Source organism: Juglans microcarpa x Juglans regia, chromosome 5D (assembly GCF_004785595.1).
Source record: "Juglans microcarpa x Juglans regia isolate MS1-56 chromosome 5D, Jm3101_v1.0, whole genome shotgun sequence".
NCBI lineage: Eukaryota > Viridiplantae > Streptophyta > Magnoliopsida > Fagales > Juglandaceae > Juglans > Juglans microcarpa x Juglans regia.
The window spans coordinates 25,138,444-25,282,622 of NC_054602.1; the positions used below are offsets into that span (position 1 = coordinate 25,138,444).

Consider the following 144,179-nt stretch of genomic DNA (forward strand, 5'->3'; position numbering starts at 1 on the left):
ACCGATTCAATTATTCTCTCTGATATCCCTTGTTCTCTTCAAACTCAATATTCTCCAATTGCATCTCCAATTATTGTCTTTCATAAAGTTACCATTAAACAAGTTCTTACATTGGAACAATGGGAAAAAAATCTCTATTTAACAAGAAAGTTTTCTCATCCTTATGATCTGTCATATTATGATTATTACGATTATCAGCAGGCATGGATAAAAATATTTTTAAAACAAAATAAAAAATTGCGTTATTCGTGGTTCCTTCACTTTGACAAATTACAAGAGATCAGGATACTCTCACGATTGTTTTTACTATAATGGGACTATTATGAACCTGAACCTTTTCTCCTTCTCCAATAAAGTTTTTAGATTTTTTCTTCATAAAATAATTATCCAGTCTCATTAAAGCATTGTCCACCACTTATTCTTTTCTTCCTCAAAACAAAATTAAATTGGATCATGAAGTGGAAATATGTCATCAAACCTCATCACTCTCTAAAAACCATTATGTTTTAAAAATGTTTTAAAAAATTACCAAAGCTCCAGAAGTTCTAGTCTAACGGAGTAGATTTCAGGCACAATTAGCATTCATTACCAGTAAAAAAGATTTGAAAAAATTAGCTGAGGCAATGTCACAAGTCTTAGATAGCGACGATGAAGAAGGTGCACAGAATCAAATCAGATTATCTCCATTACAACAACACATATCATCACCAGCTCAGCATGCCTTTCATTCTCAACAGGCATCTACAACATCTCCTTCTCAAGACAACTCACTCTATCATCCATTACTGTTGATGGACTCTCAAGATCTATTCAATCTAGAATTAGTAAATTATGACCCTTAGTTATGTGATTCCAGAAGATTACTACTTTTTCAATTATTCAATATGACAGAAGAAAGTTGTCAAAAGCATTGTCTCTTCAGAGAATAAAGACAAAGAACTTTGTTTATATTGTTCACCTCAGATTATTGTCATTGCTCAAGATTATTGTTCAAGAAAAAGACAAATGACTTTGTATATATTATTCACCATGCATTATTGAAAGTTATTGTGTTAATGTCTATTAAAAGGGATTCTGTAAACAAATGAGGGCATTTAGAAACTTTCATCTGAAGCCATCCTCCTCTTCTCTCGTCCAAACTTTTCTCTAGTCCTCCTCACTCTCTAAAATCTATCTTTTGTAAACCTTTCTTTTTTCATGTCTTCTACTTCAAACCTTTCTGAGAATTAATCTCCTTATAAGTATTATGTCTTTAATGAAGTTGATTTTATTATATATCTTTTTATCTTATATATTTACCTATGCATATGGTCAGTTATACCACCTGTATTAATTGCTCTCAGACATATGGCTGGTTATACTGCCTATTATTATTATTATTATTATTATTATTATTATATATTACCTGGAATACGTGTTTTAGTTACTATTAGAAGTTATACTATAGTTACTATTATAACTTATACTATGTAATAATATAGTGTATAAACGTTTGAACGCTACAATTGAGCGTTCGACCATGAATTCGAAAGGGAAAACGGTCAAACAAGATGTACATCATTCGAACGTGACTGCACTATTAGGGGACCCAGCATTGTGAACAACTCATTTCCGTTGGAAATAAAAAAAGATTCGAACAATACTCGTATCGACACCATTTCCCCGTTGTATCACCGTCACCGTCGACCAACAGTACCACTATCCAAGATGAACCTTTTTTATTTCGAATTTTTTGCTTTTGTTGTTATTTTTCATTATTGTTTAGAATTTATATAAAACTCATTCTAAGTTTAGATTTAGTACTCTAGGGCTGCAAAACACAAGGCCAAAATGGTTCTATAGACATTTCAACCTTGTGCGTTATTTTGTTGAAGAAACGCCTTTCGTTTCAATGGCCATTGAGTCGAATCAGGCATTACTGAGCTTGATCCAGTTACCGTTCGAACATGTTTATGATGTTCGAACAACTAGAACCCAAAAGTCATTCTTGAGAACAGTGTCTATACCGTTCAACTGCCTATATGCAAAACTGTTTGAAATGTATTGTTAGTGTTCGAAGGCGTTTGAATGAATGCCTTCAAACGGCTTCATTAGTTCAAACGTAAGATACCTCGTTCGAACGATTAAACACAGAAAATAGATTTACATTGTTTCATTAATTATATAATTTTATTATTGTTTTGTATATTATATTTTGTAACTAATATTTTTAATTTTATTATTTAAATTTCAAGTTGAAATGTCTGCTAGGGGAAGGTCAAAGTGTGCCAGATCAGGGGAATTAGGTTCTTCTAGTAGTACGATCGATACATTGTTAGGCCGTAAAGTTTTATTAAAGCGTCAGGTGAAGATCGACGATTTTCAAGATCTTCTCTTCGAGGGTGGCTCCTTGACATCAGTGTCCGTGGAGCGCAGTTGGTCACCGATTCTAGACCATAAGGATGAGGTGTTCTAGTTCGTGGCATATATTGATCTCATCACCGACTTTTATAAAGAACTTGGTGCCTCTAGTCTGGATGCTGATGATAAATATATTATCAGCATACAAGGTATTTCATTCCCATTCTCGGCAGAGATACTTGCTGATTTTATCGGCATTGCACTTTTGGAGACTGCATATCCAAATGTGGTGCCTAGGGAGTCTACAGCTAATGAGAAAACAGCTTAGGACCAGGGCACTGATCCTGATGGACTAGATGGCCTCTTGGATGCTGAGGTGAGGCAGTTGGTTGTTGGTCTAGATGCTCCTCCTTATGATGGGATGAAGAGCATCAAACAGGTTCATATATTAGATTTCTTCAAGATGATGAACTTAATCATCATCCACAACATTGACCCTCGGTAGCATAAGACGGAGGTTGGCATGGATAGGGCGAGATTTATGATACGTGTCACTTGTATGATGCCTATCGACCTAGTGGATTATATATTCACCAGGATGCAATAAGAGGTTTCATATGTTACGACAAATATTTTGCTGTTCGACCTCCTAATCACACGAATCCTATTGTCGGTTGGGGTCTTACCTAATGTTGTTGAGTGTATTTGGGAGCCGATTGGACCGATCAATGCCTCCACCCTATCATGGAGCACAGTGCACTTGAGACTTCATCTTCATGTTACTACTATAGAGCCGGTCGATACTCACACTAGAGATGCACACCCGACTGATCTTGGAGTATCGGCCGGTTAAACATCCACGCAGCCTGAGGCATCACTTACTGTTACTGCTGATCAGATTGCTGATATAGTGCATACGGAGATCCAGATTGCCTTCTCTAGCTTATGTACAGAGTTCACGACTGCCATTGATCCCGTGTCTCAGAATCAAGAGACAATATCTACTGGATTAACACAGATAGAGGTAAAAATAGTTGCAATCGAGGATGTCCTCAAAGAGTTGGTGACATAGTATTTTCTATCTTTTATTTGTATTTTGTTTTATTTTTGGTATAGACAATATTTGATGTTTTATAAGTTTAATTAATTATGCATTATATCTTTTTTTTTTATAAATTAATTGTTGGTTACTATTATTATTTCTTTAATTGATTAAATGTTTTATTAAATTAGTATCACCATTCAAACACATTATTACTATTCAAACGTTAACTAACCATTCAAAAATTGGTGATTCACATGTTCGAAAGGTGTAAATGGATGTTCGAATGTGTTTGAACCGGAAGTGTGTTTCAGTATTTTTTTAAACGAAATCAAAATTTCATCCTTAGATCTTACTTTTTGGGACGATTTTCATTTCGTTCTAAAGAAAAATCGTCCCAATAGCTCAAAATTGTTGTAGTGCTCAACCCACAATAGCATGATGATAGCCACGCAAGGCCTACCACTCACCACCTCCCTTAGTCATTGTGATCAACCTACAATACAACAACTACCTAGCCTTCCTAGTATGCCTTGTGATGTTGTTGCACCATGCATCACTAAGAAAATAGCACATCAAGGCCAACCTCCAAGCACGATAACCACCTTAAAAAACAAAGCCTTATGCACACCCAAAATTGTGGACGACCAACTCGGCACCACCGTGTTCCTCCACCAATAAGAAGCTACCTTAGCACCTCCCAATGCCTTTCTGTGACCTCCCTTATAAGCCACAAAGCACATCTATTTCTCCATCCAAAAATAGAGCAAGCAGCTCATCATCCTACGGCATGAATGTAACTTAGCCCCACCCAAGTGTAACCAGACTGCCCTTGCCGTAAATGCTCAGCTTGAACTCTCTCTCCCCTCTGTGCGGTAAAGCTCTCTCTCTCTCTCTCTCTCTCTCTCTCTCTCTCTCTCTAACCCATCTATTCTTCAAGTGCTAGTTTGAAGCCATGAAGCCTTAGACGTGTACATGTAATGCTTGAGATTTTTTAAGTAAAGCTACATATATGCCCCCGATTCATTAGTCACTTGTAGTTTTGGTTTAGGTTATTTTGGGTCCATGGAAAGAATAGGCCATTTTGAAATTAATGATATTATAGAGATTGGAAAATTGAAGTTGGATTCATTAATACAAGGTTTACCATATTAATGTCAACATCAGAGAATGTGATTTTAGGGTTACGATGGTTTTAGGCTTTATGAAAAATAGGTCAGTAGTATTTTAGGTTTTAATTGCATGTACGTTCTTAAGTAGAAATTTATGTGCGATTGAAAACTGAAGCGAGTTATGTACCTATTTTGTAGGTGATGATTGATATTCATTGAGTACCATTGTGAGCAAATTCAAAGATTGTTATAAATTTTCACAATTTTTGTCGAGAGCATGGCATCTAGAGGGAGTTTTCATGCTCCTACACACCACAACAAAATAGTGTGGGAGCAAGGAAAATTTGGCACTTGGTGGAAACTTGCAAGAGTCTGCGTCCTGCAAAGAATTTACCTAATGCCTGATGCGCAGAGGGTATGGCATGTGTTGCTTTTGTGATCAATCGGGTTCCCCCTTCACCCGATTAACATGAGATCACTATATGAGTTAATGTTCAGAGAAAAGCCTAATATCAAACACTTCAAGGTGTTTGGTTCTATTTGCTATGTTCATGTACCAGACGCAAAGAGAGAAAAATTGGATGCCAAGGCTAAGAAATGCATCTTCATTGGCTATGATGAAAGAAATGGTCGAAGTGCGTAGATCCTGAGACCCCACGTTTATTGTTTCTCGGGATGTTGTATTTGATGAAATCTCCTCATACTACATGACGGAAGGTGATGCTATTGGAAGCATTGGTGGCAATACTCATGATCACACTCAACCACAGGCAGAAATCAGCTTACTACAGTCACCTAGTGCTCCTATACAATCACATAGCATTTCTTCTTCACCTATTGGAGAGCTTTCCGATAGGAGGAGTAATACTAATTGTCTAGAAGTGGAGAGGCGACAAGGTGATGAGGAAGTGGTGAGTGCACCATCTCTTAGGAGATCACAGAGGAAAACTGTATTGCCGGCTTGTTATAATAGGGATAGAAATCTTGTAAGCATGCACTTGTGTTTTTTAGCAAGTCCCATTGAAGATTGTGAACCTTCTAGTTTTGATGAAGGTAAAGGTGTTAAAAAATTGGATGATGCTATGAATTATGAGGAGATGAATCCTCCCTTGAAGAATGCATCTTGTGCCAAAGCCTAAGACATTACTGGAGGAGCAGGAGGATGTCCCATTGACATGAAAGACCCGAGTAGGAAAGTCCAAATCGTACCTTAGTTTCATGAAAAATCAAGCAAGAACTATTGGCCTTCTTGTAGAGTAAAAAAGACGTTTCTGTTGAGGATAGAGCCTTGATCAGAATATTTGGCTTTGACCTTCTCCAACACTAGAAAGGATAGAAGGTGCTCCTAATGGAATTTGGGTAGGTAGGGAAAAGGAATGGCTGGATCATGTCCAAATCACCTCAACTCTAAGCTACGTTTGGGTAGTGAGAATATCTGAGAAGTGTTGAGAATATTTGTGAATAGTAGTGAAAAAGTAATAATAAAATATTAAAAAATAGGAGAAAAGTAATGAATAGTAGAAAAATAGTTAAAAAGTAATAATAAAGTAAAGAATAGTAGTGAGAATACCTCAAGTACTCTCACTTGCCAAATACATAAGGCACTCTATGAGGAGGATAAGGTTGGAAGGCTTGGCATAACCCAAAGCCATAAGCCAAAGCATGCAACAGGAGATAAGGATCTTCCAAACATTGGGTACGTAGAAGCTGATCATCGAAAGGGAGCAAGGTCATGAAGAGCCTCATGAAGAACCTCCTTGGTAGCTTTAGGAAAGGGCAGTCTCAGATCAGCCTCGTGCATGTCTTCATTAATATAGATTTCATCATTGTTCGAGGCTACAGCCGCATTCTCGCCGATCTCAACAAGAAGTAGAACAACAAATTCTGTGGACCTCCACTTGGGAGCATTACAGGAATCACCTTTTAAAAAAAAAAAAAACTGTTAAACAAATTAGTTATGACAAGATAAATTTTAAAAAGAAGTCTTACACCATACCTATTTATTTAATTAATATGTGATTTATCATTTTTTATCTTTTATTTTAATATTTAAATATGTGTATATTTTAACATAAAAGTAAAATTGACAAATCATATATTAATTAAATGAAAGTGTATGATATAAGATTTCTTTATAGCATTTCTTCTATAATAATTATTTCATGTTATATATTTTTTGGCAGCTAATAAGTGAGTCAAGATTTTTTTAATTTCTATTTAATTAAGATTACGTTTAGGTAGTGAGGTATTTTGAGGTATTCTGTAAATAGTATTAAAAAAATAATTATAGAATATTAAATAGTAATTAATAATAGTAAAATGTAAATAAAAAATAATAATAAAATAATAAATAGTAGTGAGATATTCTCAGAATAAGAATATCTAAGTACGTATATTATATTTGGACAGTGAGATATTATCAGATATTCTGTAAATAATAGTAAAAAAATAATAAAAAATTAATGATATAATATTAAATAATAAAAAAATAGATAAAAAATAATAAATAATAATGAAATATTCACCATCCAAACTAGATAATCTCATCAGTTTTGCCACCGCTTCAAAGAAAAAGTAAAGCAATGTCTTTTCTCCTTGGTGTATAGGAAAAAAAAAAAAAAAAGTCAAACAGGTACAGCTTGTTGACCAGTTTTGCACCAAAAGTTTGCAATGGTTTAGCAACAAAAATTATTAAGAAATCTTAAGTTACTAATCAAATATATATAACTAATGTCATACACTATATTTTCATTTTATTTTCATTTATTAAGTAAATGTGATACATTTATCACTATTAAATGATAAAAAAATATACAATAAATAATCATTCAATAATAATAAATGTGTTACATCTTACTTAATGGGATGAAAGTGGGATGGTAGTATGGTATATAGAATTTTTCATTTCAAATACTTTTTTTTTTTTTGAATGGAGGAGGGGGTTTCGAACTCCAAACCTCACTTTTAGATACTGGAGGTTATGCCAATCAAATCACATATTTTTAGTAAATACTTCTATTTTTAATTCTTCATCTTTTTTACAAAATTAACCATAATATTTAAAATTTTATTTTTCCAATTAACATAGTTTCCATAGACACGAAGATGAAGGTTTATCATTTTTCCTTAAATATGTATGCATTCTTTTAAAAACACAAAAATAAATAAATATATCATTAATGAGGCCCTTAAAAAAAAAAAAAAAAAAAAAAAGGTCCGCCCTTATTTTCGCGATGATATTGAGAGGAGAAGTGCATTACAACTTTAAAGCATCCTAGATTCACCTGGCAAAATTGTATAGCACACATGTGCACACTTTAACGTAACTTGGCTGTGCCCAAAGTCGGTGGACGTCATCCTAGGTTGACTGTTAAGAAATGTTTGGAGAACGAGATAAATAAGAATTTTGTAAATAATAGTAAAATAATTTATAAATAATAGTGAAATAATTTGAATTAAATAATTATTAAATTTTAAAAAATAAGAAAAAAATTGAATAAAAATATTATAAAATTAAAATATTATTAGAATATAATTTTTATTTTAGAATTTGAAAAAGTTAAATTGTTTTTTATTTTTTATTTGTAATTTATAATTTTGAAAAAATTGTAATAATTAGTTTAAAAATATTTGTGTTTGAACGATGTGTGAAATAAGATGAGATAAAATTAGATGAAATAAAAAAATTTTCCAAACATCCCCTTAGATTTTTTTTTGGATAATACTTGAGCCATCCAGTATTCTCATTGATTTTTTTTCAGGTAATAGTTGAAAAAGAAAACTTAATGATTTAATGATTTATATTTTTTATAAATATTTAAAGATTTTAAAAATAAATTTAAAAATAGAAAAAAATCACACACATTTTATCTGCTGGGTGAATAACCTCGGTAGTCATAGTAGCATCTTTTGTTTTTTAATAATGATATATACATAATATATTGTACAACTTATTATATAATAATATTATAAAATAAAGATATTTTTATAAAATTATATTATTTTTATAAAATATTTTATAAAAATATCATTCATTTAAAATATAGTTATATAAAATATTATGTGTAAGTAATTTTTCAATTTTCTAACCATAGGCTAGATGACAAGAAGGGCCTAGATTGTCTAACCTTAAACTTTTATTTTTTCCATTTACTTTAATTGCAGTGAGGTTTGAGGTCTCCCTTGGTTGTAATGAATGCTTCGCAGGAAAGTGTCTAGATTATTGCCACGGAGGAGAGAGGCCTAATTACGAGGTGCCATCCATTCATGGTGAGCAATGGTGGTACTGCCGCATGTGACATGTTTGAAGAGACACTATAAGAAAAATAAATTTTGTGACTAATTTATTATGACTAAAAGATTATTCGTAATCAATTTTAATTGTAAATAATCATTTCGCTAAAATTAACTGATCGTAAATAGACAATTTTCTTATAGTGAGAAGATCCGTGCATAGTTTTATAAAAGAGAAATGAGTTCGGGATTTAAAAAATGTCTCGAATGGAATTTTTTTTTTATTGAATGATTAAAAAAATATTTTTTAATAATATTATGAATTTTTATTTTTTTAAAAAATATTTATAATGATTAAAAAAATACATAAAAAAAAATTATACTATTCGATACATTTTTTAAGTCTCGAATTGGAGACCAGTACTCTTTGTAAAATATTTTTGAGATTGTATTTTGATTTGTTTGATTAATAATAAAAAAAACTTCTAAATAATTTTATAAAATGACTTAAAAAAGAAAGTGGGGCTATGCCGCAAGCGTACCTTTTAGTAATTTTTTTTATATTTTTTTGATATATTTAAATATTTAAAAAAACATATCAATATATTTAAAATTACTTTCATAATCATTAAATTAAAAAAAAATTAATCAACAGTCAAATGAAACGGTTAGAATAGAGCGGCATAATAAACTTTTTCCGAAAGAAATTGCCGCAGCCACCGTGATGGCTGCAACGACATGATTTTTTCTTTTCTTATTTTTTTCAATTTTTGAGTTTTTTAAAGTGATTTTTGGTGTCTTTGAAAATGTCTGGGATTTTATCACGGTAGACATTAGACAATGGCGAATCTAGGGAGTAGGGGCCACTGCCCCCAAAACTTTTTGAAAAAACAATAAATAATTTTATATATTTAAATATTAAATTAACAATTTAATTTCTCCTTGAAAATTCTAAAAGAAATCCTCGACTATCCAAAAATTATAACAATCTTGTTATTACTTGAACCACCGACGTCCGGTCAGAATGTGACTGACGTGGCGTGACTTCTTAAATATTAAAAAAATATTTTTATAAATGTAAAAAGAAAATTTTGGTGTACGGTGAGATGTGATGGATGGATAGTCTATGCATGTTGCAATTCAGATCTCCACGCTTATTAATTGCAAATAAAAAGCTTTAGGAGAGTGCTGGCACGCGTGCCTTAAAGCAAAATTCTCAACCCCAACTTTTTTTTTTTTTTTAATTTTTTTTACTTAATAATTAATAAAATAAATATTAATGAATTTGTAATTTTTTTATTTTTTAAAAATGTTTAAAGATATATAAAAAATGATTCAAGAAAAAGAAGAAAAAAATTAAAAATTACATTTATAGTTATCGGTTGAATTATCGATTCTTGTAGTACTACTAATTTTTTATTCATATTTTTTAAAAATATTTAAAGATATATAAAAAATGATTCAAGAAAAAGAAGAAAAAAATTAAAAATTGCATTTATAGTTATTGGTTGAATTATCGATTCTTGTAGTACTACTAATTTTTTATTCATATTTTTTAATATTTTTAAAAATTTTTAAAATTAAAAAAATATCAATACAATAATAATCAATTCTTAAATTAGTAAGTAAAAGAAAAAAATATTAAAAAAATTAAATGTACAAGAAGTGAAAATGAGAGGATAAAATTGGACGACATATTAACATTATTCTTACTTAAAAACGACCTAAAAACATATTGATTTGGTTTTATTAGAATTCATAATATAGTCCCAAATCCTAAAAAAATTTAAAATTTCCGTAAAAACTTCAAATATTAGATCTAAAAATCTTGGAAAGTTATTGTTAAATATTAAAAAACTTGTACCCTTTCTTTCTATTATTGGGTCTTTTTCAAACATTTTCGATTTTTTTTTACTTAATATTTTTAAAAAATAGTTTTTCTTTTTACCTTCCTTCTAATATTTTTCCGATTAGTTAAAGATAAATATATTAAATTTCTTTGTTAAAAAGAGAAACTCTTACCTATCTTTAATCATTGTAAGTCATAAATTGTTGGTTTTTTAGACTCAAAAATAATTAAAATATTTAATGTTAAGTAAAAAATTAATGTGAACCATTGTTATTGTTCAATATATCGGTTCGGTTGTCAAGATTAAATGAAAAGATGACATGATGACTTGAACCAACGCATGCCTCTTGGGTATAGGAGCCTTAACCGCTTGCCAACCAAACAAAGGGTTGTGTCATTTGGTGAATTAAAAACATTTTCAATGTATTCTCTAATATTTGAGAAGTTGTGACTTCTCACAAGTACTCATTCATTTTAATTGTGACTTTTCACAAGTACCATTTCATTTATATAAGTTGCGACTTTTCATAAGTACCATTTCATTTATATGTTGTGACTTTTCATAAGTACCATTTCATATATATAAGTTGTGACTTTTCACAAGTTCCATTTCATTCTCTATATTTAAGAAACCTCACCCACAAATTTATTCACTCCAAATTCTTTATAAAAATTAGATAAATACTTCCTCATTCTTTTTATCTATTTTTTTTTTTTTTGGATTTTGACTATTTTATATCGGATTCGAGGATCTCTTTTTATATGCACCAACAAAAAGATTAACGGAAATCAACGTTATTGTATCTTGAGAGTAGACTGTCAAGAAGCCTAGTGCATGTTTAAATTTGATGGCGGCAGAATCTACTTTAAGGAAATTGTTCATCACAATATGCTTCAACACCGGATTTTCTATTTATAAGTTGTTCTTGTTATTTTACATATTCTCTAGTTTACAAAGTATTTGCATATATATAATTTATTATTCAAAATATTCTCAACATAAATTCCTAATTGATAGATATATTTATAATACTTTATGTACTTCAACTATATAGATAACATTTTTTATTATATGAATTACACCGTGGTAGTAGAAAATTGTCATTTGGGCACCCCTTGTTGAGGTCGATGAAGTCTACACACATTCTCTATTTTCCGTTGAACTTTTTCGCTAGTACAACATTGAACAACCACTCGGGGTAATGGGCTTCCCTAATGAATCCTGAGGCGAGTAGTCAGTCGACTTTCTAGGCTTTGGCTCATACTTCTCCGTGCTAAACAACCTCTTCTTCTGGTGGACTTTCTCATTGGCGAGGTCAACACAAAGGCAATGCTCGATGATCACTTTGTCTGTCCCTGACATGTCTTCATGACTCCATGCAAACACGTCTCTGTGTTTGACCAGAAGCTGCTTCAATGCCTCTCGAACCTTTGGCTAGAGTTTGGTCCTAACCCGTGTTGTAGTCTCTGGTCATTCAAGGTACAGTGTTACTAGCTCTAGCGGCTTATTGGCTCCTGCATGCTGTAAGTCTTCTTCGTCCCGCGTCTCTATGTCACGGTTGAGAAAGACTAGTGGTGGTAGGGGGACTTCGTCTCTAGGTGGTCTACAATCCCTTCTCGGCTGTGACCGATAGGGTTATTGTGCCCAAGGGTTGCACTGCATCTCCGGAGAATCCCTTCAATGGTGTAGGCGATGGCCGTAGTTTACTGGGATCCATGCTTGTCTTGGTGAACGCGTCCCAAAAGAGCGTTACCACCAATGCATCGTTTACTGAGCTTCTATTGTGGATCAAAATCCTCATAGTGGTGTAGTTGACGACTAACAGCGTTATCACCAATGCATCATCATGTGGGTACAAGACCCATTTTCGATCTTCCTACCCAAAAGAGATATTCTCCGTGCTTTTTCGCCTTAGCTACTTGGTTGGTGTGTCTGTTGTGTACACTTCCTCGTATCTCGCCCTACAGGAGTGCGCTTCTCTGCTAGAAGCAAGGTTTCCTACACCGATGAACCCTCCTGCTATAGTACGGATTTCACCCAGTCGTGCCTTGTCACAGTTCGGGTTCTAGCAGGGAGCATCTCAATCATACTCTCTTGCCAATTGCCGCCTCTTTGGCTTCTGTTTCGTTGAACATCCCGATCTCGCTCTGCTCTTTGCCCAGGTGCTTATTTTGCGAGCTTCAGATATTTCGCAACCAGGCGCTCCAACTCACTGCTTCCCTGTAACTCCTTGACTATTCTTTTCATTGTATATCAATCTTCTGTCTAGTGGGTGTCATTTTGGTGGTAGGCACAAAAACATTGTCCTTTCTTCAACATGTTGCCTTCTATTTCATCTAGCGGCCTACCCTCTAACTATGCATTCAAGTTGTTGTGAATAGACCTCGGGTCACATTCCTGCAGGGGCACTCGTCTTTCTCGCCTTTTATCATGATGGCTTCGTCCAATCTTCTTTGAGGCTCTTCATTTGCTCAACCTTTGAGTGTCCCTATCTTTTTCTTTCATCTCCCATTTTCGTAGTGCAATTAAGACTTGCAGTGAGAGTCCTCCATGCTAGCTCTGCTATGAATGGACTTTGGGGCCATACACCCCCTAGAAGGGCTGCCAACGTAATTTTCCCATCTTGGTTGTCAGTAGTTAATCGCTCTTTATTGAATCGGGTGAGGTATGCCTTCATGTTTTCGCCTTGATGGTCAAGAGGTATGTTGTGGGTCTTCTTCGCCTACTGCTGGCCATGAATTGCTTTAGAAATTGTTTGGCCAATTCTTTGAAGCTATCGATTGATCACGGCCATAGCACCCTGAACCAACCTCTCGCTATGCCTTTCAATGTCAATGGGATAGCCCGACATACCACCTCCCCAAAGAACCCTTGAAGGGTCATGTGTGCTTTAAAGTTTTCTAGGTGGTCTACTAGATCTCGCGACCTATCATACAACTCTATTTGTGAGACCTCAAACTTTGGTAGGAGTAGCACGACTATCACCTCCGAGTTGTAGGGTAAGTCTGTGCGGTTAAGCAATTGATCGACTGAGGATGATCTTCCCATCTTCGTGGCCATCTCCTCATATTTATCAACAAGGCTGCGCAATTCGTTGAGCATATTCCTTTTTTCTGCTTCCTTGGCGTTTGTTCTACCTACATTGTGTGCATCTCCTTCTAGTTGTTCTCTATGGTCTGGCACGGCACCCTAGTTGTAGTCTTGGTTTTTCTGTTTCAGGCTCTCATTCTCTAGTTGGATGGCCTCCATTACTTCACTCATGTTCTTTAACTATGCTTCTATCTCTATAAGTTATCTCTCCATATTTTTGGAGGTGGTTTCTTGGTCACAAGTTGTATGGAGCGTGTTGTAGCAGGCATGCGAAAACCACGTTGAAACATGTTCAAGGAATTTGTGTCGATCCCACAGACGGCGTCACTATTTTGGATGTGTTTCACCGCCAACCAATCTTGACTGTTAATCTGCAATAAAGAAAGAGGGTGGCCTAGTGTTCCTAGTGCACCTCTAATGCTTATGTTAGAGATATGTGTGTATTACCTAACAATAAGGGGTCTGAATGTATTACCTTGGGCTACTAGCATTGATCCTTCTATACAAGGATGAATTGTTGCTGATAAGGATAATTTAACCTTTCCCCGAATCTCGGGGTCTTTGATTGCCAAATTCTCAAGATATAATTTTAGAAGTAAATGATGAATGATGTACTTGCAAATATAATGGCATGTGTAGTACGTAAACACTAGCTTCCAAAGAATTGGCTTTAATAATAATATATATAACTAGCTAACGTATGTTTATCCTAATTTATGATCAAACTACTTACCTCGCAGCGTTAACCCAATATTTCTAGCATGAAACCGATCACGTGAACTAGAAGGGAATAGAAAATGTGAAGGATTTTGTGAGAGAAATGAGGCAATCGGCTATTGGCGTGGTGAACGCGGGACATGCACGGTGTTGAACTAGGTGTCTTGGGTTCGACTGTTGCATTTGCGGAGGTTTTTGGTTTTTTCCAAATAACACGGAAGAGATATATTTATAAAGAGATTTGGAAGAGGGTGCTGACGAGTTTGAGTTCGAGTTAGACTTGGTCGCGATCACTCAAGAAGAGACTTTGAATTAAAAATCATGATCTAGTAGTTCATTCAATGTATGATTGACAGTAACTGAGATTGCGTAGGGGACTTCAATCAATGATGATTTTAAATTGAAATAAATTTCTAATGGCTAGTCTTTAAATTCTAAAAAGAGTCTAACTCGTTTAATAAATAATAAATGGGATTTAACCTAGTTATTGAGCCTAATTAAAACTTCTAATAAATCTCAATAATTTATTATTCGTAGGCTTATCCAATATAATCCATTAAATATAATTTAGGCCCAATAAAAATTTTCAACATTCCGACCTTAGAATTATTGGGCCAAGTTGTTAAAAAAGGGTTGGAAAGCTAGAGCAAAAACTGCAAGAAAATGGCTTCTCTACAATCTCTCGGTTTCTCTCTAGAAAAAGGATGAAATGTGCTCAAGTGTGGAGGCAAAAGCAAGGACTTGAGATTAAATGAGAGGGGCTCACATGGGGGTTGTCTGAGTGACTAAGTGATGGGAGGTTGGCAGCCAAAAAGAGGTTGAAACTGTGAGTTGCACAACCCATGGTTTTCTACTGCAAACCTGGCCAAGTGGATGGATAGTGATTTGTAGACTTTTTTATTTCCATCAAATCACTATTTGAGGCTATGAAGTCAGCCATAACTTTGCCTTGGGAGGAGGAAGAAGCTTGGGCTAGGTGGTGGTTTCGATTGGCCAAAAATGGGCTTTATCGAGTTGGCTTATTTTGGGATTTAGATGGGATTCCAGTTAGGATTTGATTTAAATCAAACTTTTATTGGTCAAGTGTAATTGCCATGATGTAAGAGAGTGGATGAGAGTGTAATAGTATGTACTTGAGTAGTTAATAGCACTTGGAAGTAATTTAACCAAGTGATTAAACATTTAATCAAAATTGGGTGGTTTAGGTTAGGAAACCAAGTTTGGGGTTTCGGCCAAAACATGAGATTTAGGGTTCTGGTTAGATTCCAATAATTTAGGGTTTCATTAAGGTTGAAACTCTCTTTTGGTTAAAAAGATTAGTGTTTAGCATAGGTGGTATGATTACATGACTTGATTTACCCTTCATCTCCTTCACTTTTATTCACCATGCGACAAGTGTCCTAACACTATTCGCATGAGTGGGATTGTACTATATGTCCAATCAAAAAATAATTCTAGTGATTCTAAGTGGATTTGGATATCCTATATGATAATTTGACAACTGTTTGAACCGGTTGCCACGTGACGCTCTCTCAAGTGTCACTATTCACCCTAAAAATCAGGAAACTATTTATTGCATCATAAGATCTTATATATTCCTACGAGTCTAATGGTATAATTCGTTTTGTGAAATTCTATTCCTATGTGCCTTATTTAGATAAAGGGAAATACTAGGGAGCCCGTTTTGGGCTCCCATTTATTTTGCCTGATTGCTCTTTTTTTTTTTTTTGACCTTTTTTACTTAGTGATTAAAAAAATATTTTTTAATAATATTGTAAATTTTTTTTTAAATATTTAAAAGTGTTAACAAATAATGTAAAAAAAAAAAACAAAAAATCTTTAAATTTTTTGTTCACATCATTTTTTAATATTTTTAAAAAAATACAATATTATTAAACAATATTTTCTTAATTACAAAGTAAACAAACAAAAACTAAAAAAAAAATAAAAAAAGAAATCGGGCAAAATAAACGGGAGCCCAAGGTTGGGCTCCCTATCATTTTTCTTAGATAAAAAAGCACTCCCAACGATGATTCATCTAAAAAACAAGAAACATATTATAGTACCGTAAAATCTTAAATATTCAAACAAGTCTAGTGGCGCAACTTGTTTCATAAAGTTATAGTCTGAAGTGCCTTAATTAAATATAAATGCAACTTTGTTACCATAGCCAGCCACTCGGCTCGTGAAATCTTTTCAAAATTTTATGAAGTTTTATAAGGTTGAAAAAAATTCATCCATCAAATTTCCTTGGGGTTGTTATACATACTCTTTGGATTGAGAGGAGCCCATAACAGTAGAACATATAAACACCTGAGGGTCGTCTGCGGTTGAAGATAACTCGGAGAGGTCATAAATTGAGTATTACTAAGCTGAGTCTTGTTTTGAAGTGAACTTATGAAATGTTAGATGTTGATAACGATGATGCACCCAAGTTCTCTCCTAAAAGGAGGAGATTTGGGAGTCGCACAACAGTTCTTAAAATTAGGATTTCTTAATTTTAAATTGATTTTTTTTTTTTTTCATTTTCAAGAGTTGTTAACTTGTTTATGAATATATTACATCTTATTTGATTGCAAGACCAAACAAGTTAAGGCTTTGTTTGTTTTTATAATTATTTTCATCTTATTTCATTTAATTATTATAATTTTATCAAATTCTTACATAAAATAAAATACACAATTCAATTTTTTTAAATTTTAAAATAAAAATAATATTAAAAAAATATATTTTAATAATATTTTATTTAATTTTTAATTTTTATCTCAATTTATTTTATCTTATCCGTAAAAATAAACTAAAACTTTTAACTAAAATCTTTTTATTTCCTTCCATATTTTCAATTACGTCACTTGACCTTTTTGTGTCAAAGTCTTCATTGTTTGGTTTTCCTTCTAACCAAGTTTTTTATTACCATATCCTGTCAAAGCCACCTCCTTTTCATCACCTACCACCACCTTCTCCCCCATTACATCTATCATCATCACACACCAAATAAAAGAAATTATGAGAAAAAAATACACACCTATTTATATTGTCAATAATATTATTACAAACTTTGACTTGATTAATATTCTCTCTTTGTAGAGAAAGTAGAGAATAAGATATGTAGTTGTAATTTTATATGATGTTGCTGAAAGAAATTTTTTTTCATTAATTACTATTTATCACTTCACACTTTATAAAAAATATACTTATACCTTATGAAAAATATTTTTATATCTTATAAAAAAATTATAAATATGAGGTATAAAAATAAATTATAACTGATGTATAGTAAATCTCAAAATAGAAAAAATGGTGCAGCTATTTTCCAACCAAATCCGTATTGGTGATTATTTCGATTCCAACACCGACCTCTATTTTCTAACGAAGTCACTTTAGAAAGAAAAAAAAAAAAAAAAAAAAAAAAAAAAAACCTCTATTTCCTAGATCTCAACCCTTCGGCCAACAACCGCAGGGCCAATCCAGTATAAATACCCGAGTCCCTCTCCCTTCAACTCGCGCTGTACTCTGCACCAAACCTCGTTCTCTTCCCCCTATCGCTCATAGTTGTTAAGAGAGGTAAGAACCAGTCTTTCTCACCTAAGCGGTTCTTCTTCCGAGAGGTACGCTCCTTTCGTCGCTCTCGATCCTTAGTTTATCGCGCAAACATGTAGTGTTTGTCACTGTAGCCCCTCTCATTATTTTCTCATCCTTCTCTTCTTCTTCCTTGCTTCAATCTTTCTTCAGTTTATATTATATGGTGTCTTTAGAACACATCTATAAGAGTTGTTGTTCTTGCTTCCCTGTCTTTTGTTTTTGTCAGAATTCCGTTGTCCTCACTTAGATCTGTTGGTGTGTCATTATTTTACCACAAACACACGCTTACAGACAGGTTGCGTTCCCTTTTCAACTGTTTTTTAAACAATGTTTTTGACGCCCTGAACGATTTAAAAACGTGACATCTTTCTATTTTTGTGAACATTTATCGGACTCTGTTTCATGCGTTGTTGTGTCGGTAGCTGATTCGTGAGGATGTTGGGTTACGGATCTAGTACTTTCTGGTTTTGTTTCATGTGGATCTAATACAGGGACCTTGCTTTTTACAGTAGATCTGGCGTGGAAGTAGCTTTCCATATTAGATCTGTGTCCTTTGGCGTTACTTGATTGAGTTACCAGAAATTGAACATTCCTTTACTTGATTTTCTTGTAGAACAATTAAAAATGCTTGGACTAATTTTATGGGTGAAGCATGTGGAATATGTTGAGCACAGAAACTATAAATGCTTGACTAATTTTCGTTCAGCCCAATGCGTCGCCCATCTGATTTTTTTTAGAACAACTGAAAGCTGTATTTTGAAATTGATTGATGGATAACCTTTCTTCTTCTGTCTAGTTGTTTGATTTTTGATGTTTCTATCGCTTTTTATTCGAAACCTTAGTTTTAGGTTTATAAGGGAAGATATCAAGAATCTATCACATGCACATGCATTTCATTTGCCACTACTAGTTTGGATCGATGTAACTGAATTTTCTTTTTGGTCTTGATCTTACGATTTAGAGCAATGGCGTCACACATTGTCGGATACCCTCGTATGGGCCCTAAGAGAGAGCTAAAGTTTGCTTTGGAATCATTCTGGGATGGGAAAAGCAGTGCCGAGGATTTGAAAAAGGTGGCTGCTGATCTCAGGTCTTCCATCTGGAAACAGATGGCTGGTGCTGGGACCAAGTACATTCCCAGCAACACTTTCTCATACTATGATCAGGTGCTAGACACCACTGCAATGCTCGGTGCTGTTCCACCAAGATACGGTTGGAATGGAGGTGAGATTGGATTTGAGACCTACTTCTCTATGGCCAGAGGGAATGCGTCTGTACCTGCTATGGAAATGACCAAGTGGTTTGACACCAACTAGTAAGTGCTGGCTTTTTCCTTACATGCTGTGTGATTAAAATATTTCTAGCGATGTTATTATTTCTTTTGTTCCCGTGTTGAACTATTGCTAATTTGTTGATACAGCCACTTCATTGTCCCCGAATTGGGACCTGATGTGAAGTTTTCTTATGCTTCTCACAAGGCAGTGGATGAATTCAAGGAGGCCAAGGCGGTATGTTTCTGTTTTAATTCATTTGTTCATGTATACTAGCAGATAATCAGGACTGTATATTTACTTCTCTCTCTCTCTCTCTCTATCTATATATGGTGAGAGAGAGACAGAGACAGAGAGAGGGAGAGAGAATCAGCATTAGACCTAGCAATATATGCTTATGATTTCTTTTTGTCCATGGATAGTAGGAAGCCATGATAACAATTTCAAGTTCCTTTCTTTTCTTTCCCGGGGAAGGGGATGCTGACCCAATGGATGGCTGTTTAACCTTTTCTTCTACTTAACACTTTATAAATCATTTTCTTGTTTTTATATACCTGTAAATCAACTTGTTAATAAGTTTCTATTTTGTTTCTCATGCAGCTTGGACTAGATACTGTTCCAGTTCTTATTGGCCCCGTGTCCTACTTGTTGCTATCTAAACCGGCCAAGGGAGTTGAGAAGACCTTCCCTCTTCTCTCCCTCCTCGACAAAATCCTTCCAATTTACAAGTAGGATGTTGTAATCATGACTTGTATTTTATCTATTGGTTACTAGATCTTTATTGACATTAACTTCTTATGTGCTTTTGCATCAATTCAGGGAAGTGATCTCTGAGCTTAAAGGAGTCGGGGCTTCCTGGATTCAGTTCGATGAACCCACCCTTGTGATGGATCTTGATTCTCACAAATTGAAAGCATTCACTGATGCTTACTCTGAACTAGAATCATCTTTATCTGGTTTGAATGTTCTTGTTGAGACCTACTTTGCTGATGTTCCTGCTGAGGCATACAAGGCACTAACTTCTTTGAAGGGTGTCACTGGTTATGGATTTGATTTTGTTCGTGGATCTAACACCCTTGATTTGATCAAGGGTGGATTCCCTAAGGGTAAATACCTCTTTGCTGGAGTCGTTGATGGAAGGAACATCTGGGCTAATGATCTTGCTGCTTCTCTTGGCACATTGCAAGCACTTGAGGGCATTGTGGGCAAAGGTACAAATTTTAATGTGAGTTCTGCCCATGGTGATAAAGGTTTTCACTTTATTAAGTTGTGTCTGACATTTATTTATTTTTTCTGTGCAGAAAAACTTGTGGTGTCTACCTCATCCTCACTTCTCCACACTGCCGTTGATCTAGTCAATGAGACTAAGCTGGATAAGGAGATCAAATCATGGCTTGCTTTTGCAGCACAAAAAATTCTTGAAGTGAATGCATTGGCCAAGGCATTGTCTGGTCACAAGGATGAGGTAGCCTCTGTTGGTTCTTGTTACCTCTGAAAGTACAAAGATCTATTGTGGTGGTTGGTTCCTAATTAATTATGAGGGTGTTGGTGAAATTTAATTAGCATAGTTAGGAGTCTTGGAATTGAAGTTAGAAGAGACGGTTGGCTATCTAAACTACCATTGTTTTGCAAATTTAGTTGAGGTCTTTGTTTGTGCTTCTAATAGAAATATATGAAGGCAATTGACTTTGAGCTTATTCATTATTATTATTATTATTTTGTCGACAAGAATACAATGTACACACTGTTTGTGGTTTCTTTTGCAGGCCTTCTTCTCTGCTAATGCTGCGGCCCTGGCATCAAGAAAGTCCTCTCCTAGGGTGACTAATGAGGCTGTTCAGAAAGATGTGAGTGCTTTGTCTTTCTGTATTTTATGAGGCTATGCTGCATGTCTCTGTACTTACTGATGGCTTGAATTCTTGCTTTATCAGGCTGCTGCTTTGAAGGGTTCTGACCACCGTCGTTCGACAAATGTCAGCACCAGATTGGATGCCCAGCAGAAGAAGCTCAACCTTCCAATTCTTCCCACCACCACCATCGGGTCTTTCCCTCAGACCATCGAACTAAGAAGGGTGCGCCGTGAGTACAAGGCCAAGAAGTGAGTCAAGCTGGCATCTCCTTGCTCTTACCACCATTTGAGGTTTTGATAGTTTATTTAACATGTGCCCTCATCAATGTTCTTTAGGATCTCCGAGGGTGAATACGTAAAAGCCATTAAGGAGGAAATTAACAAAGTTGTCAAACTCCAAGAAGAACTTGATATTGATGTTTTGGTTCATGGAGAGCCTGAGGTGAGATTTTATATACTAATGTTTAGGGTTGCAATTGATCCAAGTTGAGCTGACCATGGAATATTGAACCAATGCTCGTTTAATTTTCATTTGAATGAGTTGAGTTTGAGCTTTTCACTGAGCAATATTTTATGTTTTTAAAGTGTTCATTTATTTTTTGTATGAGTTCGAACTTTTTCACAAGCTTTTTTATTTTTTTTCTTTATATATATCGGTAAATACTTTTTCACAAGCTTCTTGATTAACTTATTTTTAAATGAAAGCAATTCTATTATTGAAATTTTTTATGTTTTCATTAATTCTTATTAAAATAAGTTAATTATATCATTTAAGTTAATGTATACTATATATGTGAACTTAAAATAATTAACTTATGAAATCTAGTGTTCATACTACATCATATATGACTTTTTATCACAAAGTTGATAATTCAAATCAAATGTTATTATTTTATTTGCAAATTCCTAAAATCTAATTTTGTGTTTATATGAAAGTGCTACACCCACTGAGGGTGTAGCACGAGATGGCTCCCATAAGAGCAAATTTTTTTCATTCATTTTTTTATACCCAAACATTTTCTTTTTTAAAAAAATTCACAATATCATTAAAAACCACTTTCTTAATCAGTGAGTTAAAAAAAAAAAAACACTTAAAAAAAATTGTCTGGACCCAACAATCGGTGAGAGTAGATTTACTCTATATGAATACATTCAAATGTAAAAGAAATATCTATATCGATATTTTTGTTTGTAAGAACCCAAAATACACGTATGGCATTAAGCACATGATTCTTTCTGTTCTTTTTAAATTATAAGTTGTTTTTATTGTAAAATTATAAATAATGATAGAAAATGGCAGTAAATACAAATTTACACCAGTTTGTATGAGTTGAACCAAGTTTATATGAGCATGGATTTAAAGAGCCTAAGTTTTTGTTTAAACACGGTTTGTTTATTAAACAAACCATAATCAAGTTGAGTTCATGTGAGTCAAGGTTGAGCTATTCATAAATAGCTTGTTTGATTTACACATTATTGTGCAATATTAAAGAAAAGATGTAGGTGAGATCTGGTACATTCCTTATGAAATAAAATATTATAGAGCACTATATATAGCTAGGTTACGTTATTCTAGGTGTGGTTTCTTACACGTCTAGTTCCCTCTAGTTGTGGAAAATCATCTAAAACTAATTGTGGAAAGAAATTCTTTACAGAGGAATGACATGGTTGAGTACTTTGGGGAGCAGTTGTCTGGTTTTGCCTTTACTGTCAATGGGTGGGTGCAATCTTATGGATCCCGTTGTGTGAAGCCACCCATCATCTACGGTGATGTGAGCCGTCCCAACCCAATGACGGTATTCTGGTCCTCTACAGCTCAGAGCATGACTGCTCGCCCAATGAAGGGAATGCTTACTGGACCTGTCACCATTCTCAACTGGTCCTTTGTTCGAAATGACCAGCCTAGGTATGAAAGACAGACCCAAGATGAAAGAAATGAAAAAGATAATAGTGGCAACCTATTTCTGGTGTTGATGCTTTCTAGACTACCATTTTAACATGATACATATTCCTCTTCCCAGATTTGAGACTTGCTATCAGATAGCTTTGGCCATCAAGAACGAAGTTGAAGATCTTGAGAAGGCTGGTATCAATGTTATACAAATTGATGAGGCTGCCTTGAGGGAAGGGCTGCCCCTTAGGAAGTCTGAGCAAGCTTTCTACTTGGATTGGGCTGTTCACTCCTTCAGGATCACTAACTGCGGTGTCAATGACACTACCCAGGTTTGTTTATTCTTCTTACTACTTCAAATGTCAAAGTTCATCTTTATCGTTCCCTTCTTTTAGTTGCTTAAAATTTTGTTGGTTTGTTTTCACGTTTCAACAACAAACAGATTCATACCCACATGTGCTACTCCAACTTCAATGATATCATCCATTCAATTATTGACATGGATGCTGATGTGATCACCATTGAGAACTCTCGTTCTGATGAGAAGCTCCTGTCAGTCTTCCGTGAGGGAGTCAAGTACGGTGCTGGAATTGGCCCTGGTGTCTATGACATCCACTCCCCTAGAATACCATCGACCGAAGAGATTGCCGACCGTATTAACAAGATGCTTGCAGTGCTCGAGACAAACATCTTGTGGGTTAATCCTGACTGTGGACTCAAGACTCGTAAGTATTCTGAGGTTAAGCCAGCCCTCAAAAACATGGTTGCTGCTGCCAAGCTCCTCCGCACCCAGCTTGCCAGTGCTAAGTGAGTTGTATAAGAGAGCTTGGGAGGTTGAATCTCTAAAAGAAAAAAAAAAAGTTAAAGAAGATGAAAATTCCTGCTTTGTTGTTTGAATAACTTTGTGATGATGAGATGATATGGCTCTTGAGAGCAATCTGATTTCTTTTCATTTTATAATATTTTTTTGTATTTTGGGCTCTGCCTCCTTCCAATATCCTTCAAAGGCACCAACCAAACTGTTGTATTTCTGGGGATGAGAAATGAAAGAAATATCATAACAGTTGTGCAATTGACTCTTTATCTTTCATTTGTTTTATATTTATCAGAAATGTGTTGGTACCAAGTGTTTTTTAGAGCTGGGACTTGGGAGTGCAGAAGCGGAAGCTTGCCATTAAACTATTAAAGCAGTGCTGGTCCAAACTCAAAAGTCCAGGCTCTCGATAACTTTTCCATGATTATGTATAGAAAATGCTACTTAGCCCCTCAGTGTTACTGTTCGGAGTTACTAGAATATATATATATATTTTTTTATTTAGTGATTAAGGAAGTGATTATTAGTGAAGTTGTATATTTTTTTAATTTTTTTTAATGATTAAGAATATTAAAAAAAATATTTACAAAAAATTGATAAAAAAAAAAATTACATAGTTGTGCTAGGCGTAAGTGCTAGTCGGCCTGCTAGCACCACCCATACTTCATTGACCTAGAGGCTACCACCTCGGGTAAGCATGTCTTTCTTTCTTTTACCTTTAAAGTCATATTGTTATATTAATTGCCATTACCTTCAATTTTTGTTGTCCTTGAGTATATCTATTGTCATTACCTTCATTTTGTTCAGTACAGGCCTTATCTCACTTTCCCCTTGGAGCTCTTGTTCCCACACCACGAGCCTTACCTCATGGGATATTACTGGCCGGGTGAACACGACTCCATTGCAATAGTCCAGAACTTTGTTGCGGTGTCTTGAAAATCTAGCCATGGCTTGCCGATGTTCTTCCTCGGTTCACTATTGTTCATCTCGTTGCCTCACTACTTCACGCCGTTCCTGGATAAATATGTAGATCACATATGGTGGGGGAACAGATTTGCATGCAGTTCGCTTGGCTCCCACCATGATTTATTGCAAGCCCCCAATAACCGTTAGTACTAAAGTACTTGAATAGGTACACCACAAGAACAAAATGGGTTCAACAGACTTATATATGACTATAGCTGTTGTTGAAACCCGAATAAATAGGAAAACTATTCCCTCATAACGTTCACAAGATGTTTTGGAACTTAATTTCTGCTCATTCCTGTAACACCACCAAAAGCCTATCAAGAGAACCATAAGTGTAGTGGAGAATGGACTATATTAAAATAATTATTATCTTTGTAGGCTCAAGGACCAACCCATAACATCTTGTGGATTCTACGTAGAGGGAAAATGGATTTAAAGCATAAGAAGGTAGATGATCCAACTCCTAAGGACGAAGCTTAGAATGAGCCAAGGTAAAATTCAAAAGTTAAGACCCAAGTTTAGGCCCAAAATCCAAATGGGCCCAAGGCCCAACTAGAAGCCCACAAGCTAGGCCCAAACTGAATGGACCAAGGGCCAATTGAGACCCAAACCTAAGCCAACCCAAGTGGGCCAATAAAGAAAACCCAAACCCCAGCCTAGCCTGACATACCAAACTTGAGGCCAAAGTTGCCCAACTTGGAGACCAAGTTAAAAGAAACTTGCACCACACCCTTAATCTTAGGAATTCAACACCTTGGACCATACAACCCTTCAAGGTGGTGCCTAAAGGAATACTTGGCTGCCAAGATCTTCATTTCAGAAAATTCAGAGGACAAGTTCAGAATTCTGTGACCAAGACCAAAACAAGGATCAAGTCAATTAGTTTATGATGATAATCGGCTATTAGACCTTTTAAGGAAATTTTCTAGAAATCTAATCTTGATCTCTTTTATTAGAGTAAACATTAGCTAAACTAAGATACTACTAAGTATTAGTATAGATCATATTGCAAGAGGCATGTCCAAGTCGTGTACTCTAAACCAATACAAACCGGATGCTTCCAAAACATGCCACCATATATTTTGTCTAGTTGAATAAAATTGTGTGCAAGAAGCTTAGCCCTGCCATTTGAACAATTTGGAAACTTGAACTATGGAGTTAGGACAAGGGGCAACACATTCTTAACAATCACATGAAGTACAGTTCACTAGAGTTCAAACCGGATCTCAACACCTCTTACACCATCCAATAGACAAGTGGTACCTCTTTAGGCCATTTGCTTTGTCCCCAAGCAAAATGAATGAAATATTCCAAGTGATCAGAATTCCCTTGGCCCCCACGAAGTCTTTGGTCAAGAGATGAATGGAGAAAAAAAAAACAAAGGAAGCCAAAGGACCCTATCTCGGCTGATTGACACCCTTAGCATCAAATTTGAATTTTTCTATCTTCCATTTGCCACCAAAGCTCCACCTTCTCAAATTAGACTCTATACACGTTATCTCAAGATAGGAAGAAGTGCTACCTCATATCAAGACCCCTAGCACCTGTCAAACCCTTGCACCCCACTCCAAGCATCCATAAGTGCAATCAGATATCCCTAGAGTAAGACCATCGATTTGAGTCAAAATTTTGAAAGGAAAATTCTAAAAATGCACAGTCCTAATTTAAAAAATTGAAAAGGAGAATTAGATCTGCAAAGAGGTCATAGGATGCATCCTTAACACTTGAACAAAGAGGAATTACATATGACGCCCCCAACCTTCGCTTGGGATGGAATGGAGACTTGGAGTATCGGGACATGCAACACAAGGTTACATACCCCATTCATGATAGTTAATATGCAATGCATCCTAGTATACAACTAGCAGTATGTAATATTCGCAACAGTAAATAAGGGTGATAAAATTTTTTGATGCCAGAATGACTAAACATCCCAATGATATTAAAACCGTAAGTCCAAACTTAAGGATAGCATTTCCTTAATATAAAATACTTAAATCCAAGTTCTATAGTTAGATCAGTTCTTTCATATGCTCTAAAGTATGACGAGTCATGCTATGAACATCAAAATTATCTAGTCTTCGCATCAAGGTCCAACTCCTCGTCAATCATTTGTATCCAATGGTCCATCCTGTTTGTCCTCCACCAGTCCTGACACAACTTCTACCATTCTGGGGGGAATGGTAATAGGACTACCATAGTGTGATTCTTTGAAATCTCTGTAAGTTGCATTGGTTATAACATTTCATCATAATATAACATCATAACGTATGCATCCACCATCATTAGGTGCCATAATTGACTTCGCTCCGACATTCTTTAAAAAGAATTCATTCGAAATCTATTGACGGTTCTTTGTCAACCCAGGGGTTACCACTCTATTTTTACTCACTCTAGAGTGGACAGATGAGTTCTACTAGGATAATTCCTCATTCTAGCTTTTGAGGTCGTGATAAAATTTATTCTTCATGAAAAATGAAATTTATATATGCAATATGCTAAAATGGTGAGAATTTCATATGTCATGTAAACAAGTAATCAATTGGAGCAGAAAGGAGGGATGTGAGGCTTTGATTAAACAGTCTTGGGAGAGTCATGCAGGACAACCAGACCCTCTGCAAAACACCCTCATTGGCTTAAGAAATTATCAGGAAAGTTTGAAGTGGTGGAGTAGGGATCTGCATAGAAGCCATGGGGAACTCTTGAAAGCCAAAACTGGCATGGTGTTTAACTCTCTTAAAGATATTAATGAGAGTCATTTGTATGCTGAAATTCAAGCTCTATAGAAAGAAGTGGATTCACTGCTTGAGGCAAAAAACACAAAATGGCAACAAAGAGCCAAGCAAAACTGGTTAAGGGAGGGGGACAAGAACACAACTTTCTTTCATTAGTGTGCAAACCAAAGAAAGAAGTAGAACTCCATCACTAAGATCAAAGATGAGTCTGGACAAGAGTTCACTAGTCAGCAGGAGATAAGTCAAATTTTTCAGAATTGTTTCCAAAACCTATTCACCTTCTCAAGCCCCACTGGCATAACTGAATGCATATCATCCTTGCCAAGGAAGCTCACAACAGAAATGAATCTCACCCTCTCCCGACCCTTCAAAGAAATTGAAGTAAAAGAGGCTTTGTTTAGTATGAATCCACTGGGATCTCCTGGCCTAGATGGATTCCCTGCTGTGTTTTACCAAGAACACTATTCCACAGTGGGAACTAGAGTAACTCAAGCATTTCTAGAAGCACTTAATGGAGGTAGATGGACTAAGGATCGTAATGAAACCTATATTGCTCTAATTCCCAAAAAACCTTTCCTCACACAGGTGATTGGCTTCAGGCCCATAAGCCTTTGCAATGTTTTTTTACAAAATCATTGCTAAGACTTTGGCTAATAGACTGAAATTTGTCCTGACATAAATAATTTTCCTCACACAGACAACTTTTGTTCCTGGCAGGTTGATAACATACAACATCATAGTGGCCTTTGAGTCTTTCCACACAATGAAGGCTAGGTTAAAGGGGAGGGATGGCTTCATGGCTCTCAAACTCGACATGAGTAAAGCCTATGACAGAATAGAATGATCTTTTTTGAAATCTGTTTTGCAGCAATTTGGTTTTGACCAAAATTGGGTGGACTTGATAATGAGATATGTAGGGACAGTTTCCTACTCTCTCCTTCTTAATGGAGTTCCTCAAGATAGCTTCCATTGAACTAGAAGGTTCAAGCAAGGGGATCCACTATCTCCTTACCTGTTCATCATGTGCACTGAGGTGCTTAGTTGCATGCTCAATAAAGCTGAGAAATCTGGGATCATCACTAATAAACTCTCCATTAACCACTTGTTTTTTTGCAGATGATAGTCTTCTCTTTTGCAAGCCAACTCAATTGAATGGAGTAGACTCTATTACTTGCTCGAATCCTATGAGCTTGTCTCAGGCCAGAGACTAAACAAGGAGAAAAATTCAATATATTTAAGCAAAAACACCAGAGAGAATATCAAAGGAATCATCACCAGCATTGTAGGGATTAAAGGCACCAACTCATATGAAAAATACCTAGGCCTACCAGCCCTAATTTTGAGATCTTGAGCTCATTCTTTCAAAAGCATTCTGGACAAGGTGTAGACAAGGATCACAAATTGGAAAAACAAGTTCCTCTCCCAAGCAGGCAAAGAAGTACTCATCAAAGCTATCATTTAGGCCATTCCGGCCTATAGCAAGGGGATTTTCAAGTTACCAAGGCAGCTTGTCCATGAACTGAACAACATGGTTAGAAATTTCTGGTGCAATCTCAGGAGCATAAAATCCATTGGGTTCACTGAAACCAAATGAAGAGTGCTAAATGTCAAGGTGGTCTGGGACTAAGGGACTTTGCAAACTTCAATCTAGCCCTTCTAGCCAAACAAGGTTGGAGGATAGTTTCAAACCATGAATCTCTTGTTGCTCATGTACTTAAGGAGAAATATTTTCATACCAAATCTTTCCTCTCTGCCAAACTAGGCCAGAATACATCATTTCTATGACAGAGTTTCTTAGCTTCTAGATCCTTGCTCAATGAGGGACTGATATGGAGAATAGAAGTTGGGAAAACAACTGGTATTTGGAATGACAAGTGGCTTCCTAGGCAGACCACTTTCAAGCTTCTATCAGATTTATGCATGCTGACACCAGAGTCTCTCTTCTAATTGATAAAACATCAAACCTTTGGAAAGAGCACTTGGTAACAGCTTTGTTTTCACAGACCTAATCAAAGCAATACCCCTAAGCCACCTGACAAATTACTATGAAGATGCACTTCCTCAGGTCAATTCAGTATCAAGAGTGCCTATCATTTGCTCACTGAGTTGGATAACCAAAAGTTGGGACAATCCTTAACTCTCAACATCTCATAAGGCCATTGGACAAAACTCTGGAATCTGAATATCCCAAATGCAGCAAAAACATTTCTTTGGAGAGCTTGCCTTAATGCCTTACCTACTTGAGCCAACTTAATGAAGAGAAAGGTTACTCAAGACCCTACATGCCCAATGTGTAAGCGAAAACCTAAAACCATTGAACACATTCTATGGGATTGTCCCTCAACAAGGGATGTTTGGGCTCAGAGCTCTAGAAAATTGCAGAAAGCAAACCCTGTTTATCAACACTTTGCAGAGTTAGTAGATGGTTTTGTTGAAGGTCTGGAATAGGAGGAGTTGATGTCCTTTACTATAACATCGTGGCTCATTTGGAAAAGAAGGAATGCCATGGTGTTTAAGGGCTCTTCTTACACCCAACCAACATTGGTCAGCAATCAAGTCAACTGGTGGAGGAGCTAAAGCAGATTACTCAGCAGAAGAGGCCATAGACAACCAACAACCAACAACACACTAAATGGGAAGCTCCACCTTAGGGAAGACTTAAACTGAATTGGGATGCGGCCCTAGACAAACTTTCATGCAAAGTAAGAGTGAGTGCAATTATCAGAGATTGGGAGGGAAGAGTGCTGGCTACCTTTAGAATGCAACATGACTTGTACCCCAATCCATTAACAACAGAAGCCTACGCTGCACTATAGGCATCCTTGTTTTGCAAGTCCTCTGGCTATCGAGACATCATTATGGAAGGGGACTCCTTGTAGGTTGTCTCAGGGCTAAACTCAACAACAGATTCTATCACTTATGTAGGCCAGTTGATAGCAGACACCAGAACAACTCTTGGCTCTTTTACTCTTTGGTCAGCAAGGCACAATATTAGAGCAAAAAATTATGTTGCTCATGCCTTAAGCAAGGATGCTCTTAGCATCAGTGGTTATACCACTTCCTTTGATTCAGTTCCTTTCTGTATTCAAACACTGGTTTAACATTTCTTAATGCATGATATGTTATCTTCAAAAAAAAAAAAAAAAATGCTCAATGATGTTTCATGCTTAAAATGAAATTTAATATGAATGTGGCGTTTATACAAGAATCATAAATAAATTATCTAAGAGTAAGTTAGAAGCTAACTTACAAACTTCTCGGGTACTTAAGAATTCGGTGCGGCTGTAATCAAAGTTATTGTAAGTTAGGAATTACACCATTAAAGAAGATATTCATAATCAAAAGGGTTCAAAAATTAGTATTTAGAAAATTGCCCCTATACTTTGCAAAATCTCCACTAAGATCCTAAATTTTCACTATTTGCAATTGGGATCCAAAATTTACCAAATTTCATAAAACCCATATTTTATATGTTCTAAAATTATCTGTGCCGCATGATTCAAATCACAACCATGTCAAAATCATCCAACCCGTGGCATGCATCTAAATGGGCCTATATGTGATTTCATCTCTTTAACCTCTATGGATGCATGTGTGCTCAAAATTCATCAAGGGGAAATCATAAATATAACCTTAGGGAAAAATTAAAAACTTAGATTCAAGTCATACAAGTTCATCCCAACACTTAAGTATGAATCAAGGCCAAATCATCACTAAACCCTCAACTTAAGTATATGCATGATGTTTCTAGCTTTTCCTTGACAAAGAAATATTTAAAACCTAATTAAATCATGCATTTACATTATTATTCCAACCAAAAGGCTTTTATAAATGCTCATTATTCAAGCCTAGGCAAATTAATCAAAACTTCATGAATTAAACTTAAATTAAGTGAAACCAAAACATGCTTGATGATCAACACAAGATATAAATTTATAACCTATAATGGCATGCTTTTATCCTCAAATTTAGACCTTTAAAAACTATTTAAAGACATTAGTGAGTCATATAAAATCATATCAAGACATGCCATGGTTAGAAATTCAACCTAGAGCAATTAATTCATTCAAAACTCTAAACCTGAACCGATGTGCAACAGCTTGAGTAAAACCTTTTATAAATAAATCAAATCCTCATTCTCATACCATAAATAAAATTCTAACATGTTAATCTAACACCCACAAAAGATAGAGCAAGATTACTCACCAAAACGTGGCTTTGAAGCTCCAAGAACTCACTCACTTCAAGAACAAACTCCCAACCCACTCGATTTCTCACTTTTCTTACACTAAGAGTGTGTAGCTCTCAAGAACACTAAGGGAATGCTTGGGGGAGTTGTGTGAAGAAGTGAGGGGTCAAGGGGGTATTTATAGGACTCAATGGAGGGTGAGAGGCAAAGAGGGCGTTGGTTTGGGATAAAGGGAAGTGTTGTGATTGGTGTGCGCAGATGTTGGAGTGCTTGAATGCATTTTTCAGATTTTTCATGGCTTGGTTAGCTGAATAGTGACCTAAATCTTCATGATTAAACCTTGGAAAGAAGGTAGAAGAAGTACATAGGTGCAGTGGGCTGCATTGGTGTAGAAAATAAAACAAAAAAAATTGAAAGAGAAATGCACAATGGAGGCCAACAGATTGGGTTCTAAGTTTTGTCCAGATTTTGATCACCTTTTGCCCTATCTCCTTGGACTGAATTGAGAAAATTATGACAATCATTGAAAGGCTTTTTCAGGTGAGGAATAGAGGCATGAGTGGCTGTCAAGTGATCATGCTTGGGTAGAAAAAGAAAGGGACGAAATGGGTTATGGTTCAGCCAAGTGGTTTCAAGTGTGCCTCTCTTTGTGCCAATCGGTTGGGCTGCCTTGGGGAGGTAATTGGTCAAGAAAGTACTTGAGGGCTTTTAAGCACTTCCAAGGGACAAAAAGACAAGGGTAGTGGTGTGGGGTAGTGAGGCAAATAGGTGCAGAAATTCTTTGAAGAAGCAAGGTGCAGATGGTTTAAATTCAACTACACTTCCTAGGGGAATAGTTGGGTTTTTGGCTTTTGTTTCTTGGAACTATTTCGCCCCTTGATAGGTCTTATTCTAGGGTGAAATTATGAGGATCTAAGGGTAGAAATCCTCTTGAAAATTGGTTGAAGGGGAGTGGGTTTGCGGCTGGTTTGTTGAAGGGTCATTTGGTTTGCTTCAAGTGAGCTGATTGGTGGTTTGGTTGCCATTGACATGCCTTTGGTTCCAATTGACATGGGTTGAGTTAAGCCTAACCTTCTATGATTGTCTATGAGTGATGCAAAAGAAATTATAAAATCTAAAAATTTCAGATCATAACTATGAAGAAAATAATTTAAAGAAAACTATGCAAAAATCATGATGCTTAGGTTACTATTTATGTGTGAGATGAATAGTATTTCTTAACTCAAGTTAGAAGCATAACCATGGTTGGGAGGGAACCTTAGGGATGTGTAGTTCATCTTGAGTTTAAGGGAAACTAATGGTATAGTGTATGTGGGCCTCAATTGAAATGATGAAATAAAAGACAAGGTTTTGGGCTTCATGGGTTGGACTTTGGTTAGGCCATTTGTGTAAGCCTTGGTTGTGGGTTTTGGTGTGGGTTATTATTATATGGACCTTATGTCTAGATTTGTGGGGCTTATCCATGGCCTCAAAGGCCTACTAGGTTGGGTCTCAATCTTAGGTTTTTCTTAGGTTGGGCCAATGACCCTCACTTTTATCAAGTTAGGCTCAATAGCTTTATATTTTCTATGTTGGGCCTAATTTCTCATGTCCAATAAGTTGGGCCAATAGTCTTGTGTCTATCAAGTGAGGGCTAAAGTCTTATGTCTTTCAAGTTGGACCTAAGGGCTTAGTGTCTCTCTACCCAAAAAACTTGGGTCCTTAGTAAGCCACTATTCAGGTCTTCTCCAATTACATCAAATATTTAACTCAAATTATTTAGCCCAATAAGGTGAAAAAATCTTCAATATGTCACTTGTCATTCTAATATTGGCCCACATTTCCTCAAAATTAATAAAACACTAAAAATTCTCTAAAATAATACTACTAAACCAATCAAGCTCTAAAAATTTCATTTTCTTCAAAATCAATATTGCACTAGAATCTTAATAATTCTAACTAAACTTAAAGTATACGACCCTTTTTACAACTCAAGTATCCAAAAATATTCTTATCCTCAAATAGCTCAACTCCTAATTAACTAGGATTAAGGCTACTAAAGTCAAGGCCTAAGGAGCTTTTTAGGCGGGGTGGGGTGTTACACTATAGCACTAGCTTCTAGTTGAATCACCATGGTGAGCATTCTTCCAAACCACTTCCTATTCCCATACTATCTTCTTGATTTCTAAGCAAGGATGAAGAAACCATTGCTTCTAGCCATCAATTGACACCTAAACCTTCGTTTGATTCCAAAGAGTCAAAAGAAAATTGAAGAAAGATTTGAAGAAGCCAAATGGCTCTTCTTGACTATCAACAACACGTCACCTCTCTTTCATCTCTTCCACCATGAAGACGTGTCACTCACTCTCCTCTCTTTCTTGTACAAAGAAGGAACCGTTTATGTACCATCTTCTTAGGAGCTCATCAGATGTTATCTTAGTCTGATACTCAATGATTTTATGAAGGGTCATTGTTTGAGACCCTATTTTTTATGGAAGTTTCAAACAATTTCATATTTTTGGATTAATAGTATTTGATTTGGTACCATATTAAATTTTCAAACCAATAGTAGTTTAATTACTCTGCTGCGATTATTGTATACTACTAGAAACATACTTGGTACATTTCATGTTAACTGTCATGAATGAGGGGTATGTGACCTTGGGTTACATTTCCCGACGCTTGAGACACTGTCCAATCCCAAGCAGGGGGGTCTGGGGGCGTCCCAACAGCCCGCCCCACTAAGTCAAGATCCACTAATTAGACTCATCCTCGTCTTTGGCACATAAAATACTTCTTCTAATATAAATGTGTTTCTAGATATTTAGTTTTGAGTTTAACTTTTCCTATTACAAGTACTTGTGTAGAGGTTGAGTTACCTATCGTCACTTTTATGTTGCTTGTATCCTAATACTTTGAAAAAATATTGCAGTGAGAAGTGAAATGTACGTTGACTCATATGTCTACTATCTAATCAGTAGCACTACAAGCTAAATAAACTTTGGAACTTGCGATGCCCCAACCCCCGCATGAGACTGGAAGGTGACTGAAGCGTCGGGACATGCAATACAAGGATGCAATACAAGATTGCACACTTCTTATACATGACAAATAAGATGTAATGCACCTATGTATACTAGCAGTATGCAATATACATCGCAACAGAAAATTTAAAGTTCATGTAAACTAAGCAACGCTCAAAACAGTTGCATTAGCACATGGTACCATAAGACTAAACATAACCCAACATTATCATGACATTACATGCTTTTCAAAATATAACGAGATAATATGTTGAATATGTCTCCCAAAAATAAGTACTAATTCCCAAAAAAATGGACCATTTCAAAAAATAAGTTTTAAACGTTAATCTATTTCCTCGTACAAGCAATATATTCATAACTTATGTTATAACCTAAGAGCCGGACACGCGCCAGACACGCCACCTTAAGATTTTGGTGAGTTCCAAGGCTTGCTATGATTTGAAGAAGAAGGGGCACATGGGAAAGACTACAAATCAAAGGCACAAGTCTCTAAGAGATTTTTGGGGTTTCAGCTCATGGGGACTTGCACGCACATCATAGGATTTCAACCTAATTTTACCACTTGTCACACATGTAGTGACTACATGAGAGATTCTAGAAGAAGGCTTGCTTGGGATAATTATACTTATTGAGATAATTATAAATGACGGGCTGAATGCACATTTGCTTGAAATAGTTAGTAAATTAACCTAAACTAATTAACTATAATTTGTATATATGATACATTTCACAAAGATAACACATTGTAATTTATAAATAATAACTTATAGTTGCGTATTATTATATTTTTATATTATAAAATATGTATAATAACTTAAACACTACAACAATATACTTGAGTGATATGCTTCTAAAACTATATATTGAAAAATTTAATCTATTGCATTTATCATATATATTACTTTTTTATTCTAAAACTATAAGCTAATTTATATTATAAAAAGTTATGTCATAAGAAAATTTTTAATCAAAACTATTTTGTTAAATAGTCAAATAGTCACAATTTATTGTAAAATCTAAGATTTTTTTACGTTAATTAAAAAAGAAATCAAGCTCGAACGTTAGTATTTAGCAAGCAAAATTTGATCTATGGTTGAAACAGGGCTCACGATCCAATTGCACTCCTAATTTGTGAAACTATGTATAATAGATTAATTCTAAATACAATTTTAGGATATGCAAATCCTGTATACTCTCTTTAAAAGAGTTAAGTCCACTATTAAAAAATTAAAATTTTCTTGTAAATTTCATATTTATCCATTTTTTTCAAAGAAAGTGCGCAGAACTTGCACACTCTAGGACTGTAAATATCATTTCTCTTTTTGAAATACATATTATCATAGCGTTTTCTCTATTTAGCTTTTTTTAACGAATATGCAACAGGGATGACTAGGTAATATGTATAAGACGTAAATCTAAACGTACAATACCCACACATCTCAAGGCAATGATCAGCCTTTCCCGATTGGAAGAGGATATATATTACTTGTATGTACAACTTCCCAAATATACAACTTTTTTTTCTTCCCAGGGTCAAAAACTTCCATCATTCCTTAAACCAGGCTCACGCTGATACTGAGATACTCGAATCGATCTCTTCCCAACCTCCTCCAAATATAGAGCATAGTGGATGCAAAAATTAAACAAATGGCAAAAAAAGATAGAAATTGAGTGACAACGTCAAAATTTTGGTTCCAGACTCGGTCTATTATGATACACATTACTCGTATTCACTCAGGGAGCAATGCTAGTTTTAGCCGTTGAGCTTTGTCAAGAACTGGTTTAGATTGTATTCTTCAGTATACTGCGATTGGTCCCAGAGCTCCTCCAGTCCTCCAAGGATGGCTTTTAACCCTTTCCCGCTGCCCGCCAATTTTGGGTCTCCAACATTTTGATCTAAATGCTTTGGTAGAGAAGCTCCCTAAAAATCATATAAATGTGGAAAAATGTGACTACCCGAAATGGAAAAGGAGTGAAAAAGCAGCCAGGATTTGATGTACATGTGTAACATACATGCAAATACAAATCATATACTCGAGAACAAAAATAGGACCCAAAAAAAAACTCTACACCCTCTGTTAAACTCGAATTTCAGAGGAAAATGGCTTCCATTAATATAGATCAGCTTAGTCATCCAATAAACTCCAATTACGGAAATTGATTATGACATGAATTTGCATAACAAGGTGAAGTTAGAAACTTAGAAATACCTTTTTAGATGTTTCAGCTGATGCAAATAAATCAAGCAACTGGTCTGTATTCATAGTTTTCAAACTGGCATTCTCCGCATTAATGACAGCATTAGCAACTGAAACTTTGAACTTTTGGAGGCTCATAACTTTCTCTTCCAAGGTGCCACGCATTATAAGACGATGGACATTCACAACTCTCCGCTGACCTAACCTGTGTGCTCTGTCCATTGCCTTCCAAGAGATATTGCACGAGCAAATTTGTCATGATCAAACAAACAATAGATCTGTCTTTCCCTTTCTCCCCATAACACGTCAAAACAAATGAAGATAGATTGGGGAGGGGGGGTGATCTGATATCTGGCCAATTTGTCAAAACAAATGAAGATAGAAGTATTATTACCTGATGATCTCGCATTGGATTCCAGTCGTGCTCCACGAAAACCAGTGTGTCCGCAGATGTTAGGTTCAAACCAAGACCACCAACTGCAAAAAGTGATCAGATTCAAATAACTTCCATGGGGAATTCATCAGTAAACAGAGAAACAAAAAAGTACCATGGGTTGTAAGTAGGAGGGCATCAATAGTAGGGTCCGAATTAAAAGCTTTGACAATTTCAAAACGCCTTTCGGGTTCGACTGATCCATCTAGCCGTAGGTATGTGACACTGTTTAAGGGCAAGGAGGGTGAAGCCATTAGTGCGACCAATCTATCAGAAGGCATTGCAAAACACATGTTGATTTATCACAACAGATATTGCAACATCCGTGTTCGTGCAGTTGTTGAAAGATTAATTTGGGAAAGGGAAAACAGAAATCAGACAATGCAACTCAAACAATCTTTTCAAAATCGAGCCTCTAGAGCAAGAGGCAGCCAGGTAAAACCTGGGCAATTCTTCTGGAGAGGCCAAATTCAAAATAAAAAGTAGGGTGGCTCGAGTCATAAGCCACAAAGGGATGAAAATCTGTAAATGGAAATGCACAATAACCGTTATTAACATTATTTTTAAAAATTTGTTCAAAATCTAATGATGTATTTTTCATACAATTTAGCTCAACAAGACATGCGTATAATTCCATGGAACACACTAATTTGCCGCATACTCTCCTCTACTTGTGTATTGGAGTTGGTCAAATAATCAACAGATTAGTCAAGGATTAAGGTCAAGCTTGGGAATAGAGATTATCTCATCTAATCTCGCATCTCATCTCAAAATTTCTCATAATTTACTTCCCAAGCATCACTCAAACACAAACACTTTTCAAATTCAAATCTTCAACTTTTTCATCTATCATTATCTAATCATTACAACTTTCCCAAACTTCCAAACAAAACACAAAAAATAATACAACTTTTTCAAATTTCAAAATAAAAATAATATTTTAACTTTATAATATTTTTATTCAACTTTTTCTATCTCATTTCCCAAAAGCCAATAAACCATCTTAGATTCTTAACTCAAACCATTTCACTACTATTTACAAACTATTTCACTACTATTCACAGAATTCTTATCCCATATCTCATTACCCAAGCATGCCCTAAGTCATCATGACAAAATAATAAAGTAGCACCATACTATATATGGAGTACATGATTTTTTTCCTCTTTCATCCACTGGAACAAAGTTACTTGCAGCTATAGATATGCGAATTGCAACTTGACAATCAAGTTGCGTGATATAATCCTGGATACTCTAGGTAAGTGTACGAGTTTGTGAACATGACCAAAAGTAAAATAAAGGAAAAGTCTTTAAAATTGGAAAATTATGGAGAACCAGGAGACTGACTTCTTCATATGGGTGTGAAACAAGTCTCTTTCAATTATGTCCAGAAAGGCCTGCGTGAGATCCAAAAATGAAACATCAGAAGAAGCAAACATGTAAAACGTCATTTTGTCAATCACTGGATCATACATACTTTATGCTGGGCAAATATCAGAACTCTGTGCTGGCCAACACCAATGGCACCTTCAGAACTTGAACCATCAACACCTATGCCACACTCTTCAAGAATCTCCTGAAGAGCAACTAATTTGGGAGAATGGTGCAGTTTATGAAGTTCTGAAATAATATCAGAAGTTGCAGGTAATAGTTCTGTCAATGATTCTGGAACTATTTTGCCAATGACAAGCAATGGATGACTACAAAGTTTCAGCAAGTACTGAAGTGCCTGAAACATGGTAAATAATACAAACTTTAGGTCATGGCACAAACTGATTAAACATAATAGATGGGGGGGAATTAAGTATTATAAGGAATTAAATGAACCAGAGAATTAACCGTCAGTAAATTCATTATTTTATGTAGGTTTTTTATTTCATACGCCAAATAAAGTAAATCAGATATAATTCCCATTAACCCACTAGCCCCCAATAAAAATACAACAAATTATCTAAATTGCAGCAAAATTCATCGCAATTCATTGGCACATCTTAGGTGGTTCTCACAGACAGCCCTACTACACAACACACATGTCAGTCACGCAATGAAATTCCATCAAACTCAGCTAGTAGGCTGTAAAGATATTCAGGATGGATAAAAACATTAAATGGGTTATTGCCTCAAAAATGATTTTTCATTTTTGTTTTTTTTAAAATGATCAACTTACTACAACTCTACATATAGGAGGGTAGTTTTGTAAAACTGATTCATTTTTGATGAAGTGGCATGATTGCATTGGTTAATTGTAAAATGCGCTGTAAAAGAGTTGGAAGGTGTATCGTTACCCTTTTCTTTTATGATATGGAACTTGTTATGACTTAAGGAAAAACCCAAGCCACATCTAGGCTCATAATCCTAAACGATTAGTTAAGGTTACAATTGGAGCCCCTTGGAATCATTACAAAAGAGCAAGAACTCCCTCCCAAACAATGTAGGAACCCATTCACAACCTTCCTATACTAATTCAGTATTGGAATATCACCATCTCCCTCCCTCAAATCCCCTGACCTCCTTGTTAGACCATTCCACTATAGGTGGCACAACTCAAGTCTCACACTTTTGGTTGGAATTGGTTTTGATACCATTAGTAATGGCCCAAGAAAAGTCTGTGTACATATGAGGCTACTCCAAAAGGACTAGTCAATGTTACAAATGGAGCCCCTCGAAATTATTATAAAGAGCAAGAACTTCTGACTTCTTAGGCAATGTTAAATACCATTCATCATCTTCCTATACTCACTATACTCATTCAATATGGAATATCACAGAGCTTCACCAAGGCAGGGGACTTTCAGACCCTCCCTTAGGGAGTAAGCCCCGAATTCATGATATTATGCACCAAGACCATGTCATTGTGTAATCCAAGAAAACTCGTATTTCAGTAGAACCCAGGATATCTGAGTTTACAGCTCATCCCAGGCCCGGCCTTTAACCACTAGGCTGCACCCTGATGGGTCTCATAAATGAAAGTGTTAAATAAATTTAAAACATATAATGTGGATTTTATTTCAATGTCATGTCACCTGGAAAATATGTGAAGATGCTTTTGGTGAACTACTTCCTTCTCCCTTTGACTCATCAGGTTTTACCATACTGGAGATTTCTTGCCTCACATGTGAACCAGAAAACTGTTCATATAGTTTTAATTGAACAGGGCTCAGATCACAGAATCTGTCCTGAATAATTTTCTCTGGCAGATCTGACAGGACTTCATCTTTTGTACGGCGGAGAAGGAATGGCATGACCTATTGAGTTGGGAAATCCTAATTAGAGGAGGATATAAGTTAATTATTGCACAGTATAAGCAAAAAATAAAAGGCCACCTGCTTGTGCAATGCCTCCATCGCAAGTGCCCCTGCTTCAGCATCCTTGGCAGAGCATTTAGAATCTCTAGCCGCAAGAAGTGGCTTTCCATAAGTGGCTTGGAACTGCAAAAGTGACATAAACAAACAATTGTTCAGATATTAGATAGTAACAGAAAATAACTGGCGTTAAGTGCATAGTAACCAAATGGAAATGCTATTCAGCCAATAAAGCTTCATAGAACAGCATGTCATGTGTACACTGCATGTTTTATAATTATGATCCTTGCTGTCAATTACTAGCTGATTCGAGTCCTCACAAACATCGTGCTTACATAGAAATCAAGACACCATATGCAGATCCTAGCAATTGTTTAATAGTCAACGGTGAGAGAGAGAGAGAGAGAGGAAATAAATAAAAAGTGACAATTAATTTTCTTTATTGAAAGAAATCAAAATAGATCAGAGATACAAGCTAGACTATTCAATTCACAAAAAAGACCAATTTTAATTTTCTAGTCTACAATTGTAGAGGATGTGGTAATATTGAATGCAGGACAAAAAATAAAGGTAGTCAGAGGACTAAAATCACGGTAGTCATAACATGTGTAGGACAATTAGAAGTGCTACTGAAATTTAAAGTTTTCTATGACATTCACAGAAAGATTGCCAATTAAGCTAAAAGCATATGTGATATTATTTATAATGCAAAGTTCTAGTTCATCATAATAGGCTTCATTTATGATGTAGGACCACAACCTCGTTGTCATACATCTCTTTTCACGTCATAATGTTCACAATTGCATAGAGGCCATTGACTGAATCCAAGTGACCAATAGCACTCAAACAACCAGGTAAAGAAGACACGATGGATAGAAGATAGAAGTCAGGAGGCAGAACAAATACCTGTTTCTCTGTCCCAAGAAAACCTGGCATTAGGAAATCAAAAAGGGACCACAAATCCATGACGTTGTTCTGCACAAAAGATTAACCATTGTTCAGATGAACTGCATTATGTTTTTAGAATCTTATACATCTGTAACAAACCTGGATCGGTGTTCCACTAAGTATGAGCCGGTGTTGGGCTTTCAACTGCTTTACTGCAATTGTAATTTTAGACTTCGCATTCTTGATGATGTGTCCTTCATCTAAAATACAGTAATTCCATAAAAGTTGTCCAAGATGATCAATATCTTTACGGACAACATCGTATGATGTTATGACAACATTGTGCTTATTAAAATGTCCTCGAAGAGAAATGCGCTCCTGAACAGAACCAACATACTGGAGAGTAGAAACTACAGAAGCATCAATGTATTTCTCTATCTCAAAGGCCCAGTGTCCAACAAGGGTTGATGGGCAAACTATTAAAGATGATGGAAGATCTTCACCATTGTTCAAAGTGCGATGCTCAACAATGTCAGATGCAACAATTGCAGATGCTTGAAGTGTCTTACCAAGACCCATATCATCACATAAGATGCCATGAAGCTTGAAACGTTTCAGAAAAGCCAACCAATTTATACCTTCCTGTTGATACCTAGAAACAGCAAAAAAAAAAAAAAAAATGTACATAAGTCGCACATGCAATGATTGGTCTTGAACCATACACCAAACACTTAAACCCAGATGAAATGCCATTCAACCAGAGCCAAATGAGGAATTTAGCTCAGATGAGAAAGGAGGCTGACATTTGATAGTATGATCAAACTACATACAAACCAGTTACAAAACTAAGCAATTTAACAAAGCTAGATAGAAAAAAAAGGTCCAAACTAAGTTTCCTTACCAAAGAGAGAGAGGAGATTAAATAAAGGAGATGGAAGTAAAATCAGGAAAAAAAGCCCATTACTAACTACAGCAATTCACTAAAGCGAAGATCAATGATAAGAGAACTTTCTAAAATTCTCCAAGTGAAAATTGATAATGAGAACTTTCACACTAGTACAGTATTGCCCATGCCAAGGATATTTTGGTCGCAGGCCATTTGGGTATATCCTGTGATTTGGCTTGATGATATGTAAGCTTTATCAGAGTGGTTGAAGACAGGGAGCTAGATGCCTTGTTTATTCCATTCGCTAGTTTGGGACAAGGAGACGAAGGCACACTTTTATGTACCCTTCTGAGAGAGGGATGTTCAATCTTCGTTGTTCCCATAATTTCCTCCTCTCTCATGATAACAATACCAATCCTTGGAACAGTATTTGGCAGACTAAGGGGTTGTTTGGAACATGGGATGGTTTCATCTCATACCATCTCATCTCATCTTATCTAATCTTATTTCCTTCCCAAACATAGCTCAAACACAAACACTTTTCAATTTAAATTTTCAACTTTTTCATCTAATCATTGCCTAATCATTACAACTTTCACAAACTTCTAAACAAAACATAAAAAAACAATTCAAAATTTTCAAATTCCAAAACAAAAATAATATTATAACAATATTTTAACTTTATAATATTTGTATTCAATGTGGTCATACCATCAACAAACAATTTGACTTTAATTGGTAAAAATCAGTCATGCGTACCTTCTCAATGTAACTTCCAGATCAATATACAGCTGGTAATCATCAATATTGGAGTTATCAAGTAGTTGCTCCAGAAACCGTGCATCTTCTGCATTTCTAGATACATCTTCACTCACTCCATCAGGAGCGGGAAAGCCACGTGCTAATGGAAGAAGAGGCACAAGGGCAGCAAAACTATGGGTCACACTCTGCCTGACAGACTGATCACAATCACTCATACACTTTAGAAGAGGAACAACTAACAAAGGAGCATAAGGGACCAGCTCCACACCCAATCCCTGAACAAGCAAACTAATGAGCATGCCGGCTCCCTGTCTGGCATGCACCGATGTCATGTCCCCTAACATAGGAATGGCTTCTTTAACTACAGCACCCATCACATCTTTGGTCATTGACTTGGCCATTGAAGCGATGCACCTCGAAGCAGCTAATCTAACAGCAATGTGAGAATGGCGAACACATTTAAAAACGCAAGGGAGAAGAGCGAGCAGTTTTGGTTTCAATGCATCATTTAGCATAGGAGCAACAGAACGTACTACCTGCAAATCAGAAAGGATACAATGCAATAATTAAGACCAATACCACGAGCTATAACTAGTGCATTGCATGTGGACCAGCGGGGGGAAGGGGGTTGACAAATGATTCACTTTAGGCAATGGCAGGCATCAAGAATTAGCAAAGATTACAACTCTCACTAAACACGCACTGCTTATGATGACACCCATAGATAACATACACAGCTAATGTTGAACGGAAAAGAAAAAAAGCCACAGGCTTGCACATGACACTGTTCATGATGGAAGTCTAAGGCCTCATTTGGTTATATAATTCAGATGAGATGAGATGAGATGTTTTGTTAAAAGTTAAATATATTGTTATAATATTACTTTTATTTTGGAATTTGAAAAAATTTAATTGTTTATTATATTTTGTGTGAGAATTTGGAAAAGTTTAATGATTATATGAGATGAAATGAAATGAGATAGTTTGGTTTTGTGTAACCAAACCAGCCCTAAAGTAATATTGGTCTATAACAGCTTGGTAAATACATAATTAGATAAAACAGACTAATCATCTCAGGGATTAGAGAGATGGATTAGGGTTCCCTGCTAATGGCTGCCAGGATAAATGTGGAGCCTAGTCTGAGCAACTTGCAAAGGAACCCAACCTAGCAGAGCAAGGCCCGACCGGGCCCCACCTCTCTCTCTCTCTCTCCCCTCAATGTCACCATCCCGTTGCCCAAAGCAATGGCAGGGACCCTGATCCTTAAGAGAGGACCATACATTTGAAGAAAAATTAAGGGCCCACTGAACAAGCTGAAAGGAAAATATATGCAAGCTAGTTGAGGTGAGGTTATAAATTTTATTGATATGAATAAAATAGGCATAGTCCATGTACACAAGAGGTATACAAAAGGACACCTAAATAGATTCTAGAATCGCTAAATTAAGGATAAGAAGTCATGAACATTGTTTCCATTAAGCACAATGGATGAAAACCAAAGCAATAACGTGTGTACAAAAACGTTCTGAAGTTCCGTCATTGTAAGCTCCCTATCTTCAAAGCACTGCACATTCTTTTCCGACCAAGTACACCACATAATGCACAACGGAATCATTTTCCATCTTGCCGCCACTTGGGAACAGCCTTGAATCTCCTTCCAACAAGCAAGTAAATCAACTACCCTCAATGGCATTACCCAAGCAACATCAACTCTTCTAAAGATCTCATCCCACATCACTCTTGTCACCTCACAATGCAATAATAAGTGATCCACTGATTCTCCATGTGTTATGCACAAATAGCACCAATCCATCACAATGAGCCCCCTCTTCCTTAAGTTTTCCGTGGTCAAAATATTCTCAAGAGCAGCAGTCCATATGAAAAAAACTACTTTGGAAGGCACACGAGACCTCCACTGTATCCTATCCCCTTATAACGTTATACTTCCTGTGGAGTATATCAATCTGAAAATTCTGAAACGGTATGCAATTTCCAATCATGAATATCCCTATTAAATAGGACTTCCACTAGTGAGAAAAATGAGAAAATGCAAGCAGATCCGCCACAGAAGCATCCCCATTAACTGCAATACCATAGAGAGCTGGGAAAGCCCTATCAAGAGCGTGATCTCCACACCAAACATGATGCCAAAACCTGATTCTGGTACCCTCTCCAACCACAAAACGGATATGGTTTTCGAAACACTACCTCCTAATAAATTGCCACAAGCCCACGCCATACCCCCCCCCCCCCCCTCTCTCTCTCTCCCTCCCTCCCTCACTTCATTGGATCACCAGCCCCCCAAGCACTTCCGTGTCTAAAGTCAATAACTTCCTTCAACAACGACTCCCCCTCCATAACCATTTCCCCAACAGAGCTTTATTGAAAGTCCTCCAAGTGGAACATCCATAACTATTTTTTTTATAATTTTTACAATGTATTAATTTGTTACATTTTAGGATTTGTTTTCTCACTTTAACATCAAAATTCAAATAGTTGATGAAGGATTCATGGAACTGAACCCCTTATGATTGAGGTTTAGTTTAGTTGAGCAAATAAAAAATTAAGGCTCCAAGTTCCACTTGTGCATTATGGTGCGTCCCGCACAGCCGTGAAAGTTTTCTAAGCACAACAGAAGAATACAGTAGTCATATGTCAGCTAGGCATCAAAAACCACTTTTGGAATCCCAAATCATGAGCGTGCAAATCTTCTATATGCTAAAAAAATGACTCTAGAAACAAGCACTTGAGGTATAGAAATTTAAAAACAATTAAAAAGCTGAAAAATATTGAAGACAAATGAACCTTTCACAAATTCTCAAAGAGATTTTTTTTTTCTTTTTTCTGTTTTTAATAAGTAAGAAACTTTATTGAATGAAACTAGACGAAACCCATGTACACAGGAAGTATACAAAAGAAGCACCTAATTTCATTCCAGAAACCTGAAAAGAAAACAAAAACTCATGAGCATTCCCTCCCTTAAGAACAATAGCCTAAAACCACTGCAACAAAGAAGACAAACAATTTCCAAATATCCTCAACAGTTTGCGCCTTGTGGTTGAAGCACCTCTCATTCCTTTCCATCCATAAACACCACAATATGCCCAAAGGAATCATCCTCCACACCGCTGCCAACTGAGAGCTACTATGCTGTCTATTCCAACATGCTAGTAGATCCACCACTCTCATTGGCATAACACAACTCAACCCAGCTCTACTAAGAACACCAACCCATAACTCCCTAACCACCTCACAATGTAAGAGTAAATGATCAATCGATTCGCCATTTTTCTTGCACATAAAGCACCACTCCATAACAATCATGCCATATTTCCTCAAATTGTCCGTTAAAATCTTCTCAAGTGCAACTATCCAAGTAAAAAAGGCAACTTTAGACAGCAAAAAAGCCCTCCAAATAATCTTCCATGGAAAAGAGAATTGCTGCTTAACAGACAACACCTAATAATAAGAATACAAGAAACTGAAAAATCTGCAATCTCATCAAGTTCCCAATCCTGTACATTTCTAGTGAAAATAACATTCCAATGCACAGTCCCATTAGTACGACTCAACACCTCTAAAACAGCAGCCTGCTGATTTCCAACCAAGCTGAAAACGTCCGGGAAAACAGAATGAAGAGCTCTCTCACCACACCATTCATCGAACCAAAAACGAATTCTTGCACCCTCTCCAACCTCAAACTTAATATGTTTTATGAAACTGTCCCACCCCTATCTAATATATTTCCATAAGCACACACCATAAGACCCCCTACCCTCCTTAGAGCACCATCCCCCCAATCACATCCATACTTTCGATCAATAACCTCTCCACAACAAATGTCTTTCCATTTGATACCTCCACAACCACTTCCCTAACAGTGCCTTATTAAAATTACTCAAATTTCGCACCCCCAATCCTCCATTTACAATCGGACATCACACCCTATGCCAACTCACAAGATGAAATTTATTCTCCTCTCCCATGCCACCCCACAAAAATGTTCTAAACAACTTCTCAATCCGGTTTGCCACACCAACCGGTAATGAGAATAAAGAAAGATAATAAGTGGGAAGATTGGAAATGGTGCTTTTAATAAGGGTTAACCTTCCCCCTTTTGATAGGTATAGCCGCTTCCAACCTGACAATCTTTTCTCAACCTTTTCAACAACTCCTCACATATATTTTTTTGCTTTGAACGACGCCCCCAACGGAAGCCCAAGATATTTCATTGGAAGAGAAGCAGCTTTGCATTCCAACATATCTGCTAAATGGTTAATATTCCCCACATTTCCCACCTGTACCAATTATGACTTGCCCAAGTTCACCTTGAGGCCCAAGACAGCTTCAAAGCACAATAATACAGCCCTTAAAGCTTGAATATGTCCACTGTCAGCATCCCAAAAAATGAGTGTCATCTGCAAATAATAAGTGGGAAATTGAAATAGCATCGTTGTTATTATTTCCCACCGAGAAACCAGAGAGAAACCCCCACCCCCCTACAACAACCTCTACCATACGACTCATCGCCTCCACTAAAACAAAAAGGAAAGGGGATATTGGATCCCCTTGTCTCAAGCCCCTCGAACTCTTAAAAAAACCACAAGAGTTGTCATTTACTAATATAGAAAACTGAGCAGTGGGAACACAATGTCTAACCCATCCACACCACCTATCCCCAAAGCCACATCTTCTTAGCATATATAAAAGACAATCCCAGCACACATGATCATATGCCTTTTCTTGAGCTTGCAAAGAACCCCTGGAATACCTATCCTCATCCGGCTGTCCAAACACTCGTTTGCAATAAGAACCTAGTCCAATATTTGACGTCCCCTAACAAAAGCATTTTGAGGTTTAGAAATGATTTTATCCATCATCATACTCATGTGATTGCTAACACCTTCGAAATAGTTTTACAAATCCCGCCTATCAAACTAATAGGATGGAAATCCTTCAACTCATAGGCACCAACTATCTTACGATCATTGCAATAAATGTAGCATTTAGGGACTACTCAAACTTATGACAAGAATAAAATTCTTGGAATACCCGCATAACTTCTTTCACTATATCCCAACACTCTTGAAAAAAAGCCACAGAAAAACCATCCGGACTCAGAGCTTTATCTTTACACATTCCACTCACCACCTGATACACCTCATTTTCATCAAATGGCTTCTCTAACCAGCTTGCTGCACAGAAATGCAGCTTAGGACGCCACTCCTCTGTCTCGGTTAGAAGATCTTCATAGTACTGTACAATGTGATCTTGAATCTCATCAGGGAATGAAGCACATTGGTATCAGAATGAAGTACCTCAATGGAGTTATTGCGCCTATGTGAATTAGCCATCTTGTGAAAAAATTTAGTGCATTTATCCCCCTTTTTCAATCAAAGCACCCTTGATTTTTGCATCCAAGAAATTTCTTCCATCAACAAAACCTTCTCAATTTCGGTTACCACCTCATTCTTCCTTAACAAGGACTCCTCGTTTTCCTCCCCATCCTCCAAATTGTGCAACTCATCCCAAAGCAGATTTTTCTGCACTTCAGTATGCCTAAAGACTTCATTATTCCACTTCTTTAAATCAAACTTTTGATTTTTGAGTTTACCTGCCAATATAAAACTAGGAGTTCTAGAGAAGGAATAAGAGGGCCACCAATTCCTTACCTTCTCCACAAATCCTCTAGTTGCAAGCCACATATTTTCAAATTTGAAATAACACATACCTCCATGTAAGCCACCACAGTCAAGCAAAATGGGAAAATGATCAGAACAGACACGCGGCAACCTCTTTTGACATAAATACATATAATGAGTCTCCCAAGAAGGAGAGACTAGAAATCTATCCAACCTTGACCACCCTCTACTGTCAGACCATGTACATGCTCCCCCTACATCCACTAAATTCAGATAAAAAATCAGCTCCGAAAACTCTTCCATAGCCACAGACAAAGTAGATGCACCCGCCCTCACTAGGAAACCGACCAATATTAAAATCCCCACACAAACACCAAGGCAAATCCCACAAGTAATACAGACCCGCCAGCTCCTCCCACAAAAAGTTTCTATCCCTATCCACATTAGGCCCATACACATGCAAGTCGACCTCCACCCATCAATATTTTTAAAAGAACCAACCACAGAATAATTCCCAATACATTCCTCTACTAACTCCATGACTCTCTTATCCCACATCAACAACACACCTCCTGAAGCACCCAACGAAGCAAGAGAACTCCAACCCACAAAAGAACATCCCCACAAACTATGAATGATGTTTCTATCAATAAAACTCAATTTTTTTTTTTTTATAAGAGTAAATTTATTGATACGAATGAAATAAGCAGAGCCCGTGTACACAGGAGCATACAAAAACTTAACTTAGTTTCTTCAAGACAAACAATATCAATTTTCCAGCTTCAAATGAGGGATCTAATACGGAGACGCTTGTTGACATCATTAATCCCCCTTACATTCCAAGAGAGGATTTTAGACTTCATCTGATGACCAAGACCCCTTCCCTTTCAACCTGTCCCTCCCCACACTTCCCTCCTTGTTATGATAATTAATGGAGCATTTTAATCGTTTCAACTCCCTGTCCTTTTTTGCTGCAGACTTCAAAGCCTTAGATCTTCCTGCTTCAATAGCAACAACAAGAGCCTTAAACTGCTCGTCAAATCCTTCACAAGATATCCCCACACATGCCTGAAAATCTTCAACCTTATTTAAAACCCAATCCGAGGCATTTCTGTTTGAAGCATGAGGCGGGAGGGTACGTATAGGAGTCGAGCTACCTACATCCTCATCAAAGCTTTCCCCCTCATATAATTCCAACTGTAAATCGGGCTCAACCACACCCCTCCAGGAGAATACTCCTGCTGTAAATCTCCAGAAAAAACCAAAACCGAGCTATTGTTCATCTCAAGATGCAGATTTTCAACTGGATGAAGAGGCTTTAATAACAAAAGAACTGAGTCCAACAAATGCACTGCATTAACCAGAGGAGCCAAAGACACAAACGGATTAAAAACTTCTTCACTCGCCACATCCTTTACGGCATCCCGTACCACTATTTCACCCTTTTCCGCAACACAACTAAAGGAGTCTCCGGTGACCGGTGAAATAGTTTGTGCAACCTCCGGGACCATCGGAACAAGTAGCAGCGCCGTCGTGCTAGACTCACCCGACTCCGATACGCTGATACACCCACTACCATCAGATCGAGTCTTAGCCTTCCACACCCGTTTCGGGCTTTTAACCAAGCCCGGCCCATTCACTATATTTTTACCCTTCAAACTATCATCCCACTTATGGCCCAAACCTGAAGCCTGTCCACCCTTCATAACACCCTTTTGAGTATCCAATCCCTTATTACCTACAAAGCCCATAGGGCCCAAGCCCAACTTAACCCACTTCAGCAGAAGATCCACATTCGATTTCATATCCATTAACGCATCATACATGGCCTACAGCGAGAAATCCTTCCCAAGCCCTGACGAGCCTTCATGAGAATTCAGATTGGCACCCTTGAGAATTTGAACACTCCTGCAATGACTGCCCTCCCGACTGCAAGATCTTCCCACCAAACTTCCCTACTTTCCTCCATACAAGGCGGCGGCATCTTCAAAACCTCTACACAGGTCCCCTTCCGTCCCTCTTCAACATAAGACTGCGATGCAACCTTCTCAAGTACTCTGTGTTTAACACCTGAAATAAAGAAAGAAGAAACAGCCACTCTCAATGATTCTTCAAACCTCCTCCACCCTTGCCCTTTGGCCCTCCTAGAACAATGGTGAAGCCGCGCCTTCTTTCTTGTCCATACTTTGACAAAGACAGAAACTTGCCATAACTATTGTGACATCTTTGAACCACCAACACTTGATTCCCCTTCCTTCGAGTTTTATAAAACTCCGAAGAGCCAACGGACACTCCACAAGCTCCCACTGCAGATGCCAACCATTCCATAGCAGCAATATCAATGTAAATGAACTAAGTAACCCTACGACTGCTCTTAGTGATCCTCCACCACTGCGCATTTTCTTTTTTAAGCTCAAAGAGCTTCTGATCAATACAAAGCTTCCAACACATATCCATCAAACAAAACAGTACCAAGAACAGCCCAGAAAACAACGAAAAAACAAAAAGAAAGAAAAGAAGAAATGAATATTGAAAAGAAAAGAAACAACAATTTAGAAGAAGATTAATGGATTATTCCTAGCGAGAAGCGCCGGGGATGGGAATATGAAAAGTCATGAGAGAGAGCGAGAGAGAGCGAGAGAGAGAGATAGAGAGAGCATCTAAGAGATGTTGCAAGCTAAGTAAAACAAATAATGATTTCCCATTAAACATGTGCATTATATTTACCTGAATTAATTGGTAATCCCACCTGTGGTAGTGGCACATAAAGAAAGATTCATAGTGGACACTAATAGATAAGTGACTCGTGTGCATATTTAGAACCTAGTTTCATATGCATACTTAGTATCAGACACAGGGAAAACAGACTACACTAGTGACTCATAATATCCAGTGCATAAATGCTGATAGCCAGATACTTATGCAGATGAAAGATTTTTAGATACAAAACTACCCTGGCAACAATAAATCGTTCTCTCTACATGCTCAGATATCATAATACTAAAAAACTTTAAGCAATGACAGAAGACAAATACAACGATAATAATAACCTGGATATTATTTATCAAGATCTGAGGATCTTTGATGGATTCAATAGCTAGCATAACTTGCTTTTCATCCTCATTACTGTGAGGCTTAAGAACTTCAGTAAGGCAGTCCCACAGTTTGGGAAGCTTATCAAATAATGAAGCACCGAATTTCTCACAGAGATGCCTTAATGCAGCTTCAGACCCACGTCTGCTGATAAAGCCCTCAACCCTTGACCGATCTTCACTACCAGCCAGCATTTGAACTTTTGACTTCTGTTTGGCAATACTAGTTCCGAAATATAAGAGACCTTGATCATTGATGAACTCTATGGAACTGATGTCTCCTGCTTGAGGAGTCTCACCAGGATCCATGCAGGTTAAACTACAAATATTCTTGATTAACTTGTCGTTTGGGCTGGGTCTACGTGCAACACAATGACAAATAAGCTCCGCTAGTGCCTCAGCAGCCTTCTGCTGCAGTAGTTCCTCCTTCAGAAAGCACACAAGACAGATTAGAAGCAACCAAAAGATGCCAGTGCACCATCAAAATAGCCTGCACAACCAACATACTACCTGCTCTCTTTTTATTGAAGCCATCAAAGGCAAAATAATAGGATTAAGTCGTGCAGGGAGCTCTGACATCCAGACAACTGAAGCAGCAACTAAGGCAGAGACAGTAACATGCAGATTACTCTGCCGATTATTCCAAAAAATGTAAGAATTGAGCATGTCATATAATAAAAGTAGAAAAATATTGGTTCTTCTGAGAAATCAAACTTTAAAACTGACTTAAAAATCTAACAGGGTTACATGTTAATCAAAATACATGCGAAATGAGTGATCACAAGAGATACACCTTGTAGTTTAGATTGAGAATTTGACAATTCCAAAGTTACAGCAGAAAGAAATGCATACCTGAACACATTTCAAATATCCTGACGTTGTCATAAGTCGTTGTTTTGATGACTCCACATCGTCAACAATGTTCCCTCCCAGATATTCATTCCCAACATTCTCATTATGTATGGTTGGAACTTTTGATGCAAAATTGATTGCATCATCAGCACTCAAGATTTCCAAATCAACTTTAATAGTAGTCAACAAATCTTTAAAAATATCAGACGATTCAATAGCACGTAACAGTTGGGTAGCCTCACCACGCATCTTAGAATATGTTCTTGAAAGCTCAGCATAAGGAAGAAGTGAATCTTTTGTAGGGAATGCAGGATTAGAGCTTGCCAACAAATCCAACAACCTTTCTTTGAGATGACTGGGAAAATTAGGTGAGATTTCTGGGATTCCAGAGACACCCCTGTTTTTTATTTCTTTAAACCAGGAAATAAGAACAATAGAAGCTACCTGATGGATTATAGAAAGAGTTAAAATATAAACAGGAGAGTAGAGGAAAAGGGGCAAACTTAAATCTCAGTTCAGACCCAAAAAGTACAACTAGTACCTGTCGCTGGACCCCAGAAGAAGAGGTAAGAGCATTCCACAGTGGATCAATCACATATTGAACAGACCCCTGCTGCAACTTAGAAGCGAAAGTTCCCAATGCTGTCGCTGTAACCACTCGGGTATGAGTTACTGACATTTCCACATCAGCACCAACAATTATCTTAACAGAATCGGTAGGAGTCTCCCCAATTCTTTCTTGTGGAATAGTTGCACATCCAGATTCCAAGCTGATGTTTCTAGAGGACTCATTTTCAAGTTTCACAGCTCTCATTTTGGCTGCCGCTCTAAAATGACTCTTTCGAGGAAGGGCAATGGGCCAAAACATTTTTGAAGAATCTAATGCTGAACCATATGGAGTTGTTGCAAGTTCTATCCAAGAAGACATATATGATCTTGCAGCAGTTTCCAAGTCCCCCACTGGGCACTGGGCATTAATAAAAAAGAGAAAAATATTAAGAAAGAAAATGCAAAAAGTTAAGAAATAAACATCAGAAAGAGGTAACTAATTCACTCCACAAGCATCGCAAAGAAATAATAGCAAAATAGATAAATTAGTCCCTGGCATTAGAAAACGTTTTCTAAGCAAATTAACAGTTTACATTAAAACAATTCTGAAGAAATATAATATAATGGTTTCTACTTAGAACTGGCAATTTTGCAGTAAGAAATTAGATTCATCCTTATTACTGTTAAAGAGAGTTCTGTCTCGAATAAGTCCACCTGGAAATCTTTCTATCAGTTACATTTAGAGAATCAGTGGAGGGAACAGATTTCAAAATATAATATAGGATGCAGCTAATGAAGCTGAAGTTCAATATTTATCCATTTGAGAAATTATGTACATACAACTTGAAAGAATGCATGTTCTCTCTGAAACCCTAGGTATGAAATAGTGGCATACTTAATGATCTTCTATGAGCTTCATCCACCTACTACACATTATCTCGTTATTAAGTTCGCACAGGCTTTTAAGTAGGTTGCAAACCATGCGCATGCTAATGGTCAAAGGACGGGGTTGGGATGAGCTCAAAATCAAACATCCTGAATTTGATTCCTTATTAGAAAATCCCTCAGGTTACTGGATACACCATTCTAAAGGGTGGGTTGTATTTGGGGTTCTAGGGTGTATTTGGAGGCCCTTACCTTGACGCGGTAAAAAAAGGTCATAATACTCATTTCACTTTAAAATGGACTAAGTTTTATAGCTTCTAAAGAGATTAAAGTTAACAAAAAAAAACCATATTTATACATGACCAGTTCCTCCAAATGCGCCTCTCAGTCCGTTATTATTTCCAGAGAAGTAAAAAGGAAAAAAAAAACATGCAATCAAACTCTATAGGAATCTGTTGACAATTCAAATAGATTCTTAGACAAGGTTGATGAATCCGTTTTAAATTTGAAACAATTTTAATTGGCGCTTTCCTGTTCCTTATACGTCGGGCCGAAACCAAAAGCATATTTGTTGCTCACTTTATGTTTCCTCATGTTTTCAACAAAACCTTCTCTTAGCAATATTTCAACAAGGTTCTTGCTGATGCTATGGCATTTGGCCCGTTCCTTTACTATTGATGTCAGCGATGCGTCTAGAAGTTCTATACAAATTTTAATCAGCAACTATCATGACAACAAATAAAATATCTTAAGTTTATCAACACTTCACAATTAATCAAACAAAAGAAGAAATGGTATTCACTCAACCACGCATCATGAAAGTACAGAACAAACCAACTCAAAAGTAAAGAATAAATCAACAAATTCTGCCATAACTGAAACATAATTAACAAATGTGTTTTTTTGACAGAACTTAAGCTGAAAATTTTTCCGATCTAGATCCTTTATTTCCAAAATGAAGGATTCCATATTCACAAATTGGAATGAAAGGAGACATGCAGCTTATGAAAGTCATCTAATCTCATAAATAAAAGAACCTGAATAAGGAGCCTCCAAACCCTCTCCGAGCATTGCAAGATTTCATTATTTGATTCAAGCAGCAAATTCTGATAAACAATCCTAAGGGTATCACCCAAAATAAAAGAAGGCCAAAATGAAGTCTTGGTCTGCTCAGGAACATTCCTTTTTGTACCTGCTTCAAGCAACCGCTCCTGCAAGTTGATATTTTATGTGAAACAAAACCATAACTACAAAGAACCATAAAGTCTGAAGCAAAATCTTGCTTGTGATCATGGAGGTTAAATGTTGCACACGAGGTAGTGAGAAGTTATAAAGATAGGAATGTAGGTTTAATTTATAATTAATATATATATGAAAATAACAAGGACAGAAAAGCATAAAAAGTTTACCAGAGTCCGAATAGCTGAATAACGAACTGATGTGATACTGTGCCTCATAAATGGCCATAACCGAGGGGCAAGTGTGGATAACATATAAGGATTTTCCCGTGAAATTACTACTCTAGCCTCATCACCACGGTCTGCTTCATTTAGATCAAATTCCTGGGTCTCTCTCAATGTCAAAGCTCCAAACATCTTAGGAATAATCTCTTCCTGGGAATAGATTTCCGCCAAAAGATTCATTACACTGCAAACAAGCTTGCAAAAATGATTCTCAACATATAGTTTATTCAATGTCATGTCTTAAAATAGATATCAGAAAGCACCCCACTCACGGACCGATCCACGATTTAACTTCTACTACAAAATTGCTTAAGAATGAACCTACTTTGAGTGTAAGGTGACAACTAGATTTGTGCTAAATTCATAGATTGACACAAACAATGTAGCAAATAATTGATATCATTTACACCATTTTTATTAAAACAAAAGGGGAGAGAAAAGAATGAGCCAAAGAAACCACTTTAAAAAATACAATTATTGGTAAATAAAAACCGAATTCAATTGATAAAATCCAGAAGCTTCCCAAGAAATACATCTGCAATGATACCACATACAACCAAGTAATCCACCAAGTCTAACCTGTTAACCTTGCCTATGGGCACCATGACACCGCTAACAATTATTGCGGTCCACTACAATTCTTATATGTACCAAGAGCAGCACCTCAAGATTGATACTCTTTGAGGAAATTTATAAAAGAGTTCACTAACGCTTTACACATATCTTCAACTTCTTGCTTTCAAAGCTCCATATTCTCCAACCATCAACAACCCTAATAACCCTAATAACCATAATTTACTAGCCCAAATGCAATAAGTGATTGTAGGGAGGAGTTTAAATTTGTATGCATAAATTATAATATCTATGTTTGTAATCTAGTCAACAAACAAGTGGGATAAACATAAGAATTTTAACAAGATAACAAAATCTCTTATCTTCTGCCTCTATAAGAGTGGGATGCATCGTAAGATTCTAGATTCAACGTCCATTGGTGTTTGTGTAACTTGCCAACACAATGTGTGTGCACTTGACGAATATCTTCTGCTAATGTCCAAGAATCGCCTCTTCAGAAAAAAAAGGGGGCAAAAGGAGGGAAAGCACTTGACGAATATAACAAGACAAAAAGATCTTCTATGTCTTGCTCTCTCTTTGCCAATGAGATAGATGGGCAGACGGATTCTAGGAGAGTGACAGATGGGTTAACGCATAAAAAAGGATAATAACCTTGCCTTTTTATCAAAAAGGACCTCCAATTTCAGAAATATGTGAAGATATTCACAAAAGTTGGGGAGCGTGTCTCTGTGTGTGTTGAGTAGAGGGTTGTACATCGCCACGTGTGCGCGTTGGGGAGCTTGGATTTATGTATTATTTATTTATTTATTTTTATAAGTAAGAAATTTTATTGATCGAATAAAACAGACACTACCCATATATACAGGAAGTACACAAAAGAGACACCTAATTACATTCTAGAAAACTGAAAAGAGAGCAAGAACTCCTGAACGTTCCCTCCCTTTAATATAATAGCAGCAAACCATTGAACTAAAGAAAATACAAAAAAGTTCCATAATTTCCCCACAGTTCTCTCCTTGTCGTTGAAACACCTCTCATTGTGTTCCATCTATATACACCACAATAAACACAAAGGAACCATTCTCCATGTCACAGCCAATTGGGGGCTGTGTTGTCGTCTATCCCAGCATGCTAGAAGATTCCCCCACACTCTTAGGCATGACCCAAGACAAACCAGCTCTACAAAAGATACCCGCCCACGACTCCCTTGCCACTCCACAATGCAAGAAAAGATGCTCAATCGATTCACCATTGTTTTTACAGCAGCAGTCCGTGTAAAAAATGCGACTTTGGAGGGCACAGGAGCTCTCCAAATACCCTTCCACGGAAACAAAGTTGGCTGGTGTGCTGCCAGCACTTTGTAGAAAGATTTGACAGAAACATTATTGCTCCCCGAATGTTTCCACTTCATTCCATCTCTCCCATTTCCACCTATCTTCTTATAGTAAAGCAAGCTGTAAAAATCTATTATTTCCTCAACTTCCCAGTCCTGTACATTTCTGGAAAAGATCATATTCCAATGCACATTACCATTGGCCTGACACATCACATCTGAAACAGCAACCTGCTTATTTTCAGCCAATCTGAAAACACCTGGGAAAACAGAAAACAGTGCTCTCTCACCACACCATACATCAAACCAAAAGCTGATTCGTGTGCCCTCTCCCATCTCGAAGTTAATGTGTTTTGCAAACACCTTCCACCCCTTTCTAATAAATCTCCACAGGCTCACACCATAAGTCCCCCTTTCCTCTTTAGAACACCAACACCCCCCCCCCCCCCCCCCCCCCCCCCCCCCCCCCCCATCACTCCCATACTTCCTATCAACAACCATTCTCCACAACGAGTCCCCTTCCACTTGGAATCTCCACAACCACTTTCCTAGTAGAGCTTTGTTGAAATGATCAAATTACGCACCCCCAAGCCACCCACCTCCTTCGGACAACACACTTTTTGCCAACTCACTAAATGGAATTTATGTTCCTCCCCCATGCCATCCCACAAGAAGGCCCTAAACAATTTTTCCAACCGATTAGCCACTCCCACCGGTAAAGGGAATAGGGAGAGAAAGTATGTAGGAAGATTAGAGAGAGTGCTTTTGATAAGTAGAGCCGCTTCCAACCTGCCAATCTTTTTTCTACCTTCTCAATAACACCCTCCCAAATGTGAGTTCGCCATTCTGTGAAATTTTTTTGTACATTTATCGCCCTCCTTCAACCACGTCATCCTGGATTTCTGGCGCCAAGAAATTTCTTCCATCAACAAAACTTTCTATTTCAGACACCACCTCAATCTTTTTCAACGAAGACTCCTCATTCATTTCCCCCGCATCTAGTGACTGCAACTCATTCCACAAGAGACACTTTTACTCATCGATATGCCTAAAAATCTCAATATTCCACTTTTTTAAATCCAGCTTGAGAGCTTTAAGTTTACCAGCCACAATAAAACTAGGGGTGCCATGAATGGAGTAGGAGACCCACCAATTCCTCACCTTCTCCTCAAAGCCAACCATTTGGAGTCACATATTCTCAAATTTGAAATAACACCTTCCCCCATGAATGCCGCTCCCATCTAATAAAATGGGAAAATGATCAGAGCATACCCATGGCAATCGCTTTTGGTATAGGGCCAGATAATGAGTTTCCCAGGAAGAAGAGACTAGATATCTGTCCAACCTTGACCCCCCCTCTACTGTTAGACCAAGTGTAAGACCCCCCAATTAGAGGAAGATCAATCAAGTTAAGATCAAAAATCAATTCTAAGAAGTCTTCCATAACCCGTGACAAGGAAGTAGCCCCCGCCCTCTCGCAAGGAAAGCGCACCTCATTAAAATCCCCACACACCACCAAGGAAGTTCCCAAATATAATTCAGTCCCGCCAGCTCCTCCCACAATGATCGTCTTTCACTATCCACATTAGGCCCATACACTCCTGCAAGAGCCCACCTTCACTCATCCCCAACATTCTTGAAGGAGGCAGCCACTGAAAAAAACCCAATGCTATCCTCTACTAACTCCACCACTCGTGTCCCACATCAACAACACCCCACCAAAAGCAACCAAAGAGGCTAAGAAACTCCATCCGACAAAAGAGCATCCCCATAAACTCCGGATAATATTTCTATCAACTTGTCTCAACTTAGTCTCTTGAAGACAAACAATATCAACTTTCCAACTACAAAGAAGGGACCGAATGCGAAGACGCTTATTCACATCGTTAAGCCCCCTAACATTCCATGACAAGATTTTAGGCTTCATGAAATAAACTGATCCCCCGCCCCTTCAATCTTTCCCTCCCCACATTGCCTTCCTTACTATCATAATTAATGGAACATTGCAACCGTTCAGCTCTCTATCTTTTTTTACCACTGATTTTGTGGCTGTTGAATGACTAGCTTCGATTGCTACTAAACGAGCATTGAATTGCTCTTCGAAGCCTACACAAGAAATCCCCACACACTCCTGAAGCTCCACCACTTTTTTCAGCACCCAATCCGTAGAGTTGGGAGTTGGGTTGGAGGGAAAGACACATAGCGGAGTGGGACTGCCCATCTCGTTCAAAACACCCCCTTCCTCACAAACCACCATTTCCAAACCCCCTATATGGCCATCAGACCATGCTTCCTCCACAACTTCCCCCTGTGGGCCCACTAACGCCTCAATCCCAGCTAAACAAGCCAGTTGTTGCTCACCCAACTCCACCTCACAGCCACCATCTACCACCTCATAACCACCAGACAAAAGTATATCTACCCCTGAAGCAATAGACTGTACTCCCTGCCCACAAAACTCCCCATCGGAAGACTTCTCTTCCTTGATAGTTGCTAATGGCACCCCTTCAGTAACTTCCTCAGCTTCCTCTCGTTGATGTGGCTCTACTGGCCCACCAGAGTGATCGACGGAGACAGGAGACACTTTTTGCGCCGAGACCAAGACTGGCGTGTCACGTATCGACGGCGTTGAGGAGTGACGGAAACCCTGACCCAATATATCGGCACAAGCTTCTCCCTCCAAATCTTTTTCGGGCCAGATACTTGGCTCGGCCCAGCCTGTCCACCAGATGACAGCCCAGCCACAGGAGGCCCCGAGAACTCCATGCCCAGGCCCAAGCCCAGTTTAGCCTTCCCCTTGACGCACCGTTTCATCCAGTTGATATTATTAGCCAACTGACCCACTTGCCTCTCCATTTCAACCAAGGCGTGCAGAAGGCTTTCCTCATTCAGCCCTGACGAACTCTTGCCACCCTCCTCATAGCTCTGGACATTCACCAAAGTGGAAGAGCTGCCTGTCCAAGGTAGACCTACCCTCTCTGCCTGTTTCGACGCTCGAGGCATCACGAGAGCCTCTCTATACGACCAAGATTTGTGCCCCGATGACGAAGGAGGAAGCAGCCATGGACCACTGCCTCTGTTTTTCACCCCAGATACAGAAGAAAGCTCCTCCAAAGTTTCTCCAAAGCTCCTCCAACCTTCCCTCTTCCTCCCTTCCGATACCACTATCAAACCACGCCGCTTCTCTTGGCCGAACTCACCTAAGGTGAAGAACCTACTGTGGTAGTTGTGCTGCCTCTGCACCACAAGTATATGATTCCCTCTTCTACGCGATCTAAGGAATTCAGAGGAACCCCCAGAGGCTACACATTCCTTTATTGTGGCAGCCAACCACACCAAAGCTTCTTGGTTAATGGAAATGAACTTCAGAACCCGTCGACTACTTTCCGTGATCCTCCACCACTTTCATTTTCCCTCTTAAACTCAAAAGACTTGTAATCAATAATAACCTTCCTACACGATCCCATCTCTACCCTCCAACTAAACACAAGACTAAATGCATAACAATACACCGCAAAACTCAGATACCATTAACAAGATTCCAACATCAATGTAGACAACATTGTTTTTCTCAAGTGTACTGAGAGAAAAAAGTTAAGAGACAGAAACTGAAGGAGGGGAAAAGCATCTACCTAAACTGAAACGGTCGATTGGTAATTTCTTACTAGTCCTGATCATTACATACAACGCCCAAAAAAGTGGGAACAATAGCAGTTTTTTGGAATTTAGGGTAGGAAAGGGGGAGTGGGGAGGGATGCATACTACAGATGCAATTAGTTAAACCCAAGTAACCCAGAGAAAGCTTAATCATTAAACCCAAGCAACCCGGACAAAACTTAATCAGTAAAATACCTGCTAGTGGATGGACTTAAATCATCCAAATCAAGTAATATATCCCAAAGTAGCATCACAATAGGATGCAAAACATGATCCTCAAGAGCAACAATGGCAGCTGCAGTGGGTATTAAAGCATCAGCAGCAACTGCTCGAACATCATCATCAGGGTCCTCCAACCCAGTTTTACATGCAGGGAGAATGCTGCCAAGCAAGTCGTGAAGCATCTCCTAATTTAACAGAAAGAACCATGAGATACAATTAAAGTAATTGATCACAATGGAAAAGAAAAAGAGTATTGAGTTGCATTAACTGAACACATGGTTACAACTGAAAATACAAACTGAGAACTCGTTAATAACCAACCAAACTAAAGTTATACAATCCTCAATGATGCATTTACCTATTTAAGTCATTAATTATCGTACTTGTTGCCTACGTGCTATTCAAAGTAGTGTAATTTTCTCCTATCTTTTATGCACACCAAGGAGTTCCAACTTCCAACTTTGTGAAAAAAACTAGTCCATAGTGTAACAGCCCGCTCCTTCTTTCTGACGTAAGCAAATTTGACAGCAAGCTTCGTTATGCGTGCCGAATCTCGATGGCGTGTTTCTAAAGATATTAGGTGATTTCTAAGGTAAGTCCAATGTTTTAAAGCCCTCGAATATTTTAAATGTCTTAGAAATATTTATATGGGGTATTTCCAGTGTTATTGAACCAAACTTGATTTTAAATAAGACGATCATAATATTTTTGAAGAGCTCCAAAAATATTATAATTGTAGGAAATCATTTTATTAAAATGAGTTCAGTTTTTTAAAATATTATGGGATTTGAATTATGTTGAAAACTCTAAATTAATTAAATAGTTTTATTCCCTTAAAGATATTAAATAAGACCTCATCATTTTATTAATAATGAAGGAATATTATTTTATAACCTAAAGTTTAGTTTAAATAATATTCTATCTTAATTCCTTTTAATACTTTTAATTAAGTTAATGTTTACGCATTTTAAATCAATGTTTTAATTCCCCACCGTTAGATCGTCTTGTAGATCCCAAGATAAAGGACCTGGATTAAATACCAAGCCCTCTCTCTTTATCCCTCGCTTTTCCTTTCCCTCTCTCTCTTCCCTCTCCTTCACGCGTACGCTACCCCCTCCCTTAGCCGATTCTCCCTTAGCCCAGTTTGGCGCAGCCGTGGGCCGCCTGGCCTCACCGCCACCACCATCGGCGTCCTCTCATGCTTGCGAGCTCCCACCACTGAACCCAGCCTCCATCTCGCAGCCACCATGTAAGGTGGCTACGGCCGCCTGGCCTCACCGCCACCACCATCGGCGTCCTCTCATGCTTGCGAGCTCCAACCACTGAACCCAGCCTCCATCTCGTAGCCACCGTACATGGTTTAGCCACCACGTATGACCCTTCTGACGTTATTGACCGTGACTGTCAGTGATCAACACACGGGTCAACCCCGACGATGGTATAACCCTCTATCCCTCGTTATTTGTGTTAAATGTTAATTGGTTGGTTCGGTTGTAGACTGTGCTGTTAGTAATTGTGGAGTTCGTTGTGTAGTGTGGTGATGTGATGTGTTGTGTATGTAAAGTGTTGGGTGTAGTTGGGAACTGTGCTGTGTAGTGTCGTGGACTGTGTTGGGATGAGTACACGTTGAGTGTACTCTGTGGGGCGTAGTGTGTGTGAAGGGAGTACACGTGGAGAGTACTTCGTGTAGTGGAGTGATGCACCATATGGCGTGTATGCCGTAGTGGTGATGTGCCATAGTGTGTGTGAAGGGAGTACACGTGGAGTGTACTCCATGAGGTGCAGCGATACACCGTATGGCGTATTGCGAAGACAAGGATGGTTGCATAGTTAATGGGCGTAAAACGTGGTGAGTAGTATCGAGAACTGTTGAACAGTGTCGAAAGTAGCTGTGATGTGGTCTGTAGTCTGAGGTGACAGGCGTCACCGTATTTGACTTATGGCTAGGAGTATGTGTGAAGTGACAAAACAAGTTTGTAAGAGTGCACAGCGAAAGCATGACTGGGGAATGTCACGAAGTGACATGGTTAAACCAGAAGTCGTGCTTGTGATAAGTGACAAGATGTACAATGTGTCCGGAGTACGTGAGGGACTGTACTCATGATAAGTTAGGAGTTGGCGTAGAAATGACGTAGCAGGATGTCAAGTGACATGACAAGGTCACGATATAGCTTGGGAGTAGTCTCGAGCTATATGACGTGACGTAAGGCGTAGTTGTGAACGGAGTCTTGTCGTGTTAAGTGTTGGGATGAACTGTCAAGAGGGACGGGTAGCATGAAGAGTTATGCTAGCCGGGTTAAAAGAAGGTTGGTATCGGAGTATGGCGTTTATCCCTACGAGCATGTGATCAACGGATTATATGTTAGTCTTAGGTGATAAAGGGGTAAGGTACGTGTGTAATCTGGTTAGACACATGTGCCAGACGGATTTACCATGTGTAATGGGTAATCTGTCCTGAGCATGATTACACGATGCTTAAGCCTCAAAGTTGGCTTAAAGCCATGTGGTGTGTATGGATGGGAATGAGGATTTAGTGTGAACTAAGATGCATGAAGATAGTGACGGGTGTATTGTCTAGGATTGAGATGCGTGACTTAGTCGGTCTGAGTCATGCATCGGGATGAGGTCAGTAAGAAGAGTAAGACGAAGGTCTCAGTGTCTTAATCCATAGGTTCACCTTAGTGGATGGGTACTTGAGGTAAGACCTTGAGTTTGGAAGATGTAGTGACCGTAAGTGGATCCCGAAAGTTTTAGCATAGTAAAGAACACGTAAGAACACGGGATAGAAGGAGAGCGTTTCAAGTGAAGTGTAGTTTTATTCTAAGTTTAGCTACTTATGCATTAGATAAAGAATGACGATAAGGTTACGTGTATGCATGTAGGTTGCCATCTGACATGCACATGAATAGACTGCATAAAATGAGTATAGCATGGAGTCCAGGTAAATATTGCATTCATACTCTTCTAGAGTTTTCTAAAAGAGATGAAATGAAAATTAGATACTTTTTCTTTACGATGTCTTACAAAATGACACGAAATATGTTTTACGAAAGCATGATAAGTGTTCAAAGGTATACATATGTATGGCCCTTCTTAGCAGCCTCTTTTTACGCATCCAAAGTATTAAGTGTATGCATGTGAATGGATGACTATACGCAGTACCTATTGTATGTATTTTCTAAGAAAAGAAATGTTAAGGCCTATACCTCGTGGTTTAAGCTATGCTTTAAATGACGCGAAAAAGGTGTTTTAAACGTCCCTATGAACCAATGTTTTAAGGATGTCATGAACTGATGCTTTAAATGATGCCATGAAAGATGATGTTCAAGCCCATGCTCTTAAATGATGTTTCTCCATGAATGAACTGTTAAATAAAAAAGACTGAAAGGAAATGGCTGAAAGGACTGAACGTTTAATGTATGAAAATATGTAACGGCCATATGAATGAATTGAACGAGTACCAAAGGAATGGGCAGATTGCAATGCCGGGTAAGTAGTACTGGTAGTGCACCCAGTGCTGCATCCTGACTGAAAGGGGTTCCCAACCCTTGGCCACAGACGAAATCCAGGTCCAAAGGAAAACCGCTAACCCTAACACATGGGGCGTAACAATGTGTACCGGCAAAAAAAAGTCATAAGAAAGAATGTATAAAAGTATGAATGCATCGCATTCTTTAAGAAATGAAGGCACTGACGGGGGAAACGTTTTACGAAAGGAAAACCCTTTTTAAAGAAAAACTTAGTCTAGTGATGTTTTCAAATGAATGCATGTATGCATGTACATATAGTATATATGGAATGATGAATGCATGAATGAAAACCTATGTTATTATATTTTAACCATATGAAATAATGCTTACGGACTCATTTTAGTTTTTATGTGTGCCCCTCCCCCCACAGGAACTGAATGAACAGTACGCGTCAAGACGGACATGACTCATAGGAAAGAGCACGAAAGTCTAGGCATGAGAGTTTTAATTGCATGAGAAGCCTTTTTATTTTATTGTAAGATTGATATTTTCTGCTGTAAACCTCTTATTCTCAAAGCACATTTTATTTTTATAACGTAGAGTCTTGCACCCTGTGTATGGAATTACAAAGTTTTAAATTGAACGGTAATTCCCGTCGTCCTTTCTAAAATCATTTTAGAAAAAGTCACACCCCAAGGACGGGCGTTATACATAGGGTTTTGATTAATCGATAAGGATGTATGGCAAACAATCACCCAAAATGCTTCCAATGCACAACGGCATTAATTACCAAGGGAATGACTAGGGTTGTAAATAAGCAAGGCTACTTAACAAGACATTGGAGATCACATGGCCATTACAAAAACAAAAAGTTGGCACTTGCATGTTGGAAAGGACAGTTTGGTCACCAACATTGTGAGGTTCTACGGAAATCAATTCCTTCTTGCTAATATGGTGTATATGGAGAGAGTGAAATGATCTTGCTATGAGGACTGTGAGAAATAAGTGGCCGAGCTTAAATGTTTTTAGTTTTTTTTTTTTTCATTAGAAACCTATTTATTTGGGTGGTCGCTCATATTGTGTAAAATTGGGATTTTCTGCTTCTTTTTTCTTCTAATGTTTAGGGATATCGATTGAAATCCAATAACATCTCATTTACTCATATAAAAAAAATGATGTTCCCAAATGGATGTGGAAAATAAGAATATGGGCTCAAATGGACATGGAAAATAATATAAGATCTCAAATTGTACAATTCACTAGTTTTTTTAGAGTATGAGCTCAAATGTGGCTTGAGCATTCCTTTAGGCGTTCCAAACAATATTAGAGTCAATAGCAATTATGTGGGACTTGAGCCGTGCCACCTATTATTGAATGGCCCGACAAGAACGTCAAGAATTGAAGGGTAGGAGAGTATGATACCCTATATTGAGTGAGTATGGGTGGTGAATGGGATACCATATTGCATATTGAGTATAGGTGGTAAATGAGATCTCACACTGCTCGAGAGGAAGGAGGGAGAAGTTTTTACTCTTTATGCTGATTTCAATGAGCTCCAATTGTATCATTGACTAATCATTTTGAACCATGAGCAAGAGTTCTTGCTCTTCATGATGATTCTAATGGAGCTCCAACTATACCACTAACTTGTTCTTTTGGCGAAGAGCCCATATGTGGCTTGGGCTTCCTTTCCAGCATTACAAATAGTATCATAGCCTATCCAACCAGAAGTGCTGGACTTAAGCTATGCCAACTACGATGGAATGACCCGACGAGGACGTCAGAAATTTTAGGGGGAATTGTGATACCTTACCAATTATGTGTGTTGGCGGTGTATGAGATCCCACACTATGAGAGAGAAATTTTTTCTCCTTATAATGATTTCAGAGGGGCTCCAATTGTACCATTGATTAATCCTTTTAGATTAGGGTCTAGATGTTGCTCGGGCTTCACTAAAGGTGTTACAAATAGTATCGTAGTCTATCCCAACCAAAAATGTGGGGTTTGAGCCGTGCTACCAACGATGGAATGTTCCGACAAGAACGTCTAAAATTTATGAGAGCCAGGGGGGATCGTGTATCAAATCCCACAGTGCGGTGGAGGGAGATCTTTTTGCTCTCTATACTAATTCCAATGGCGCTCCAATTGTACCATCGATTAGTCCTTTTAGAGTACGGCCTAGATGTGGCTTAGATCTCCTCGGAGTGTTACAAATGGTATCAGTGCCTATCCAAACCAGAAGTGTGGAACTTGAGCCATGCCACCTATGATGGAATGGCTCAACGAGGACGTCGGGAAATTATGGAGGGAGATTGTGATACCCCACACTGTCTTATAAGTGTAGGTGGTGTTTGGGAAACCACATTGCATGGGAGGGAGTTCTCTCTCTTTATAATGAATTCAATGAGGCTTCAATTGTACGATTGACTATTTCTTTAAAAGTTCTCTGTTTTTTTTTTTTTACAAGTAAAAAAGTGTTCTAAAAAAATTCACAAATTTTCATGAAAATCTTATATTGAAAAATAACCCAGCAATGCTTTGAAAAACGTATTATGCTTTGAAAATAGATAATGGAAAGTGGGAGACATATATGCCTTCCAACTATGACCACCACTGTCTTCTGAATTGTCTAGCCCAACATGCCAACATTTGTGCCACTATTTTAGGCAATCTACTCCAAACATGCAGAGCCCAGCACTCTTCAACTTTAAATTGCAGCAAGACATTATGAGAGATGGCTACAAAGAAAAAGCTTATCACTTTATCCCACTATCATTGGTAATAAAAACTCAAAATTATATTCGCATTTCGAAGACTACAACATGCAACTACAAACGTAAGAAATGTTCAATAGTTAAATTTAAGAAATGTTCATTGTTACCCACCAAAACCATAACACATAGATAGCGCTAAAACAAAGATTTACCTGGCGCACAGCAACCAAATACTTGATACCCAAAAGGCTCCCATGACGAATTTCCCATTCTGGTCTACACTGAACAAGGACGAATCATCGAAGCATAAACATTGCCAATCAAAAGAAATGTGAATGATAAGAAATTCAACATACACAAAACAATATCCGTAGGACTGAAGACATGCCCTTAGATCACATTTACCTGCATTTTCAGCAATACGTTCAATGTTTCAAAAATTAATGTGGGGTGCATGTATTTAAAAGCAGCACCTAACGCCTGTGCACAAGTTTCCCGTACAGGGGCAACAACCTGATCGGATACATAATCACCAAATCTGAAAGAAATAAAAATAAAACAATTGAAATTACTGAGACCCGGGCAGTAGAGAGATCCATGATATCATGGTAACAAAAAATATTGGATGAAGAATATAAATAACAGGAAGCACATTGTAAATGATAAATTCTAGTTTTCTAAGAAAAATACTTTCATTCTTTTAACCATCATCCTCTCATCATCAAGGATGTGCCATAAAATGATTGGCAATTAAGTGAAAAGTAATACATACCTACCAATATTTTAATGAGGACAATGGTGAAAAGTATGATGAACAGAATTTCTCTTTTAATAATAAATGTAAAAAGAAAATCAGTAACTGAGCTCAAGAATATTAAAAGAATCGGTATATGAAGCCATACCGGTCTAAAGACAACACACACAAGAGACGAATCGCACATTCTTGAAGAAATCCAGAATTTTTTAGCCAAGAATGCCTAGCTACTTTAACCAAGTTAATCAGCTCATAATTTTCAGGAGTATTTTTCAGCATCTCTGCTTTTCCAGTGGAAACCTTATCCTCAGAGAATCCTTCGGTTTCTGTTGTGTCAGCAGCTTCTTTACGTGAATAAGATACCTCAGTAAGGAGAGATTCAGGCTCTACCTTAATAGAAGTAACATTCAGTTGACCATTAACTTGTCCAGAAGGAAAATTCCACCCATGATCAACCTTCATGCTGGAATCAAAATTACCAACCTTGCTGGAAGAGACCATTGTAGCTATCGGTTGGGATGACACATCTTCAAACTTGGACGACATTAGATTTGGTTCAGGCCCATCCAATGAAACTTGCAACTTGGGCCTCTTCAGATTGGGCTCAGGCCCATCTGAAGAGACTTGCATATTCAAATCAATCTCTCTCTCCCTCTTCATCATGTTTGATCTACCGTCATCTTCTAGTTCAAACAATCCACCGTCAAAGCTCGAGTAAGGCAAAATCACACCAGCAGAAGCACCTTGATGGGTTAAAATTTCCCTCAAAGCCATGACACTACCATGGCGAACCTCCCAAGCTGACAACATATACAGTCAGACATTTTTTTACAGGTAATCAATATACAGTCAGGAACACTTGACAGTAAAAAGAACTACAAATAATAATAATAATAATAATAAAGATCCTGATGAAAGGCCTCTGTCCCCCAACCCGACCACTAGAAAAAAGGAAAATTAAATGACTTAAGATAAGATGACTCACCTGGATCAAACATTTCAAGGATGAGCTGCTCAAAAAAGCTGTGGAAAGGCCACCGCCCTTCAACATCTTGTTCAAAGCTATCATCACCATGATTAACATCCAAAAATGCCTGCATTACAAGCAAAAGCCAAACAGTTGCATCTGATGCCTAAATATGCAGAAACCAAAATAGGGAAGGTAATCAACAAACAATGCTATGACCACCAAAAACAGAAAGTGAATTTCATCTTACAAGTAGCACACATTAGATGTTAAAGCACTAAACAAGAAAACATGCAGCCGAAGTAGTCCACAATGCATGGAAGCCCAAAACTGTATAAGGTAGAAGAACGGTAACGATTCCTTAAGATCCGTGAAACCTTAGAGAAACTAAGTTTAGAACTTGATGGAGGTAAAGCATTTTGTTCATAAAGCACATAAGAGTCTGGATCAAGTATCACATCAGCAGGACAACATTTCCAGGTTGCAAATATTTTTGTTTTATCTTTCCTCGTCTCTCACCATCGAACAAGTTCTGTTGCTTTATCTTTCACTGCCGATTTGGTATCAATATTTGCTTATAAAGCGTACTCATCCAGGTCTCATGCAAGGGTAGAGGGGATATATATTCCAACTTGTTAATCTGGGTCATTCACCATGTTTGAAAACCACAACCTCGCCCCTATATAAATAACTTCATGAAGATCTTTCTGTGCAAAAACTCTTCGTCCATATTGTACTTGGAGATATATTTCAAGTCTTGTCATATAGCTTCAAGGAGGACAATCATTCATATCAACTGTCAGAATTGATTTGTGTGGACAGGAAGAAAGAGAAAACTTTATTGGGTGGCTTTGGGTGCTATCATAACATGATGCTAAGGAAATTTAGGGGATGTTTGGGAAATGAGATGAGATGAGAAATCTGTGAATAAGAGTGAAATAATTTGTGAATAGTAGTGAAATGGTCTGAGTTATGATGTTTTATGGGGTTTTGGGAAAGGAGAGAAAAAATTGAATAAAAATATTATAAAGTTGAAATATTGTTGGAATATAATTTTTGTTTTGGAATTTCAAAAAGTTGAATTGTTTTTTGTATCTTGTTTGAAAGTTGTAATGATTAGGTAATAATTAGATGAAAAAGTTAAATATTTGAAATTGAAAAGTATTTGTGTCTGAGTGGTGTTTGGAAAGAAAATGACGTGAGATGAAACCATCTCATCTTCCAAACAAGCCCTTAATTGCATGGGGTCCTATGGAAGCCCTCTTCATACACGTATTTTCATACAAATACGTGTTGATTGAAGATCCTTTGCATAGTACAACAAATCAATTATTAATTCAAAGGCACAAGAAGAATCAACCAACCATCAATATATCGACGGTGAATTCATGCATGAGACATGGTCTTGTTTTCTGGGAAGGTTTGCTTGTCTTTTCTAGTACATTTACTGAAGATCTATCCCACAAGACCGATTAACCTCATTAGAATACCACCCACCCCACTAGTTGTCATTGTCATATTTTGTATCCATGGCCATTCGCCAAATACTCTCTCACTTTCCACAGGAGAGTTTTGTTGAACCACATTAAACTTTAGACCCAAATCCTCCCTTAGAAACTAGAGAGCACCTTAGACCACTCCTATATCTTCAATCAAAACTCCTCCCACAGAGCACTCCACAAGTAGTCCCAATCATAAGGCCAACCCATCGATGTCTACACTACCTTTTACTCGCCCAATACATTTTACACCTTTTACGTTGTATAAACGAATTTGATCTATAAAAAGATCATCATAACTGATATTCTTGAGGAAAATCATCAAGAAATACATATGTAATTAGGATTCATCAAGACAAAAATTAGAAGGATAAAATTGTGAATATCATGGCAAGTTTTAGTGTTCTATATTGTTGAAAATGATTACTTTGAGAAAAGTATATTGTTGAAAATGATAATAGTAGTACCACATATCCCCTGGATAAAACTAATAAGATAAACCATGAATTTTTCAGCTTGTTGGTAGGAAGCAACGAAACAAATACAAACCGAAATGTATCCAACATAATTTTGATAAGATGTAGTAGTCTAATACCTTGTCACAATTTACAGAATCAGGGCATTGACCCTTTAGTGTCGTCAGGTTTTGAGCATGTGAAATCTCCATGTCTCCATCCTCAGACCAACACTTTGTTTGGTCTTTTGAACTTATTTTTGCTTTTCTTTTAAGCAGATTCATTTCCCTTGCACTTGGCCTCTTAGATATGACACTAGGAACCATATTTGCCACTAGCTGTTGGATATTATGTACAGATCGTGACGTGTAAACTCTTTGGTCTATCCCATTGCCAAGGAAGTTAACTTTGTGCACAATAAGGTCCTCATCTCTTATCATATCACTAACATCCATGAACTGCTCACAGACATCCAAACCTGCATAAAAGAATGATGACATCTAGCAAAAAGGCACATAAAACTCCAACTTCATATACAATATTTACCAATGCATCTAATGAAATATACAGGCTAAACAACCAAAAGAAAGATGAAATAAATTAAACTCGATCTTATTAATAATGAATAGGAGTGCATCCCATGTACATAAGAAGCATACAAAAGAACGCCCTATAATCCAATAATCCAATAGAGGAAAAAAAGCAAGAGTTCATCGACCTAGAAAACTAGCAAACCAAGAGCTGTTGTGGGCATCCATCCAACCATCCAGTCTTGTGCTTCATGAGGAAAAACTTTTACCCATTCTCTTACCTCTACCCCTACTAGTTTGTCCTTGCTTATCATCACAATTGATAGAACCAATTAATCTCTAATCCGTGGTTCCCTCTGCTCTAGAAAACAGAAGAAGAACCGGAAGATACCACAAAGATCTTATAAAAAAAAAGAAAAAAAAATCCACAAAGGTCTTTCGATAATGCCATCAACTCTTCTTGAAATTCTTCAAAGGACAACCCCACTAAGTATGAAACCCCCTAATTTTCTAAAAAACCCAATCTGAAGACTCCGTAGAGGGAGGCTATGCCAGATCACAGCTGCCACCTGAGATGTCTATTCATATGCTTTGAAGTTGTATCAAGGCTAAAAAGTAATGTGGTCAACCCAAAACTAGTCTCAATTGTAGTGATGGATAATACTAGAGGATTGGCTCATATCCTAGGACGTAAGATGCCATCTCATCAAATGAAGTACTTGGGCCTACCATTGCAGCTAACATCTAAAGCAAAATCAATATGGGACAACATTATTAAGAAAACAGAAAGTCAGTTGGCCGGTTGGAAGAGACACTATTTGTCCGAGGGCGGGCAGGACACTTTGATAAAGAGCACTCTATCCAACAGCCAACTCAGCCAACTTACTCTTCGTTGCTATTCCACATCCTAGATGGGATAGCCTACTGGCCTGAGAAACTTCAAATGGACTTTTGTGGGCCAAGGTTAGTAATGATGAATGTGGTTAGAATGCCAATTTAGAGGACTTTATTCTACACACCTCATTGTAGTTAGAGCACCGATTTAGCATTTTTAATCAAATTATTACTACTTTTTTTATACAAATGCTAAAAACTCATTAAACCTAGAAATAAGATACAAAATTCTGGACTACAATCCAATAAAAGAGGTTATTAAGAAAGGACTTGAGCTTGCACCGATCTCTCACAATCCTCAAAACTAAAACCCTTGCTCATAACCCAATCTATTCCAAAGAGGCCAATAATTATGTTCCACATAAGGCTAGCAACCAATTAACGACTATTCCCCGCTTCCTCAAATTGTCCAATGTGCCAATTTTCCCCAAGGCTGGTGTCCATGAGAAGAAACAATTCTAGGTGGTGTCTTAATTCTCCAAATGAGCTCCCACAGCAAAGGGGTCCCTTATTGTTCGCACAACACATTGTAGACTGACTTTACTTCAAACAATTCTTTATTAGATAGGACCCAAACCAGTTTATCTTCGCCATGAAGTCCAACTCTACATGAATATGACTGATCACACAATGATGTAAAGAGGTCCATCTCCCGATCATCGGCCTCCCTGACAAAAGAGACACTCCATTGAATAGGGCCGTTCACAATATGACAATGATTTGCCACATGTCTATTGAGCAATTCTAAATAGAATGAGGAAGGTATGACTCAAGGATCGATCTCTACCACATCATGCCAAAAGCAAACCCTAGATCTGTTGCTCATCACAAATCTAGCGAAGAGAGAAAAAAAAGCCCCAACCCCTTCTAATATTCTTCTAGAGACCAACCCCAAATGACCCATTTACCTCATTTGAGCGCCATCCAACTCCCAAATTCTATACTTCATATGTATCATGTAACACCTAGGACCTTTTTAGGGATGAATGGGAATTTTAGATTTGGCCCATAAATTGTAAGCAAGCCCAATTGATTTTATTGGACAAGCCCAAGCCCAGTCTTGTTAGGGCTAGAATGGAAAATAAACGAAAAGGTAAGTGATTGAATGAATGACTGATGATTGATAATAGTAGCATATGTGACGGGGCGCAACGCCATTAGTGGCTCATTAGCAGAGCACCTAATGATAACAATCTCTTTTAACAGATAACAGGATCTCACTAGAGGCATACGAGTGGAATCATGATCATCGAGGTTGCCAACCCTTGCACATGAGGCATAATTGTGTTATGACGGTTATGATGAATATGGGGAGTTGGATTGAAAGATTGTTTGTGTATGATGATATAAAAGGAAAAGCCCAATTAAGTTATAATATGTTTACTACATGATATTGTTACTGAGTATTCGACTCACTTTCTTTTAAGACTTGTTTGGTTACGCAGTTCAAATGAGATGAGATGAGATGTTTTGTTGAAAGGTGAATAAAATATTGTTAGAATATAAATTTTTAATATTTTTTTTGTTTTGAAATTTGAAAAAGTTGAGTTGTTTATTATATTTTATGTGGGAGTTTAAAAAAATTGTAATGATGAGAAGAGATGAGATGAGACAAGATGGTTTTGTGTATCCAAACCAGGCCTTATTTGCAATATATTAATCTTCCCATATGATGATCAATGTGAGGATGAAACTGCACGACAAGACTCGGTTCAAGGAAAAGTGGCGGAGGTAGAGGCTAGAAATGAAAAAAATTTAGAATCTTTTATACTTGGCTCATAAAAGTCAGTAGCATTCCCAACATTGTAAAGGAGGGAGTGGTACATATTAACACTTGCTAGAGGCTCCCTCCTTCATACATAGCACCATAGCTATTTACCCCAAAAAGCTCAATTAAAAAGGATTACGGGGATGCTTGGAGAATAAGATTAGATGAGAATTTTGTGACTAATAGTAAGATAGTTTGTGAATAGTAGTGAGATAGTTTGAGTTAAGTATTTATTGTGTTCTGGAAAATGAGAGAGAAAAAGTTGAATAAAAAATATTATAAAATTAAAATATTGTTGGAATATAATATATATTGGCTGTTGGATCTTATGCGGACATAATAAATTAAATAGAGTGAGAAAAATAAAGAATTGACAGGGATTTAATGTTTTTGGACAATGAATTATATATATTGATTCACAAAAGTCTATTCATTCTACTCATCAAATTACCCAAATTCTAAATATAATTATTAGACAAAAACTCCAAATCTTAAACTAAACAAGCTCCACATGATGACAAGAGACAATTATTGGAGATAATCCCTCTCGTACTATATAGGCACGAATTTGCAATCATCCTTAAAATTTAGACCAACCAAAAAAGAAACCACCTTGCATGCTACCGTCTTTTGACTCCAATTTGCACGAATGAGCTATAGTTAGAGGTTATTTAGAAATAATTTTCATCTCATCTCATCTCATCCCATTTTATTTCCTTCTCAAACATCACTCAAATACAAATACTTTCAAACTAATTATTACAACTTTTCCAAACTTCCAAGCAAAACACAAAAAATAATTTAATATTTTAAAATCTTATAACAAAAATAATATACGTTTCCTAGTTAGTATTATTATAATAAAAAACCTATTATGTTAGAGCTGTATATCTTGACCATGTATTTCGTGGATAAAAAAAAATACTAAATTTATGATAACGATCGTCATGTACATGTACAAAAAAAAAGTAGTGTCGTGTTGAATAGAATAGGACATTTACGCAAGCTCGTGAAAATACATTTTATTAAAATGAAAATAATTTTAGACACCAGAAGTGTAACTTTAATTAGGAGGCCAATGCATAAACTAGAGTTAAAAGCTGAACTCTAGCACAAACTCTTAGGAGATGCTTGGAGAATGAGATGAGATGAAAAATCTGTAAATAGTTTATGAACAGCAGTAAAATGATTTGAGTTAATAGGTTTTATTGGGTTTTGGAAAAATAGAGAGAAAAATGTTGAACAAAAATATTATAAAGTTAAAATGTTGTTATGATATAATCTTTTTATATAATTTTTGTTTTGAGATTTGAAAAAGTTTTTTTTTTGGAAAGTTAGGCAAAATTATAATGATTAGATGAAAATTTGAAATTGAAAAATATTTATATCTAAGTGATGTTTGGAAAATAAATAAGATGAGATCAGATGGGATGAGATGAAACATATTCCCAAACAACCCCTAAGTTTCTCATGCCTGTCCCTCCATTAGCAACCAGTGAACACACCATTCACCACTTCACAAGATGGACCGTATGACCCTCCCTCATACATGCCCATAAAAATCTTCTTTTAGTTTCTCAAGCCTATTATCAATTCTCATAGGAATTGGGAACAAACCCAATATTATTAGGGATGAAATAAAAAAATAAAAAAAATAAAAAAATCTAAAGGGCCTAAAGTAAGTTTAATGGGCCGTATTGGAATAGCCTACGGGCTATTAAGATTTTTGAAGTTATTGGAATTTTACGGGTCATATTAAGATAAGCTACGAGTTATTAATTTTTGGGATTTAGTTAGGCCCAACATTTTATTTTAAAGTCGTTAAGATTAGTTGAAAATTTTAGAAGAAATTAATGGGCCGATAATTTAGAAACCCAATTGAAATTACTGAGTTTTTAGCCCATGAAATGAATCCAAACCAGTTCGGCCAAATGGAATTCTCTCCCAACAGGGATACAACTCTATAAGTCATCTTCATGTTAAAACTCTTTAACCGACTGCCTTTAATATAGTCAAGACATGCACGTCTCGAACTTCCACTAGAATTCACTGAATAAAGCTCTCTCAGTAGGGTTACAATTCCACAGTCATCTTCAGGTTAAAAGTCTTAAACCTAACAATATAAAGTCCCTCTTCTGTTCGTGAAAATCACCTATGAAACCTAAAGCAGCCGCACCTCACATTCCTCACATTACAACCACGACCAAAACACCAAGCACGCCGAAAACCACACCCATCCCTTCCTTCCACACAGCCCACGACCAAGTCACAACAAACGTCTAAACACAAGCCGAGCACCCTTACAGCCTCCACTCAGTCATTGTATGCTCATCCACCACCAGCAATCAAACCGTAAGACCACCACCCAATGTTTTGAATACCGTACTGGACGCCGTACTGGTCAAGGCACTGGAACGAAATATTTCGGTACCGGTACCGTTTCAGAATAGCGTTTCGGGATAACGTTTCAGAATAGTTGATATATAAATAAATTATATATATAAATATATATAAAAATTATATTCCAAAATAAGTCTATATAAATAAATTATATATAAATACATATATATATAAATTATAAATAGTCTAGTCTGAATTGAGGGTTAAAAAATAAGTTTGTAGTTTGAAAAAAAAAAAAAAAAAAACACAGGCCGAAATATCACCTGGTACTGGCCGGTACCGGCCGAAATATAGGCCGGTACAGGCCGAAATTGAGGCCGGTACGGCCGGTATTTTGACCAGTACGAAACAGATATAGTACCTGTACTGGCCGGATGGCCAGTATGAAAAATTTCGGCCGTACCGGCCGGTACGGTACGAAATTTAAAACACTGCCACCACCACCATAACACTCCTCTGCTCAGCCACCGTGAAACCCACTGCACGAATAGCCCTGTTTCGCATTGCACCCCGAAGCCAAGCCAACCACCGTCACACATCCTCTTCGTCCACGCCAACAACCTCCACGCATCCAACCACATGGCAAGCTCTGTTTTGAGGAGCAAAACAGAGCACCTACTCCCCCACTGTGACCCCAAAAATTGCAATCCTCCACATCTCAGCCGACGCGAAAGCTACCATCGTTTGGTCGTTGCTGCATAGTGAGTCTCCATCGCCCAAGCACCCTCGTGCGTAGCCCTCAACTCTCTCAGTAATCTCTCTCTCTCCCTCATGCCAACTCTCTCTCTCTCTCTCTCTCTCTCTCTCCTCTACCTCTCGGTTATTATACCACGGACCACAGCATACACGTTATTATTTGCCTCTTCAGCCTCTCGGTGTAAGCCATCTATTCTTCAAGTGATTATAAAAAAATACCCATCTTCTAAATCGAAATCAGGAAGCTCTAGACACGTACATGCAAACCTTGAGACTCTAGTCAAATTACGTATGTGGAGAAACCATTTTAGCACTTTCATAGTGACATCATGATGAAAATCGAGAGAAATTAGATGTTTAAGCATGATGATATTTTGGAGGTTAATCAAATGATTATTTGGAGAAATTACATGAAATTGGGGAGTGACAATATTTTAGGATTTTGAGGATTTTAGGTATTAGAGAAATACAGAATATTCTGGTAATTTGAGTTTTGATTACGAAGTACGTTTTAAATTAGAAATTTACGTAAGTTACGTGTATTATATAGGTAATCAATCGCACCCCAGAAATATTGGCTTGGCACTACGAAGTAAGTAGCAAGATCATACATTTACACGTATGTATGGTAAACGACATGGTCTTTTATAAAGGTAAGTATTATGCATGTACGCCCTCCATTGGAAGCCCTTTTTTATATACCCAAGTCATGATTAATTTATAAATGCCATGATTTATGCGTAAGTTTCATGTTAGTTGCATAATAATTGCACCAAGATATTTTATGAAAAACTATGCATGATTTTATGTGAAGATTTAGGCATTAAAATATTTATTAAAAATCATGATTTTATGTGAGAAAACATGTATCATGACATTTTATGAAAAAATGTAATTTCATTTGAAATCTATGATATGACAAGTATACAAGTATGATTATGATGAAGTATGAATGATGGAATCGGAATCTACTTAGATTCGCTAACCCTAACTCACGAGGGTCAACAATGGGTGTCGTCGACCTATGACAAGTGAAAGGCAAGTTCATGTTTATGATATTTACGTATGTATTTATGAGTATGTATATTTTTCAAGAAACATTATGTTTATTATGTTTACTCTATGATGTGTTGTTTATTAAGTATTTGACTCATTTTTATATATTTTATATTTTATATTTTAACCTCTCCAAGTGAGGATTTTTATGAGGATGGAGCTGCAAGACAAGACTTGGCCCAAGGAGGCAAGACAGAGGCCTAGATAGTTTATGTTATGCTAGCTTTATGATTTCCAACTTAATAAGTTATTTTGATAAGCACGTGAGACCTTATTGATTTTAAATAATTATTTCCGCAAACTCTTTTTTGGATTTTAAGTATTTAATAAAGATTGAGTTTGTTTATTTATAGAATTTTTTGTATCTAGCGTTTCGTTAACAAGAAAAGTTTTTAAGCCAAAGTTTTATTAGCACACCGGTTCCACGAAAACTCTAAAAATGACTTTATTGGGGAACGGGTTGTTACAAATGTATAGCAGGGAGGTAAATCTAAGAGTGTGCTTTTGATCGAGGTACTTCAAACCCTTCGACAGTTTAAACTATTTCCAGCCAGCCAAACGACATTCCAGCTTCTCAATAATGCCATCCTAAATGGCTTTGGCTTTGAAGTTAGCTCCCAAATGATGTCCAAGAAACATCATGGGTAAGGTAGAGATCCTACATCAAACGATCTCTGCCATGTTACTTACATTCTCAACTCCACCAACCGGAAGTAATTTCGATTTGGCTAGGTTCACCTTTAACTCAGATAACAGTTCAAAACAGAGGAATAGACGCAAGTGGCAAAGGTGGTCATGTCTGGCCTCATAGAATACTAACATGTCATCTACAAACAACAAATGAGAGATATTGGCCCCCATTCCTAGTTCCCTCAATAAAGCCCGAGAGGAGACCCCTGTGCAGCATAGTAGAAATCATCCTACTCAGAGCCTCCATAACAATAGTAATGAGCATAGGGGATGATGGGTCTTCTTGGCATAAACCTCAAGTGCTACTAAAAATGCCCATGGGGGTCCTGTTTACAAATACTGAAAAATGAATGGTAGATATGCATTGTGCGATCCAAGCACACAATTTCACTCCAAATCCCCATCTTCTCAACAAATAGATCAAGAATCCTCAACACAGGCCTTCTTAATGTCAAATTTACGAAGCACTCTAAGGGGTCCCGATCTTAGCCAGATAGCAAGACACAAATTGGCAATAACATCCGAGTCAAGACTTTGTCTTCCATCGATAAAGGCATTTTTGGAATTGAATATAATCTTTGATAACTTCAATTTCAATTTGTTTGCCAAAACTTTAGCCATAAAACATCTTTGAATCGATGAAAAACCTACTCAGAAAGCCCATCACAAAGATATAGGAGAGAGAGAACTATTTGCAAGAAGAAGGGTGCAGAAAAGTTCTTACCCCGGCAAGAATGAAATGGTTATTATTTATTAAAAAAACTAAGTTTCAATGATTCGTTCCCAGTTTTCCAAATTTCCTATTTTTTGTGAATCTAACATGTTTATCATTGTTTTTCTATATGTCAATACACAAAACCCTAAGCCTAGAAAGTGCAAGGAAACAATTGTGATAAAAGAAACTAAAATAGACAGATTTGACACTTGCTTATGTGAAAAAACTCATTCTTTATAACATCTTCCTTATGCAAAAAAATGGGGAAAATCTTGCGAGAAGTTTATTTTGCATTACTCAAGTGCAAAGAATGGCTAGGAACAACTTTTTTGCTTTGTTATCAAGTTTCAAGGTTATTTTGGGCATTTCAATCCTTCTCTTTCTTTCCAACCCTAAGGATATCCATGTAACTCTATTTTTACTTGGAGACCACTTCAAAATTAGCCAATATAAAAGCATGTTCTATGTCCTTTAAATTCAAGTTTGAGAAATAGAAGTTCAAAGCCTATGGCCTTCTTTGAAGAATAGTTTTCTCCTCAAGGTGTGGTATAACCAATTATATATATAATTAGTAAAATCCAAAGCGGGATCCCGACAGCAAACATCAATGAGAAATAAAGCCAAATGCATGTGTATGAAATGCTACAACAAAATAAAGATAAATATACAAGTACTTACCCAAACGGCGACGAAGATTTTGTTTCTGGCGAGCCAAGCGCTCTATTGGGCTCTTCATACTATCACCTGCAATATCATATTCCTGAATATAAAATGATGTCAGAAAGACTATTATGGATCCATAGCAATGCAACCCAAAAAATAAAGATTAAAATAATGTTGATGCCACCAGGTAGCATGAAATAACTCGTAAAGTAACGCGAATTTCAATGTTAAATAAAAAGGGATTTTTTGTCTTTTGTTTTCCCTCTTTTGGGCAAGTCCAATGGGCTAAAACATTAAAAGAAGTCATATGATCACCAAAATTCACAGAGAAGAGAAGAGAACAAGTTAGAAAGAAGCAACCTCCCTTTTTTTATCGGTAAACATAAAACAGACAAAGGCCCGAGTATACGGGACATATACAAGAGCGTAGCCTATGCATGTGAGTTTAACGATACAAGGAAATCATGAAAAGAGATGCCATTAAAACCAATTATAGTCGAAAGTACTGAAAAATAAACTTCTAAGCTCATCCATTGACCGCTCTCAATTGTCAAGACTTCTTGCATTCCTCTCCCTCCAAACACACCACCATAGATAAATTGGGACCATCTTCTACACTGTTGCAATCTGAGAGTTCCCCCGGATGACTCGCCAAGAAGCTAGGAGGCCGATTATCCTTTTTGGCATCTCCATAGCCATTGTGAACCAAAGCTTTGTTAAAAGATTGCAAGTTCCGAATACTCAATCCTCCTTATAGGATAGGGAAGCATAGGGCTGAGCAAAAATCAGACTCCGCTCCAACTCTAACAAAACAGAGTCAAAATCGGATTTTTTTTTCATTTTCCAGTCGGAGTCGGAGGTGTCGTTCGACTGACTCTAACTCTGATTTTTCCCTCCATCTCCAATATTGTACATATGTTATAAAAATATGTATTTATCTATATATTGATAATATATACTAGTAGAGTTATATAGTTATATGACTAGAACTTATATATAAAATAATATAAGTCCAAGTGTAATATAAAATAATATACTTATACTACAATATAAGAATTAAATAGACTAAACTGACTAATAATAGTTTCGTATATGTAAACATCATAGACTCATAGGATTACTAATTTACTACAAGGTAACATTAATTTATAATAACATTTGTATAATAACATGTAATACTAGTGTATAATAACACTAGGATAAAAACATGTAATACTAAAGTATAATAACATGTAATACTAAGTCTGGTATATAATTAAGTTAGAAATAAGTTAGAAACTAGTATAATAACATGTAATTAAATACTATAGTACAAGTCTTAAAAGTCTATAATATGAACAAGTTAGATACTAGTATAGAATAGTATAATGAGTTAATAACATGTAATTAAACACTAGTTTTTTTTTCTAAGTAATAAAATTTTATTCATCGAATGCAATAGGCGAAACCCATGTACACAAGAAGTATACAAAAGATACACCTAATTACATTCTAAGATTAGGAAATGAAAACAAAAACTCATGAATAGTCCCTCCATTAAGTAAAATAATTGAAAACCATCCCTCATCGGAACCATCTCCAACTTACCCAAATTCACCTTAAGGCCCGAGACTGCTTCAAAACATAAAAACACAGCCCGATCACCATCAACATCACAAAAGATAAGAGTATCATCATAAAAGAGTAAATGGGAAATTGAAATGAAACCATTATTTGCATTTCCCACCAAAAAAGGGGAAAGAAAACCCCCTTCTACCGCAGCCTCCACCATACGGCTCAAAGCCTCCATAAAGATTACAAATAAAAAATGAGATAACGGATCCCCCTGTCTCAAGCCTCCTGAACTCTAAAAGAAACCACAAGACTGCCCATTAACTAACACTGAAAACCAAGCAATTGAGATGTTGTCTAATCCAACAACACCACTTATCCCCAAAACCACATCTTCTGAGCATGTAGAAAAGAAAATCCCAATTCACATGATCTTCTGAGCAAAGAACTCCCAGAACACCTTCCCGCATCTGACTATCTATACATTCATTCACGATCAACACTGAGTCAAGGATTTGGCGGCCCCGAACAAAAGCATTTCGGGGCTTAAAAATAATCTTATCCATCACCTTACTCATTCGATTAGCTAACACCTTAGAAATCATCTTGTAAATCCCACTTACCAAATTGATAGGACGAAAATCCTTCAATTCAGAAGTACCGGCTATCTTAGGTATGAGGGCAATAAAAGCAACATTTAGTGACTTCTCAAACTTTTGAAAAGCATAAAACTCTTGGAAAACTCACATCACATCTTCTTTTACAATTAAACACTAATTAAATAGTAATTATTAATAATCAATTATAACAATTAAATTTGATCAAAAAAATTCTAACAACTAAATTTAGTGATGAAAAAAATTATAAAAACCATAAATAAAAAGACATGCCTAAAACTAAGATTAAAATTAATTTAGGGTTTGGTTTAGGAATTAGGATAAGAAAAAACCAAAATAGAGTTTAGGGGAAAAAAAGAGGGTTTAAAAGCCTAAAACCCTAGCAGTCCAGGCCAAAAGGGCCAAAACAAGGTCAAAACAGCATCATTTTATCAAAACCCTCACAACACAACCAAAATTTAAGTAAAACGGCGCCTTTTTACGTGTTAAGGATTTACCCCCCCCCCCCCAAAAACCTCATCTCAGATTCTCATCCCCCACTCTCAAATCTCAATCTTAGAGACAGATTTCCCTTCCCGTCGAGGTCAGCCACCACTGCCCCTCCGCTGGCTCCTTCTCCACCAGGCGTCCCCAGCACTCATTTCTAACCCCCCCCCCCAAAACCTCATCTCAGATTCTCATCCCCCACTCTCAAATCTCAATCGTAGAGACAGATTTCCCTTCCCGTCGAGGTCAGCCACCACTGCCCCTCCGCTGGCTCCTTCTCCACCAGGCGTCCCCAGCACTCATTTCTAACCCCCCCCTCCCAGCGCCGATATTTTTAACCCCTAGTTTCGAAATGCTAATCCTAAGTCCCTAATTTCGACAAACCCCAACCCGTAGCCTCTCTCTCTCTCTCTCTCTCTCTCTCTCTCTCTCTCTCTCCTACCACCGTGTGGTCGTTCCTCCACTACCCCTCGCCGTTCACCACCGCCGTAAGTGCCTCTTCCGTGTATGGTTGATCTTGCTTCCAGATTTGCTTGAGCCACCTTCACCTAGCCCGTCGCCTCTCTCTCTCTCTCTCTCTCTTCTCTCGTCTTGTGGTCGTCCCTCCATTCCCCTCGCCGTTCACCACCAATGTAAGTGCCTCTTCCGTGTATGGTTGATTTTTCATGTATGGTTGATCTTGATTCCAAATATGGGGTTTGCTTGCACACCCAAATTTGCTTCCAGATTGTTGATTAACCACAGTAAGTCCCTCCACTGCTGTTTGTGATTGAAATGGTTGATTTGTGCTGTTGAATATTTTGGTTTGGAAATATTTTGATTATGTATGAATAGAGAATTTTTTGTTGTTGAATATTTTGGTTTGGAAATATTTTGATTATGTATGAACAAAGAATTTTTTTTCTGCTCAATATTTTCGTTTGGAAATGTTGCTGTTGAATATTTTGGTTTGGAAATATTTTGATTATGTATGAAATATTGCTGTTTAATATTGAATGTTGGGAACTTGGGGCTGTTTTTGAATGTGAATTTGCATAGTTGGGGCTGTTTTTGTATGATTAGCCATGCTCCTTTGTTTGTGTGTTGTGTTTTAGTTTTTAAATCATGAATGTTGAAGGCACAAGCACTTCTACATCCACCTCTACATCTTGTCCAGAAGAACTACAACAGCCTATCAAGGCTCCCATAATCGAAGAGTCTAGTAAATCATTAGACTCTTCAGTAGGCACTCCTACTACCTTTCGTTCTACACCCCGCTCTCCACCGACTGGTAGAAACCACAAGAGTAGGTCTGAGATATGGGATCACTTCACAAGAGTGTCTGATTGTGATCCCAAAGAACCTACAACAATTTGTAACCATTGTGGGAGGTTGTACAAATGTCATCCCAAAAGGTAGGGCACTTCAGCCATGAGACCACACATCCACCTTGCCCTAAAAGCTGTAAGAGTAGATTGGACAAGGGACAACAATTCTTGGTCCTGGAGGCAAGAGTTGAAAGAGGGGAAGGAAAGAAGAATCTAGAGATGACCAAATATAATGAGAAAAAAAAAATTTCGGGCTTCCCTTGCTAGGATGGTGATAGTGGATGACTCATCTTTTAGGGCTGTTAAGGGCCAAGAGTTTCGGGACTACACAAAATCCCTTGATTCTAGCTTTCCTATTCCTTCTCGTAAGTAATGAGGGATTGTATGAGGCTATTCTTGAGAGAGAATAATAGCTTGAAAAAAATATTTTTGATAACCAAACAAAGAGTGTGTTTGACCACCGACACTTGAACTTCTGTCCAAAACATTAATAATGTGTGTCACGACTCACTTTATTGATATTTATGCTTGAATAGTTTTTCTAACAATAGTAATTGACGCTTGAGTTTAATGGCCTTTAGAATGAAAGAAAAGTATGATAAATATAGGGGGATTTTCAAAAGATAAACAGGTTGTTTATTGCTACCATTATTGAGCCATGGTACAAATTGGTTACTTAAGCATATTAGTTCAATCACACATTGGGCAATGAGGGGTGAGGAATTAGTTGTACTCCTTAAGAGGGATATGAAACTCTTGTATGAATAGTATGTTATATTTGGTGGTGGGTGTGCAAGTGGGTCTAAGGCCTCATTTGGTTATCCAAATGAGATGAAAATTAAAAGTTGAATAAAATATTGTTAGAATATTATTTTTATTTTGAAATTTGAAAAAGTTGAATTATTTTTTGGATTTTATTTAGGACATTGGGAAAATTGTAATGATTAAATAAGAAGAGATAAGATGGTTTGTGAAAACAAACCAAGCCCAAACTATGTCTCATACTTGTAATGAGGGTAATACAACAATGAGGAGTAGTTGTACAATTGATCCCTTGGCCTTTTTGAGAAACTTCCACAAAGAACAAAAATTAGCAACCTTGATGGACTGTAAGTCGGAGCTAGAACATTATTTGTTGGAGGATGTTGAGGTTCCTACGGAGAGTTTCAACATTTTAATTTGGTAGAGGGTCAACTCCACCAACTATTCGGTTCTTGCTCTAATAGCAAGAGATATCTAGGTCATTCTGATCACCACTGTAGCATTTGAGTGAGCATTTAGCACAGAAAGCCATGTCTTGAATCCATTTCGGAGTTCTTTGGCTCCTAGAACTATAGAGGCTCTTGTGTGTGCGCAAAACTGATTGAAATCCACTTCTTCGGATACAATTGATGATGCGGACAGCTATAAGTTAGACTCAGATAATATATTTAGAGACTTTTTTTTAGTTTTTGTGATAATAATTTCTTATATTTTAACATCTTAATGTAGAATTAAGCACCAATATGGCGAGTATACTACATGAAAATGATTGAGATTTGAGGTGCATTTGTGTAATTGTGTAACTATTGTTTGTTCAATTTTGTTTCATTATTTTTATAAATTCATGTGGACCTATCTTATTTCCTTACTAATCTCTCTTTTTCTTTAGGCCTGACTTGGAATGGCACTCGGAGTTTGGCTTTCTTTTTTTGAAAATTTGGAATGGGTACTTATTTCTTTTGTTGTTGGTTTTCTTTCATTGTTGGAATGGCCCAATGGGAACTTAGAAAATGTTGGTTTGTTGTTGTAGTTGGGAAGAAAAAACCGAATTATTGCTGCTGGTTGTGTTTCAGCAGTGTGGTGTTGGGTTCATAATTGGTTGATCTTAGAAAATGTTGGTTTGTTGTTGTAGTTGGGAAGAAAAAACTGAGTTATTGCTGCTGGTCTTGTTTCAGCAGTGTGTTGCTGGGTTGGAAATTGGATGATCTTAGAAAATGTTTTGGTATGTTGTTGTAGTTGGGAAGAAAAAACCGATTTATCGCTGCTGGTTGTGTTTCAGCAGTGTGTTGTTGGTTGGTAATTGGATGATGGATGACGGGTTGGTTGGATAATTTGTAGGGCTGGTTGTGTTTCAGCACAACTTGGAATGGGAAGAAGCCCCCAATATTTTGTTTTGTTTGTTGTTGGAATGAGAGCATGTAATTGATTTTAATTTGTGTTGTTGCTTGTTTAGTTGGGAATAAGTAACAACTTTTGGTGACGGGCAGTGTTTCAGCAGTTTTGGACCTCTGGTTATGTAACTTAAGTTTTAGTTTTGGCTTGTATTAAATTAGCAGTGAATGATTTAAGTGCCGTTTAGATACTGAGTTGAAATGAGATGAGTTGAGATGAAAGTTGAATAAAATATTGTTAGAATATTTTTTTTTTTTATGTCGGGGAACCTCTCCAAGGCAGGGCCCTTAGGACCCACCCCTGCAGAGTAAATCCCGATCCTATGCACCACACCCTCGGAAGTTTCCCTACACGAAATTGGTTAAATTGCTGGCTGGCCCCAAATGATTGTTTGCACCCATCAGGTATTGAACCTTGGACCTTGAAGGGAGTGATACCCCAAGACTAAGGCCTTCACCTCTTGGGCTAACCCCTTGGGGTTTGTTAGAATATTATTTTTCAATATTATTATTGTTTTGAGATTTGAATTGTTTATTATATTTTGCGTGAAAATTTGATAAAGTTGTAATGATGAGATGAGATGAAACACTTCTTGTATCCAAACAGGGTCTTAATTTTTTTTTATTTCAGTTTTAGCTTGTAAGTCATAGTATATCAGCATTGATAAGTTGTAGTTTTGGTTATGTTTTTTTTAACTTGTAGTGAAATGATTTAGTTTTACAGTTTTGGTTATGTTTTTAGTAAAACTGAAGTAAACTAGTGAATGATTTAGTTCATTTTTAATTTTTTAAAAAACAGAGATTTGAGAGCCCACAAAAAATTCTGTTTTAAAAAATGGGCTAAATATGAAGCTAAAAAACCCAAATCCGACTCAGTTCCAATTCCGCTCTGACAAGTTGGAGTCAGATCGGAGGATACACAAGACAGAGTAGGAGTCAGAGGTCGGATTTGACCTCCAACAAAGTCAGAGTCGGTGTCGGAGGTAGGGCATTCCGACTCCGACTTGGTGAATGCTAAGCCCTAGGGGAGCATACCATGACCCATTTTACTAAGTGAAATTTAAACTTATCATTCATCCCCCCCCCCAAAAAAAAAAATGCACTAAAGCTTCGCCAAGTAGGTTGGCAAGTTGGAAATGGTACTTTTGATTAAAGTGACCCTACCACCTCTAGATAGATACATCCTCTTCCAACTAGTCAATTTCCTCTCCACTGTTTCGTACACCATCCCAAATAGGTTCTGATTTGAACGAGGCACCCAAAGGACGGCACAAATATTGCATCGGTAGCTGAGATATCTTACAATCAAGAATGTAAGCCATGTTCTCGACATTCAGAACATCCCCCACTGAGACTACTTCTGATTTAGCCAAGTTTACCTTCAACCCCAAAGCAGCTTCAAAGCATAAAAGGAGTGCTCCCAAAGCTCGCATTTGATCATGGTTGTCCCCATAAAAGATTAGGGTATCATCAGCAAATAAAAGATAAGATATGTGAAGCGATCCATAATTGGCCTCCCCCACTGAGAATCCAAATAAGAATCTGCCCTCCACTACAACTGAAATCATCTTACTGAAAGCTTTCATTACAAAAACAAAGAGTAACAGAGATAAAGGGTCACCTTGTCTCAAGCCTCGTGAGTTTTTAAAAAAGAACATAGCAATTCTTAACACTGAAATATCTATGATGTAAATAAAAGAACACATTTTAGAATGAATAAAAAGCCTGATGAAGGCAACAAACCAGACAAGTCCTAATTTCGACACGGCCAAAAGCTTAATCATTTCTTCCAATCCTCCCAAGATGTGAAAGATGATTGTCCACTTCATTGATTGCATAGAATAAAAATGCACAAACATCACGACCTATGATAACAATCATTCGGAGTATCCAACAAGGAATCAAAAGAGAGTAACTAGAAATCTCCTTCCACTCCTAACGCAATTCAGGAAAAAAGAGACTTCGACTTAAGCAGAGAAAAGCTCGTGGCATAAGGTTCTGGAAATTTTAAAGGGTCTATGTTGCAATTTCTAAATAATGGTCTGCACACCATACTATTCATAAGGAAGGACACCTATTCATGTTCCAATCTTCTTTACTATTGACATCCCCAATATGAAGATGTATATTAAAAATTAAACAAAACAAATTTAAATAAAAAACTCATTATTTGACATGATATTGTTGTTTCTAAGTAGAAATTGCATGATCATAAGATCCATGATAAAGAACTATTAATGCCTACCTATGATCCTTGATGGAAATATAAAAGGGTGATGCAAAAACAAATCTCCTGGAAATAATATTACTTATCAAAATATAAAACATATATACCTGTCCCCCAGATGCCAATAAAGCACCAAACTCAAGCACCTTGTTGATATCAAAGCTGTTGTAGTTCAAAAAAAAAAAATGTACAAATAAGCAAACAAGCAGTAATATTTATGGTCCAGTAATGCAGCCAAAGAGACTCATATAATTGTATAGAGATATCAAAAATACAATCCATGAAGTCGTAAAGAGAAATGGAAAATACAAAAGCACCTTTTTAACGAAGAGATTGCATGTTTAGAATGAAAATAAGACAATGTCAGCAAATCTTCACCAACAGCAGAGATCCCAGCCTCGGACATCTTTTTCTCAACCCAAGCAAAAAGTTCAGTCAAGGAAGTATGCTTAACACTCTGAGAAATAGCCCCAATGGCATGAGCAGCAGCAACCCTTGTATCCCAATTCTTGCTATGAAGATATTGAAAAACCTGCAGTAACGGGTCACTAGGATTATTATAAATGATACATCAAGGTGTGGTTTGGATAGTGAGATGAGATGAGATATTTTAGATTAAAGTTGAAAGTTGAATAAAATATTGTTAGAATATTATTTTTTAATATTATTATTGTTTTGGATTTGAAAAAATTGAATTGGGATTTGAAAAAGTTGAATTGTTTATTATGTTTTGTGTGAAAATTTGAAAAAATTGTAATGATGAGATGGCTTCTAAATCCAAACAGCTCCTAAAACACCACAAAATAATCTATTAGAAAAATCCCATAAGAACAAACGTAATAGGCCAACTGCCGCAAAATAGAATCAAAGCTTCAATTGAATTTTTTTTTATAGGTAAAGCTTTAATTGAAAATAAAAAGTGGATAAAAAAAATAAAACTTAAACCAGTATTCAATGCTCACCGATTTGATTTATAGCCTTAATCTGCTATAAAAACTTTAAAAACAGCTGTCACACCCGTGCCCTAAATCTTAGGGTTAGGATAGGATATAGGAAATTTAAGCCCATGGGTCTACAATTCTAGCCCAAGTGATTTGGGGGGCTAATTCTTGGCCCATTCTTGAATGTGGACTGCCAAGATCGGGATTAAATAGAGATCCTTGCAAACCCTTATTTTTAGTGCAAGAAGCCTTGCGCCTTGCTCTTCCAAAAGTTCCTCCTATGAAAGTGGTTATTCTCTTAATTAGTGATGACCCTATAGAATGAATCTCCCTCTCTTAGGGACTCCATGACATCTTATCTATTTCTTGATTCCTTATTCAGTAGGATACAATAAGCTGAAGAAATCAGTAAGGACCCTCATGGTCCCCCCAAGTAATTGAACGTTCCACTGAGCAGAACCACCCAATCCACTAGGAACCCAAATTCACTAGGAAAAGCCAAGAAATCCTAGAATACTAACCAGGCCAAGACTCCCCACTACTAGGAATCACAGCACAACTAGGAATCCTACTGCTCTAAGGGAACATAGATAGATATACTTAACTGCTGCCACCACAACCTCTCGGAGGCCTAATCCAACTAGGAAATGAAGCCTAATCCATGAGGATTCAATTACACAGCTGAGACTTCTAAACAATGGGAATCCCAACTCTACAAGGAACCAAATCATAGAAAACATAGAGACTAATTCAGCTGCTGCCAGGGTTCCCCACCACCTCCAGGAGTCCTAGTCCTACAAGAAAACAAAATTCCAGCAACTTAGAACACCTCCCCAAACACCCCTAATATCAACTGCTTCAAGAATTCCAAACCAGCTAGGACACTCAGCACCTTTACGACTCCAAATCCTAGTAACCCTTAAATTACAAAATACAGGAGACTAAACATAGCCAGCTTTGTCACCACTTCCAGCAACACTATTGACTCCTAATTCCACATCATCGAACCCTAAGCATAATTTCAGATTTCAGCCCCAGCATACCTCAGTCCGCCCCAGCCATAAATTAAAGCAAGACCAGAGTTTTAACTATCGATTACTGCCTGCCGCCCCTTCCTCTTCAACCTTCAAGTCAAAAAATCAAACAAAAACTCCACGATTATGTAAAAAGGGACAACTCCATGTGATAGTGTTCTTTGTTGAATTTCATGGAATAAGAGTGTGTGTGTGTCCACGTATCCTATGGTCTAAACCATATTAGCACGAGCACGGAAGAGAAAAGGAAAAATGTTTGTTACAAAAACTGCATACCGAGACCCTTGATTGCATGACACACTTGTTGTCAACACTGGACAGCAGCACATCCACCACAATGAAGGACTCCCAAAGCCTCCTAAAACTCCGATTCCTTCCAAGAATTTGTAATCCTCGAAAGGAAAATGTCCTCAGGAACCAATTTACAACAAAGATGTCACCTTAGGAAACTCAGACCAGCACGTATTTCTTAGTTTGAAAAGATGAAAGTTAGACTGAAATTGACATAATGATGTATATGTAGGTGATTGTTCATGTGATTGTGATTGTTTGCATAAGACTAGGGGTAAGTAACCATGATCATACTCTTCTTTCCATTTATGTAAACAAAAATGCTCACAAGATGTGTTATGATAAATGAGGATGACGAATGATGGATGATGGGACAGATGGCAATGCCAGAATGGCTCACAAGATTTGTGCCTAACGCTTTCCATCTCCTTTTTTAGGGGATTCCTACCTGCACTCATCGGTGGAATCATGATCACCAACCCATGTGCACAAGGGTAATTCTATGAATGTTAATTGTTGTATGTAATGTGATGTATGAAAGATGTTTACGTTACGCATGATGGCTAAAGGTAGTTACGTGAATGCGTATTGAGTATTCGACTCACTATTTGTTTTTATGTGTCAATTGTCCAAGTGAAAAAGTATATGATGATGAGTCTGCAAGTCTAGAGTAGCTTCAAGAGACTTGAGGCCCTGTTTGGATACAAAAGTCCCCCAAACTCAACTTAACTCATCTCATCTAATCATTACAATTTTTTCAAATTTTCACACAAAATATAATAAACAATTCAACTTTTTCAAATCTCAAAACAATAATAATATTAAAAAATAATATTCTAATAATATTTTATTTAACTCATCTAAAACCATCTCATCTCACTATCCAAACGAGCCCTTAAGGGCCTCAACAACCATAGAACTTAAGTCAAGATGATGGTAAGCATAATCCACCAAAAAGGTTCCATTGCATCTAGTACATGAGTGTCATGCTAAACATGAGTGAATGATGTGACTTTTCATGAATAAAAGCATTTGTTCTTTGAAGTTTAGCTTTAAGTAAAAAGGTTTGATAGTAATAGATATGAATCTTTTTACTCGGTCTAAAGGAAGTGTTGAGGTTGAGGATGCTAGAGATTAAGGTAAGTAGATATGATCATAGCTTTATTTCTTAAATATTCAATTAAACGTTTGTCAAAATTCTTTCATTTATTAAAATGTTATGTAACCTTCCTTGGTAACCCTTTTTATGCACCCTGTATTCTATGAAATAGAGGGTTAACGCAAACATGTGCATCCCTCCACTATACTTTTGACGTCAATATGCTATGTTGTAACTGCTTGATGATGAAGGAAAGAAATAAAGGCAAGGAAGAAAAAAGAAGAAAAAGTAAAGAATGGAAAGGAAACTGATATGACTGTAAGAATGACTCTAAATAAGTTATAAATATTTCCTAGCCTTATGACTAATGAGAAGCAATGCTAAAAGAGCATGAGGGGCAGATTGCAAGTCGTTTTCTACTATCTGCCAGAAATGACTCCCCCGGGCGCATCTAGTTTAACGAGTGATGTCCATATCCTTGACACAGTTCAACCTGTGGCCATGGACATGCAACCGTGATCCTTGAGATTGCCAACCATTACGCACAGCGAGTAAACGTGAGTTGGCCTCTCAAAGATTGAAGGAAAACCATTGGTGATGTTTAAATGTTTTTCAAGTGTACAAATGTTATTTAAAATCAAAAAATCATTTGTTACCTTGTTCACTGTGAGATGTATTTACTTACCACTTATTCAAGTCAATTTGAATTTACGTTTAAAATTTCCCAGATTATATTAGGGATGAAGGTGCAGGTTAAACTTAGGGAATGCTTGGGGAATGAGATGAGATAAGAAATCTGTAAATAGTAATAAAATAATTTGTGAATAGTAGTGAAATGGTTTGAATTATGATGTTTTATGGAGTTTTGGGCAAGGAAAGAGAAAAAGTTAAAATCAAAATATTATAAAGTTAAAATATTATCAAAATATAATTTTTTAAGATTATTTTTGTTTTGGGATTTGAAAAAATTGAATTGTTTTATTCTCTCTCCTTTCCCAAAACCCAATAAAAATTTCTCTACTATAATTTCTCTCTCCTTTCCCAAAACCTACTAAAAATCTTAATTCAAACTATTTCACCACTATTCACAAGCAATCTCACTACCATTCATAGATTTCTCATCTCATCTCATCTGACTATCCGAAAGAGGCTTAATTGAACTCATAGCCAACCATCCGTACACGTAAAAACATACAAAACACTTTGATAAGAATGCAAATTTTATTGAAGGTGAAGAAGGGCACAACCCAAGTACACAGGAATAAACACATACAGTAGTATAGCTGCGCGAAATCATCACGTATGGTTCTCTCTAGGGTTTTCTTTTTGAGTCCACTTTTCCCACCTGAGCCATATTATCCGTGAGGCATTTCCCTTTGCCATTGGATCTGTCATTTCCTTAATTTTCTTTGGAGATTAATTGGAAGATTTCAGCTCCATTGATATGCTTTTAGTGTCTCACTCTATGGCGGGGAACAGTTACTACTATTCTTTCAATATTATTACTTATAAAAAAAAAAAAAAAAACCATACAACACACTACTTTTTTTTTATTGGCACCAGGTGTCCAGGAACATATACAGCACACACTACTTATAATACTAAGACAAGAAAATAATCATTAACATTTCAACAAAAAAACATACAAACCAGAGCAATACTACCTACCTTTTTCAGAAGAGAGGTCAAGTCTTGAGGATGTGATTTGGCAATATCCCCTATCTGACGAGCAGCTGTAAATCTTGTTGCTTGTGTGGAACCAGCTTTTAGGTTTTCATCAAAGAAAAATCCATTTCATCAACCATTTTAAGATTTTTACCCAAAACACAAGTATTTACATCACAGAATGAGGAAATAGTGTGTAAGATAAGAGCCATCAATCATTAAACTGAGATGAATACGTAAAGGAGGATACCATCCAAAAGAGTGAGCAGGCGTTGAAGACGAGATGACTGCTGGGCCATTTTAAATCATTCCAGTAGTTTGCTGCTCACCTTAGCCTCTGGAATCTAAATATATATAGCACAACCATTAGAAGTACCGTCCCTTTAGTAGTACTAGTTGTTTGTACAGAGGCTAATGATCCTTTTCAATCCCTACAAGCCATCAGAATAACATAACAGTAAAAACATTACACACTTATACAAGTGAATGTGTATATATGCATCTAATAAAACAAGTAATTAAAATTCCCATCCTTTATTAGAAACTCTCACATCTAATCAAACAGTAAAATAAGATTTTCTTCTTATTTTTTGTATTTCAGGTTTCGTGTATTTTGGAAACTGAAAAAGAAAAATTTAAGGCACTGCCTGATTCAATATTTTTTATCCTGGAAAATAATCCTTTTATTTTGATGGTATTTTGCTACAAAATAGAAGCCAGAAAATTATATGTACATGTAGCTCTAGAACATCATTGGAGGTAAGATCAAAAGGGCTTCATTGAGCTTTTCATGATATAAACTCCGCCTTCAACTCAAGTTACTCTTTCGCCAAAGCATAAAAGCAGTTTTTTTTTTTCATTCTTACTTTCTTCATTAAGTAGACAAACACAATTTGTTAGCATTTCTACCTTTCTTCCAGGAACAACTATGACACCCAATCGTAATAGGAATGTCCCACTTCAAGCAAACTACTTTTAAAACTCCTTAGAACATCCTCAATGGATTAGCTAAAAGCTAAATCCATTGAGTATTTAGCTATTAGAAAGCAAAATATGCTCACAATGGATTATTTTTCAAATTTGAAGGTTACTGTACATACATCAAATACATATTTGATCAATTATTTCTCTCTTTCTTTCTATCACATATTTTATCACAATTGATATATTAATTTGAGTTAGTGATATATTAATTTAATTAGAATATGATTATTAATTAATATATAATAGGTAGAATAGTAAAATATGATAAAATAAAATAAATTAATAATTAAAAAAATTAAATATTTTTGAAATTATTAGTTACTCCTTACTATATAATAAATAAATGGATAATCCAATGTGGAGATTTGATGTGAATAACCAAAACCAAATTCATCTTATATTATTTTATTGTTACATAATGAAAAAATAGCTATTTCAATGTAGAGATTTATGTGAATAGAATAGCCAAAAGTTAAATTTCTCTTATATTCATTAAAAATGTCCTTTAGCTTTGGCTAATCCATTGAGGATGTTCTTAGAAAATTCTTATTGAACCAAAATCCATCATTTTTAACTCGAGCAACATTAAATCTTAGAGCCATCAATTCTCATTAATCCATTTTATAAAATGATTTTGCTCCTTTCTGGGAATGCTTACAAAATTTCAATATTGTAGTGTTACAATTTAGAATTTGTGAAGAACGTTGGAAAAAAAAAGGAAAGAGAAATAAAAAGTTCTGCTACGGAGCACACTGAGTTTTAACACACTGCCCAGCGTGTACATTGACATGTCTTTGGTGAAATAAAAAAAATATCCAAACCGGGGAGCCAAAAACGCACGAGATTTTTCCTTCCTTCTGTTTCAGAAGAATGAAAAAGCCCTAAGAGCAGCCAACAAAACTGTAAAACGAAGCTGTGCATTTCGTTCCCACCGACGTGAAGCAAAGCTGTGCATTTCGTGCCCCATTGATTGTGGAAAAGCTGTGCATTTCGTGTGCCCAAAAATCGATTTCACATAAAATGATCTCAGTTCAATCTAAATACAAGAGTTCACGAATGGGCAAATATATTCCCTCACAAATCAAGATCTATGGAAATCAAGTGGTTCAAATACTACTCAACGAGTATGAAAATAAAATTCAAAAGGGAGTTTTGTACCCAGATTACTCCAGACTGAAGAAGTCGCCGTCGAGTGATGGGTTGGTGGGGTTTGAGGAAATCGCCGTCTAGTGACCTAGCCTTGGAGTGATGGGTTTTTTTGGTTTGAAGAACGAAAGCCGTCGAGTGAGGAAGTCTCCGCCGAGTGATGGGTTGCGGCAAGCTGAAGGATTCGCCGTCGTCCAAACCTCGCCGTCGAACGGAGGCTGAGAGCAGCGCTTGTCGAACGGAGGGTGAGGAGCAGAGTTCTGTCTTGAGAAATGAAGAAGTTTGTCGAGGAAGGCTGGGTCACGACTCACGGGGAAGAGAAGATGCAACATTACAATTTATGGCCTTTTGGTCATTTCACGTACTGCCTCTGTGTTAAAAACCAACGCCTACGTTATTAAAAAAGAAAACAAAAAACAAAAAACGAACAAGGCCTACGAATAGAGATTTCCAACCGTCCCGTTTGTTGAAAGTGTTTCCTTATTCACACATTATTTTTTTTATTTTTATTTTTTATTTTATTTTAATTAATTAAATTATTCTACTCACTATTCATACGCTACATATTTAATAATAAGAAAAAAGGTAAATAAATTATATGTGATGTGTAGTTTAGGATAATGAATAGAATTTTTCTTATTGAAATGATCGATCATTATGATTTTTCCAAACAACCAAATAAAACATAAAAAATAATTCAATTTTTTTAAATTTAAAAAATATATATTTTAACAATATTTTAACTTTATAATATTTTATTCAATTTTTTCTCATTTTCTAAAATCTCATAAAATATCTCAACTCAAACCATTTAAATACTATTTATATATTATTTGATTACTATTCATAGATTTATCATCTCAACATCTAAACAACGTCTTAGGACTTGTTTGTTTTCGGAGATGAGATAAAATAAGTTTAGATTAAAGTTAAAAAGTTGAATAAAATATTATTAGAATATATATTTTAATATTATTTTTATTTTAAAATTTGAAAAAGTTGAATTGTTTATTTTATTTTATATTGGAAGTTGAAAAAGTTGTAATGATTAGGTGAGATAAGATGAGATGTTTTCTGAAAACAAACGAGACCTTAATATTTATTACTAGCCAACATATGCATTGTCTTGGCATGCTGTAGAATATTAACTATTTTAAGAAAAATTTTACGCATCATTCTCACACTACACACTACATATAAGTTTTTTATTTTTTTTATTTTTTTCTTTTAATAAGTATGCGGTGTATGGATGATGAGTAAAAGGAATCAATTAATTTATGAAGAATAAAAAAAATTAAAACAAGTATAGTATGTAATGCGTTGGATGATGAGTAGCAAAATTCATTTTTTAATAACAAATAGATAACTTTTATCAAATGATAATATAAATATGTTATGAAAGTTTCAAACTATCTTTATTTTTTTAATGAATACTAGCATTGTTTATAAATTTTATGAGATTTGTTTTCTTTTTTAAATCATTATTTTTTCGATTATCTTGATCTTGAATAATGTAGTCCCAAAGTATCCATAACATCATTTTGTTAATCTTCATAATAATGCAATATTAATAGTGAGCTGGCAAAAAATAGTAACCACCAGTTTTTTATAGTGTGGTATTTAGTTTTATTTTGTTTTGTTTGAATGATGTATTATTTTCATTCAAAATAATGTCCCGAATAAGTATTTGTGATATTGGATTTCTAAATAAACTGTTTACTTGACTCATTATTAATTGAAGTTCCATTTGAGATGTTATATATAATTGGGTAAAAGTCAATATAAAAATACAATTGAATGATTCATGTCATGAGTAGATGACAGATAAATTGAGAGCATCGTTTAGATTATGAAACTGAGTAATGTTAAATACAATCATGTAATGTGCAAATATCACGCGCTCATTTTAAAAAAGAATAGTGTCCACGATTAACAATTAATTTTTTCATGCGAGTTTTATATTTACTCTTTTTAAAAGAAAAAATACTTGCGCACTCCATGACTGTATTTAATATTATTCATAAACTATTTCATTCTTTTTTTTTTTCTTTTCGAGATTTTAGGTTTCCAGATCACATTTTCGGCAACGATTGCAAGACTATCGAAGTTTATCATTGCTCACACTAGAGAAATAGTCGTTGCAGCAGTTTGTGGCCTCAATGGTCATTTTGGCTGTAAAATTTTCTGAACGATTATATGCATTTTGATTTTGCTGTTCTCTCTTGCTTTGTTGTAGGCACCGCGTTTGCTTATGGCCAAACAAATAGTGGGAAAAACGATAGAATGCAAGGCTCCACATTGTATATTACTTTTTCAATATTATAAATTGATCATGGAATAATTTATTGGTAAAATAAATTATTTTTTGTACACATGCTTCATTTTATATAGGCATACAATTTTTAATGTATATTTTTAATGTATTTATATATTGACCAATTACTATATATAGATATATAATTGAATAGTTGTAATAATGATTATGTATAGTGCATGTCTAAATATAGGTCTATAAAATCCAATATAAATAACAGTTCATGCATTGCTTGAGTTATAGGCTTGTGAAAAGAATAATAGAATATCCTGTCAAATAAAGGATGAAAAGAAGAAGTCATCCAATGGTAGAGACTTCTTCTTCTTCTTCTTGTCTTCCAAAACAACTGATAAGCACTCAAGAGGCCTCACACCCTTTCACTATCTGACCTTAGAGCTAGCTTAGCAGCCATATGAGCAGCCTTGTTACTAGTTCTATGAGTAAAAGAAAGCTTCCATGAAGAGAATATGTTCATCATCTACTTAATGTCCTCTATTACTTGCCCCAACCATAAATTATCATCTACATTTTACTTAACAACATCAATGACAACCTTTGCATCACCTTCAAATTCCACCTAAGTGAAACTCAAGTCTTGGAACAGTTCCATAGCTCTTGGGAGAGCATTTCTTTATTCTAAAAATAGGGGATTGTCCGCAGAATATGCCTGGAGGAGCATCAACGCCAAGTGGTAGGCCAAAGACCTCTATGAAAGCCAAGGTCTATGTTATTACGCCAGGAGAGGTAGACCTGGAAGCAGATGAGACAGCAGGCGTGGGAGTAATTACTGGTAACCTTGGCTCGTAGATAGCTTGTGTTTGAGACTCCTTGAGTAATTATAGTTACCCAATTAGGTGAGGTTAAACTAAAGTAGTGCATGGTGTGTGCGTTGTTTTATTCTGGAGCATCAAGATCATTTATCTCTAGTAGTTGTGTGCAACGATGTGAACTTGAGGCAGAGCCAATGTCTCGAAAAGTATTAATAGCTATTCCAGACGGGAAGGTAATCCGAAGCACAAATGCAGTTAAGAATTGCCCGTTGGAGATCGCAAACTTGGTTTTGACTGCGAATCTGATTGTCTTTCATTTAATGGAATTTGATCTAATCTTTGGAATGGACTGGTTGTCAAGACACTATTCCAAGATAGACTGTCGAAGACGGGAAGTAGTATTTGATCTACCAACTAAAGAAAGAATATGTTATATGGGTGAGACTGTTCGGCTGGATCCATCACTAGTAACAATTGGACAAGTCAGGAAGGGTTTAATGATGAGGAACATAAGAGGCACCTAAGGATTGTGTTGGAGACATTGCAAGAACATCAACTATATGCCAAGCTTAGCAAGTGTGAGTTCTAACTCCAAGAAGTGAATTTTTTAGGACACGTCATTTCCAATAAGGAAGTGGCAGTAGACCCTGCTAAGATTGACGCTGTAATAGAGTGGCAAAGGCCAACTAGTGCCCATGAGGTACGTAGTTTGCTTGGATTAGCAAGATACTACCAAAGGTTTGTAAAAGGGTTTTCTAAACTTTCTAACCATTTGACGGCGCTTACAAGGAAGAATGTCAAGTATGTTTGGACTGAGGAATGTGAGAAGAGTTTTCAGGAGCTGAAGAAGAGACTAACCTCAGCACCTATGTTGGCTTTACCTGAGCCCCATAAGCCTTATGTAGTCTATAGTGACGCCTCTAAGATGGGATGAGGGTGTGTACTAATGCAAGAAGGAAGGTTCGTCGCTTATGCTTTGCGACAGCTCAAGGACCATGAATAGAATTACCCTACCCATGATTTGGAGTTGGCTGCGGTAGTTTTCATGCTAAAGATTTGGAGACATTATCTATATGAAGAGAAATGTGAAGTATATACGGACCATAAAAACCTCAAATGCTTGTTTAGTCAGAAAAATCTGAATATGAGGCAGCGAAGATGGGTTGAAACCATTAGTGATTATTAGTGTGAGATTAAGTATCATCCCCGCAAGGCCAACATTGTGGTTGACGCTCTTAGTTGCAAGAATTAGATTGACTTGCCATCCATATTAGCTAAGTTGAGGAGTTTGTTGATTGAAGATCTGTCGCGAGATGCTAAATTTGCAGTAGTGCAAGAGATTATACTTGTGATTGAAGAAGAAATTTTGGAAGTTCAACCTAAGGATGACAAATTAGAAAAGCTCCGACAGAGGATTTTGAAATTCGAAAGACCGTAACATTTCACCATTGGGAAGAATGAGATGTTGTATTATAAGAAGAGGAAAGTGATTCCGAACATCGATGAGCTAGAGGAGAAGATCCTAAGGGAAGCACATTGCACCCTTACATAGCACATCCCGGCAGTACAAAAATGTATCAGGATTTGAAAGGTCAGTTTTGGTGGGATGAAATTAAGAAAGAAGTAGCTGAATTCGAGGCAAAATGCTCTGTTTGCCAATTGGTGAAAGCTGAACATCAAAGGCTGGCAGGCGAATTACAACCATTGCCTATCCCAGAGTGGAAGTGAGAAGACATGTCAATGGACTTCGTAATAGAGTCGTCAGGTAAGAATTCTATATAGGTCATAGTCGATAAATTGACAAAGAGTGCGCATTTTTTGCCCATAGCGAATACAAACTCTATGGATAAGCTCTCTCGAATTTATGTTAAAGAAATTTTCCGATTCCACGGAGTACCTAAGACCATAGTGTTGGACCGATACACTCGTTTTACTTCACACTTTTGGTAGAGTTTGCAAAAGATGTTAGGCACTCGTTTGAGATTTAACAGTGCATATCATCCATAGACTTATGGACAGACTAAGCGTACGATCCAAACTTTGGAAGACATGCTGTGAGCATGCATATTGGAACTAAGTAGTGATAGGGAAAGTCATCTATCGTTAGTGGAGTTTGCCTACAACAATAGTTTTCAGGCCACCATACAGATGGCACCTTACGAGGCATTGTATGGAAGGAATTGCATATCCCTGCTGTCTTAAGACAAAGTCGGAGAAAAAAAGATATTAGGACCGAAATATTTACAAGAAGTCTGGAAGCAAGTAACCATGATCCAAGAAAGAATGAAGGTAGCTTGGAATCGGTAGAAGAGCTATTGTAACGTTCGTCCTTGTGGTGGGTCTTTTTATAAAATATTTTGATAAAGGACGACGGGAATTACGGTCCGATTTAAAACTTTTTGCTTCTTCTCAGGGTGCAAGACTCTACGTTTATAAAATAAAATTTGCTTTTACAATAAAAGAGGTTTACAGCGGAAAACATCATTTTTAATAATAAAAGGCCTCTCTTACATTTAAACGCTCGTGCCTAGACTTCCGTGCTCTTCCCTATGGGCCGTGTCCATCCTGACGCGTACTTCATTTCCTTCCCTGTTGGGGGGAGGGACATACATAAAAACTAAAATGAGTCAAAAACTCGTAAGCATTACTTCATGCAGTTAAAATATAACAACGTAGGTTTTCATTCATGCATTCATCATTCGTACATACTATACATACATGCATACGTGCATTCATTTGAAAACGTCACTGGACGGGATTTTCCTTTCTTTTCGTAAAACATGTCACCCGTCAGTGCCTTCATTTCTGCAAGAGTACAGTGCCTTCATTTCTTAAAATGCATTCATTCGTGTGTGCGTGCATACATACGTACATACATTCTTTCTTTTCACTTTCATAGGCCGGTACACACTGTTATGCCCCGTGTGTTAGGGTTAGCAGCCCTTTGACCTGGATTCCGGCCGTGGCCATAGGTTGGGAATCCCTTTTCATAGGGGGCAGCACTGGGTGCACTAACAGTACTACTTACCCGGCATTGCAATCTGCCCATTCATTAGTACCCTTTCATTCATTCATGTGGCCGTTATGTATCTTCATACATTTCACGCTTTCATTCATTCTTTCGTTCTTTCATTCATTCATGCCAGCTCTGCCGGAGCTTCATTCATTCATGCCAGTTCTGAAGAGCTGAAGCTTTCATTCATTTCTTCTTTCATTTAACATGTGAAAACATTTCTTTTCGTGAGAAAATCCTTTCGCGGCATCCGCAAGCATCACCTTGAACGTTGGCCTTCGTGGCGTCCACGAGCATCACCTCGCGGCGCTCGCGACAGCGTCGGTCCGTAGGATCCATGAAGGCGTCAGCTCAAGCTCGTCTTTCGTGCATTTTCATCAGTTCATTTCTTTCAAAATACATACAATAGATACATCTTATAGTCATCCATTCGCATGCGTACAATTCATAACTTTGGGTGTGTAAAAAGGGGCTTTCATGGAAGGGCCGTACGTACATATACGTTTGAAAGCATGACATCTTCTTTCATAAACATTTTCTTAAAGAGAAGAGCTTTTCATTTTCGTTTCGTAATTTCTAGAAAACTCCAGAAGGGCATGAACGTAATACTTACCTGGACTCCATGCTACTTTCATACTATGCAGTCAATTCATGCGCGTGTCAGCTAGCAACCTACATGCATACATCATCTTAACGTCATTCTCTATCTAATGCATAAGCAACTGAACTAGAAATAGAATTACACTATACTTGAAATACTTTCCTTTTATCCCATGCACTTACGTGCCCTTCACTACGTTAAACCCTTCGGGGACCACTTACAGTCACCACATCTTCCAACTCAACGTCTTGCCTCGAGTGCTCATTCACTAAAGTGAACCCATGATTCACCTTAAGATTAAGACACTAAGACATTTGTCTTATTCTCCTTATTGAACTCATCTTGATACATGACTCAGACTAAGTCACGCATCCCAATCTTAGACAATACACCTGTCACTACCTCCATACATCCTAGCCCATACTAAAACCTCATTCTCATCCATAAAAGCCACACGGCTCTAGGCCAACTTTGGGGCTTAATCACCGCGCAACTCTACTGTGGACAGATTACCCATTACATATGGTGAATCCGTCTGGTACACGTGTCTCACCAGACTACACATGTACCTTACTCCTTTACCACCTAAGATTAACATATAACATGTTGATCACCTGCTCGTAGGGATGAGGGCCATATTCTGATACCAACACTCTCTTGACCCGGCTAGCATGACTCTTCATGCTATCCGTCCCTTCTTACAGTTCATCCCAACACTTAGTGCGACAAGGCTCCAACACCATTACGCCTTATGTCACGTCATATAGCTTAAGACTACACCCGAGCTATACCATGATCTTGTCACGTCACTTGACATCCCGCTACATCATTTCTACGCCAACATCTAACTCATCACGAGTACGGTTCCTCACGTACTCTCGTAACATCGTGACATCTCGTCACGTTCCTGCTACGCCATTTCTACACTACCTTCACCCATCATAAGCACAACTGTCAGGAACCACGTCACTTCGTGATATTGCCCAGTCATGCTTCTGTTGCGCACTCTTACACTTATTCTACTACTACACCCATACTTCCAGCCGCGTGACAACTACTTCAGGATACTATTCCACAGTTTCCGACACAACTCACCACGTTCTACGCCAACGTCTCATCCATCACAAGCACGACTGTCAATAACCACGTCACTTCGTGATGTTGCCCAGTCATGCTTCCGCTGCGTACTCTTACACTTGTTCTGCTACTTCACGCATACTCCTAGCCATAAGTCCATCACGATGACACTTGTCACCATAGACTACAGGCTACGCCATAACTACTTCTGGACATTGTTTCATAATTCCTGACACTATTCACCACGTTCTACGCCCATCAACTGCACAACCATCCTTATCTCTGCGACACGCCACACGGAGTGTCGCTGCCTCGTGGAGTACACTCTACGTATACTCCCTTTCCACACGCTACAACCTATCATCAATATGGCATACCCGCCATACGATGCATCACTTTACCATACAGAGTACACTCCGCGTATACTCCATACACGTTAAGCCACATCACCATTACGGCATACCCGCCGTATAATGCATCACTCCATTACATGGAGTACACTCCGCGTATATTCTATACAAGCTATGCCACATCACCATCACGGCATATCTGCCGTATGGTGCATTGCTCCATCCTCCCGTTACACATATTACGCCATACAGAGTACACTTTACGTGTATTCCATACACGTTACGCCACATCACCATTACAACATACCCGCGTATGGTGCGTCACTCCATTACATGGAGTACACTCCACGTGTACTCATCCCGTTCCACAATACGCTAGGAGGGTATATTTTACATATACTCTCCTTATCTCACACTACACCACACACAGAGTACACTCAGCGTGTACTATTCCTACTCCACATACGCCAGGAGAGTAAGTATACTCTCTTTATCCCACACTATGCCACACACAAAGTACACTTAGCGTGTACTATTCCCACTCCACATGCCATGACATCCATATGGCACATGCCCCACAACTACACTACACAGCACAACCACGCCATCATTACGACACAACTCTACAACTACATTACATAGCACAGTCCACAACACTTTACAAATATGCCCAACACTTCACATACACGGCACATCACATCACCACACTACATAGATATGCCCAACATTTCACATACACAGCACTTCATGTCACCACACAACACAGATATGCCGAACACTTCACATACACAGCACTTCACGTCACCACACTACACAGATATGCCCAACACTTCACAGCGCACTACATAGCGCATCTCAATACAACCCAGTCATTCCCCTAATACTAACAGCACAGTCCACAACCTAATCAACTAATTAACATCTAACATAATTAATAAGGGTTAGAGAGTTATACCATCGACTGGATAACCCGTGCGTTGCCCGCTGATCGTCACAGCCAATGACGTCGGAGAGGTCGTACGTGGCGGCTAACCCACGTACGTTGATTGTTTTGGCGTTTGGATAGCTAAGTGTGGTCTTGGAAGGGCTCGTGAAGGCCCTGTGATGGTGGTGAGGGGCATAACATGGCGGCTCTAGCCGTGTACAGTGGCGGTCAGTCACGTGCAGTGACTGTCCATCACGTGCAGTGATTACCCACCACATAAAGTGGTGGTTTGACCTTAGGGCTCGGCTAAGGGAGGTGCAGTGGATCTCGTGATGGCGTCGAGGTGGCGCCACGGTGGCTCACGGCGGCAGATCTGGCCGCACGACGGAGGAAAGGCCGTGGGAGAGTGAGAGAGAGTGTGCGTGCATGGGTGGCAGATCGGGGTCGTGGGAGGTTGGGTTGGCTTTGTGGTGGCCTGAGGAAGCTGATGACGGTGGTTACCCACAGTGGGTGGCGGTGCACGGTGTGCAACCCGTGCGTGTGAGGGAGAGGGAGGCCATGCGTGAGTGAGAGGCTACTGGCCATGGTTCACGTGGAGGAGGAAGGGGGAGGTAGAGGGAGGTCCATGGTGGCGACTGGTGCCCATGGGTGCCGCTCACGGCGGCGCTAGAGGCCGCGCATGGTGAAGCCGTGCGTGCGTGTGCGATGGAGGGGGAAGGTGGCTGCATGGGAGGAGCTGTTTGCTGGAGGGTGGTGGCCGGTGGCAAAGGAAGCTGCCGTGGAAGTGATGGCGCCAGAGAACGGCGCACGGCGGCGCTAAGGACAGCAAGCCCATTCGGGCATTATGCTTCCAGTGAAGAGGAAGAGAGAGCGTGAGGGAGAGGGGCTGCTGTGGATGGACTCGCCGGAGGGAGAGGAGGCCAATGGTGCCGGCGGTGAGAGCTACCGACGCACGGCGGCGCCGAGCTGAGTGATGGAAGCTACGGTGTGGGAGGAGCTGCGTTCTGCGCACGCCGAAGGAGAGAGAGAGGGCTGGGGAAAAGAGAGGGGTCTGGGTATTTAATCCAGTCCCTTCGTCTGGGGATCTACGTAACGATCTAACGATGGATCTCAAACGCTGATTTAAAATGCATAAATATTAACTTAATTAAAAGCGCTTAGAGGAATTAAGGTACAATATTATTTTAAACTAACTTTAGTTTATAAAATAATATTTTTTCATCATTAATAAAATGATGAAGTCTTATTTAATATATTTAAAAGAATAAAACCATTAAATTAATTAAAGATTTCAACATAATTTAAATCCCATAATATTTTAAGTAACTGGAATCATTTTAATAATTAATATTAAAATGATCTCCGACAATTATAATATTTTGGAGCTCTTCAAAATATTATAATTGTCTCATTTAAAAATAAGTTTAACTCAACGATACTGGAAATACCTCATATAAATATTTCCAGTACATTTTAAACACTGAGCGTACTTTAGAAGTCACCTAATATCTCGAGAGGCACGTCGTCATGGTTCGGCACACATGACGACGCTCACAGTCGCCAGAAAGAATGGCAGATTGTTGCATAATTCCGTCATCGGAATTTGCTTACGTCAGAAAAGATGAGCCTTACGTAAGAAAGAGAGAAGCTTACGTAAGAAGAAAGGAGCGGGGGTTACAGCTATGCAGACAACTGACGAAAGAATCTGGAGTTTGCAGTAGGAGATTGGATATACATCAAGGTATTCTCCATGAAAGGAGTCATACAATTTGGTAGAAAGGGAAAGTTGAATCCCCAATACGTAGGACACTATAAAATCATGGAAAGAGTTTGTCCAATAGCCTACCAAATAGATTTGCTAGCGGAGATGCAAGGAATACATAATGTAGAGTTTCGAAGAAAGACGACCAGTGGTAATGGAGCCCGGCAATATTCGGCTTCAACCAAATTTGTCATATGAAGAATGGCCAGTGCATATTGTAGATGACAAGGAACAAGAGTTAAGGAACCGGAAGATACCTTTAGGCCTCGTTTACTTTCATAAAACTTTTCATCTCATCTCATCTCATCTCATCTCATCTCATCTCATCTCATCTAATCATTACAACTTTTCCAAATTCCCACACAAAATAAAATAAATAATTCAACATTTTCAAATCCCAAAACAAAAATAATATTAAAAAAATATATTCTAATAATATTTTATTCAACTTTTATCTCAACTAATCTCATCTCATCTGCAAAAACAAACGAGGCCAAGTGCTCTGAAATAACCTAGATTTTCAAGAAGCAACTTGGGAACGGGAGAATTCACTGAGGAATAAATACCCTCATTTATTTGTATCTTAGAATCCGAAAACTTTTGATGTATGCATGAATTTGTTTGAAATATATGATTGTTTATGCTGGTGTGAAATCTTCTCTGTTTGTTGATTGTTAGTCTAAGCACGGTAACCCTATGTGCACCAACCATACCATTGAAACAGGGAATGGCACGATCTAGGAAGACCCCACATATGTCTGTGTCTTCAGTGGCACAATTGAGAGAACATAAAGAATGTCGTTGTAGAAATTGCCTCAGGAGAAGGCAGTAGATGATGGCAGCTCAATCAAGACAGATGGAAAAGTTTGAGCATCATCGTACACATGTGATGGATGCAGATTTTTGAGGAAATATTTGTCTTCGATGAGTGTTACCGCATGAAGAACGACAACCTTGGTGCAGCTAGAAGGAAACGGAAAGAGCATATCTGCACAGTTTTAATCCAGAAGCAGAATCAAGTCACGCAGTGGAAGAACGCGCGAATAGGTTTATGCCTTGTGAGACCTTGGATACGTCTACTGATCGTATTCCTTTCCGTGAGGAAGGCCAACTTATCGAGGATACAGAGCTCGAGATAGAGCATAAATTGAATGAGATGTGGGTGAACATGTATTTTGACTATGATCTAGATGTGATATTTTACTTTTTGTAAGACTCAGTAATGGAAGAGGCAGATGAGGTACCGCCATCCTCATCATCATCGAAAAAGTCTACGATTGCAATTAGAAGAGGTAGTAACCCCTATATTTCTTACTACGAATGTTTTGGTTGATGGTTATGGTGTCGATTTCGAGGACAAAATCTTTTTCTAAGGAGGGGAGGAAACCTAAGCCCATGACCCTAACCCTTGTCACTAGTGCCATATATCAAACATGTGAAGCACTACGTATCTAGTCCTAATAGTAGGCTAAGGGGGGGGGGGAGAGAGAAATGTTGGGAAGCCACCTAGTGTGCATGCCACTTGTCTTTCATGCAAGGAAGTCTTCTAGAAGATGAGATAGAAGATGACCTAGAGAACACCAAGAGGCATTCGACCAACTCACCCAACACGCCTACACCATGTCATTTGGCACATGTTTGAGTTCCAAGATTGATATCTATGGGTAGTGGCACCTAGGGAAGACAAAGAGAATATTTTGCATAGGGAAACCAAAGGGACAAGAAGGGATTTCAGTTTTTTTTTTCCAAGGCCACACGCACACTCTAGTATTTTCTTTAGAAATTGCCACTTGTCCACCATGCAAAGAGCTTCTAGAATAAAGGAGAAGGGACTTTTGCACAAAAAGACTAACCTACCCCCACTATTTCGGCTACTACACTCACAAGCACACTCACACATGCCACTTGTCACTTTAAAATACAAATGGGACCAATGGTAAGTGAAGAGTCACCTAGGAAAGTAGCAATAGAAGATGAAAGATCTTCATGGAATTTGGAGTAGGAAGTGGATGGCTAGGGCATGGCACACGCCTATGCCATGTGTCACACATGCAAACTTCACTTTTGGAAGATGAAGAGATCTTGTATTTGTTTTACCTTTTTCCCTAAAAGGAATATTGCACCTAGATGGAAGTAAAACGGGCATAAGAGGGTTTCGGCCAAAGGGGAAGAACCCCACACGCCACCCACATACCATGCACATTCCCAATGCAATCCAATGATGGGAACACCAAGGGTCATTTTCGGCCAAGGGAAGAGGAAAGAAAGAAGGCCACTTGTCCTTTTTGAAATGGGTCACTAGAAACCAATGAGATTTTGTGGGAGAACTCTATATAAAGGGAGAGGAGTCACACGCCCAAGGGCTTTTCTCTTTTGCCATTCTCGGATTTTACATGCTCTCGTCCTCTCCACACTCTCTTACATGACCACTTAAAGATTTTCTCCACTTTTTCACACTTTCCTTCAAACCAAACATGGAAGGCTTGTTTGAAGAGAGAGATTTCAGCGTTTACAATGAGGAACCATGGTAAGAACTCGGTTTCTTTTTGTTTCTACACACACATATCACATTTTCAACTCAAGATGAGATTTGAACCTCAAGGGAGTTCAAATATGGTGAAACACACACGATTTCCACACTTGTTCATGGGAAACGAATTAGGGTTTCCTAGAAATGGTCCAAGCCGAATGGTTGAGGAAAAAATCTTCCATGTATTCGGCCAACCTCTTACATTTTCATTTTATTTCAAGATATGAATGAGATACAAGGAAGTTGAAGGGTTTCTTAATTCAAGACCCTAGAAGCTGATTGGTTTGGGACTCCTTAAACCTTAGTGATAACCCTAGAAACCCTCACACACTCAAGAACATGGATTAGGGTTTTGGAACCCTTATTCTAACAAGTTATATTTCGATTTACAGCTTGCTATTTGTTTCATTTCATAGATTTTGTAGGTATACACTCAACTTACTCTTTGTTAATGCTCGTATGTGTTTAAGTAAATTTGTCTCATGTTATTATTGTTTGCTTGTTATCTCTTGTTTTTTTGTTTAAATATGTTAATATGATCTTGAATATATCTATGGAATGAATTATATGCTTTGGATTTGTGATGAAATGTCATGAAATACTCCTATAAGTTTCAATTTTTACAAGATTAAGGTTGATGGTTTATGCAACATAATATTTCCATTTGAACATGTATTGAGAGTTTCAAACCTTAGCCAAATCCTATGATTACATGCTTTGTTGCACTATGCTTTGATTTTTATATTATATGCTTGAAGTTTGGAACATGTCTAAGTGATGATTCTTCATGTTTTTGTGCCTATGTGTTTCAGCCTAAGCAAGTTCTCATGATTCCATGTATGTGTTTTGATATCTCATGTATTTTATATTATTGTGCCATGATTTGAACATGTTATACTTGATTATTTCATGCACGACATCTCATGTGTCATATGTCAAGTACAAGAATGTGTAAGTCTTAAATCTCATGTCACATGCATTTGGGAGACGTGTTTTTAAAGAAAAGTGTTCTCAAAGGAAAGAGTTTAAATGTTTTATCACGACTCCAAGTGCTAGAGCGGGAGAATATTCTAGCGGAACTCCTCTGTCCACTCTAGAGTGCTTAAGAATGGAGTGGTAACTCCTGGGTCGACAAATGACCGTCGACGAGTCTCGAATGGATTCTTTTTAAAGAATTTCGTTGCGAGGAAGTGTTCCTTGGGTTGACAAAGAACCGTTGACGAGTCTCGAATGGATTCTTTTTACAAAATTTCGGTGTGAGGAAGCGCCTAATGCTAGTGGGTGCATAAGGCATATAACCTGACGAAGTACTGTCAAGTTAATATGAATGACTCTATTTATGACGTATTCATTACAGTGCACAGACCGTTGATGGTGTGATAACTAGCAGGAACACGCGGTGTAAAAGAGAACCATGTTGTGCCCACCCTCTGAACAAAGAACAAGAGCTCATCTGTTATGGATCACTTGATGAAAATATTGTGATATTATAAGGATCACTTGATGTAAATCTTGTGATATGTTCTGATAAGGCAAGTTCTGATTAAGATCAACATGAAAAAGAAAGTCAAAGATGTTTTCTGAAAAATGTCAATGTCTCTGTTACAAGTCTTTCAAAATGGTTAAGCGCATAAGTCAAGTTTCAGTCAAGTCATATGTCAAGTACATGTCCATGCACACATTTCATGATATACCTCTTGTATGCTTGCGTTAACTATTGTATATTGCGTGTTTACTTGCTGATATTTCTCGAAATCTCATTGTAGTAGTTTCCACTACCAATTACCCAATTAGAATGGTAAAAGTTGATACAGGTACCCCCAGTACTACAGAATCATGAATTTGGATGGTTCAAGGATAAAGGATGAGTTCACCATAAGAGCTCGTCATGACTTCACTGCAATCGCTTCACGGCTTGCGGTTCTGCTTCTTCAAGAAATACTAGTTAGTCTTACCGACTCCGAATTCGATGCTTTGCTCACCGACCCAATAAGGAAGTTGAACATTTCTTGAAATTTGGATCTAGTGACTAGTTTACTCAAGGAGGCAAGTGAGGCCTTTGTTGTAGGGAAAGAGTTAGCAAAGGATGCAGGGCTTCTGGCACCAACGTTCCGGAAGTTGCATGGAGTCTTTTTGGTTTTGACCCCAAATGGAACCCTAGTATCGGAAAGGTTAAAAAGTGAGAATTTAGGAAAGTTTTTATGGCCGCATTTCTTTTGAGAAGGTCCCGTGCTTTGGAAGATTAAGAATACTCTATACTTTTTGGAAACATATATATATATATATATATATATATATATATATGATGCATGTTTTGGGAAATGTTTTGGGAAAAAAACAATGTTGGGTATTTTGTTTAGTAACGGTACCGTGTGCTTTGCAATTGCATATCGTATTGCTTAGATTATCTGACTTCTATTATTCCACTGTGATTTTATTGCATACTGCTAGTGTACTTAGGTGCATTGCATATTATCTGTCATATACGAGGGATATGTGGCCATGCATTACATGTCTCGGCGTTTCAGTCACCCTTTTATCCCAAACGGGGGCTAGGTGTGCCACAGCCACTCGGTCAACACTCCCCACACTCACCAAGGAACCCACCTTAAGCCACTTGTCATCTTGAAGAATCCCAAGAGATCCACATAGGGAAGCGGCACATGGGAAGACTAAATGGTTGATTTTTCCTAAGGATTACATGAGGAACACCAAGAGACATTCGAATTTCTAAACCACACACCCACCTAAGGGCATTTTTAGCCCACTATGCCATTTGTCAGTCACTTGTTAGTGAAAGAAAAATTCAAGAAGATTTGCCTTAGGGAAATGAAAAAGGCACATGAAATTACACTTCTACCCTAGATTTTCGGCTACCCTCACCCAACCACTACCCTCAATTGCCACATTTCATCCTTTGGACATTCTAGAAGGCTTGAGAGAAGGATGAGACACCTAGGGAACACGTAAAAAGGGAGAAGAAAAGATCTTGCATGGGGAAAGGAGAGAAGGGGGTGGCACCTATGAGAAGCTCCACATGCATGCACACACTCCTTCTTGGGAAGAAGAAGGGGCTTCGAGTCTTTTTACTTTTTTGCACATGAGGTAACCTAGATGTTTTGGAGAGGGGGAAGAGAGACATTTGGGCTAACCTAGGGCAAGGCACACACCACTTTCAAAGGTGACCTTTGCACTTTCCAAAGCCACCCAATAATGAGGATTTCGGCCAAAGAGGAAGAAGGCCATGCCACTTGGCCAACATGCAATGGCCCTTGATCAACCAATCTAATTCATGAGGAGAAGGTTATAAAAAGGCCATAAGCTACACCCCATGCCTTTTCCTTCTTGCCATTTTCGGATTCTAAACATTTTTCTCTACATTCTACTTCTCTACACAACACATAATGGATTTTCTCGCACGTTCCTTCCAACCAAATGGCAACCATACACTCTCCACTAGCAAGGAAGGCCATGACTCTAAGTTAAGAAAAGAACCTCACAGTGACTTTCATATTTCTATCATTCTTTCTCACACACATGCCTACACCATGAGATGAAAATCTCGAGTGTGATGATCATCTAGAACACACACGTACTCACACGAAAGGTTATTTCTTCCTTGAAATAACCTAAGGTTTTCCAAGAGGGAGACTGAAATGATTGAGGACTCACATCCTCAAAGCATTCGGCCATGACACTACTCACATGTTCATCCATGTGTTCTAAGCCCTTGAACTGAATGCTTGAAGCCTCACTTCGAGCAAACAACCAACCCTAACAATTCCATAACACGCACACACACGGATTAGGGTTAGACCCTTGTTCTAACACGTTGTATCAATCTATTATAGCTTGCTAGTGAATATTTGAAGGATTTTGTAAGTAAACCCTTAACTTATTTTTGGTTAACGTATGTATATACTTGTGTGAATCTTTCACCTTGTTTGGTATTGTGTATGTTTGTTATTTCATAATTTTGTGAACAAATATCTTGTTGTGAGTTGTATAAGAACATGCCATGATTATATGTTTCGGTTTGCATGATGATATGCCATGATTTGAAGTGATTTAGGATTTCGGCTAGAGATTATGGTTTCGGCTTGTGTGATGATTTGCCATGTTTTCATGATTCAAATTAGGTGATTATCTTTGTCATGATTTATAGTCTATTGTAGTTCAGATTTGGTCCATGATTAAAATAAATTTCACGTGCTAATGAACCCTATAAGTTTTGGCCAAGCATGTTTGTGTATGTCTGGATTAAGTATTTTGATGTTCCATGTGTATGCTTCGGATTTTATTTATGTTTCATGCCATGCTCATATGTTACCATGCCATGATCCTATTGTGTTATGCTTGTTCTTGCATACATGACATTCCATACGTTACATGTCACATGTAAGAAAAAGTATGTCTTAAGTCTCATGTTACATGCATTTGGGTGAATGATAGTCGTTTCGAAAGTCAATTACATGTTTTATCACGACTCCAAATGCTAGGACGAGAGAATGTCCTAGTGGAATTTCTCTGTCAAGTTTTTGGTCAAGTCATATGTCAAGTACATGTCCATTCACGCATTCCATGACTTGCCATTTGTATGCTTCTGTTGACTAGTGTATGTTGTATGTTGGATAGGGTAGAGAATGCCGACCGGCTCATTTTCGAGGTATTGCAACTCATTGATGAGCTGAAGAGGTTAATGAATCGGGACAAGGACCAATGTGCTAATGCAACTATGCAAGGAAACATGTTTTGGATTTTTAAGACTTAACCTTTTGTTGGTCCCCTTTGTTTTAGGAGATACTTATATTTTGGGAGAGAATGAATATATTATTTAGTACTTTTGAAAAGCATGTTAAGTTAAGACAATGTTTAGGTTATGTTTAGTCTTATGGTACCATGTGCTAATACAACTGCTTCAAGTGTTGCTTAGTTTTACACGAACTTTAGATTTTCCGCTGCGAAATATATTTCATATTGCTAGTATACATAGGTGCATTGCATCTTATCTATCATGTATGAGGAGTATGTAGCCTTGTGTTACATGTCCCGACGCTTCAGTCACTGTCCAATCCCAAGCAGGAGCTGGGGGCATCATAAAACACAAAGGGGTATTTCAGATTCTTAGGCCACATGCCCACCCAAGGGCATTTCCAGATCATTATGCCATTTGTCACTCACCCAACCATCCCTCACTTGCCACATGTCATGTTTAGGGATTCTAGAAGACTTTGGGGATTGGGAGAAGTCACCTAGGGAACACGCATGAGGAAGAGGAAGAGACGCATGGGGAGAAGGAAGAGACACGTATGGGGAAAAGAGAAAAGGGGCATCACACACACACACCCTCCACATGCAAATGCCATTTGTCTCATGAACAAGGTCATGAGCTCACATGAAACGATATTTTATGAATGTGTAATGATCAACATGAAAATGATGTCAAAAAATGTTTTTCTGAGAAGTCTAAGAATCTTTGTCTCATGTTTTGAAAAAGGTCAAGTTGCATAAGTCAAGTCTTATGTCAAGTACATGTTCATGCATGCATTTCATGATTTACCATTGTATGCTTATGTTAACTGTTGTATGTTGTATTCTTACTTGCTAAGATTTCTTGAAATTTCATTGTAGTAGTTTTCACTATCATTCCCCACCCGGAATGGTAGAAGCGGTGATAGGTACCCAAGATCACGGACAGGATAAATGAGCCAGTAGAAGACAAATTCACCATCGAGGCCTGCTATAACATTACGGTTGCTCTTTTGAAAGTCATGGTCCAATGCCTTAAGGACCTTTTGGAAGCACTCAATAATGATGGAGATGAAACTGAGACCGAAAGAGCCTCTACGATCAAGGACCATGTGGACTTTGTGTTCGGATATTTAAGTCAAGCAAGAGATTCCTCAGTGGAGGCTAATGGAGTTGCTACGAGTTTAAGACTTCTGAAACACGAGTTGATATGAACCTGTGGGAATGAATTCCCTTGAACCCACAATCAATTTGAAAACTCCCCAAGAAAGCCAAAATCAAGTCAAGGATGGAGAATCTAGACCCGATGAGAACCCGTTTCAAGAACCTAGATTATATCAAAATCTAGACCCATTGAAGAACCCGTCTCAAGAACCTAAATTACAAAGGAGGAACGCCACAAAGGTTGTGATTTACCTTTGATAAGTTCAAGAGTTCAATCAAGAACAAGAGGAGAAAACTCAACTCACAAATAACATTCAATATTGTCTAATCTCTCAAATGAGGCTATAAAGAGTTTTTAAACCCAAACCTAATCAAAACCCTAGCCAAAATAAAGCCCCTTTTTACCTAAAATGCCCCTGATGAACAGTGTCGTGCTACAGTACCCGTGGCTACAGTACGGCTACAGTAACGCTACAATACCTCTTAAAACCCTAACTCCTAAAAAGTAACTTTCGAAATAAGCCCTTGGCCAAAATACAAGGCCTTCTTGAAAACCCTAGTTCATTGAAAATAAGACGTGTGGGCTAGGCATCTTCAAGCCTACTTATTCTAAACTAATAAAATAAATCATTTAACCAAATTTGAAGTCTCCAATAACAATAGGCCCTATCTCTAAGTCATGTCTTCCACAGCTTGAATCAAGTGGATCAAAGCTGGTTCTCCTTCTTTCAAGCCCATCTTGAGTGTTGGGCTCTTGCTAGCTTCATCCCAAGTGGATTGCACCAATCCGTGCATTGCTTCTTTGATCTTCTTGGCCCTTGATCTTGTAATTGGCCCATCTGGAATTTGCAAATGATCTTTAAGACTAGGCCCACCTTGGTTCCCATCACGAGCCCATACGGACCAAGGGATTATTTTTGTCCCTCACCAAAGAAGGGGCATAGATCTAGTGCGATGGTTATAAATGGAGGTTTAGAAACTTATTATAGGAAATGATCCCTTGTTTTGGGAATCAGTACTTATATTTTGGGAGACAATGAAAATATTATTTGGTACTTTTTGAAAAGCATGTTATGTTAAGATAATGTTTGGGGTCATGTTTAGTCTTACGGTACCATGTGCTAATGTAACTGCTTTAGGCGTTGCTTAGATTTACACAAACTTTATATTTTTCACTGCGATATTTATTGCATTCTGCTAGTATATATAGGTGCATTGCTTCTTATCTATCATGTACTAGGGGTATGTAACCTTGGATTGCATGTTCCACCATTTCAGTCACCGTTCAATCCTAAGCCGGAGGGGGGGGCTGGGGTCACCACACTTGATAAGGACCCAACCTAGTGGACCTTTGAGGCCATAGATAGGCCCAATAAACCTGGACATAAGACCCATAAAATGGCCCACTCCTAAGCTAACAACCAAGGCATTCATATGGTCCAATAAAAGCCTAACCCATGAAGCCCAAAGTCTTGTATTTTATTTCATTCATCCAAATGGGACCCACATACACCATACCATTGGTTTCCCTTAAACCCAAGCTAAACCACACGCCCCTAGGTTCTCTCCCAACCATGGTCAAGCTTCTAACTTGGGTTAAGAAGCACTATTCATCTCACACATGAATAGTAACCAAAGCATCATGAATTTTGCATAGTTTTCTTTGAATTATTTTCTTCATATCTATAATCTAAAATTTTTGGATTTTATAATTTTTTTGCATCAGTTTTAGACAATCCTAGGAGATTAGGCTTAACCCAACGAATGTCAATTGGAACAAAGCCATGTCATGCCACCACATCTCAACCGATCGGCAACCATGGTGCAAACTAAGCAACTCATCAACAAGGCTTCAAACCAATGCCTCTTCCACCCAATTTTCAAAGGGTTTTCTGCACATTCATACCTCATCATATCACCTAAGAACCATATCTAACAATGGGCAAAATAGTTCCAAGAAACAAAAGCCAAAACCCAACTATTTTCCTAGGAAGTGTAGTTGGATTCAAACCGAATGCCTCGAACTCTTCAAGGAATTTCTGCTCTTAAAAGAGCCACTTCCACATGCCACCACCCTTGTCACTTTGCCCCTTAGAAGTGCTTGAAAGCATTAAATTGAAAGCTTACCCAATTACCTCACCAAGGCAATCCAACCAATTGGCTCAAAGAGAGGCACTCACATGAACCACTCAGTTGAACCACCCCTCTTCTATTTTCAGCTCATGCATGATCACATGGCAGCCAATCTCTCTTATCTTCCTCACTCGAAAAAGACTTCAAATGAAGGTCATCATAGCTGCAAAATAGACCACAAAATGAGACAAAATGGATGAGCAAATTTGGACAGCTTGAAAGAACCAAACCCATCAGCAATGGAGATGATCTCTTGAGATTTCTTGTCAAACACTTCTGAAATATCTAGACCTGCACCTATGACACACTTCTAGCCTTTGTCAATAAGGTCATCAAGTGATTTAAGGCACTATTGAACCCTATAAATATCCCCCTTACCTCTCACTCCCATTGAACCCCATAAATACCCCCTTCACCCCTCACTTCCTCACACCACTCCTCATAGCATCTTCCTCTAGAATTCTTGAGAGAAAAGCTTCTTGTGTGAGAAAAGAGTTGAAGCCGAGTAGGTTGTGAGATTGATCTTGAAGTGAGTTGTTCTTGAAGCTCAAGGGCCACAAATTTTTGTAAGTGTTCTTGCCTCACCTCTTGTTGGGTGTTTGGTTTGCATATTAGGCTTTGAGTTATGGCATAGGAATGGGAAATTAATTGAGTTTAGATGAGGTTTAACTTGAATTATTCAAACCGGGTCAGATTTGAATATTGATTACATATTTTGTTTTGGGATGAAATTTTAGCCATGACATATTTTGATATGATTTTGTATGATTTATTGATGTATTGAAAGAATTTTTGAAGGATTAAATTTGAGGCAAAAAGCATGCCGTGACAGTTTTATAAATCCATATCTTGTGTTGATCATCAAGAATGTTTTGGTTCCACTTGATTAAAGTTTATTTTTGAAGTCTTTGTTAAATTTTCCTAAACTTGAGTAAGGAGCATTTTGAAAAACCTTATGATTGAGATAAGTATAAAAATGCATGATTTGTTTAGGTTTTAATCCTCTATTTGACAAGGAAAATATATAAACACCATGCATAAGCTCAGTTTGATGGTTTTGTTATAATTCAGTTTTAATCCATGCATAAGTTTTGGGATTTATTTGTGAAGACATCTAAGTCTAAATCATGTTCCTAAGTCCATATTCATGGTTGCCCTAGGAGGAATTTGAGAACACTTGCATCCATAAAGGTTATAGACTTGAAATAAAAAATAAACCCACATTGATGCATTCCACAGGTTGATGCGTTTTAGCATAGTTGTGGTTTAATTCTTGCAATTCTAAGGTCATATATGGATTTAGAACATAGCAAATGTGAGGTTTGTGAAATTTGGTGAATTTTGGGACCCAATTGAAAATAGTGAAAATCTAGGGCCTAAGTGGCAATTTCGGCAATGTATAGGGGCAGTTTTGAATTTTTGAACCCTTTGATTATGAACATCTTCCTAGTTGTGCAATTCCTAACTTAGACTACCTCTATTTACAGCAGCAACAATTTCCTAACTTCTGGAAAGTTTGTAAGTTAACTTCTAACTTACTCTTAGATAAATTATTTTTATCATTTATATATAAATGCCACATTCATGATATAAATGTCATTTTGAGCATGAAAGACATGTTATATGATATATTGAGTATTAATTTACTTGCTTACATGACTTGTAATTTTCACCATTTTAGGATATTATATGAAATTGTCATTTTATTTCCAAGCACATGTCATGAAAAATATTTCCAAGCATTGCATGAAGAAATTTCATCATGACCCCAAAGGCTAGGATATGGAATTATCCTAGTGGAACTCCTTTGCCCATTCTAGAGTACATAAGGATGGAGTGAAAACTCCTAAGTTGTCAATGAACCGTCAACGGGTTTTGAATGAATTCTTTTTAAAGAATGCCAGAGGGAAGTCATTTATGGCCCTCAACGCTAGTGGGTGCATACATTATTAAGAATGTTATGATGGAATGTTATGTTATGTTACCAATGTATTGAAAATGAGTCTACAGACAAGGTAGTTTCAACATAAGTTGTACTACGGTGACCAACAGGTACTCAGTGCATAATGGGGGTGCTGTGATGGTACCATACATTATGTTTTTGTTAATGATATTGATGGCTTTAATAATGATCAAAAGTTATGTTTTTGAAAAGATGAATTGGAAAAATTCTCTCTATAAGAAAATGAGTATCAAAGTTTTTATGAAAATGTTGAGAAATCTGGATGGGAGACAAATACTGATTTTCTGCATAGCATGCATCTCATGTTTATCATTTATATTGCTTAGCTTATCTCTGTGCAAGTGGTTGTTTAACTTATTGATATTTCACAGAATTTCAATGTGGTAGTCCCACTACCATTCCCCCTAGAATAGTAGAAGTTGTGTTAGGACCAATAAAGGATGAAAAGGATGGACCGTTCGATACAGATGGTTGAAGAGGAGCTGGATCTTGAGCGAAGGCTAGATTTAATCTTAATGTTTATAACATTGACTCAACATACGATAAAGCGTATGAGAGAGTTGATCCAACTATGGAGTTTGGATTTAGTATTTTGTATTAAGGAAATTCTATCCTTATGTTTGGACCTATGCCTTATTATGTGAGGCAATCTATTTATGATTATTAATATATTTGGGATGTTTAGTTCATTCTGGCATAGATTTTTATAAGTCACCCTATTTTCCGTTGCGATTATTGCATACTAAGTTTTACATATTAGGATGCATTACACATTAACTATCAGGAACGAGGATATATAACCTTGTGTTGCATGTCTCGAAACTCCAAGTCTCCGTTACATCCCAAGCAATGACCTGAGGCGTCAACAGGGTGGTATCAAAGTAATGACATCTCTGGGTAAACCCATATGTCCTTAGGAATGTTTTGCCAGAATGTACGCATAAATATTTAGTTTGGATAGGCTTGAATCTTGAAGTTGGGGCTAGATCTGATACACGTGCATCTCAGGAGTTGGAAGATTGAAGAGCAATGTGTGACAACCCAGACTTAGTCAAGTCCTCGCCTATCTTTTGTCACCATGTTATGTCTAATTTTTGGGCCAAGCAAGAAGAGTAGAATATTTGGAAACATTGGGTTTCATCCATTTGATTATTTTGTTTTGGTGCTTTGGGCGTCCAAACGCACAAGGAGGCCCAAAAGGTCCATGAATTCAACCACCACATTGGATTAGGGTTTGAAACCTAGTTTAGCATGTGGCACACACCCACCTCACCAAAGAGTTGCCACATGTCACACACTAGACACAGCGAATCTAGACCTAATAGTGGGTGAAAGGAGTGAGAGACTTTAGGGTTTTGGTAACCCAAAAGCCCCACACGCCTCCCACAAGATTTTGGCAATTTCCAAAGCTTTGAGCAATGATCAGGAAAGCGAAGAGACACTTAGATCCATTACAAAGTAGAGGCACAGAACCCCAAGAAGACCTTAGGGTTTCGGCCATGAGGGTTACACGCCAACCATGACAAACTCACCTACCATTTGACACTTGTTGCACATGTAGAAGGGTTGGAAGATTTCTAGAAGAACCCAATCATGAGAATGGGAAAAGGTGCCTAGGGCAAGACAAAGACCAATTTCCTAGAATCTTGGTCATTGAACAATCCAACCACCACCTACATCTTATGCCACTTGTCAAATTTTGAAGGTTTCTACAAGATGGCATAGGGAACTGGTGCATGGGGGATACCAAAGCACTTAGGCACACGTTTCCAAGAAGCTCCTAGGGTTCAGCCAAGGGATGTTTCACGCCTATCTAAGAAAGACCAACCAACCTTTTACCAAGTGTCATGCATGCACTTGGGATGGGGCTTTTCTAGAAGGAAACAATGATTGGATATAGGAAAGGGCCCTTAAGATGAAGCAAACCCTAGTTCCAAGGAGTCTCGGCCACTACAAACACACACACACACACACACACACACACACACTCTCTCTCTCTCTCACGCCACTTATCACACATTTAGGGTTTCAAGGAGACACACAGGGAAAAAGGGAGGGCCTTGGGAAAATGCATGCACACAATCATCAAGGCTCTAAGAGGATCTTTGTGGGAAGAAGAAAAAGGAGTGGATGACTAGGGCTAGAACCACCCACATGCCACTTGGTGAGCATGCACACGCCCACTGTCCAAGGAAGATTTAGGGTTGAGGAAAGGACATACACGCCCAAGAGGTTCATTGAACCTAGTCCATATGTGAGTCACGTCCATAGGGCTTCTACGGAATTGTAGTGGAGCCATGGCACTTGTCATATTTTTAGAGAGACTTTTGAGGTTCCCAACGTGTAGGAAATGATGGGGAATGAGAGACATTTCGGCCAAGGGAAGAAGGGGTGAAACTTGGCAACTGCACAAAGCATCCTTTGAGCTTCTCTATGACATAGGGAGATGGGACTTGGAGAGCTATGAAAAGGGAAGAGGCCAACGTCCAAGGGTCTTTTCCTTTGGATGCCATTTCAGTTTTCTCTACACTTACATTCTCTCCACTCTCTCTTACACGACCAACCAATGAGAGCTTTGCCTCTTCACTTTCTCACATACTTTCCCACACTTTCTCTTCAAACAAATGCTATTCCCATATTTCTCTTTTCTATCACCTTTCCAACCACAAGAAAGGAAAGGAGCTTGAAGCCTTGTTTTCAAGGGAGACGCCGCATGCGTGCTACCACCCTAACTCCCACTACGCATGCACACACATAAACACAAGGGGTGATGGGGTCACTAGAGTTCAATTTCAAGGGAACCCACCGCCACCACACACCAACATTTGATCTTTTACTTGTAAGACATTTCTTGAGAGAAAACTAGGGTTTTCCCAAGGAGGGAGGCCAAAACTAGAAGTGGTAATATTCATCCCGTTTCTAGGGATCTCAACCATGATGCACAAGATGCACATCACGGCTACGCCATGCACACACTCACGTGCCCAAGACCTAGCCAGAGTCAAGGGAAAACCTTGGTAAACCTGGGTTTTGCTCTAATACCACCTTGTAACTCCCGTCCTTATGGTGTTACTTTAGAAAATAGTTTTAGAAAATAGGACAGAATTATTGACCCTTTAAAATTTTTCCTTTCCTTCCTAGGATACTAGGATATAAAAGATTCTATGTTTTAAATTAAAATGTACTCTATAAATCTAAAAGAGGGTTTTGCAGTAGAAATCATTAAATTAAATTAAAAATCTTTTTACAGAAGTCTGTCCTGAAGCTTTTTCCTCGTTTTGTCCATGAGAGGGAGAGGGACATACATAAAATCTAAAGTGAGTCAAATACTCAGTAAGTATTACTACATACTGTAAAAATATATTAACATAGGTTTTCATTCATGTATTCATCATTCCTCTACATACTCTACATAAAGCATTCGTTTCATTTGAAAACATTACAAGGTGAAGTTTTTCTTTTAAAGGGTTTTGATTTCATAAAACGTTCCGACACCTTGTACATTCATTCACAAGGAAACTAAAAACCATTCATACATTCATTTACTTTTTTCACTTTTCCTCTAGCCTGTATACACTGTTACGCCCCGTGTGTTGTTAGTGATGTTTTGGACCCAGATCCCGCCCGTGGCCACAGGTTGAGAATCGCTTTCAGTTAGGGGTGGCATTGGGTGCACTACCAGTATTACTTACCTAGCATTGCAATAGACCTAGTTAGTTGGTACCATCATTCATTCATTCAGTCATGACCGTTATGTATTTTCATACATTAAAACGTTCATTCATTTCCTTTCATTTCACTCATTCAGTACTTTCTTTTTCATTCATCTATTTCATCAGTCCATTTCATTTCATAAACATCATTTCATAGCATCATTTTAAACTCATTTTAGCCTCATTTATATATCAGTTTATAGCATCATTTAAAAAACACTTTCATCGCATCGTTTAAACATTAGTTCAAAGTAGGGGTGAAAATGGAAGGACTTGGTGCGGTTTTGGTCCAAAACTGAAACCACACCGATTAGCTGAAAATATGTTTATCTCAACTGAAACCGGCTGGTGAAGGGGAAGAAACCGTCAACGTTGGTCTCGATTTTCTTTCAGTCAGTTTGACGGCGTCATCGGTGGTGTGATGAGAGAGAGAAAGGAATAAGAAACACTGAAACAAAGATTCACATTTCACAAATTCTCTCGAGTCTTGAACATAATCATCACACAAACACTCAAACGCAAACAAAGTTTCAAACACTCGAATGCCATCATCATAGATTCACAAAGTTACAAGATTCACAACAAATATCACACTATCACTAAACTGAGCCATAACAAAAAAGTAGAAAATGGATCAGTTCCCTCTATAGAAAATCTTACAAAAATACCACAAAATTGATTCACAACAAAATCAATAAAATGGATCGGTACCCTCTCTAAAATAATTAAAAGAACCCCGGTCCCCATCAACAAACCTCAAATGAATCAGAGATGAGAGCTTGAAACAACACAAATGAATGAAATGGCGCAAATGGATGGAGGGAGAGAGGGATGACAACGAAAGAAGAGCCTAATGAAATCTACAATGGATCGATGGCATCAGAGAGAGAGCTGAGAGGGAGATGAGAGAGAGAGAGAGAGAGAGAGAGAGAGAGAGAGAGAATGGTGCAGAGAATGAGAGCGAGAGAAGGGGAGGACGCAATCGTAACCTAATCCAGAAACAACACCATTTGGTTGAGACCAAACAACGCCATTTGCTTTTTTTTATTTTCAATTGAGGGGGCCCAAAACGATGCTATTTCACTCATTTAAGTGAAACGACATCGTTTTTATATAGGTATAAAATGAAAAAAAAATGGTAGAACTGCTCGGCTAGTTCAGTGATTTTTCACTAGGTCGAATCGAGACCAAATTGGCCAACATCGGTTCTACTTATTTTCCACCACTAGCTGATCGGTTCCCTGCCCGTTTTGGCCGGTTCCGTGCTCTGGTGGCCAGTTTGATTAGTTTCCAGCCGGTTTACTTGGTTCCTATACACCCCTAGTTCAAAGCATCAGACATAAACCTCACAACTCATTCCATGAAAACTAAATACAATAGCTACTACGTATAACATCCATTCACATGCATACAACTATTACTTGGGGTGCATAAATAAGGGCCGCCAAGGAAGGCCTTTACTTACATATACCTTTAAACACTTATAGTTAATATACTTTCATAAACATCATTTCATTTCATTTCATAAAACATCATAAAGAGAAACATTTCTTTTTCATTTCATAGCATTTAGAAAACTCTAAAGAGTATGAACATAATACTTTCCTAGACTCCATGCTATTTTCATTTCATGCAGTCCATTCATGTGCATGTTAGATGGCAACCTACATGCATACATAACTTTAACGTCATTCCATTTTCAAGTGCATAAGTAACTAAACTTAGAAAATAAATAAACTTCTCTTCACTAGGTCTTCACTTTTTTTTTTCTCAAATAGTCAGAGGTCACATGTCCATGAGTGACCTCCTCCCCAATTTTATTAAAAACCCTCACTTACGGTGGAGGAATACCAAATAAAATCAAACTAAGGACACTAAAAAACCAAACCTCTAAAAAATACAAATTAGGTCCCAAGTTCATGCCAAAAACAGCCCCACATACTTTAATGGCCACTAATATATGGGAGACCCCATTTATCAGTACATACAAGCCCAAGAAAATGCCTCTCAAAATTCCTCTCCCCATAACTCAAAACAATGCCCCATCGCCCCCTCTTTAACAAGAAAATCAGCAACCATGTTTACTTCACGATAAATATGCCGTACACTAACATTCATCAAACGAAATAAATAAATTGCCTCTTCCCAAAAGTCCCATAAATACCAAAACTTGCATATACCCTATCGAAACCACCCCACAATCACCATCAAATCTGACTTTACCACCAAATCTCTTAACCCAAATTGATTACACACCTTTAGACCATCAAGTAAAGCACTTCATTCAACAGTATTATTAGTAGCATACCCATAGCAATGAGCGAATCCAGCAATAACCTTTCCATGGTCATCTCTACTGACACCCCCTCCAGATAAGCACGGATTTCCACAAGACCCTCCATCAACGTTCAACTTTACTAGCCCCACCCCCGGCCTAGTCCAAGCAATCTTCTTCACCTCCTTTTTAGTTACCGGCATCACTGGGCAATTCAAATCCTGCAAAATCAAAACATACCTGCCATTAAGTTTTTTCAGTTTTCTTAAAAAGGTTGAAAGCTCCACAAAAAAACCTTTAACACATCGCACAATTTGTCTCCAATCAAAAATCCCCCCCTCCATAAGCACTGTACACCTCTCCCTCCAGATAGACCATGTAATAATTGTCGGTGCAACCCCACAAAGCCATCCCACTTGAGAGCAAGTCGATCCCCGTAACAACCAAACATTAACTCCTTGCCACTTTCTCACCTGCGGTGTTCTAATCCCAAACACCCCAGCCAAAAAATCCCAAACCCGCCTAGCTCCATCCCCATCACACAAGACATGATCTAATGTTTCCATTTGAGTAGCTTCACAACAATTACACTTCGATACCATTGGGATACCTAGCTACCTAATTCTTTCATCCACTGGCAAAGCATGAAGATGAACTCGCCACATCACAAAAGACATTGTTTTTGGAACTTCATTGTGCCATAACCACTTCCTCCACAAGCAGATTGGGCCCCTTTGCGTCACTAACTCCCAGGCTAGTTTAGATGTTAGCTCCTCATCATCCGCTTGCTTTCAAACGTAGACATCTTGCGCCCTCACGCAATCTCACCCGCATATGAACCATTTTATTAGCCATTTCCAGACCAACTAACTGTTGTACACGAGCCACATCCCAGCTGTTTCCTCCCAGTAAATCTTGGATCCTCAAACCCGGATCACCCACCACCACCTTTGAATTCGCCACTACACCATCCCCCAACCAATTACCATACAAAAACTGGATTCCCCCCCACCCCTCGGATGAGACATTTTGAATTACTCAACACAATAGAAAAAACCTTTAAAATTCCATTCCAAAATCTGGATCCCCTCCCAGACGATATCACCGACACTAGATGTGAGTTGCCAACATATTTTTCCTTAAAGAAATCAGCCCACAGAGAACCCCCCCTTTAATAACTTCCCAGTAAACTTCAAGAACAAGGAAGTTTGGACATCCGAAAGATCTCGAATTCCCAAACCCCCTTCCTCCATCGACAAACAAATCCTCTTCGATGAAACCCATTTTCTCTTTTTTTCCTCCACACTTGACCCCCATAGAAAATTGGCAAAAATCCCCTTTAGCTCCTTAACTACACCTTTCGGAACATTCATCATAGAAAGCAAGTGAATTGGCAAGCTATTTAATACATGCTTCAAGAGAATAATCTTCCCCCCAAAGGATAATAACTTACCTTTCCATCCCGCAAGGTTTTTTTGCACTTTTAGCAACAGTGGCTCAAATAACCAAATCAACATACGACCCACATACAATGGCACTCCTAAATAAATACAAGGCCACAATCCTTCCACAAAGCCAATCAATCTCTTCAAATCTTCCTTCCTTGACAATCAGAAACATGAAGAAAAAAATAGAGACGATGTATTCGGACTCACCTCTTGTCCCGACATCTTCTCATACACCTTCAATATGCACATTGTGTTCCGTATCTAGTCTCTTCCTCCATTCACAAGTAATAACAGGTTATCGGCATACAAAAGGTGTGTAAGTTATGCCCCCCATCGGCTGAAACGGTTTTATCCTACCCAATAAAAATTCTCGGTGAAACATCTGAGACAAAATCTCCTCCGTCAAAATAAAAAGATAAGGCGATAATGGATTGCCTTGTCATAAACCCCGGGAAGATCTAAAATAACCCTTTAAGCTACCATTTAGCATAAATGAGAAAACCGGGGGGGGGGGGGAACACAATTATAAATGATAGCTGGACACTTCTCAGAAAAACCCAACCTCTTTAATACCTCCATAAAAAATATCTAATTCATTCGATCATATGCTTTCATCATATCTATTTTAATCATTACCTTCCCACCTCTAGCTTTCCTGTTCAGACCACTCACCATTTCTTGAGCAATGGATATATTATCAAAGATGCTTCGACCTTGCACAAATGCCGCTTGTTCCAGCGAGATAATCCCTTCTAAAATTGGTGCCAATCGATTCACCAATATTTTCGATAAAATTTTATATACTACCCCATATAAATTGATTGGCCGAAACTGAGAGTAAGAATTAAAACAAGATTAGTAGCCCCAAAGAATGAAGACAAAGGGATATACCTTCAAAGAAATCATGTGCCACATCCAGTAAATCCTTCTTTACAATTTCCCAAGCCAAAATAAAAAAAACTTGCCGAAACTCCGTCGGGCCCAGGACTATTATCCTGCAGAATGGACCAAAGCGAGGCCTGAACCTCCTCCATAGTTGGACTGCTATCCAAAACCACATACTCCAACTCAGACACTACAGGTGCAAGCAAACCCATATCACCCTTATCCCACTCCACTGTGTCAGCCGTAAGCAAATCGGCAAAAAAATTAACCACCCCCTCATTCACTGATTCAACCGACTGAAGCACCTGACCACTCTCTAATTCATCCTCTCAACATTCTGATTTTTTTTTAACTCTCATAGCTGCATGAAAAAAAGACGAGATGGAATCCCATTCTGTAAGCCACTTAATATGTGACTTTTGATAGCCCATAATTTCCTCTCAATGTATATATTGAATGTGTCGTTGCATACAACTAAGCAACTCCTCTTCAACCTCCTGCAAATAATTTAAGATAACAGCCTAATCTAACTCTCCTAGCCATGTTTCAATGGCCTTTAGATCAGCCTCAACTCTTAAAAAAACCTCAACATTCCATTTTTGCAATTCTTTTTTGAGCCGTTTCAATTTTTTACTAACATGCACCATAGCACACCCCTCCACTGATCTACACCATGAAGACCAAACTACCTCCATAAAGCCCTCATGAGTTCCTCACATACGTTGGAACCTGAACGGCCTGACACTGCTCCTACTCTCATGTGCCATAGAAATCAACATCAGTGCATGATCTGATGATGTTCTTGATAAATACTCAAACCGGGCATCAGCAAAAATATTGATTAAACCTGTGTTCACCAGTACCCTATCTAATTTGGCCTAAATACGCCAACCACCTAGCCTTCCATTACACCATGACATCGTCTGGCCCACAAACGGAATCTCTAATAAACTGCAATCCTGAATACACCCATTAAAATCTGCCTTAGCGCGAGGAGCATGGAAAAACCCTCCTACTTTTTCATCATCACTTCAAATATATTAAAATCTCCCGCCACCAACCATGGCTATAACCTAGGATTAATCCCACGTAAAACATCCCATAACTCTAGCCGATGAATCTGAAAAAGTTTGCATATACAACCGTGACCAAGGTGCGCATCTCACCCCTAACAAACCAGCCTGTCAGCACCTAATCAAAACACGAAACAAATTCAAATCAAACCCGTCCTCCCAAAATAACCATACTTTACCACCAACCACAACATTATTCTCAAAGTGTGGTAGTTTCATCCATTTTGCCCACCTACCACATTTATTAGACCTAAGAAAAGGTTCTAAAATAGCCACCACCGAAGGATGATGTTTGTTTAATAACCGCCGAAGCCTACTTTTCGACGAAAAAATTTCCCTAATATTCCAAACTAAAAGAGCAGACGAAGCCACCCCTATCTCTCAAGACTTCTTGGTTGCATCCTGAGCGCCCACATTATATAAAGAAACACTCACACCCTCCATCCACCCCATGGAGGCGGCGGCTGAAGCCATCTGTGATCACCCTAGATGATTCGTGAATATACTTCTAAACAAATCATCATATTCTTTTTCTGTTTGAGATGCTTAGAACTTGACTGTTAAAAGTAAGCTTACTTCAAAACCTTAATTATTCTTTTTCTGTTTTGACAGGAATGAACTTTAGCACTTTTGATGAAGTATGGATCCCCTTCACTTAGACACACTCTACTATCCAATTCCATCATCTATGCTTTCCTTTATCACATTTCTCAAAATTCTCGAACCCATAGCTTGGGACCCACTTAAGGTCACCTTTCAAACACAACATTCTACTACAAGCGCTCATCCTTTAAAGTGAACCTCCATGATCCACTTTAAAGTTAAGACACACTATTACCTTCATCATACTCTTCTTACCAAACCATCCATCCCGGAGCATAACTTGAACCAACCAAGTTATAGATCACGACCTTAGCCAATACATACATCTTTTCCTCCATGCATAATCTAACTAACACTTCATCATAATCTAACCCAAGCACAGTATACAACTTTCAGCCAACTCTGAGACTTGAACATCGTGTATTCATACTTAAGAAAGATTATCCATTACATATGGTAAATCTGTCTGACACATGTGTCCAACCAATTTACACATATACCTTATCTCTTTTATCACCTAAGATCAACATATAATCCACTAAATGTCCGCTTGTGTAAACAAGCTTCATACACCGACACTAACGTCCAACTCAAACACATACAATCATCATGCTTCACAGTCTTCCCCAACCTTCAGAATCCCACACTTCACTTGACATCATGCCACTTCATAGACTACACAACTACCCCAACACTTTACACAATTCTCAACCACTTCCAAACTGCACCGTGATCCCATCACTTCACACAACATCCAGCCATTGTACAACTACTAAATCACCCCATTCTTCTCACATCAGAACTCTACATTTAATCCCAACACTTCACAACATCAAGTCATACCACCATTATGCCACAACTACATAACTCCATCATTTCACACTACTTACAACCACAACATGATTACAGAATAACACCTGTCACTTCACGCTACACACAACCACAATTCAAACTACTCCACATAGCACCATTCACAGTTCCCAACACTTCACATCACCATCCACAGAACACTCCACAACTATGCCACCATCCCAAACTTCATAACACGTCACACAACACATCACAACAACACCACACACTACACAACAACAACACAGTCCATAATGCAAATCAAGATTCACAATAAAATAATTATTGAGGGAAAGGAATAGGAATTATACCATGCGTTGGGGATGACTATTTGCGTCACTTTTTGTCCGACAAGGTCCCGCAGCATCAAAAACCACTTGTTTGGGCTATGTCTGCCCCTTGGTGGTCACTACCGTGACCTGAAACATGGGCTGATTTGGAGGGGCTATGGGTGGGTTACCGTGGTTGTCCAAGGCAATGAAAGGGTTAGTGATGGGGTCTTGACTGGCCATGGACGGTGGTGCTGGGGTGGGGAGCAGTGGACCATGGTGGTCCTAGGTGGCTGAGGAGATCTGGCAAGGAGATGGAGAAGGGTGGTCGTGGCTGGTGTGGTGGCTATGGCCGTGACTAGAGGCAGCGCACGGTGGCTCAGGGATGACACGGTTGATGCCGTGGTGGAGAGAAATAGAGGAAAGGGGGAGAGATGTGGATCTGTGGAAGGGAAGGGGCTGGGTTGCAGTGGTGGGTGAGGTGACCTTGGTGGTAGGCTTGTGGTGGTGCTGGCTCAGCCTGAGAGAGGCACAGCGGCACTGGGGAACAGAAGCATAGAGGGAGTGCGAGAGAGAGAGAGAGAGGGAGGGGGGCTTTGAGTTGGGCATGGATGAGCAAGGGAGGCTCCGGTGGAGGGCTGGCAGCCTCGGCAAGGCATGGTGGTGGTGGCAGCTACAGGCTGCGGCGGTAAGGAATTTGAGAGAGAGAAGGACTAGATTCTGGAAGGGAGAGAGAGAGAGAGACAGAGAGAGAGAAAGACGTGGGGGTGTCTTAGGAGGAAAGGGTCGCCGGCAGCTGGGCCTGGTGGTGGTGCGATGCAGGGAGAAGTTGGGAGAAGAGGGGATTAGGGAGAGAAAGGCTACAACTGAGAAGGGGAGGAGAGAGAGGGAAGAGGGAAAAAGCTAGGGTTTTAATCTAGGCCCTTCATCTAGAGGTTCATAAATCTAATCCAACGGTGGAGATTGAACATAGAGAAATAAACTATTAAGTAATAGGAAATGAAATAGAAATACAATGGGGATAAATAAAACTCAAACTTCGTTTTATTAAAATTAATAATCTTCATCATAAAATAAAATGATGAGTGTTATAAATATTTTTAAGAGAAATAAATCCATCTAGACAATAGAGTTTTAACATAAAATGAAATAATATATATTCAATAATACTCTTAAAGAACTAAAATCATTTAAATAAAATGATTTTCTAAAACTATATTATTTCCGAACCCCCAAAAATATGAAGGGGCTTACTTGAAATATGGGCTTGGTTCAATAATACTAAAAATACCCCATTTAATATAAATTTGGACATTTAAAATATTTCAAAGACTTTAAAACACTGGGCTCCATTTAAAAATCATCTGCAATATTTAAAACACAACTTCGGGATTTAAAACATAAAGGCGAGACTCGTGACCAATCGAGAGAAAAACAAGCAGTTGGTCACAAGATCCCTTTCTCTCATCCCCCTTTGTTCGTGAGTCCCGGTGCCGTAGTGACTTCCCAAAGCCACCACGACCACCCCGCTCCATCTCCCTTCCCGATCTCCTCAACTACGACCACACCACCTAGGCTCCATAGCCAACCACTGAAACTGAGATCCACTATTGTAACCCAGCCCCTCCTCACAGCCTTATCCCCACCACCCACAGCAACACCACCGCCAGACATAAACCCCCAACCCCTGCCACCGCCTAGCCCCTCCACACACGACTCACTATCTAGCCACCAAACAACCCCTGTTTTAAGGTCACGGTAGTGACCACCAGGCCACCACCCACCCCTCATTGCATAACTGTAGTCACCACCATGAGACCTCACCGGATAGTAAGTGATGCAACAACTTCAGCCCCTGAATTATGGTATAATTTCTATCACTTTCCCCCGATGATTTATTATGTTGTGAAGCTGAAATTAAAATTGAAATAGTGTTGTGAATATGTTGTATTGTGAATAGTGCGTTGTTGTTGGTATTTGTGATTTGTGAACTGTGGATTGTGGTTAAAGTAGTTTGTAAGGCGGCTGTGTAATTAAAGTGATCGGCGTTATTGTGCAGTTGTGATGTAGTTGGCGAGATGGCAATGTTATGAAGTGTTGGGATTAAATGCGAAGCTATGATGTGGTTTGTGAGGTGGTTGTGCTTTGTGAAGTGTTAGGATAGTTGTGTCTAGTAGGTTTTGCCGGTCTAGACCGAATTACTTACAACCCTAAAAAATACTACTTTTTCATGTTATTAATTCAATATATTATAACGCACGTTAAATGAGAAATTGAGTTTAGATAAATCCCTAATTTTTCAAATTTGAGAATCCAAAGCAACAGACACTTATATATTGCTTTTATTAAAATTGAATAAAGAAATTTATTAACGTCACAAACTTCAATATGGGTGTAAGATGATCTCATTTCTAAATCAACACATGTCATCAAATACTATATTCAATGCGCATTAAATAGTATCAATATTAAATATTGTAAAACATACACAACTATTCTGCTTAACAAGTGCACCACTACAATTAATAAAGAAAATGACACATAAACTACTCTTTTAATTAGATGTTCAACTACCATCCCTATTTTCATACATCGGTATGACAATCTCATTTCTTATTATAGCCATAGCTTGGGTTGCTTTAGTCGTCATAGCCAAACTATGAGATGGCCATGGCCCATCACCAACCTGCTCCTCAATAACAAGGAGCTGCCTCTTGCTCCAATACCTAAATAACCAGTCGTCAGGAGTCATCGTTCTAATGAAATTATGCAGCAGACAACATGCTGTCACGATGAGTCCAGGCCTCCCAACGGAATACGTAGGCTTTAAGCTTAAAATTTTAAATCGTTCTCTAAGTACTCCAAAAGTGCGTTCTATGATATTACAAAACAAGGAATGACGGCAATTAAAATAGTCTTTGTACCCGTGAAATTGATGCTCTCTTTTGTGAGAACCAGAACTTTGCCAAGTCCTCGTCCCCATATCTTACTCAGATTTATTTGAGTTACTAGATGTTGTTAAATGTTAGAGGAGAGCCTTAAGGTATATTGTATTTTTTTGGACCCTAAGAGTTCAAAATTTAGAAAGCCCATGAGAGAAAGGAGAAGAAAAAGCCCAACAAGGCCCATGTGGATTTAATGCAGTGCACTTTTTTCCCTTTTTCTCTCTACGAAATAGGGTTGTATTTTCTGCCGCACGATTTGGCCCTCACATGAGGCTGCATGGCAGCCGCAGATGTTGGCACCGGTTGGCCGTCCTTTGCCGACCTGGTGGCTATTGTCCCTCAGCCCATTCCTGAAATGATGCTTGCGCCCAAACTTCCGAAGGTGGTTGAAGGTGAGGTCTTTTTTTTTTCCAGTTTACCAAAGAAGAGATTGCACATTCAGTAGAGCCGTTCCGCTACTCTGTTGTGCTAAAGTTTCTGAAGCAATGCACTTCATTGCACGTCGTCCGTGTGTTCATTCACAGCCGTTGGGGTCTCTCGGCCATACCGGTGGTCTTGTCTATGCGGCCTCCTCACAATGTGTTTGTGCGTATGGCTAATGAAGTCAATTTTACTAAAGCCTTGTCGCGGGTGTTTGTGAGATCAATGGAATTTTTTATAATGCCTTTCGTTGGACTCCAGATTTTAATGAGGACAAAGAGCCCTCGAGGGTACCGGTATGGATTTCTTTGCCTAGACTCCCACCAAATTTTTATTGTGAAGCCTTCCTAACTATCCTTATGGCATCCATTGGGACATTCATTCGTCGTGATAATCCGACTCAGTGCGCTACGAGAACAAATGGGGCCAGATTATGTGTGGAAATTGATGCCGCAAAATCTCCCCAGACTCACTTCTGGATTGGGGCTCTTGGTTTGCCTTCGAGTCAAAAGCAAGAGATCGTATATAAAACACTCCCTACATACAGCTCTACGTGTAAAATGTAGGGTCATAATTCGCGGACATGCAAAAATGGGAAATCTGGACAGAATGGGAATGTTTGGGTAGGGAGTAAGGGCTATCATGAGATTGAGAAACATGTAACTGAATCTGGGGCAGTGCCAAGAGCATTTGAAGCTGCCGAAAATCCTCCGCCTGTTGTTATTGTGGAAAATAATATGGTGATTGGTATGGAAACAGAGGGTGCTATGGAGGAATTGGTGTCTGAATTAATTCCTCTATCTGAGCCTGTGGGAAATGTTCAGGTACTTGAGAAAGAAGACCACTCGGTGCTATTGGTGGAGTCGCTGGTTGCACAGCCTGATCCTAGCGGTGACTCGATGCCACCTAATGAAACAGAAGGTGCGAAGGAAATGGTGTTAGAAGATGCTGGCCTAGATTGTGCTGGGAATGATATAGGCATGTTTCGGGGGTGACTCCAATGGCTGGCTACTAGAATTTTGAAACTCTTGAGGTTCCGATTGAAGGGGTGGACCTGTCTATAGTGAAGGAATCGATAGTGGTGTAGTTTGAACCATTGGTGGAAGAGGAAACAACAAAGGATCTAGAGGAAGAGATGCTTGTGATGGAACATGTTGCTTCGGAGCCAGAACCAGAAATTCACTCAGAAGTCTTTTGACAAGATAAAGATTATCTTACAGAGTCTGAGGCCAATGAAGGTAAGAAAAAGTATAAGGTGTTTGTTTAAATGTGAAGTTCTTCTCGGGTTCATGCCTGAATCTCCAATCCTGCTCAATGATTGATTCCATCATTGTATGGAATATTAGAGGGGTTGGGACCTCTAAAAGTAGATTAAAGAAGTTGATTGGAAAATTGAAACTGAAAATTGTTGCTCTTTTAGAACCTTTTCAAAATTTAGAGGGTGCTCGTAAATTGGCAAGATGTTTGGAAGGGGGCAAAATCTGAATTTTCTGGAGTAGTAATTATAAGGTGCAATTTGTTCGGATGGGAATGCAATTTATTTCGGTTATAGTAGGTGAAGGAGATGCGAAGTTTTTGCTTACAGTGATTTATGCTAAATGCACTTTGGCGGAGGGGCGATAGCTTTGGGAAGATCTCAGTATTAATAATTTGGGTTTGGACTCTTGTGTTTTTGTAGGTGATTTTAATATTATCCGGAATGACTCAGAACGGAGGAGAGGTAGGCCTCGACCTAGTATTGCTATGGAGGAGTTTAATGATTGGATTCACCAAGGAGGTCTTATGGAAATGTCTATGACAGAGAGTGGTTTTTCATGGTGTAATAGGCAATCGGGGCTTGCCCGCTCATGGGCACGGCTTGATCGTGCCCTAATGGATAGTTCCTTCCTTACGTTGTTTCCTAATGCAATTTGTTCCTATTTGCCGCGTTCTACATTAGATTATGCTCCCATGTTCATTGAGTTCAAGAAAGATCCTTTCTCTTATGGCCTGGCTCCGTTTTGATTCCAACAGATGTGGGTGGATCACCATGATTTCTTGGCCTGTGTTCAGTCAACTTGGGACTTACGGGTGGAAGGGTCGCCTATCTAGATTTTGACTAGAAAATTAAAGCAAACAAAGGTAAAGCTTCGGGAATGGAATAAGAGGGTCATTGGGTATACTTTGGGTTGTATTGATGCTCTTGAAAAAAAGGTTGAGGTGATTGAACAACAACTTCAATTAAATTGGGAGGATAATTTGGAGAGGGAACTACATGAAGTAGTCTCGGATCTGGCAGGTTGGAGGCGACGGGAAGAGATGAGATTGACGCAAATGGCCAAGTTAAAATGGCAGGTGTATGGTGATTGAAATTCAAAGTTTTTTCATGATTGCCTTGCCAACAAGAGAAAAGAGTGCTTGAGATGCGATCAAATGGGGTGGTTTATGAGACTCCGAAAAGCATCCACCAAGGGGCAGTGAAATTTTTCTCTTCTTTTCTTCAAGGGGAGCCACTGGTAGAGCCACCTAGACTGGAAGAGCTCATTGATCCTGTCATATCAGATGAGGAAAACGTCTCACTTCTCTACTCGCCTACAATTGAGGAAGTTTTTTAGGCTTTGTCTTCCATTCCGACTCAAAGTACTCTGGGTCCTAATGGATTTGGTTGGGGCTTCTATAAAAGCTGTTGGGAGGTGGTTAAAGTTGATGTGTGGAAGGCAGTTTTGGAAATCTTTACGTCCAAGCACCTTCCAAAATTCTTTACAGCCTCATATTTGGTTCTTTTTCCGAAGGTGCAGTCGCCTACAGGTTTGATAAGTTTCGTCCCATTAGATTTTGTTCTGTGTTTTACAAAATTTGCTCCAAGATTATTGTCACTCGATTAACAGGTATCTTGCCTCGCCTGATTTCTTCGAAGTAAGGAGCCTTTATTCCTGGAAGAAATATTTTTAAGAACATTAGTCTCACCCAGTAAATGGTACAATCTATTAATAAAAGAATTCACAGGGGAAATATTATGTTGAAAGTGGATATGGTGAAAACATATGATCAAGTGGATTGGGCTTTTTTGATTAAAGTCTTGTGAAGGTTTCGTTTTTCTTCTCAATTTTGTGATTTGGTACATTTCTATATTTCCAGCCCTTGGTATTCAGTTATGATGAATGGTATGGTTAAGGGTTTCTTTTCGGGTGGCCGAGGTCTTTGTCAAGGTAATTCTCTATTACCTTATTTGTTTATCATTCAGCAAGAGGTACTATTCCGGTTAATTCATGGCAGCACGTGGGAGAGTAAATTTGGCCTTTTCTCTTAGGCCGGAGGGACACCTATTGTCTCTCATTTGATGTATGCTAATGATGTAATGCTCTTTCCTAATGGAAGTCAGAGGTCGGATTGAGTTCTTCCTGCAAATTTTGAGTCAATATGAGAGGTGGTTGGGACAGGCTATTAATATTCAGAAATCTACATTGTATTGTTTGGACAAAATATCTACTAGGCGAAAGCAAAGACTACTATGTCGCACTGGTTTCATGGAGGGGACATTTCCTTTTAAATATCTAGGAGTACCAATAATCTTGGGGAGACTTAAGCAGGCTCATTTAGAAGACATGGTGAATAAGGTGAGGCAAAAGATTAGTGGCTGGAAGATGAGGCTACTATCTATCGGTGGTAAACTTGTTCTATTGAGGCATGTTATTTCCAGTATGACGATTCACCTCTTTGTTGTTTTACAGGTCCCTCAAGCTACTATCTCCAAGATTCATAGGTTGATGAGTTCGTTCTTTTGGGGAGATTCAGATGGGCGAGATAAAAAGAAATGGGTGGCATGGAATCATATTTGCAAACCTGTGGAAGTAAGGGGGCTCGGGTTATGGAATCTTTAGGACACTCAGAAAGCCTTACATATGAGGGCTTGGAACCTTCTTCAAGGTAATTCTTTATGGGCAAATTTTTTCAAAGGAAAATATGTTGGATCGAAGCCATGGTCTCTCATAGAGATCAATAAAGGATCCAAATTTTGGAGAATGGTTGCTAATTTTATTCCGTTGCTGTTGAATAACTCAAAGTGGAAGATTAGAAAATGAGAGATTTTTTTTTTGTCTGGTATGACAAGTGGAGGGATAATGGTCCCCTTATTGATGAGATGCCACTAGTGGGTTCAGCCTTGCTATAAATTAAAGATTGTAGGGTGCCGGATAGTTGGGATGCGGATTTTTTTGGAGACTTTAGTAGGGCAGGATAAGGTGGATAAGATTTTAATCTCTTTCTTCGGGCCTAATTTTGGAAAGGATGTTCTTGTTTGGACTCCTACGAAGACAGGTATGTTCTCTACCAAATTTGCTTGGAATTGTATTCGTATTAGAGGTTCTCCTCTTGATTGGCATGCTTGGATTTGGCATAATAGTCTTCCTTTAAAAATGTCTACCCATTTTTGGAGGGCTTAGCATATGGCCTTGAGTGTGTATGATAGATTGCGACGTATTGGTATTCCTCTTGTTTCCAAATGTGATTGCTGTAATGAAGGTCATATCGAAGACATTAACCATGTGCTTTTTTAGGGTGGTTTTCCTAAAAAAGTATGGTCCTATTTTGGCACTCTTGTTGGTATTCCTCTTGAAAGATCTTGGAAGCAGAATTCTGGGACTTGGTGAAGGCGTGCTAGCTCTTCTTCGAAGGTGGATTTTATTGTTGGCATAATACCCATCATTGTTACTTGACGACTATGGAGGAGAATATGTCTTGCCCAGATGGAAGGTATTCTGGAAACCCGTGATACGGTTGTTCATTCTATTTGTGTGTGGTTAGAATCCCTTTGTCAGGCGGCTAAGCACACTAAAAGTCTGTCCAGCCGAGATGGCTCCATCCTTGAGGCCCTGCGGATTAAACTGGAGGTACCTAAAATGGTAAGGTATGGTGGGGTGGGTTAAGCCGCCATCAGGGTGATACAAATTGAACACGGATGGTAGTAGTCTTGGAAACCCAGGTTCTTATGGCATTGGTGGGGTTATTCGTAATGATTCAGGTCGACATGTCCAGGCCTACACCTCTCATATTGGTTTCGGTTCTAATAATAAAGCGGAACTCATGGCGCTCGTTCAAGGTTTGAGAATTTGCAAATCCTTAAACATCACTAATGTGATAGTCGAATTGGATTCGATGGTGGTTATCTTTTGGTGGCTTAGAGGGAGATGTGGTGTGTGGTATCTAGAGGATTTTTGGGAGGAACTTGTTGGGTTGTCTTGCACTATTCATTGCCATTTTCAGCATGTTTTTCGTGAAGATAATAGGGTGGCGGATTGGTTAGTCAAGCAAGGGGCTTCGGGCTCTAAATTGGCTTATTCTAATAACTGTAATATACCTCGGATTCTTAGAGGTTTGCTCCGTTTGGATTTCTTAGGCCTCTCGTTATGAGTTTAGGTTTGGTTTTTGTAGTCTTATTCCCTTTTTTACATAGGCTTGCATCGATTTGGTTTTCTTGTTTGCGGTCTCTTTGGGTTTCCCCATGAGCCTTGCTTTTGTTTCCAGGTATTCCTCTGCCACAATTGAAGGCCTTATTAATAAATATGGGAGGGGGTCACTATTGGACATGTGACCTTCCGCTCTAAAAAAAAAGCCCATGTGGATTTCGGCCAACAAGATTAGCATTAGGGTTTTGAAACCCAAAGTGTTTTCTAAAGATAGGTGTAGGCACCACATGGCACAAGAAGAGCAATTTCATCATTTCTAGAAAGAACCTAGGGAAATGGCAAGTGTGGCACTTATCTAGCATGCATGAGGTTCTAGAAGGTGTGAGTGGAAGATGATGTCATCAGGATTAGGGCTTACACGTCACGTGCAAGGATCCCTTTTCTAAAATTGACACTTGTCAAGCATAGAGAATGTAAAGCCCTGTTCCTAGAGGTCCGGAGAGTTAGCTCTTGTAATGTAAAACCATCTCTTATAACATATTTATATACTCTAAATTCTCTATCAAAATACAAATCCATTTATTCAAACCAAATTTATATGATCCTCCCCTAGGACACCAAATAAACATTTCAATGAAATAATTTAAAAACTCCATAAAGATTTAGAAATATCCATAACTCCAAATATCAAATAACATAAAAGCATCAACCTACTAAAAAGACTTTCCAATAACAACTTGTACCCTTTGGCACTTATTCCTCTATGATCATCACTTTACTAATACTTCCGACTCTTGACTTCCAGCTGAGGCATCAAAATTATCTGAAAAATATTATGGAGATAAGGAATGAGTTTTCAACAACTCAGTAAGCAGAGAACATATACTAGTGTATAAACATGAACATTTTCAGAATTCAGAATGTAGAACAAAATATTTACTATCAAAATGCAGAAACAGAAATATTTACTTTTAGAATGTCAAATCAAAACATGTTATAAAAATATCAGAGCGAAACTTTTAGAAAGACATTCTTATTCACAAATCATTTGGCATATCAAAATTTGAGACCTCATCTTTATCATATCGGAGCATTACATCGAGACATATACCATGTTTAACCCTCGTGGTAGGGTTATAAACCACAATTATAACTCGTGGAAGGGTCGTATCCACTATTATAACCAGTGGTTGGACTGTATCTACTATTATAACCTGTAGTTGGGTCATATCCATTATTATCACCCGTGGTTGGGCCGTATGCCACTATTATTACACGTGGCTGGGCCATATCCACTATTATCACCCGTGGTTGGGCCGTATATCATGTTTAACCCCTGTGGTAGGGTTATAAACCATAATTATAACCCGTGGATGGGTCGTATCCACTATTATAACCAATGGTTGGATTGTATCCACTATTATCACCCGTGGTTGGGTCGTATCCATTATTATCACTCGTAGTTGGGCCGTATACTACTATTATTACCAGTGGCTGGACCATATCCACTATTATCACCAGTGGTTGGGCTGTATACTATGTTTAACCCCCGTGGTAGGCTTATAAGCCACTATTATAACCTGTGGAATGGTCGTATCCACTATTGTAACTTGTGGTTTGGCCTTATCAGAATAGAACAGAACCATCAAAATCAGAGTTTAATCAGAATACTGAATCAGAATCTCATGCCAAGATTTTTAGATGCCACATCATATCAAACACCAAATACTGAACAACTTCAGATAATTCACATGTTCGAAATAAACAGAATCAAAACATCTTCATTTATTCACAGCAAAACTTTTAGATCTCATGCATCTGAACATTTTTATTTCATTAAAACAAAACTTTTTTTAAAAAAAAGACTCATATTCGCTCGTTTTCAGATCAGAAACAGAATGCACAAAAAACAGCTCATGTCTACACCAGTCATGACAAAAAAATCCTCCTCTTTCTTACGAATATGATGAGTAATGCAGAGCAAATAACTAAGGTTATTTTCACATTTCTTTTCAAAAACAAATATTTAATGCACATTTTCATAAATCAACCTCAGTTCATTTTCTTTTAATGCAAAGTTTAGCATAGGAACTCCGCTTATTTGAACTTCTTAGCCTTTCGAAAATTTCCTCAACAATGCCGAACAAATATTAATTGTCACCTATAAAATAATCACGTAATTCCCATAAATTTTCAGTTGAACGCATATTTCAATATTTAAGCCTAAGATGCTAAAATAACCTATTTTAATTCCTCAAAAACCTAAATTTTCAATCCCTAAAAATATCATCACTTCCCAAATTCCTCAATATCCAACTTGATCTCTGACTAAAATATTAAAATCTAAATTATTTACTATTGAAAAATCAAACTATCAAATTTAATACTAAATAGTATAATTATATGTAAATATTTTAAATTATACACCAACAATTATTTAATAAACTAGATCATAATAAAATTACAGCATTATCGTTTACTTTTGGAAGAAATCCTTACAAAGTACCAATTTAAATTACTTAAATGATTTCTGTAAACATAAATAAATTAGAGTTTACTAACACATATTAAAAGTTTTTAAAACTCATTAACACAACTTGTAGCTCTAAGGGTAAGAATGTAATTTCATTTAATAAATCTACGCATGCTTCATTAGAAAAAATTTGTTAGCGAAAACTATTTCATGTTACGTGAAAAGGCAGTTCGCGAGTCAAAGGCTCATCGAGAGAAGGAGAGCACGGCGGGCAGCGAGCTGGGCGGTTGCCTACGGTGGTGGGGGCGGTGGCAAGACACTAGGTTAGAGAGAGAGAGAGAAAGAGAGATGTGCGAGAGGGAACAGAGAGGAAGATCACCATTAGGCAGTGTGGCTGAGGTGGCGTATGGCAGTGTTGTGGAAGAGCATGCAACGGCCTGGCCTCCTTAGGAAGCTGCAAGTTTCATGCGATAGTTGAGTAAAACTGTGAAGGTGCAGGTTGGTTGCATCGTGAATGGTGGGGCTTTAGCTTCGGTGATGGTCGCTAAATGTGGAGGAGCAAGGTGGTTCTCATGGTTGGCTGTTGAGGAGCGTAGATGAGGGGGACGATGGTGCAGGTTGGCTTTTGGTCATGCATGGGTGATGCACGCCAATGCTAAGGGCTGAGGTTTCACATTGGCTGGGCAATTTCTCTAAGTAGAAGAAAAATGCCTCTGCTTCTATATATAGGTCAAGTGGTTGAAAAACCCTAGAGGAGAAAAAATAAAAGGCGTACGTGTATGGAAGTTATAACTATAAATAGAAAAACTGCAACCCTAGAGAAAACAAAGGAAGAGAATAATAAATGCAATGAGAATACATATCTATTATGCGCACTCTTGCCGTGAAAGTCGTGGGGATAGAAACGTACATGCCATGGATGTGAAGAATAACTCTAGGGGAGAAAATAGAAAGAAAAGAAAACATGCGTGGAATGGGCCTGGAAATGGCTTCTCACAAATTTGGGCTTCGTCTCACATTCTAACAGCCTTGATTCCACTATCTGTCTGGCCAAAAAATAAAAAATAAATCACACTTGATCCATAAAAAATATTAACCGAAAATAATCTAAATATCAAACCCATTAAAAGTTCATATTTCTTCAAAATAAAAATTGGGCCCATAACCTATTTCCAAAAATACTCGCTAGGCTTTTCCTCCAAAAAAAAAAAAAAATTTGAACACGAGTTTCGTGTTGGGCCCGAGTGTTACAAAGAAAGAGACATTTGGAGTTCCAAGAAGATCTTACTTGGGAAGAGGAAAGGACATGTTCTAGAAGAATGTTGGAAGAGCAAGAGAAGAGAGAGGGGCCAATGACTCAATGCATAGGGAAGGCCAAGGATCACCTTAGGAAGGCCAAGGATCACCTAGGGAAAAGCTAGGGTTTCGGCCAACACAAGGAACACACACACTCACTTGCCACGTGGCAACCATGCAAATGAGGTGGAGTTCCAAGGAAGATTGAGTTAAAGTAGTTTGACCATTTTGCCACTAGGTACATTGAACCTAGATATGTAAGGAAGGGCATAATGGGAAAGTGAAGCAATAGAGGGTTTCAGTTGGTGGAGGCCACATGCCACATGTGAAGGAGGCCTTTGGTTATCCAAGGCCATCCTAGGGAAAAGGAAGAGACCCCTTGTGTAATAAACCGGAGCGAAATTACACCTAAAGCTAGTTGGTGTCATACGGTGAAGGCGAGGTAAGTGAACTACCGTAAAAGAATATGTTTATGTCAAGACGTAGTCACCTCGATCAAGTGGATTGTTGGTTGATGTGGTAACTGGCAAGGAACACACGGTTGTATGTGATTTCGGGTTGCCTTTTGTTCAAAGGAATTCCAAGACCATTTGATTTTAGGGTTTATAGACATGAAAACCCTTCCAAACATGTAACTCTTGGTTTGATCTTGGACGTGTGTGTGTGTTTCATGTGAGTGGCCAAAAGTGGAGAGGTTCTAAGTCCTCAAAATCTCGTCTCCTTCTCTTTCTCAAAACCCTAGGTTATTTCAAGATGAAACAACCCTTCGTGTGTGTGTGAGAGAGCCGAAACTCTAAAATTCTTTGGAGATTCATTATCTCCTTGTGTTAGGCGTGGTTGAGGTGAAGAAGTTGGAGAATAGAGATTCTCACCGTAGTCTTCTCCTTACTAGTGCCGTAAATCCTCTTGAAGCAAAACCTCCCTTGTTTGGTTGGAAAGAAAATGAGAGAAAGTGAGGAAATTATTAAGTGAAAGTGTG

At 37.9% G+C, this 144,179-nt stretch overlaps 2 protein-coding genes and 1 long non-coding RNA gene across 4 annotated transcripts; 1 reads left to right on the plus strand and 2 right to left on the minus strand.

Moving 5' to 3' along the window:
* The first annotated feature begins 17,839 nt into the window (after positions 1 to 17,839).
* Positions 17,840 to 24,057, plus strand: LOC121264545 (5-methyltetrahydropteroyltriglutamate--homocysteine methyltransferase-like). Its single transcript, XM_041167782.1, has 12 exons — positions 17,840 to 17,992; positions 18,928 to 19,281; positions 19,387 to 19,474; positions 19,838 to 19,965; positions 20,057 to 20,448; positions 20,539 to 20,702; positions 21,004 to 21,084; positions 21,169 to 21,335; positions 21,423 to 21,528; positions 22,742 to 22,992; positions 23,108 to 23,309; positions 23,420 to 24,057. The coding sequence occupies exons 2-12, from the start codon at positions 18,932 to 18,934 to the stop codon at positions 23,786 to 23,788; spliced, it is 2,298 nt and encodes a 765-aa protein (XP_041023716.1). The 5' UTR covers positions 17,840 to 17,992; positions 18,928 to 18,931; the 3' UTR covers positions 23,789 to 24,057.
* Positions 23,537 to 32,118, minus strand: LOC121264546. Its single transcript, XR_005940517.1, has 2 exons — positions 31,702 to 32,118; positions 23,537 to 26,357 (listed from the first exon to the last, which is right to left on the minus strand). It is a non-coding gene; the product is annotated as an uncharacterized LOC121264546 (long non-coding RNA).
* Positions 32,119 to 36,148: 4,030 nt separating this feature from the next.
* On the minus strand, positions 36,149 to 96,571 carry LOC121266556 (TATA-binding protein-associated factor BTAF1). 2 transcript variants are annotated; one of them, XM_041170422.1, is made up of 29 exons: positions 96,229 to 96,571; positions 94,337 to 94,517; positions 94,090 to 94,184; positions 89,374 to 89,588; positions 89,164 to 89,218; positions 80,731 to 80,812; positions 71,444 to 71,781; positions 69,368 to 69,476; positions 68,531 to 69,182; positions 68,034 to 68,166; positions 67,841 to 67,909; positions 61,418 to 61,629; positions 55,606 to 55,843; positions 55,234 to 55,407; positions 53,304 to 53,729; positions 52,763 to 53,206; positions 52,421 to 52,540; positions 51,869 to 52,336; positions 43,174 to 43,712; positions 41,688 to 42,180; positions 41,547 to 41,615; positions 40,662 to 40,766; positions 40,362 to 40,583; positions 38,816 to 39,067; positions 38,686 to 38,735; positions 37,454 to 37,563; positions 37,300 to 37,382; positions 36,918 to 37,130; positions 36,149 to 36,628 (listed from the first exon to the last, which is right to left on the minus strand). In XM_041170422.1, the coding sequence occupies exons 2-29, from the start codon at positions 94,383 to 94,385 to the stop codon at positions 36,461 to 36,463; spliced, it is 6,183 nt and encodes a 2,060-aa protein (XP_041026356.1). In that variant the 5' UTR covers positions 94,386 to 94,517; positions 96,229 to 96,571; the 3' UTR covers positions 36,149 to 36,460. The 2 variants fall into 2 exon arrangements, with proteins under 2 accessions (XP_041026356.1, XP_041026357.1); XM_041170423.1 differs by lacking the exons at positions 94,090 to 94,184; positions 94,337 to 94,517; positions 96,229 to 96,571 and having other exon boundaries at positions 80,731 to 80,796; positions 89,374 to 89,429.
* Between the last annotated feature and the right edge of the window lie 47,608 nt (positions 96,572 to 144,179).

Excerpts from the sequence above, each read along its gene's own strand:
- LOC121264545 (XM_041167782.1), top strand. The coding sequence starts at position 18,932 with ATGGCGTCACACATTGTCGGATACCCTCGTATGGGCCCTAAGAGAGAG. Across the intron at positions 20,449-20,538 it reads TGAGGGCATTGTGGGCAAAG|AAAAACTTGTGGTGTCTACC; the intron begins GTACAAATTTTA and ends TTTTCTGTGCAG. Across the intron at positions 23,310-23,419 it reads GTGTCAATGACACTACCCAG|ATTCATACCCACATGTGCTA; the intron begins GTTTGTTTATTC and ends AACAACAAACAG.
- LOC121266556 (XM_041170422.1), bottom strand. The coding sequence starts at position 94,385 with ATGGCCCAGCAGTCATCTCGTCTTCAACGCCTGCTCACTCTTTTGGAT. Across the intron at positions 53,730-55,233 it reads TTTGGAGGCTCCTTATTCAG|TGCCCAGTGGGGGACTTGGA; the intron begins GTTCTTTTATTT and ends ATTAATGCCCAG. Across the intron at positions 43,713-51,868 it reads TCTTGATAAATAATATCCAG|GTAGTACGTTCTGTTGCTCC; the intron begins GTTATTATTATC and ends TCTGATTTGCAG.